At 47.0% G+C, this 117,119-nt stretch overlaps 1 protein-coding gene and 1 pseudogene across 16 annotated transcripts; one reads left to right on the top strand and one right to left on the bottom strand.

The window, feature by feature from the left end:
- Positions 1 to 44,697: 44,697 nt before the first annotated feature.
- LOC308417629 (ATP synthase F(0) complex subunit C2, mitochondrial-like) lies at positions 44,698 to 57,698 on the bottom strand (annotated as a pseudogene). The gene is made up of 2 exons: positions 57,626 to 57,698; positions 44,698 to 45,191 (listed from the first exon to the last, which is right to left on the bottom strand). The product of its transcript is annotated as an ATP synthase F(0) complex subunit C2, mitochondrial-like (transcript).
- Positions 57,699 to 61,424: 3,726 nt separating this feature from the next.
- On the top strand, positions 61,425 to 115,015 carry JAKMIP3 (Janus kinase and microtubule interacting protein 3; the record flags this gene model as incomplete). 15 transcript variants are annotated; one of them, XM_080912490.1, is made up of 21 exons in its annotated part: positions 61,425 to 61,559; positions 78,563 to 79,060; positions 88,556 to 88,771; positions 90,004 to 90,114; positions 91,205 to 91,351; positions 91,859 to 91,990; positions 93,660 to 93,695; positions 94,352 to 94,411; positions 96,352 to 96,480; positions 97,846 to 97,974; positions 98,786 to 98,869; positions 101,254 to 101,316; positions 102,132 to 102,230; positions 103,398 to 103,496; positions 103,579 to 103,632; positions 107,168 to 107,233; positions 108,019 to 108,087; positions 108,176 to 108,253; positions 111,887 to 112,090; positions 113,020 to 113,085; positions 114,965 to 115,015. In XM_080912490.1, 21 exons carry the CDS (start codon positions 61,425 to 61,427, stop codon positions 115,013 to 115,015), a joined length of 2,526 nt encoding a protein of 841 aa, XP_080768616.1. The 15 variants fall into 15 exon arrangements, with proteins under 15 accessions (XP_080768616.1, XP_080768615.1, XP_080768617.1 ...); XM_080912489.1 differs by having other exon boundaries at positions 90,001 to 90,114; positions 97,846 to 97,968; positions 103,579 to 103,638; XM_080912491.1 differs by having other exon boundaries at positions 90,001 to 90,114; positions 103,579 to 103,638; positions 111,929 to 112,090.
- Between the last annotated feature and the right edge of the window lie 2,104 nt (positions 115,016 to 117,119).

The raw sequence follows: 117,119 nt of genomic DNA, 5'->3' as shown, positions 1-117,119 counted from the left end.
GACATTTGCATATTTGTCTTTCTGAATTGATCTAACTCACTTAACATGATTGTCTCCATTCACACCAATTTTCCTAAAATAATAATTTACATTTTTGTTTCTTTTGTTTTGTTTTTGGAGACAGGGGTTCTCTGTAAAACCCTGGCTGTCCTGGAACTTTCTTCGTAGACTAGGTTTCCCTTGAACTCACAGAGGTCCACCCACCTCTGCCTCTCAAGTGCTAGAATTTAAAGGTGTGTGCTATGGACACCTGACCATAAATCTCTTCTCATGGCTGAAAAACCCCATTGTGTGTATGCAGCGTGGCTTTCTTATTCATTCCTCTGCGGATGGACACCTCCACCATTTTCATAACTTAGATGCCGTGAAAAGAGCTACAGCAAATCCTCATATACAATTCTAATCTGTGTGGCATCCTTTGGGGTGAACACCCAAGCTTGGCATAGCTGGATCATAAGGTAGAGAGATCTGCTTTCTTTAGACTTTGGAGGGATTTCCACAACATCAGCACTGGCTTATAGTCCCACCCCGTAGCATGTGAAGAGATCTCCTTCGTCCAAAACCTCAGAATTACTTGTTGCTGTTAATTTTCTTTTAACATTAATTTTCTAAAAATTTACAAGCATGGGTGTTTTGCCTGTAAGCATGTCTGTACATCACTTGTATGTTTGGTATCCTTGGAGACCAGAAGAAGGTGTTAGATCCCCTGGGACTAGAGTCACAGATGGTTGTGAGTCATCATGCAGGTGCCTGGAATCGAACCTGGAACCTCTAGAAGAGCAGCCAGGGCTCTTAGCTGCTGACCCATCTCTATAGTGCTGGTGTTTGGTATTTGGTTTCTTTCTTCCATCCTTCCTTCCTTTTTTTATTTTGTTGTTGTTGAGACAGAGTTTCACTCTGTATCCCTGGCTATCCCTGGAACTCATCTGTAGACCAGCCTGGTCCTGGACTCTGAGATCCACCCACCTCTGCTTCCCATGTGCTAAGATGAAAGGTGTACACTACCACTGCCTGGACAATATTTGATTTTTTTAAATCACTGTCATTCTGATAGCATCTCATGTAGGTCAGACTACTTGAAATATGTTGTCAAAGATGGCCCATATTCTTCTTTCTCCACACATGAGGGTGTTGGGGTTACAGGTATGTGTCACTGCTCCTAGCTAGGAGTATGGATTTTTAATGTGTACACATGTAATGACAACCGACACTTTGACCTTATGTTTGCATTCCGGGCTGTGGAATGCCAAGGGTAGCTCTCACAATATCTCACCTTGGTAACTACTGTTTCTGTCCCGGCATGTTTTAAAGCCTTTTCTAATGCAACATGTTTATTCTTTGACTGAAATGTGTTATTCAAAGCGTAGTTTTTCTTTCTAAGCATATGGCCACACTCTGGTTATCTTGTTACTGATTTCTAGCTTAATTGCATTATGGTCAGACAATATGCTCTATGTGATTTTGTGATTTTAATTCTTTGGATTTTTTTTTTTTTTTTTTTTTTTTTTGAGACTTGTCTAGAGTATGGGTGGCATTTAGAATTTCTCCTTGTGTTTAAAAACATTACATCACTGACAGCAGCTTTCTAGATGAGCCTATTGGGTCAAGTTTATTAACTCTATTCAGAATTTATGTGTGGTTAGGGTCCACTTATTCATCCATCTGATTTATCTTCATTTTAATTTATTCTGTGTGCATGGATGTTTTGCCTGTACATTTATTTGTGCACCGTGTGCATGCTTGGTGGCTGAGAAGGCCAGAAGAGGGCTTTGATGTCCTGGGACTGGAATTCTATGTAGTTGTGAGTGCTGGGAATAAAACCTGGATCCTTTGGAAGAGCAGCCAGTGCTGTTAACCACCAGGCCATATCTCCCCCTCCCTGTTAATGTTTTTCTTAAAGATGGAATCTCAATATGCTGTCCAGGGTGCTCTGCAATTCTTGAGCTCAAGTGATCCTCTTGCCTCAGACTTTTAAATGCCATCATGCCCAACTTCTAATAATTATTGAAGCGGGCATTGATCTCTCTCATGATCATTATAAAGTTTTGCATTTTTCCTAATATGTCTGTCAAATTTTGCTTTCTGTGTTTAACTTATGTCATTGTGTACATATACACTGACAACTCATGCCTTCCTAATGAGTAGATTTCCTTCTTCTGAGTGGTCATTGTTATTTCTGGAAATGCATCTTGCCTTCAATCTATTTTGCTGGATGGAAGGAAAAAGACAGCATCTGCCTTGGGGCTGGGCTGTTGGAATTTATCCACAGTCTGCTTTCTCTGTTTCACTTGCTTTTACTTTCAAGTTGCTTTTAGGGTTTTAGAGGCTGGGGAGTGCTGGAGAAATGGGTCAGCAGTTTAAAGCAATGAATGCTTTTCTGGAGACCCCCCAACCCCCACTGTGTGATTCCCAGCATCCATATGGACAGCTAGGAACCATCTATAACTACAGTTCCAGAGGATCTGATGACCTTTTCTGATCTTCCAGGCATTGCACAGATGTGGTACACAGACATACATGCAAAATACTTACACATATAAAATAAAAACAAATCTAAATAATCTTAAAAGAATAGAATGTAGGGCCGGAATGATGGTTCAGTAGTTAAGAGTTCTTGCTGTTCTCACAGAGGACCTGAGTTCAGTCCCCAGTACCTGTGTTAAACAACTCACAACTGCCTGCAACTCCAGCTTCAGGGGATATGATGCCCTTTTCTGACCTCTGTGGGCACTGCACACACACAGCATACGTTTACACAGATATGCACATATACAAATAATAAAATAGATCTTAAAAATAAATTCTAGGCCAGACGGTGGTGGCTCTCATCTTTTATCCCCACACCTTCGAAACAGAGGCAGAAGGATCTCTGAGTTTGAGGCTAGCCTGGTCTACAACCAGGGCTACACAGAAAAACCCTGACTCAAAAAACAAAACAAAATACCCACCCCACAAAAACTAAGCAACCAACAAATAAATAAATACATTTATTTGTATTTATTTTGTTCCTGAGGACACTTTTTCTATATGTTTAATTGTTTGTTTTTCTTTTTTAATGTTTATTTATTTTATGTGAGTACACTGTAGCTGTCTTCAGACACACCAGAAGAAGGCATCGAATCCCATTACAGATGGTTGTGAGTTGTGAGCCACCATGTGGTTGCTGGGATTTGAACTCAGGACCTCTGGAAGAGCAGACAATGCTCTTAACTATGGAGCCATCTCTCCAGCTCCCTGTTTGTTAGTTTTTTTCAAGACAGGGTTTCTCTGTGTAGAAGTTGGCTGTCCTGGAACTTGCTCTGTAGACCTGGCTGACCTCAAACTCACCGAGATCTGTCTGCCTCTGCTTTCAGAGTGTTGAGATTAAAGACACCACCATATTTTGCTAAAAATGTCTTGTTTTACTTCCTTTCCTGAAGAGTATATTTTTCTAGATATACATTTCTGACAACTCTCCCGAATCCCTTCTTTTCCTTCTTCTTCCATGTAGCCCAGGATGCCCTTGAACTCACAGCAACCATCTTCCTCAGTCTCTTAAGTATTTGGTCTAAGAATCCTTTTTTCTTTTTTTTCAGTACCACCCACAAGTCTTCCTCATACAGGGACCAATTTGGGGATTAATACAAGTGCTGCCATGGGAACACTGAGACTTCCTGTATTTTGGAATTCTAAGAAGATTATGTCCCTCCTGTTGTCCATGTGTTTTGTTTAATGAGTGGTTGGTTTCTTAGCGTGCTCATTGTTTTCTGTGTAGATACTTTCGAAAAGAAAAGAGAGAAGGAGAAAGGAAGGAAATTAGTTACGTTTGAGTGGTGGTTTGTACTTCTAATCCCAGCACCGAGGAGATGAAGGTAGCCTGGGCTACATGAGACTGTATCTAAGATAAATAATAAATAAATATGAAACTAATAAATAATAAAATAATAAATAATAAATACTTAATTAATAAAATAATAAATAAAATGCAGGTGTCTTTCTCACGAATGAAATGCCTCACCCTTGGTATGTCCTGTAAGGACTGTACTGTACTTGCTCTGTACCCAGGACTGGGTATTTGTCCCTATGCTTTGAAAGCAAACATTGTTTTTGTAGCTATGGCCAAATGAGATATCAAAAGTTCCTTTTCACCACCTGTCCCAGTGTAACAGACTTAACCTGTGCTCACTGTGGGCAGCACTGTGTGTTTGGACCTGAGGTCCTCAAGCTCCTGTGTTAGAACACCTTATCTCCAGCAGGGGCAGGATGCTTTAGGGGCTTGTGGAGCCTTTTGGAGGTGGAGCCTAACAGGCAGATGCAGTTTCTGGGGGTGGCCCCTGTCACCTGTGGATCTACCAAAATTCTTTGCTTTCTAATCTTCCAAGATTGTAAAAAGCCATTCCTGAAGTTTCTGACTCTACAAAACAGGAGCCTCTTCAGACACCGTGGTTTCTCCACCAGTTGGACTGTCTCCCTCTGAACTGTGAGCCAAAATCAACCTCTCCTCTGCTCTCTGTCAGGTTCTGTGACAGCAACCAGACAAGTAACTAATACAGCATGTCCTCGTGGGCTTAATTTAACAGCTTTCTAACTCTGCTTACTCTGCTCTTTGACACACGTTAGTCCAGAGGGACCCAGGTCAGTGACACTGAGTCCTACTGGCCATATATAGATTAGAAACAGCTCATCTACAGCCTCCACAGGCAAGAAGAAGCAGCCACCAGGACAGCTAGCTGAAGACACAGGCATGCCAGGATGAGAGACCACCAGTTCCTGGGGGCACAGGGGACTGAGGCAATTCTGCAAAGTGAGAGGAGGCAGCATATTGCAACTATGTCTTTCACTACAAAAGGTGACCTTTGGGGACAATATGTACCAAATTTGGGTGTACATTTGTTTGCCAAGTAAATTTGAGGGGGGATCAGAGAGCAGAAGTGCTGAGGAGGCTGCAAGGCAACAATATGCTTTCACTTGGCCTTGTTACCAGTGAAGCTGTCATGTTCTAAGTGTCTGTGGGACATGAGAGCACTGTGTTACAGACCCTGAGAGGATAATAGTCAAGGCAGGCATATGGAAGGATATGTGCATCTATTTATCTCTTTCTCTCTGTCTCTGTCTGTCTGTCTATCTGTCTGTCTCTCTCTCTATCTACATATCTATCTATCTATCTATCTATCTATCTATCTATCTATCTATCTATCTATCTATGTATCTATCTATCTATGTATCTATCTATCTATCTATGTATCTATGAATCTATCTATCTATCTATGTATCTATCTATCTATCTATCTATGTATCTATCTATCTATCTATCTATCTATCTATCTATCTATCTATCTATCTATCTATCTATCTATCTAGGCCTGTGTGCTGGAGGCCTCACACGGAGATCTCTGGTCCAGCTAGATGCACAGGTTCAGGCGAAGTGGGGAGAACTTGGGGGGGGGGCGATCGGTTCTGCCACTGCTGGTGCAGCCCCACCTATGTTTCCACCACAGGAGGATGTCAGGCTGGGTTAAGCCAGCAGGAAATTCTGGCGGGGAGTGCAGGGGAGCTTCTGGCAGCCATGATTTCAGGAGAGTAGATCTCTTCCAAAGCGGCAGTGTTACAGCTCTTATGACAGAAGCTCTCAGAAGATGGGATAATTCCTGCACACCTTTAATCCTTCTGGATAGACTCCTTATATACAGTTTTGGGATGGCTCGAGGTCTGACTATAGATACTTCTGATTGGCTTGGCCTGAGAGCTTGGGAATACCTCATCTACATATTTGGGGGTGTGGTTCTCACCTGGAGGAGGGACTTGGGTTGTTACATACACAACTCAAGCCTCTCTACAGGGAGCTGTGGGGGTCTGTAGCTACATGAGAGGGGCCTGATCTCCCGGGAGACTAGGAACCCTCCTACTGTTCCTTAGGGTCTCTGAGGCTTCAACTTATCTCAACCGAGAACCAGGGTACCTTGCACGGCCCCACACATGTATATGACTTATGGCTTTCACATGGGATCTCAGCAGAACTACCCTACAATATTTCATACATCACTAAGACCAATAGGAACTTCCAATCATTACTAGGTATTATTGTATCCAATACACTTTGAAGATGCGTATGTAACATAAAATTCCACTGTAAAAAGAAAAAGGTGTGTTTGAGATTTGTTATGGACTGGATTATCTAGCAATCCATATATTGAGTCCTCGCCTTCAATTTGACTATTCGGAGACAGGTCTTTAAGACACTAGAATGGGGCTAGAGAGATGGCTCAGCGGTTAAGATCACTGCTCTTCCAGAGGTCCTGAGTTTAATTCACAGAATCCACAGGGTGGCTCACAAACATCTGTAATGGGATCTGATGCCCTCTTCTGGTGCGTCTGAAAACAGCTACAGTGCACTCTCATACATAAAATAAATAAACCTTAAAAAATATTAAAAAAAAAAAAAAAAAAAAAAAAGACACCAGGATGTGCCACGTGGTGGTGACACTTGCCTTCAGTCCCAGCACTTGGGAGTCAGAGTCAGGTATATCTCTGAGTTTGAGGTCAGCCTGGTCTACAGAGTGAGTTCGAGAACAGCCACACCACACAGAGAAACCAAACAACCTATTTGAGGTAATAGCAAGAAGTTGGCCATGTGCAAGCTGAAGAAAGATGTCTCTAGAGAAATGAATCTCATCAGCATTTGACCTTGGACTCAAAGTCTCCAGAACTGCAGATGATGACTTCCTGTTGTCTGAACTAGTCAATCTGTGCTGTGTTATTAAGAGATGTGTGAATCTATAGCATGAAGTATGTACCTAGTTTTGAATTATTCTGCTTTCTAAAGCAACAACCTTGTCCTGAGTTAGCTCACTTTGAGTAAAAATGCTGAGGAAAACTGACTCTGTACATCCTGTTTGCCCAAGAGAAAGCCACCATCTGTCAGCAAAGCAGAAGACACAAACTGGTAAATTACTTCTTTATGCCAATCAATAACGGAACCTGAAAGTATACCACATTGTGTCAGAAATTTGAGACACACGAGCTTATTAGCCTCAGCAGATGCAAACCTGCTATCAGGACTATAAAAGAAGAAGCCCCTCCCCCACCAAGATGCAGAAGGAAAGATTTATCAGGTTCATGAGCTTTGCCCAGGAAAACTCAGAGGAAAAGACTCCTGCCTCGGTCTTCAGGCTCCAGCCCAAGTGGGTCTCCTGACATGCGGCCCATGCTAATCCAACTGCACCTTGAAAAACCTGTCACCAGAGCTTCACCTGACACAGCTGCCCCTGAATAGCTCTGTGCCCACAGGTTAGTAAGGACCCTACCTTCGGTTTCCTGTGCCTGAGCCCGCATTGCTTCTTCTCCTCATCACCCCGTCATTGTGTGAAGTACAATGTAATCTGGTGAGTAATATTAGTAATTAAAATTAGAATGTAAGGGGCTGAAGAGCTGACTCATTAGTTACACAACCTCCTTTGCTCTTTCAAAAGACTGGAGTTTGATTCCCAGCACCCACATCACACAGCTTACAAACACCTGTAACTCCAGCTGCAGAGGATCCCATGCTATGTTTTAGCTTCTGCATAGTAACTCGTGTGTGTGTGTGCGCGCGCACACACACACACACACAAGTAAATAATAAAATAAACCTTTAAGAGAAGATTGTCATGAATCAGTAATTAGCAATGGCCAGCTGGCAGAGTCAAGACTACTTGGTCAATTGCAGCCAATAAAACTGAAATAGCTTGTAATATTTTTCAAATGTATCTACGATTTTGATATAATTCAAACAACCCAATAAACCAAATATGTACAAGATTGTTTCCATTTGGATGTGCTTGTTCAATCCCAGCACTTGGGAGGTAGAGGCAGGAAGATCAGGATTCCAAGGTTAGCCTCAGTTATATAGCAAGTTCAAGGTCAGCCTGGGCTACACGAAAACCTGTCTCAAAATTTTTTTTTAAAAAGTGAAGAAGCTTGGTATGGCGGCTCATGGCCTTTTTTTTTTTTTTTTTTTTTTTTTTAATCTCAGCACTTGAAATGGGTAGGCAAGATGAGAAATTCAGTATCATCCTCAGCTACCTGTAAGTTCTAGGTGAGTTTGACTACACTATACTCTGTCATAACCAGAAGCTTTCTCTCGGGCGCATCTTCAACTCATGGGACAGGCAGTGCCCCTCTGAGTGCACTTGCTTTCCTGCCCCCTCTCCTGGTCCTTCCTGCAGTAATAGTTTTGTGTAAAAGTCCCTAAAAACAAGTAGGCCACAGAATGAGAAGCAGAGCCAGGGTACAAGACCATTTCTTCCTGGGTGGCTGGCACAGACTCAAAGCTGCATGGCAGCACTGGGGCTCTCCACCTGGTCTGCAACGTGGCCCCAACTTATACCTCAGGGAGCCAGCAGTGAGCTGTCTTCCCTGAAACAGACCCTTATTCTGGAGATGATCTCCCGCTGGTATTGTCACTTAGAGACCTGTGACCTGGAGACCCCTTCACCTGACTCCCACCCCACTTGCCTTTGTGTGTGTGTGCATTGTGTGATGTAGTCTGCTGGGTCATGGTCTACCTGAATGAAACTGTTCTCTCTAATACTCACTCCTTCCTGCACTTTGGAGGCAGATGCAGGTAGGGGCTCATTACAAGTTGAGGCCAGCCTGGTTAATATACAGTAAGTTACAGAACACCCAAGGATCCTATGCAATGGTTAGGTTTGTTTACTTATTTATTTGCAGGGTTTTATTATGTAACCCTGGATTCCTTGGAATTCTCTACATAGTATGTTAACAGGATGGCCTTGAACTCAGAGAGTTCTGCCTGTGCTCAGCCTCCCAAGTGCTGGGATTAGAGGAATACACACCATAATGTATGGATGTGATGGTTACCTTTAATTGTCTTTTGGCACAACCTAAAACCACCTGGGGGAGAGTCTCACTGAGAGACTGTCTACATGGGATAAGCCTGTGAGCATTTCTGTGACGAAGTAATGAACTGATGTGATTACAACCCAGCCCCATGTGGGTGGCACCATTCCCTATGCAGGGGAAACCACCCCATCCCACCCCACCCCTGCTCCAAGTAAAAAAATGGAGCTAAACACAAGCGAGTAAGCAAGTGAGAGCATTCATTTCTCTCGGCTCCTGACTGCAGGCATATGTAACCAGCTGTTTGAAGTTTGTGCCTTGACTTTCCCACAGTGATAGCCTGTGCTGGAATTGCATGCTGAAATATACTTCCTCGTTCCCGGAGTTGCTTTTCATCGGGGACTTTATGACAGCAGTGGAAACGAAACTAGAACACACTATCATAGGACCAGACAAACAAACAAACAAACAAAAAGCGGGGAATAAGAGGGCTGAGATACAGCCCATTGGCAGAGCGCTCGGCCCTAGGTTCCATGTCCAGTAGAGGAAGGGGCAGCGGCAAAGAGAAGCAGGGAGGACAGAACTGTAAGTGTTGGGATCAGGAAAACGTTCCTCTCCCTACAGAGCCCTAGAAAGCATCTTTTGGAGCCAGAAAGCAAAGGGTTAAGGGTTGGGACACCCACGTGCAACTCGCGGGCGCTGCTCATGGCTGCTCACATCCAGCACGCAATGAGGGTGAGTGATTCCTACCACGGATAGTCCCTCGTAGGCGTGTGGCCCTGGGCGACAGGCAGGCGCATTTAACCTGGATGGCTTTTAGATCCCCACCCGGCACAGCGGGGTCCTCTAAATCACCAGGGTCATCTTCGGCAATGTCATTTCTCACTTTAACGGACCCAAGACTTATTTCTTAAAGGAATAAGCGCAGCGATCTGGGGAAGCCAGGGGGCGGGCGACGCTGGGCCGGCGCCGGCTGGAGCGCCCGCAGGGGCGGGCCGGGGTTCGGGGCGCTGCCCGTGGTGACGCGCGGCCCCCGCCCGCCGCAGCGCCACTGCGATGGCTGAGCCCGGCCGTCGGACGCCGCCACCCGAAACCTGATCGAGGGGAACCTTGGTAAGCAGCGGTGGGATCCTCAGGATCCCACGCATCCCACAGCTGACCCGGGAGGGGATGAGGGACGCGCTCTGCAGGGCTCTTTACGCTCCACCAGCTCTTGGCACCGAGTATTCAGGGCCGGCGGATGTCCTGCGCTGCGGGCTGGAGGTGGCTTGGGGTGCCGGGGATGACACCGGAATGGAGCGAGGTGGTGACGCCCAGGGTGGCGGAGATGGCACCGGAATAGAAAAGGGTGGCGACGCCCAGGGTGTATGGGATGGCTCAGGGTAGCGACTCTCCTGTGGTACCGGGATGGAGCGGGGTGGTACCGGGACGGAACAGGGTGGTGGGGCTTGCTCGACTCCCCCTGGTAATCCGGGGTCCGGAGGCCTTGACTGAGTTGGGGTCTTTGCCTCTCTGGGAGATTTCTCGCGTTCCACTGGCCATTTATTTCACCGCACCGGTTTCCCGCGGTGTGTGGGAGCAGGGCCAGCCCAGCGCAGGCCTAGGGAGCTGCGGGTGACGCTTCGTTGGGTGTGGACGCGCAGGTGCGCCGCCGCCGCCGCCAGGGACTCGTCCTCTTAACTGTACCTCCTCCAGGATGGTGCTGCCAGGCCGTTTTAGATTTTCATCTTTTGGCAGATGGTTTACATTTTTCCCATGTTCCCGTTGCCGAGATGAACGCACAGCAGTGGGACCCATGCTGAGGATATGCAAGACCACCGAAATTACCATTTGCTTGCGTTTGGGAGTTAGTTTGAGGACGCTGGTCTGGGCAGTTTTCTTAGGATCTGTCTATCCATATTTGACCTTGCCTATTAAAAAATAGGGTTAAAAAAAAAACCCCAAAAAGCCAAACCAAAACAAAAAACCTAAAACCCGTTTCTCAGCTAGATTCAGGCTTTCTCCACAAGGTGGTGAAACGCGCAAAGCCTGCTTTGCCAACTGCCTGCAAATACAGTAAGCTGGTGGTGGTGAAGCCGGTGGTGACTCAGATCTGGATGCTCTCTGGCAGAACAGCAGGACACCAGAAAAGGCTCTGGCTCTGGCCTTGGTTGTGAGAGTGGACTTTCGGGAGGGGGTGCTTCCAGCTTGCCCTGCGGGTGGAGCGAAGGACAGGGTCTTCCTTCCACCAAGATACAAAACTAAAACGCAGGGCACAAGGCCTTCTTGGCCCTTTTTCCTCAGGAAGCCAACATGTGGTTTAAACCCTTACAGCAATCACCTGTCACCAACCAAGTTCTGTGGCTGTAAGGAAAGACCATAACCACGGATATGATCCTAATTTAAAATAGAATAGTCAGCCATATATAAGACACCACAGCTAGTTCAAAAAAATAGGTAAGTAAACGTTGTGTTTTGGAGAGGAGAAGGTGGATGTTGGCTGAGTCCTGATGGAACAGAGAACCTGTCACTAGTGGTTTTTGCTGCCCTGCCTCTCCCGTTTCTCATAGGGATACCCCACCCACAATCTGATCCTAGTGGCCACTGACGACAGTCAGCCAGCCAGTTCAAGGTTTGAGGGTTGGGTACCAAAGTCTGTAATCTTTGTGATTTCAAAATCTAGGAGAATGAAAAATTCTATAATAATTTAAAAATTATTGCTGGATGTGGTGGCTCACACCCTCTGGAGTTTTAAGGCAGGAGGATTGCTTTGAGTTTAGGCTGAGCTATATAGTATGTTCTGGACCTACATGGTGTTCAGAATATGACTGTGTCTCGATATTAAACGTGTCATGGGCTACAGAATTGGACCTTCTCTTGATGCTGAAATCAGTAAAACTTGTTATTGTGTGAAGTGAGAAGATAGAAACTCTGTTATAAGTAGCATTGTAGGTACCACCCTGGTTCCCTATTGGGTGGAGGTTTCACGTGAATCCATCACCTTGCCTAGGTGTCTAGTGAGAACAGCATGGCCTTCTCCAGAACACCCAGATGGGCTCTTTTCTATTTTTGCCTTTATTAAGGCAGGTGAGAGCACTTTTCAGGATGCCTGTCCTCTTAACAGATTCTAAGTATAATGGTTTCGGTGTGAAATGTCTCCCACAGGCATTGTGTGTGAACATCTTATCCTCAGAGCCCCAACTACCATGCCACCCCTCTCTCCCCTCCCCCCTCTGTGAAACTGAGCTACAATAAAATCACTCCTCCTTTAAGTTCTCCTTGGCTTAGTACTGGGTGGCAGCAATGAGAAAAGCCACACACAAAGTTCATAATATATCCAGTGTCAGTCATGGCCAGTTACCAGCTGTAGCCACAGTGTCACCCAGGCTTCTCCTGCCCACCATTGCACTCTTACAAATGTCTGCCTTGACCATGTCAGATCTCCTGTAAGTGGAGCCATGGGGCTCCTGTCTGTCTGGAATTAGCTTGTTTGACTTTCTAGAATGTCTTTAGCCTGGTGCCATTTCCTTCTCTGTCAAGTACTATCTATCTCACCGTGGGCACCTCACATTTTCCAACCCCTTCTTGATGAGCATTCTTGGCCCCTTCTATGTTAATGCATTTGCTGTGGGTCACCTACAACAGCATGTTCTAGGGAGACAGCAGTTGGCTGGGAAGGAGGTGTCCTCAGAGGGCTATGTGTACTCTGCTGGGCTTGCCCTCTCCTAGTTGCCTGTGGGAGCCAGGGATGGTGCTGGGGAACAGGCAGCACCAAGGGCTGTGTTCTTGGAGCTAGTGACCTAGCTTGGATACAGTGCCACAGCCTGGATTTGGAGTGGGCATGCAGTTAGCAGCGGTCATGGACCGGCTAACTGCTTCCTTGGAGCCTTAAGAATATAGGAGGCTTGGTTGGGATGTAGCTCACACTGGCTAGCCTAGGCCAGAGAGACTACTACATCCACTGAGTCTCTGTATAGTAAAGGGCCTGAGCCGCAGAGGGGCTTAAACTGTTCCTGACAGTAAGTGGAACTCAAGGACAGGGTCTACTGTGGTGTCCACAAGGATCTTCCACCTGGTCTGCCCTCTGGAGGCCCCAGCTCCCTTTTCATGTTCTGTATCTCTTTCTTCATTCCCTTTCTTAGTGAGCTAGGTTGGATTACCCAGTGTTCCTTGTCCCTACTGGGATTGAAGGATCAGGCCCAGCATGGGGCGACTGACAACAGTCATCCTTGAACCGGTGGGGCCTTGCTGACATTATGACCATGCTTTCATACTCTGGGTCTCTCTGCAGCTCTGGTCCCACGCAGCCATATGTTCAGGCTGCAGAAACACAACCCAAAGGGTGGGCATCCGATCACCTTTCAGATATCAGGAATAAGTAGTAGACTGGGCTCTCAGAAAGCCACCTCTGAGTCGGCACCCAGTAGTGTCATGAAACCCTTCCTGGTGGCTTATTTGCCTTCTTTTTCCCTTTCATGTATGTACGTTGTGTGTGTGTGTATGTGTGTGTTTGCGCATGCGTGCACAGGCACATGCATGTGTGTGTGTACCTATCATACCACACATATATGGAGGTCAGAGTAAAATCCATCCTTAACTTCTATCTTGAGACAGGGTCTCTTGCTGTTTACTACTACACATGTCAGATGTGTTAGGAACACAGAAACATCACCTGTGCCTGGCTTTTTCTCATGGGTTTTTTATTATTATTTTTTATATACTTTCATAGGGTGGTAAAGATCTACTGATGAATCTCCCCAGTCCTCCCTCTTTTTCTTTTCTTTCTTTTCCTTTTTTCTTTCATTTATTTTCATTTTGTTGTTTTGAGACAGAGTCTCACTGTGCAACCCTGGCTGTCTTGGGTTGAACTCACAATGTTGTCCAGCCTGGCCTTGAACTTACAGCAGATCTCCAGTCCTACCTAGCCTGTGTGTCAGGGCTGCTGGTGTGTGCTACCACACCTAGCTTTTAGACAGCTTACTTTCTAACGAGGCTGGTTCCTCTCTGCTGATGCTTTATGGCCTTGCTATTTCAATCTGTGTTCCTGCAACACCCAGGCTACTCTAGGCTGGTGTCTTTTCCGGTGGAGAAATGCTCACCTTTGATTGGCAGGTGCTTGGTCTTTGCCATGTCCAGCAGGCACTGGTGAACCCTGTGGTCTTAGCATTTCAAGGTGAGATGTTAAAGAATCACTAGGAAGCCTGAATTAGGAGGCCTTCTAGCCACTGCCACCACCACCGCTGAAGCCACCACCAGGGCTTGGGATCCTGTGTATTCCAAGGCTAAAGATCTTTTGGTTTTGTTTTTGTTTTGATTTGTTTTGTTTTCTGTAGCATTTGATTTAAAACCTCATGAGGAGAAGAACGTGTTGGAAGTAAGCCAGGAAGCAAACCCAAGTGGAAGTGAGATTCAAGATTCCACACTTCTGCACTCATGCCTACCTTTATCTCAGCATGAGCCCTGACTCTATCTGAGGGCAGGGACAGGGCAGGTAGGGCTACCCAGAGCAAGGTCAGTAAGGACTTTCTGGAGTCAGAGGAAGCTGCTGTCTCCCATACTTCCCAGGGATTCCATTGCATGACAGGCTTAAAGAGGGGTGGAGGTGAATTTGTAGGCTGTGTGTGTTTTAATGGTGGTAAAATATGCACATTATAAAATTCAACACCTGGGCCTCTGGAGTAGACTACAGTTGTGTAGTATTAAGTAATTTACACTTTTATGAAACCATTCTGGCCGTCACCCACCTCTAGGTCTATTTTTGTCTTGCAAACTTAAAGTTCAGGGGCTGAAGGAACAGCTATGCAGTTAAGAGCCTTCTCTGCTCTTCCAAGTGTTAGAAACAAAGAATAATCCTGATGTTGAATAAAGGGATAAGGTGATTTCTTCTTGATAAAAGGGTGTGCCAACACCCAAAACAGGCTAGCAAGCACAGCAGGGTAGGAATAGCAATTGGTTTCTATCCCAAGGCAGGTGGTGTGGTGACTGTATCCCCAGAGGACTTTGTGTAAACCAAAGGTGGGGGAGGCTTGTAGAATATTGGCCCTTGGCGGGTTGGCAATCTCTGATAGAATAAAACCTCATTTCTTACAAGGGGGCCCAAGTACAGTTCCCAGCACCTGTGTTGGGCATCTTGTAAGTGCCTGTGACTCCAATTCCAGGAGACATGACACTGTCTTCTGAACAAACCTGCACATGCAGACACACAAGCACATGAATTAGGAAGTAGTAGAAATCGTTTTTAAAACTCCGAAACTTCATCCTCCTTAGATGCCAACTCCCCACTGACCTCCCAGGCTTCCATCATCTCTGATCTGCCCAGTCTGGGCACATCAGAAGTGAAGTTGTAGTGTGGACCTTCTTGGGACTGGCTTATCTCACCAAACATCACTTCTTCAAGACTCATTCACGGTGCACTGTGAGGTGCTGGGATCCCCGTCTGTCTACGTTTTAATTAAAAAATAACTTATTTTTACTCATGTATGTATGTCTCTGGTGTCAGTAGGGCCAGAAGAGGGCATCATATTCCCTGGAGCTGGGGTTGCAGACAGTTGTGAGCTGACTGACATGGGTGATGGGATTTGAACTAGTATCCTCTGGAGGAACAAGTACTCTTAACCAATAAGCCATCTCTCTAGCCTTTAAGGCTGAGGAGGATCACAATCTGCTTACATTTATTCTTCAGCATATGTGTGTGTGTCTTCACATTTTAGCTTGTGTATAGGGTCATTGTAGACATGGCTATGGGAATAGCTAAGACTGTTTTAATGCTGTCTATATTCAGAGTCTACTATAAACACAGTAGCATGACTATCTATGTATCTATCTATGTACATATCTATGTATCTATGTATCTATGTATGTATCTATGTATCTATCTATGTACATATCTATGTATCTATGTATGTATCTATGTATGTATCTACGTATCTATGTTTGTATCTATGTATCTATGTATGTATCTATGTATGTATCTACGTATCTATGTATGTATCTATGTATCCATCAATGAATTTTGAAACAGGTGTCACTATGTAGCCCTGGTTGGCCTGGAGCTTACTATGGCCTCAAACTTACAGACTTACCTGCCTCTGCTTCTTAAGTGCTGGGATTAAAGGCATGCACCACCACACCCAGCTCTGAGACCGTATTAACAAACAAAAACTAAAACAAAAGATAACCCCCAAACCACTGCCGTTAACCCAAGTGGAGCTTATGATCATATGGCCTTCTGTTTCATGTGCTGCCGTGCTGTTTCCATGGTGCCTACCTCAGTTTCCATTCCCACCAGTGGTTGCAGCTTCCATGAAGACTTGCTGTCTGTTTATTCTGTGGGTGCCTGATGCATGGTGGAGTCTCACTGGTTTGAATTGGTGTGTCCCTAAAGGCTGTAAGCATCCACTCCTATGCTTGCTGCCATTTGTACTCTGGTGTCTTTCTGACATCTTCTGGGGACACACATCTGTCTCTTCCAGTAGATTTGTTAAGCTCTTTGAGAAAATACATACTTGACTCCCCACTTAACTCCCCCCGCACCCCCAGGTGCAGGTAAGGAAGGCTGCAGATGTAGTTCAGGCCTTCTTCATCTTCATTTGTTAGAGGAGCCTGGAGGGCAGTGAGCAAAGCCAGTGAAAAAATTAATGTACTTACAGTGCTTTATTTTTTTTAAGCTTCCTTGGGGGGGGCAGTAACATTTACACGGTGGCATCTCTTGGTGACAACCACCTTTCTTCTTGGTGTTGTGCAAACATGAGGACACATATTCCAGCCTTGGCACATGCCAGAGAAATCTCATTCCCAAAGATTTCCTCAGCCCGGAAGCCCTGACAGGAAGATGCATCTATCTCCCTCAGCACATTAGCTCAACCTCTGCACTTCACAAGAACAGACCCGCCAGGCTGTGCCTTTGTGTCTGGGCTCTTTCATGAGTGCTGTGTTCTGTGTTCTGGGCTGACCCACTTTGATTTGAGGCGATAATTCTTTCCTCATGGCTGAGTAGCGTTTATTCCATTGTAGCTACGTCCCCCTTTCAGCCATTCACAGGAGGCTGACTGCCAGGCTCTGACTCTTATAAAAAAAAGTTCTTTCTTGATGTTCTTCCTCCTCCTTCCTCTGTTTCCTGAGTGTTGGGATCAAAGGCATACAGAACTCTGCATGGCTTAATATTCTTTTTCTAAAAAGCAAAGTTTTATTTTTGCCCAAGTTTGTTTTAGTTCATTTTTAAACACTTATTTGTGTGCATGCGAGTTTGTGTGTGGTGAGTGTGCATGTGTGTGTGGTTGGTGTGTGTGTGGTGTGTGTGTGTATGTGTGTGTATGCACTGTGTGTGTATGTGTGTGTGGTGTGTGTGTATGTGTGTGTGTGCTCTATGTGTGTATGTGTGTGCTCTCTCTGTGTGTATGTGTGTGTGTGCTCTCTCTGTGTGTGTGTATGTGTGTGTTTGTGCTCTGTGTGTGTATGTGTATGTGTGCTCTGTGTGTGTACGTGTGTGTGTGTATGTGTGTATGTGTGTGTGTGTAAGCTGAAGGACAGTTTTCAGGAGTCTATTCTCTTCTTCCATCATGTAGGCTGTAGTAATTGAACTCAGGTCATCAGGCTTGGCAGAAGGTGCCTCTGAGTCATCTTGCTGATCTTATTTATTTTTCAATCAAATATTTTAGATTAGCATACAAAATAATGAGTTATACCATGGCTTCTTCATACAGATGTTAAGATTATACTTAATTTTGGTTAGTACGCAAAGAAATGAGTTTCACTAATCATTTTCAGACACTGAATCCATATCTCATTCTTATTTGCCCCTCCCCCTCTCCCTCCTCTGTCCTCTCTCCCTTTTGCTAATCCCCTTCCTCTCAGGTTCACCCCCTTCTGCTTTTGTGTCTCACTTACTGTCTTACCAGTGCCTCTCCCTACCTTCCCTCCCATTAGACCTTCCCCTCCCCTCTCAAAGTCCCCTTCTACATCCATGCTTCAATTTTAGATTTACAGAAAATCCACAAAACTTGTCTGAGTTCTGTTCAGCCCTCACCTGGTTCCCTCTGGTCAGCACCTTGTGAGAACAATTCACATTTATCAGAAGCAGGGCATTTAGTCCTATCAGCCTGGCCTTTAGTCCTAGCGCTCAGGAGGCAGAGGCTGGATGCCTGTGAGTTTGAGGCCAGCATGGCCTACCTAATGAGTCCCAGTCTGGGCTACATAGTGGGATCTTGTCTTACAAAATCACTCAATTAAAACGGACTATCATCCTATCCTTATTTTCTGACCCAGAGTCTCATTCTGGTCCCCATGTTGTTACCAGTGGCATGTTCCCTGACTCAGCCTTCCTGTTTTTCCATGGCTTTGAGGTTTGAAAAGCCATCGATGTGATTTGGAGATGTTGTTTTTTAGTTGAGCTTATCTGGTGTGTCACTATCTGAAGGAGGGTGGGATCTGGGGCTAGAAGCCCTCAGCAGGGACACTAGATCCAGGGTGTTGGTCATCCTGCTGTTCCCAGTGCCAGCACTCCTGCCCTGTGTGAAGTGTTCTGTAAGAGGTAGCTTTTCTTTCTAGTTGGTCAATGTCACACTGAGCCAATACAACCAGTCCAGCTTCTGCTGCCTACCAGAAAAATCCATACTTGCTTCTTGGTTCTGTCGGGGAGCTCCCAAGGCTGCTAGTTGATTCTTCCCATTTGCATCCACTAAGGGGAGTTTTGTGATAAGTAAAGGTGATTCCCAGGTAGCTACTTTCTGCCAAGGCTAAATTCCAGAGACAGCAACCTTTACTTAGCTCTATATATGTCTCCAGCTTCAGCTTTCAGAGGCAGGGAGGCTCTTGCAAGCTTCCTGTGAGTCTGGGTGTAGCAGTTTGAATAGGAATGGCCCTCATATTCTCATGTATATGAATGCTTGGCCCATAGGGAGTGGCACTATTAGGGGGCGTGGTCTTGCAGAGTAGATACGGCTTAATTAAAGGAAATGTGTTACTAGAGGGGGTGGGCATTGAGGTCTCACAAGCTCAAGACTAAGCCTAGTGGCTCACAATTCTTTTTCTACTGCCTGCGGGTCCAGATGTAGAACTCTGAGCTACCTCTCCAGCACCATGTCTGCCTGCATGCCACCATGCCAACCGCCACAATAATGAACTAAACCTTTGACCTGTAAGCCAGCCCTAATTAAATCTTTTCCTTTATAAGTGTTGCTGTAGTCATGGTGTCTCTTCACAATGAAATCCTAGCTAAGATACTGGATCATGAGAGAGGATCTCACTCCTTAGCCTAGGCTGACCTTGAACTAAGGTCCCTGTGCCTTAGCCTCCTAGGGTGACAGACTGTGCCAGCTCTGTGTCCCAAGCCTGATGCCCGCTGTTTGCTCTTGCTTCTGGAACTTTATTGATCTTCTTTTGCCTGAAAGCCTTGCGGATTTTTTTTTTTCTTTAGCTTTGATGTCTCATAGTTTTCCTAGATACATGTTAAAGTCAATAAACTGGATTTAGTTTCCAAGAAACCTGGTGAATCCTTTGAAATTCAAGTAGTTTTCAAAGTCTACATGGGAGGTTTTCTTGTTATAGCTTTATGTTTTATTTATTTATTGTTTTTTTTATTTGGGTATTTTGGCTGTAGATGTTAGTGTGGAGTGTGTGTGCAGTGTCCAAGAAGAACAGAAAAGGTGTTGGATCCCCTGGAACTGGAGTTAAAGAAAGTCGTGACTCTCCCTGTGGATGCTGTAATAACCCACGCTCTCTGGGAGGGCAACCAGTGCTCTTAGCTGCTGAAGTGGTCTCCAGTCTAACGGGTTATAGCTTTAAATATGATCTTTGCTTTACTATTCTGTTCTTATCTGCTCTTTTGCCCCATTTGTCTGTTTTGGCCTTGGTCTCTGTTTCCTGTCCTCTCCTCTTCTCTGTTCCCTTCCTTGAGACATGGTCTCATTCTGTAGCCCAGGGTGACTTGGGATTCACTGTGTGTTGCACCCTGGCCTTGAACTCTTCATGGATTCTGCACAGTCCTCTTAGGTGACAAAAGATTAAAGACATGAGCCATGTGATGGTTCCTTTTTACAATTTTCTTTACTGTATTTTGTCTTCTTCTTCTTCTTCTTCTTCTTCTTCTTCTTCTTCTTCTTCTTCTTCTTCTTCTTCTTCTTCTTCTTCTTCTTCTTCTTCTTCTTCTTCTCCTTCTCCCTCTCCCTCTCCCTCTCCCTCTCCCTCTCCCTCTCCCTCTCCCTCTCCCTCCCTCCCTCCCTCCCTCCCTCCCTCCCTCTCTCCCTCCCTCCCTCCCTCCCTCCCTCCCTCCCTCCCTCTCTCTCTCTCTCTTTCTCTCTCTGGTGACAGGGTCTCTATGACTGGCCTGGAATTCATTATATGGATCAGGCTTCCTTTGAACTCAGAAAAATCCTCCTGCCTCTACTTTCCTAGTTCTGAGATTAGAAAGATATGCTGCCATACCTGGGTCTTTTACTGTTTTCTTTATGTCATTTTATTTTTTTAAGATTCCCTGGCTTACTGATTCTTCAATGCTTCTTATTAATTTTTCATTTTAGTCTATTCTCCCCTGATCATTTCAATATTAATTTCTCATTTTAAGATACTTTTTATGTTTTTTCTTCCTCCTCCCCTTCCTCATCTCCTTCCCTTCCCCCACCTCTCCATTTTGTTTACTTTTTGTGGAAGGGTCCCCTGTAGTCCAAGTAGGCCTTGAACTCACTGTATAGCTGAGGCTGGCCTTGAACTTCTGATCCTCCTACCTCCACCTCCAGAGAGCTGGGATTATAGGCGTGTGCTCCCCATTCTCATTTTCTCTTTTGAGCAGTGGGCAGGTTGGTGTTTTTGTTCGCTTTGTTTTGTTTTGCTTTGGTTGGTGTTTTGTTTTTTGTTGTTGGTTTTCTTGGCTTTCCCTACAAGATTGCTGAGTGGCACTCTGTCATGTTAGTAGAATCCAGGCACTTGAATGATAGCCTTCTTCCCCTCTTCTCTTTCCCTTTTCCCTATTATTCCTCTTCCCTTCCCCTCTCTGTGTCATCCAGACTGGCTTTGAGCTTGCCTGTTCTCTGACCTCAGCTTTCTCAGTGTCAGGACGACAACTGTGGTCACTGCTCAGTGACCCTTGCCTCTTTAGACAAATGCTATGGCACTGAGATACTGGCCTAGACCTTAGATTTTTATGGGTGGCTCTGAGGACTGAACCCAGGGCTTCAAACGGGCTACACAAAGCACTCTGCTGCAGTACTGCATCCTCACCCCTTCCCTTACCTGTCTGTAAGTCATAAGTCTGTAGGTCTGCTCTTTTCCCAGGAGGGGGCTTACTGAGCTCTTTGAGATCCCTGCTGTGACCTGGCCAGCAACTGCCCTGCCCAGTTTCCTCTAGCTGGTGGCTCTCAACTGCCTGGGCTGTGCACTAGCTCCTTCCTCTCCTGTCTGTTTCTGGAGTGTGTTCCGGGCCTGCCTTTGCTTGCCTGGAGGGCCCACTGTTTCCCCTTTACTCTCATTTGCTTGACAGTTTTTGGTATTTTCTGTCTCTGTGTGGATCTGCGAAGACCAAGGGTGTGGATCTGTGAAGACCTTTAAGGCAGTGAAGTTACTTGTACAGTTTAGGAGTTGGTTAGGGAAGTTAGATTTTCCATAATGAGCATTCTTTTTGTTTAACTTTTTTTTTTTTTTTTTTTTTTAGGTTGCTTTAGTATTTACTAATGTATCCTCCAGAAAGAAAAATTAATGTCTATAAAATAGACCAGAAGAAAATAACAAATCAAAACAGTTCTGTTGAAAACATACTTGCAAAGTACACCAATTTCCAATTGTTACAGTTGGTCTTCACAGAAAATATACTCAGAATATTGTCGGGGACCCCACAAACCTCATGGCCAGCTGCAATCCACATGAGGTGAAGGATGAAACTCAAGTCAGTACCATCTTTGCAGGCACTGGGTCAAGACTTCCAGGGTCTGACTTTGTGGTCTATTATTCTTACATGTTTAAGCATAGTAAAACCACTTTGGGAAGTGATTTCTACATAGCAATTATCACAGCAAAGTTTAGGCACAGCTTCCTAGCTTTGTATAGAGACTCCCTAACAAGGTAGCAAAACACCTGCAACTTTTACAGTAAGGATTAGTTATACTGGCTGATTTTGTCTTTTTTTTTTTTTTTTTTTGTTATTTTTTTAAACGATTTTATTTTACAAAACAAAGATAAATGTACAGATTTTAAACATTTTTTGCTTAAAGTTATACATTTTTGTCAGTACTGTTTTTTCAGATATTAAAATAATTTTTACATAAAACCATGTGAATATATTTTTTAGTCAGTACTTGATTTTTTTCAAGGGCTTGACAGTATGCATTGAAAACCTAATAGTTACAATAGGCATAAAGTACATGCAAAACAAAACGCAACATGGAAATAGTCAAAGTCTTCTTGTTTTGTAAATATATATATTTTTTTGTTTTCTTTATTTCTTGGACTTCATACAGTCTGTGAGTTGTTTCTGGGGGAGTGCAAGCCTCTGGGGTTAGCATCCCACTATCAGTGACTGCATATTATGTCTGTTCTTTTGTGACTGGGTTATCTCACTCAGGATGATATTCTCTAGATGCAGCCATTTTCTTAAGAATTTGGTTAAGTCATTGTTTCTGGTGGCTGAGTAGTATTCCATTGTGTATATGTACCACAATTTTTGTATCCACTCATCTTCTGAAGGACATCTGGGTTCCTTCCAGCTTCTGTTATAAATAGAGCCGCTATGAACATTGTGGTGCATATATCTTTGTTGTGTATTAAAGTGTCTCTGGGGTATATGCCCAGAAGTGGAATAGCTGGGTCTTCAGGTAGTACTATATCCAATTTTCTGAGGTATCGCCAGACAGATTTCCAGAGTGGTTGTATTAGCTTGCAACCCCACCAACAGTGGAGAAGTGTTCCTCTTTCTCCGCAGCCTCACCAGCATCTGCTGTCATCTGAGTTTTGGATCTTGGCCAATCTGATTGGTGTGAGGTGGAATCTCAGGGTTGTTTTGATTTGCATTTCCCTGATGGCTAAGGATGTCGAGCACTTCCTCAGATGTTTCTCGGCCATTCGGTGTTCCTCGGCCATTCGGTGTTCCTCAACTGAAAACGTTTTGTTTAGCTCTGTACCCCATTTTTTAATAGGGTTATTTGATTCTCTGGTGTCTAGCTTTTTGAGTTCCTTGTACACCTTGGATATTAGGCCTCTATCTGATGTGGTGTTGGTAAAGATCTTTTCCCATTCTGTTGGTTGCCGTTTTGTTTTCTTGACGATGTCCTTAGCCTTACAGAAACTTTGCAATCTCATTAAGTCCCATTTGTTAATCTTTGACCTTAGAGCTTGAGCCATTGGTGTTTTGTTCAGGAAATTTTCTCCTGTGCCTATGTGTTCTAAGGTTTTCCCTACTTTCTCATCTAATAGTTTCAGTGTATCTGGTTTAATGTGGAGATCTTTGATCCACTTACACTTGAGCTTTGTACAAGGAGATAAGAAAGGGTCTATTTTCATTCTTTTGCATGCTGAGTGCCAGTTGGACCAGCACCATTTGTTGAATAGGCTGTCCTTTTTCCATTGAATGTTTACTGCTCCTTTGTCAAAAATCAGGTGACCATATACATGAGGGCTCATTTCTGGATCTTCTATTCTATTCCATTGATCCACATGCCTATTTCTGTACCATGCAGTTTTCAGCACAATTGCCTTGTAATATAGCTTGAGGTCAGGGATAGTGATTCCCGCAGATATTTTTTTGTTGTTGAGGATGGATTTCGCTATTCTAGGTCTTTTGTTTAACTTTTTATTGATTCTTTGTGAATTTCACATCATGTATCCCAATCCCAGTCATCTTCCAGTCCCATGGTACCAGCCCTCCACCCCTTCAACCTCTCTCTCCACAAAAGGAAACAAAATCTTGTGGAAGCTGCCACGTGTCACAATGTGTCCCACGGTATACCATTTTGTGCACACATCTTCACTTGCAAATATTTATCCCAATGAGTTATGGGTCTGGTTTAAGTCCTCTGGCTTGTGCTACACTATCAATACTGGATCCTCTCAGAGATCCTGTTGTTGTCCCCTGTCATGGAGATCCTGGGCTCTGGATCTGCAGGAACAGCTCCTTCATATGCTTTAGCAGGTCATAGATGAGGCAGATATCGGGGTGAGCCAAATCAAAGCCCTGATCTGGTAGCTGAGCTGGTCAGCCTGCCTGTTCTCCTGCGCTCACACCACAAGGGCAGGCTCTCCAGCAATGTCCTGGCTGGCTATCCCATCCAGTCCTGCAACCCTCTCACACCAGCAGGGACAGCTCTATGTGATACCGAGGTGACGTGCATGGTCCATCCATCCAGGCCCCATGGGGGTCATCTCTACAGCTGGGCCTCATGGCAGCAGACTGGGAGGTTGGCTCAGACTTGTTTCCTACCTAGTGTCTGTGGTGCTAGGCTAGGAGGTTGTCTCAGGCATGGTCCGATCATTCTTGTACAAGTCTGTAGACACTTAAGTATTTCTGAGGCAATTCCTCAGAGTAGAACTGCTGGACCATAAGATAGGTGTGTGTGTGTGTGTGTATGTGTGTGTGTGTGTGTGTGTGTGTGTGTTTGTGCGCACACATGCATATGGAGGTTGATATTAGCATCTTTCTAAATTCATCTTTACTTCTTGAGGCAGGGGTATGGTAGTGTTGGTATGCACTTTTAATCGCAGAACTGGGAGAGAGGCAGGCAGATCTCTGAGTTCAAGGCCATCCTGATCTACACTGTGAGTTCTAGGACAGCCAAGGCTACACAAAGGAACCATGTCTTGGGAAAAAAAAAAGTAAACTTTTTGTGGTAGGGTCTCTGGGACTCACCGATTTTACTAAATTGGCTGACCAGCAAGCCTTGGGATCCTTCTATTTCTGCCTCTCAACAGACTGTTCTAGAGCTGTTCTGGAAATCTCTTTGTAGACCAGGCTAGCCTCAAACTCACAGAGACCCACCTGCTTCTGCCTCCCAAACTCTAGAATTAAAGGCATGTGCCACCAAACCCAGCTGAGGCCTTTGGTTCTTGGTTGGCAAGGAAACCAGTTCAAAGGACTCTAGACTCTTCTCAGCATCCTCACAGACAGCATCAAAGGCTGGACCAGGTATGAAATGGGATGACCCAGTATATATGCTGAACATCCTTCCCTAGTGATGCACAGAGCACACACCAAGTTGTGCTTTGGTGTCTTGTTTGAAGAGAGCATCACCAACATTTGAGAAGTGATGTGAACAATTAAAGTGCAACCTTCCTCCCCCAGCAGTAGAGGGTGCTGGATGCCAGTCAGCTTTCCCAGAATGCCTGGCAACTGCAATGGGACCGAAAGGAGGAAAAAGAGACGGTGGCAAAGCACAGCCGTGGACCATGTGCCAGAAGAGCCAGGTGGCAGGGTCTGGGCATGGAAGCTGCCTCCAGCCTCAGCCTTAATTAATGCCTGCCCGCATGTTTCGTGTCCCTGCCTGACCTTCCTGTTTCTCTCTGATTGACATCTTAAGCCTTTTGTTTGAACTTGGAGACTCTGTCAGCAGGAGCCTAGCATTGGTGTCCTGGTTTTGACTCCTCTCCCACCAACGACTGTATGGCTCCATCCCAAAAATCAGTCTTCCCTCCATGGGAACTGTGTGGGTGTCAAACCCCAATTTCCTTATCTGGTTCAAAGGCACTGAGGAGAAATTTTAGTCCCACCTGTACACTGGAATTTGACAGGAAAAAATGTCATTCCAAATGATTTTTCACAGTGTTGTTGACTCCGGTCTACCTGGACACTGGTGCTACCCTTGTCTGCCTATCTGTCTGTCTGTCTGCTCCTACCAGCATTGGCTACAAACAAGTCATTATGTTTGGGTGAGGTTTCTGTTCCTATGATATTCAGCTTACAAAGAAGAAAGGTTTATTTTGGTTCAGGATTGTAGAGTCTATGACTAACTCACAGGGTCAGGACCTTGCAGAGCATAGCATAGGAAGTTGCTCATCTTGTAGTGATCAGCAAGACACTGGAGTCCCATTGTCCCCTTCCATGCACACCCTCTAAACTAGCATCCTCTGTTAGAACCTACCTCTTAAAGGTTCTACCACTTTCCAGACTTTCAAATTTTATCTTTGGTGAATATTCATTCAAGACACTATAGCTCAAAGTCTGGCTCTACAGACTAAAATCTGGGTATGGCCTAGTCTTGTTCCCAGTGGGTAGTGGGATTTGGGCACCTCCTCTTGCCTTGCTGAGTCCTGTTTACCCAACACACCTAGCCTGTTTAATGCTTTGACCCTTTCCCCAGTTCAGCTTCGGAAGGTGCTCAGAGGCAGGTGTCTGGGAGTGGTAGATATGGCGCGTCTCTAATGTTCTTGTAGCTTTCTACTTACAAGTTGTTAATGAGCAGGGGAAAAGCCTTTGAAATGCATGTGTCTAATAACTTTGGCATTGAGGGAAGTCCCAGAAGTGAGTTTCAAAGGTGGAGAAGGGACATCAGGTTCTTTAGAAGGATGTGGGAGGTATGAATCTTCCTGTCCCTGCCATGGGCTTCAGTGCTTGGGAAACATCTTTGCTCCTGAGTATAAAGGCACAGAGCTGCCTTCCCTGCCTTGCCTGCATGCTCCATCCTCACAGTAATGATGAGTGAGCCGTAAAAGCTTTGAAAGAACAAAGCAGTTCTTCCATAGACTCAACACATAAAGCTTCAACTCAGACTCTGCCTGCTGCTGTCTGGGTTGCTAGGTGTGTTGGGTAAACAGGGCTCATCCTAGTGGACTGCTGTCGTAAGTAGGACTCACAGCATAGTTTATCAACACTGACAATGTGAGAGTGGACATTTTCCTTGTTGCCCCGAAGGTAAGGCCTCTTCAGGGCGTTGTGGTGGCTCCTATAAGTCCTGTGGCTATGGACAGAGATGTGGGCAAACATTTTTTATACCTGCATTGTCCACACTGAATTCAGCACCCAAGGAGGATTTATGGAGGTTCAGGAATTTAGTCACAACAGGCCTGTAGAGTCAGTAGAAGATGAGTGTCCACAGCTGGTGTGTGGCAGGTAGACATAGGTAACAGACCCTCTGAGGCTTGCAAATGAAGAGACCTCAAAGCATGTGGAAGTGGGGGCTTCAGAGAGCAGAGGGGCTTCTGTCTAGGGGTTGGGCTTGGACTGGGGTAGATTTAGGTGGCTGGATCAGGGCAGGAGCTTCCCACAGGATTAGTTTAAGGCTGGGGGACTAGTACAGGGCAGAGAGTGTCCCACAGGGTAGGTAGGGTCTCAAGCTCTACTTCCATTGCAGTTTTGGAGTACGTCTCCTACATTTCTAGGTATCTAGAAATGTATAGAAGAATCCAAAGCTCAAGCATGCAGCAAGGTTTTCTTAATGAGAATTCATTGGCTCCATGTTCTTCTACAAGGCTTAGGACATTGTCCCTGGCCTTGTGTACTCAGGTCATTTTCCTACAACACACTATTTGGTTTTCCTCTTAAACATTTAAAATTAGGGGCTTGAGTGATGGCCCAGTGGTTAAAAGCACTGTCTGTTCTTTCAAAGGACCCAGGTTCAATTTCTAGCACCCACATGGCAGCTCACAACCACCTGTAACTCCAGTTCGAGGGGATCTGATACCTTCACACCAATGCACATAAGATAGTGTTCAATAAATCATTCACAACATTTAACATTATATTTATTTTGTGTTGAGTACAGCATGTATGCAGGAGTTAGAGGTCACTGTGGGAGTCGGTTTCTCTCCTAACATCTGAGTCTCAGGATAGAGTTTAGGTTCTAATGTTCGGCAGCAAGTACCTTTGCCCCCTGAGCCATCTCACCAGTCCCCGGAACTTGTTTTTCTTCATCATTTTCTCAACTATGGCATCTCTTGCATGGATTCTCCTGTCACCTATGCCCTTGGTGACCTCTAGTTCTTAGTCCACCTTGGGTGCTGCTCTTTTGTACCAGGTCCTGTTTGCATTTGTGATCTGCTCTGAATGTATCATGACAAGACTGTGGAGTTGGTGCAGAAGGGGAATAGATCCCTGCTGTGAACTATATAGACATCCGAATTATATAGAATTCTGTCCTACCCATGGCCTACAGGTGTGACTAGCAAAGCTCCATTCTACATGCATCCTATAAGACAGCACACATGTGATCTAAAGTCTGCTTAGATAAAGTTGGAGGATCTTCACAACCTTGGATAAGGCCAGGGGGAGGAGGAATGTCTGATACCTCTCCTACATGGAAAGAGGCCATTGTCCTTGCCACTGGAGTTTGAAAAGGAGGCGGTTACTAGGTGAATTGTGGAACAGCTTGCCTGGGCTCTACTGGTCTGAGCAATGAAGACCTATATCAGGCGGCTGCCACTAGAGCATAAAGAGTTTCTTCTGCTCCTCACCCTACCATGACTGGCTGGTTCCGTGTCTTCCAGGTAGACTGAGAGACACTGGTGTGACTGCTCCCTGACCTTCTGAGCCTCTGAAGCTCATTTCTGGATCTTGTCATGGAATAAAGAGACTCTTCCTGTTGGCTCAGCCAGAATGTGGGAACCTGTGTGCTGCCTCTGACTTCTCAGAGAAGGAGCCCTGTGTGGAGGCTCTGCAGATATGGGGCCTCTCTCTCAGCTCTACATCTGGGAGGCTGAGTATTGTGTGGCTTTTCTTGGGGAGGTGTTAAAAAGAAATCTATTTCCCCAAGATAGATAGGCCATCAACTAAACAAGGAAAGGGCTCCATCTAAGTCCAGGTTAGTGAGCCCATAAGTCTGGGTTACTTTTGGAGCATGGGGTACTTAGCACTGGGAAGTCCCTTGGGTGACTTATAGGCAGCTACATTTCTGTGAATTTCTCAGCCAACTGATTGGTTTTTACATATTTGCAATGGGCATCTTTGGGGAGTTTAGAGACTACCTGTGGATCTTGGAAAGGCCCCATGAGTGCTGTGACCCTCTTCCATCCTTCCACAAAAGAACATTAATGGGTACAATCTCACAAAGTCTGGAGGAGGTTGCCATAACTACTGTTTCAGGATGCTGGTGGTTATGACAGTTCAGTCTGGAGGAAATAGCTGCACCACACTGGCTTTATCCACTACCCAGAAGAGCTCAACCTCACGCTCCCCAGAAACACTTGATGGCATCTGATACATCTTGTGGTCACTGACATCTTGGACTCTATATCTAACATCTTCAGAAGATCCACTCTTCTCTCCCCTGATACAGTCTCTGTGAGGGATAGCTGGTCTAGTGGTGGGGAGGGGGAGATCAGGGTGTACTTGTGACTAGCCCATGGGGGGGGATATAATTCCTCAGGGATTGGCTCTCCCATCATCACATGGATCTATGAATAGTGACGGATGAGACTTGGGTGTTCTGCAGTCACACGGTTCCTGTGCTCCCTCAGCCATGGAGCCCCGGATCAAGCAGATACTGCAATATTTTCCTCCACCACCCCCTCCCACTGTAGGTGGATGTTGGACACCAGACACAGGTCCATCGCAGGCCCATCAACAGGCCCAAGCAAGTATGACAAATACTCTTTCAGACTTCCACTCAGAGTGCCAAAATCTGCTCTAAGTCCAGAATTCCATGCTTGGGTTCTAGATTCCCACCCTGGGTTCCAGACTCTCATCCTGAGTTCCAAACTCCCACTGTGAGTTCCAGACTCCCACACTGGGATTCAGACTCTTTGCTCTGGGTTCCAAGCTCCTTCTGTGCATTCCAGATTCCCACCAGGGGTTCCAGATTCTCACTGTGGGTTCCAAACCACCCTCCCATGTTTGAGTGATCCACTTTGAATTCCAGACTCTTTGCCCTGGATTCCAGACTCACACTGGGGCTTCCATATTCTCATCCAGGGTTCTAGACTCTGACTGTGGTTTCCAGAGTCCCACTCTGGGTTCCAGACGTTTTGTCCTAGGTTCTAGTTTCCCATTGTGGATTCCAGCCTCCCCCACCCTGGGTTCTAGACTTCCATCTAGACTCCCAACTCTGTGTTTCAGATTCCTTCTTTAGCTCCCAGAATCACGTTTTGGGAACTTCTACCACCAGCCTCTGACCCCGGGCACAAGCTGTCAGCCTGTATTCCACCAGATCCCTCTCCTCCTCCTCATTGGGATTTGAGACCAGGCTTGTAGGTGTTTTAGAGAGGGATCCCGGGGATCAGTGATAGGGATGACCACTTCAGGGAGGGTGTGTAGTGGGGATACTGCTATTTGGCTCCTACTACTGTCTGCATTTTGGATGTCATCCCCCAGCAACAAAAGCATGTGGAATAAGCTCACAACTGCCTTCCTCAGAAAGGGCAGGAGAGTGCAGAATGCTCCCTCCTGACCTTGCTGGCAGGACATTGCTTCTAAAGGAAACTGCTTCTAGAGTGCTGAGCAGGTCCTGGACCACACACAACCTTTGGTAGTAGCTAAGCTAGAACCTGGAGTGTGCGGGAATACATGGCCAAGCACTCCGCTGTCAGGTCAGGCTTGGACAGAAGATGCTCGGAACATACTCAGACTTTCAGTTGGTATCAGGACAGCTGCCTGAGACCCAGTGCAGAGCACACAGGTAAACCCAGCACAGCGAAAGCCAGGAGACCAGCAGTTATGATACGGCAGCTACCTCTTGTGCCTTTTTTTGCTTTGCCTTTCTACAGCCCCACATAAAGTTACCTTTTCCCTTCCAGTGTGGCAGGAATGTGGGACCCTCAGTGCTGGGCACTCTGGCTGAAAGCAGCAGCTGTGCCCCATATTAACCCACGTGAAAACTGCTCCACCCTCTTCTCTGCTTCGACAGCATGAATGCTGTGCATTCTCTGCTATGGTTCACATGACATATGCCAATTAGCCACAAGGATAATGGTGCTGTGTTCACTTTGCATACTGAGTACAAGTCAGAGAGAGGACCTGCCATCAACCCTTCTCAGGGCCAGATTGGGGTTTTGTGGGATCCCTAACCCTCTTTCCCATGAGTGTGTGCTTGCTCACATCTCTCCTGGGCTAGGGGCTCCTAGAGATAAATGTGCATGATGCTCTATTGGTGCTTCCCCGGAACCTGTGAGTGCCACTGTCTCCAGAGTGGACCCAGGACAGATGGGTAGTCAGTCACAGTGATGGCAAAGCAGTGTCAGCTACACGCCATACTGAAACCTTCTTTGGCTTTTGCAGGTATGAAAAAAAAAAAAAGCCTTTCTCCCTTCTAAACTTAGCTTCTTCTCTGAGAGGTCCGTGCTGGCTCCTCTGTTGCCAGTGCCTGGCAGGCAGAGTGGGGACATCACTATGGTGCAAATGGTGACACTGGCTGGGCTGCCACTGGCCTTTGTTCTCTAGCTGAGGAAGTATTGTTTTTGTAGAAGCCACTCTTTGCTGTGTTTCTGTGGATGTGGGAAGGGACTCTGACATAAAGTTTTTAACAGTGTGGCCACAGCCACAGTGAGGAGGCAACTCTGACCATGAAAAGCAGAGGTCAGGACTGGGCCTACTACCCTTGTCTTCCGAAGTCCACCTCCACAATGGCAGAGGATATTGAGCTGGCCGAGGATGCCCCACCCTCAGGTCCCACACTGAAGCCGTTACCTCCACAGTGCAGTACCCTCAGGAGAATCTGGCAGCCGTTAGTCTGAAAGCTTCGTAGACTGCTGCACTCTACCCACTCACAGTGGAGGTGGGGACAAATCAGAGTGGTGGCCTGAGCTACCAGGCGGCACGGCCACCAACCACTATCATCAGCTGCAGTGACTCTCGGTAGCCAGGCAGCCAGAGGACAGGCTTATTTGAACCTTGAGGGATGCTGGGAGGTTACCCATGTCTTAATCTTTTGGGGCCAGAGTGCATCTGCTACTTTAAAAAGTAAATAGAATTGCAGAACCCGTGTTACATTCTCCTTCACTGACTCTTATGATGCTGGGTTTAAATATCACTGGAATTGGCTCTACCCCAGGGTTCCAGGAGGGAGAGGAAGAAATGGAGAGATAGATAAGGAAGAGAGAAAGGAAGGGGCCAGTTTATGTCTCTTAGAAATAGGAACCCTGGAGTAAAAGCCCAAGAGCCACAGCTGCAGCTGCTGGGGCCAGTGGCATGTCTTTGTTTCCATCCCCAGTTGCATTTTCTTACCATTCATAGGCAGGAGTGGGAGGCAAACTCTATTATAGAAAGCTGCAGCTTAGACCCTGCTCAGTGCTCACTCCCACCCCCTCCAGCTACCTGATATGAGATGGAAGTAAAGCTTCCACTAAGCCCCAGGAAAAACTTACCTGTCACCATCAGCTCTGTGTGAAAGCATTTTAGAGACCGTGAAAAGCTAGGCCTTTCCTGCCCCACCCTTGAGGCTTGGCTTGAAATTTTCCAATGTGGAGGCAATGGTGAGATGCATCTGGGTGTCCTGATCAGGAGGGACAGTGATCCACAGGCATGAGGTACCCTGCAGGGACATGCAGAAAACAATATAAGGGTCCTAATAGATCTAAAGAAAAGAATGCCGCAAGGGGCAGCATCCATTCATGATGACAATTAGCAAATTCAAAATGTAGATGGGCTCTTGGACCCAAAGAAAGAAGCCCAGTGGCTTCTGCAGCCAATATGCTGCTCAATGGGAGACCATTGGGAATTTCTCAAGTCAGAACAGTGAGAGGTTCTTACTTACTCTTACTGGACAAACCCCAGCATTTGGTAAGAAAATAAAAGTAGAATTGGAAGGAAAACTCCCTCCCCATATGTGACATCATCTATGCAGAAGACATGGATATGGAATAAACTTTCAGAACTTCTTATTAGTTTTTCAACTTTCTAGTCCAAGGTTAATACTGTGTGTCTGTGTCTGTGTGTCTGTGTGTGTCTCTCTCTCTGTGTGTGTGTATGTATGTGTGTGTATGTATGTGTGTGTGTATGTATGTATACATATGTGATAATAACAGCTAAATCACACCCAAGTTTCTGAGAAGCCCGCAGTTACTTATTCCTTGGGGCTGAATGCCTCAGCTGCCTCTCACTGGGAAGCTACTGTTAGCTACTCAGTCTACAAGGGAGGTTCCTTAGTTCCAGTCTGATGCCAGCCAGGATCCTGAAAGATTCCTGAAGATTGGCTGTCTTCTAATCCATGATGGAAGCTTGGAAATGCTGGCTTTGTCCCCAAGGAAGGACCTGATGACAGCAGCAACAGGGCAAATCCACTCAGGAGCAAGAGGTGGGGCCAGTGTAGTAACAGGGAGAGTGGCCCTTCTTTTGACACATTTTTCAACTGGGCTGCTACCAGAGGTGCCGCCCACAGTCAGGCTGGGTTTTCCTACCCCAATCAAGACAATTGGGACAGTTCTTCAGGTCAGTATCCCTACTTAGGTGACTCTGACTCTTAGCAAGCTGACATTTAAATCAGCCACAGTAGCTGGCATTTTCTGCGTCACCTTCTTGCTACTTACTTATGGTGAGAAACAGTACATGTCTTCCATATGGTCTCAAATGTTAGGCACCTGGTTAGTTGCATTTGGAATCAGGTACAACCTTTTGGATAAAATTATACAACTCCACTAATGTGCTGGTTAGTGTTAATTGTCAGTTTGACAGAATCCAGAATCTCCCAGGGCTGGGTTTCTGGGCATGCATGTGGATGGATGGCTTCCACTCACTGCGGTGGGAGTCAGGAGCTGAAATAGAGGAAGAATGGACTTGTGGTGAGGACCATCTGGACGCTACAGGTCTGAGACACACAGAGGGGCCAGCGGAGGATATATGGAACTGGGTTTCCAGTGGGGAGGTGGCAGGTGACTGGGAATCACTGAGTAAACCAAGTTCTGAGGGGAACAGGTGACAGTTAACCCTAAACGGAGGGGAGGGTGAGGGCAACCTGGCAGAGGTCAGTCCAGGGCCACTGGGTGGCCAGAAAAGATGACACTGGATTCCCTAGGGGGGACATTTGCCCTGGTGCTGTGACTCGAGAAGCCTTGTTATTTGAGGTTCCAGGCCTGAGATTGCAGCCTCGGGGCCCACTCCTGTTAGTCCTGTTGGAACCACCCTGGGAGCTGGGCCGAGCTGGGAAAGGCTTCAGCAGGAGCCCCAGAAAGGATGGCTGGGGCTCTTCGTTTGTTGGTTCTCTTATTTACTCCTCTATTTCCCAAATTCTCTACAATGAGGGCATTTATTTATTTTTTAGCTGTACGTGTGTCCGTGCACACGAATGCAACTGTAAGCTGCCCAGCGTGGGTACTGGAATCAGGTTCAAAACACTGCAAAACAGCTTCTCTGCAGTCAAAGTACGTGCTCTTCTTGGTTGCTGAGCCAAATCCCCAGCCCCCAAAGAATGTTTTGTTTTGTTTTAAGTTAGGGTCTCACTGTTTAACCCTGGCTGTCCCAGGCCTTACTCTTTGGTCCAGGCTGATTTCAAAACCACAGCGATCCATCTGTCTCTGCCTCCTCTTTGAGCAATGAGTATACTCTATTTTATAGTTAGCAAACATATGTTCTTTAAATCAGCTAGCTGCTACTGAAGGGTTACACCTTAGTGTGGCAGACCCTGTCCCTTCTACTCCCCCCCAGCCTGGGGACTCAAGAAGGATGCTGTCCTTTTCTGAGGCCCAGGTAAGGACAGCCTTTGGGGAACATATTTGTCTCAATGACAAATGGGCACATCTACTTAACACATTTGCATATGTTTGTTTTAAAATAAAAACAGATTTTTTTCTGACTAATAATACATATTCATTGTCTTAAAAGTGCATGTAATTCAGAAATACAAAATGCAAAATGTCAACTCGCCCATCACTTAGAGAAGAAGCCTCTAAGTATATGTGTGTTCAGACTTTTTCTTAAAACTGTGGGTTCCAGGAATCAGACTCGGGTTTAGGGCTTGTTCTGAGCTGTGTCCACAGCCCCTGCTTTTTATTTGTTTGTGAACGTTGTGAATGTTATGTGACTGATGTGAGGAGCCTATGCGAAGGTACTCATATACTCACGCAAGCACATGTGTGCACATGCACACACATACACATATATGACTGTGTGTGCATGTGTGTATACACACAGACACACACAGACACACAGACACACAGACACACACACACACACACACACACACACACACACACACACACTGTGCATACTTCTTATCTTTCTGGGACTCGAGCCTGGCCCACTGTGTGGTGGATATTCATATACATGTAGAAGCTTTTAAAAACTTAGCAGCAATATAAACTGTTCTGTCTCACCGGCTGGCAGCACAGACATAGGCACTTATTAATGGTATCATTTACACACTAGTGTTCGCCTTTTTGCTGTGGGGTGGATTATTTCTCCGCTGTTGGACCTTTGTTTGCTTCCAGTTTCCTGCCCTTGTATTATTGGAAACACTGCTGTAATCCTCTTCAAATGAGTCATATTTAGTTCTTAGAGCACTGCATGGCTCAGGTTGTAACTGAGTGGATTGTAAAATAAAACAAAACCTGTGGATATTTTAATAGTTGCCAGCCCCTGACAGGGAGGGAAGAGGCCATCCCTCTGAGTGGGTGCTGGGACTCAGGATAGCTCCACTCTGTTGATGTACTGGCTTCATGGTCCATCTTGTCTACAGTACAAGGGGTGGTTGAGATCCCGACCTCAGTCTCCCCATCCTGCTAACACACTGGTTGGTTGTGAAGTTGAGGGCAGGTGGCTTGACCTAAGTTCCCTCAGTTGTGGAGGGGCAGTAACAGCGGTCGTCAGCTGTGAGGTTGCCATGACTAATAGGTGGGATGGGACAAGGAGTGTGGAACAGCATCTGCTCAGAGCATTACTGGTGTGGCCACAAACTGGTCATTTATTCCAACAGATTATAACCCCCAGACCCAGACAGATGGCAGATACCATCAGGCCTCCTGCCTTAGTATGTTACAATCTACTATTATCAGTCTTCTCTGTGGGGTGTAATGCCTGCTGTTTTAGGGACATGACTTTGGAACCTGACTAGAAGAGGCTGGTGGGAGGAAAGAGTGGTACAAAGTCGGGCCCCGAGGGTGGGCCAGAGCTGGTGAGAGCAAAGTGGGTTTGCAGGGCCTCCCTGGTTAGCTCCGTAGAGCCAGGCCTGGATGCCCACCCATATGTGAATTGGATCTGGCCTCAGCTATAGCCATGGTTCTTTTCCTGTGGTTAAGTCTGGTAGGGCAATTAAAGGGTCACTTTAATTGTTTCTTCCTCAGTTCAACCAAACCAGATGGAGCCAGAGTGCCCACCTGCTGGTGGGGAACTCAAGAGACCCCTTACTTTCTAGGGAGCTGTTTTTCAGGGCTAGCTGAGTTCCCGAGAGTCACTCAGACCATAGTACTGAGCTTGAGGACACTCTTCGTCATCCAGTATCTACCTACGTGCCCTTTAGAATGAGAATGCCCTTCTTAGGAAACACATTACGTTAGTGACCTTACAGTGACATAAATTCCCTATGGGCATTCGGTGTCTCGGAGGAAACTAGGAGCAGAATGTGCACAGAAGCAGCTTGTGATGGGGGAACCTGGAGCAGGACCTGTTCACTCCTCCCCTTCCCTCCTCACCCTCCCATTTCTGTGAGAGCCTGTCTAGATCCTCTCAAGAGCCAGCATTCATCCCTTGGCTGTCTAGCTCAGAGCAGTCGGGATCCCCAGGGGCAGTACAGTGCTGGAGCCTCCCCAGTTGTAGTCATCCTGAGCTCTGGGCCTCCACATCCAGTGAGTGAACCCAGGGTGCCAAGAGAAGCCTCTGCATTTGGGGAGAGCTCCAGCCATGCTGGCTGCAGGGCTCCACTTAGAAACAGCTGAAGAAATGGTTCCGCCCCCTGGATGTAGTCACAGCGTGGTAAATTCCATCTGAAAAATAAAAGCAGGAGTTCTTTGCTGAGTCATAGAAGCTTCAGAGCTGATTTGCAGAAGCCGGACAAACAGAGAGAGCCACAGCATCTAAATGAGAGCTGGGCAAAGAGCAGAGCCCAAGGCTTAACGTAAGTATGTGTTCCGAGTACAGCAAAGGCTTTGTTATTTTTCCATCCGGGGTAAAGCTTGCCTCTCTAGTTTTATTCTGTTTGAATTCTCTGCTGTATTCAGCGTGCACACATATGTGCTAAAAGTTAGCAGTGTGATATCCTGAGTGTGCAGCAAACATGTAGGATTCTCTAGACCTGCTTTTATACGCACACTCATTCGTGTACTTGGGGGGATGGCTAGACCTGCATCACATATAATGCTCCTTTAAAACATGGCTGTCTGTTTGATTGACTGTGCAAGTAGAGCCTTGTCCCTGGCAGCTGGGATGGGGCAGAGGATCTGGGTGGCAACTTTAGTTCCATGGTGACAAAAATCCCATGAGCAGAGCCTCTGGAAACTCTGGGCATAGCCTGGGAGCCTTCATTTCCTTCCCTTTCTCCAATGAATGGGGTGATGGATTGGGCTTGCCTCTTGGTTTCTTGAGTGGTTTTGGCTTCGGTCCTCATCTTCTGCCTACCCTCTGGTTAGAGGGTGTCTTCTCTTAAAACTTAGAAATCACTTGTAAGCAGGACACTAGAGGAAGCAGTAGCTTGTTTTGAGAGATATCTTTCTGATATCCTAATGAACCATCATCATTACAGCCTGCCTCAGTCTCCCCAGCTGCTCAGAGAAAACCCAGCGGTGACTAGGGTTGACAGGGCCAAAGCAGAAAGATCACAGGTAACTGACAATAACTAAGTTATCCTACCAATACCGTGAGGCATCTGAGAAGCTGTGGACCTACGGGCACTGGCTACTTTTACAGGCCATCACCTGTCGTTCTGATGTTAGTTTGCTAATAGAGAAGATGTTGCAAACAGGTCAGTCTTCCTCATTCGAATCCAAGATCAGAGTTGGAGACTCAAAACATCCTGGATTACAGCCTTTGCGTAGATGAGCACCAGCATGCTACCCTCATCCCCTAGATAACAGAAAAAGGCTGAGCATCAGGTGATGTGAGGAGCACAAACTGAATCCTCCATCCACACCCCAGCATCCAGTGCTGCTTGTCCTACCCCGGAAAGATGCTCTATCAAACACTTGACCAGATCAAAGGTGGCACCTTTCTTGCTCTGCACTGGGGTTCCCCTGGAAGGCCCCAGGAGCTGCATCAGGACGGCTACACTGTTTGACAGCTTGAGAACTGTGCTCAAGACTGTCTGTGATGTCATTCTGCTGGTGTCTTAGGACATGGGTACCACAGAGATCATGTCAGCAACAAAGACAGCTGGAAAGGCTAACCTCGGAGCAGGTTAATTCTGTGCCTGGTGGTTCAGGCCAGCTTGTAAGAAGGGGTTCATTCAAGAAGAAGACTGGCCCTAACCTCTGTTGATATGAGGTAACTTCCACTTCAGTTGGGCAAATGGGAGGTTTAACCCAACAATGAAGAAATCCTGCCCAGCGTTATGTTTTTCCTAGGTTGTGAACTTTTTAATTCTTGTGGGGATGGAGAGGTGGCTCAGCGGTTAAGAGCACTGACTGCTCTTGCAGAGGTCCTGAGTTCAACTCACAGCAACCACATGACAGCTCACAACCATCTATGATGGGATCTGATGCCCTCTTCTGGCATGAAAGTGTCCATGTAGATAGAGCACTCATATACATAAAATAAATAAAAAACAAATCTTAAAAAAAATTCTCTCTGGGGCCCAGGTATGGGGGTGTATACCTTTAATTTCAGCATTCAGGAGATAGAGGCCAGTGGATCTCTGAGTTCGAAGCCAGCCTGGTACATACATTAAAAGTTGCACAGAAAGTTCTGAGCCACCTACGGCAACACAGTGAGACCCTGTTTGGTATTTTTGTTTGTTTGCAAGTTTAAATGTTTTCTGATACAAGAGCAGACATAGGAATATCTCAGTTACTTTTTCTTTTGCTCTAACATTACCCCAACAAAAACATCTATGGGAGGAAAAGTTTACTTTGTCTCACAGTTCAAAAATCCGCCACAGTGGGGGAAGTTTCAGCAAGGGAGCTTGCGGCCCCTGGTCAAAATGCACCTGCAGTAAAGAGGCAGACAATGGGGAATGCTTGGGCTCAGCTTGCTGGCTTTGCTTCTTGTTGCTGTTGTTATTTGTTTTGTGTTGTTTTTACAGTATGGGGTCCCCTACCTAGGGGACCATACTACTCACAGTTAAGACGGATCTTTCCACTTCAGTTGACATAATCAAAACAATCGCCTCCAAGCAGACTTGGAGATTTGTCTCTCAGGTGATTTTTCAAGTCTGTCAAGTTGACAATTAACATTAACCAGCACAGCACACCTGTGATGCCAACACCCAGGAGACTAAGGCAGGAGGATAGCTGACAGTTCCCAGCCAGCCTACAAAATGAGACTGTCTCAAAACGAACGTCATCAACAACAAAACCAGATTTCTTAGGATTCACTGATTTAACAATGTAATTTATTATACTTACATGTGCGTGTGCTCATGCGCACACATGTGTGTGCATGTGTGCGTGCGTGTGTGTCCACAGTATGGTAGGTATGCATGTGGAAGTCAGAGGGCACCTTTGAGGAGTAGGTTGCGTCCACCTTTAGGTAGGATCCAGGGATCAAATCAAACTCAGCTCTCCAGGCTTGTACAGCAAGTATCTTTACCCACTGAATCTTCTAATACAACATCACCTCGCCTCTGATTGTGGCTGGCTTTGACCCTGAGGAAATCTAGGGTTTGAAGTGCTCACTAGAGATCTGTGTGAACACACGGTCAGGGTCAGCCATGGAACAGCCCAGCCAATAGGGTCTGTGCTGTGAAGGAGCCCAGAGTCCGTGTGATGCGAACACACCCAGGCCCACACCATTACTCTGCATTAGGCTGAAATCCAGCGTCACCTTGGTTATAGGAGGAGGGAGAGTCCGAGGTGGAGAGGCCTTTGTGTGCTTCAGTCCTTTCACAGAACCCCCAGTGACCTTCATGGACCCCTGATGATCTCTCTCACTGAAAAGAGACAAGACTCGGTTAGTTCCTGAAGTTCAAGGGCGTGTCTGCAGTGGCTTCCCATGACTGCACAGTGCTAGCCCGAGTGCTAACCTTAGGTTTCTGTGGTTGGCTTCCGGCAGTGCCAGCTGGCAAATCCCACTGCAGTTTATTGAAAAGTACTCTTGGCAGCGACATGGATTTGGTTGCTTGTTCTATGCCTTTGACCTCAGAGCAGGAAGGAAATGATGCCAAGGACCGAGGCTCTACCTGTGGCATTAAAGTAAGAAAGGAGAGCTGGGTTGGAAGGCTAGTCACTGGACTCTTCCCAGATCACCTCTTCTGCTTATGCATCAGCAAGGGTCTTCTCCTGACCTTCAACCCCCCTTTCCCTCATCCCCCTTCTTCTCCTTTCACCCCCCTTTCTCCCTACCCACCCTCCACAGAGCCTTGCTAAACAGTCCAGGATGGTTTGGAACTTGCTATCTCTCTGCCTCAGCTTCCCGAGGGCTGGGATTACAGCATGGCCATCCCCGTTTAGGTTCCCACAGTGTGTGTGTCCTAAGCAATCCTTTCCAGATGCAGCATTCTGGAGATGCCACTTGGTTTCACCTTCACATCACATTGTGTTCATCTAGGTGGTCTCTAACGGCCACGGAATGGTGTGCTTTTTTTGGAGATGTATATGGCCTTATCATGACAAAAAAGGCTATTTTTTCTTTAATTTTTTAGTAGTCACCCCCAGTTTTTTTGTGCGTGTGACGAAGTACCTGACCAAAGCAGTTAAGGAAAGAAAACGGGTTCTATTTAGTTTAAGGTTTAAAGAGAGGGTCCCATCCATCATGGCAGGGAAAGAATAGCAACACAAGGGGGGGGGGTTGGCTGGCACTGGAGAGATGTCTCAGTGATTAAGAGCACTGGCTGCTTTTCCAGAGGTCCTGAGTTCAAATCCCAGCAACCACATGGTGGCTTACAACCATCTGTAATGAGATCTGATGCTCTCTTTTGGTGTGTCTGAAGACGGCTATAGTACACTTATATATAATAAATAAATCTTTAAAAAATCTATTTAAAAACGTGAGAGAGAACCTGGTCATGCTGCGTTCAGTCAGGAAGCAGAGAGATGAGTGGTGAACAGCTGGCTTCTCCTCTTTCTTTCCCTTCCTTTTGGGACTCCATCCAATGGGTCAGTGCTGCCCACATCCAATGGTGGGTCCTCCTGCCTCATTTATACCTCTGGAGATGCTCTCATAGACACCTGGAGGTGTTGCTCCTAGATGACTCCAAATCCCACCAACTTGACAAGACCAACATCAGAGGTCTCTTAAGCCCTTCATCGTAAATCAGTGATGGCATAGTGTGAGGACATTCCTCCTTTCCTCCCCCACACCTGTACACTAGTCCTTATGCAAACCCACACTACCATGATAACTATAGCTTTACTGCAAATTTGAAATCAGGTAGAAATTTCTAGGTCTCAATTGGCCCTTGGTTTTCCAGAATTGCTTGGGTAATTTAGATGCCTCTTTTCCTACATTTTTATTTAGAAAGCAGGTGTTTTCAGGGGATTTTCACTGGGATTCTTCTCAATCTATATTGTATTTTGGAAAACAACAGTTTAGCCTCACCAAGTTCCTTGGTCCATGAACATGGCTTGTTTCTCTGTGTACTTTGGGGTTCTTTCATTTCCTCTCATAAATGTCTTCTTATTTTCAAGTACAAAAATTTGTTTATTAACTACTTAGTTAAATTTATCCTTTCGTTTTATTTTAGTGCTAAAGGGTATGGAATCGTCTTGAGGTAAAATGTTACTATAATATGGAAATATAATGTTAAACAGAATTGATAAACATTTTATTTTTCTCTTTGACCTTCTATCATTTTTAACTTTCCAAACTCACATGTGCTCCCAGTAGACTCTTTAGTCCTTATAACCAGATGATCACACCCTGTATATTACCCAGGAGTCTTTATCTCTATTTGGCATGGCACTCCCTCTTCCCCTCCCCTCCCATGTACAATTCCGGGCAGAAGTATTAAGGAAAGAGGCTCTTGCATTGGTTTCTGTTCTAGAGAAAAAAAAGTAACTCTTCAAATGGACTGTTAGCTATAGTCTTTAGTTTATTTATTTGTTTGTTTATTTGTTTATTTATTTATTTATTTAATTCATTGAGGGGACATGCACACATGCCAAGGTACACATGTGGAAGTTAGAAGGTAACTTGCTGGTTCTCTCTTTCTACCCTGTGAGACCCTGAGCTGAAACTCAGGTGGTGAGGCCTGGTGGCAGGTGCCCTCACCCACTGAGCCACCTCAAAGCACAGCTAGTTATTAAATAACTGCCGTTCACCAAGATGGCCTCTTCCATTCTTCATTTGCTGGAATTTTTTGGGGGGATGTATTTAGAATGTTTTCAGAGACCTCTGCATCTTCTGAGGTGCTTATTTTTTTTCAGTATATTAATATGGTGATAAGTGGGATAGATTTATCTGAAAATATTTAACCAATTTTCTGTATTGTTAATATGTCCCCATGTGATCAAATGATGGATTTAAATAGCTAGTTTTGTTTTTTAATTTATTCTCATGGGAGATATTCTCACTTTTGGAATATTTTTGCTGTGTGTATGTGTGTGTGTGTGTGTGTGTGTGTGTGTGTATGTGTGTGTGCATGAATACCAGCAATCAACCTTAGATGCTGTCCTTTAGGAGGCACCCACTTAATTTGTGAGGCAGGTCTTATGCTGGCCTCGAGCTCACCAGCTGGGCTATGTTGTCTGGACAAGTCTGAGGGACCTGTTTGTCTCTGCCTTCTCAGCACTGTGATCACAGTCACACACCACCATGCCTAGGGATTGAACTCAGGTCCCCATGCTCACTGGCGGAGCCATCCTGTCAGCCTAGTTTTGCTGTCGGGATGGGCTGGCCTCGTGGGATGAGTTGGGAAGTGCTCTCTTTTATTTTCCTGAAGCCACTAATACAGACTTGGTACCACTGCATTTTGAATCATGGGCACGTTTCAGCAGCAGATGCCTCTGTGCTGAGGGGTTCCTTTAACACATGAGAAGCCTCTCCAGTTGCCAGTGAGCATTCTCCTCTGAGGGATTTTAAGGGATTGGTCACAGGGTATGTGATGACACCCCTCTTTCCTCCTGATATTGATGTTGTATTTTCTCTTTTTATTTCATCAATTTAAACAGATGCTTATCAATATTATTGTATTTTTAAAAAATGTTTTGGTTTTATTTTTTTTATTTTTTTTTTTTTTATTTTTCTGTTTTCAGATATATGGATTTCTGCCAGTGTCTTTCTGAATTATTTACTTTTCTTTTTTTCTATATTCTTAACAGAGGAAGATTTGAGCATGATTAGAGATCTTTTTGTGTTTCAATGTAAGCATTTTAAAAGGATTTCTTATTCTTATTTAAAAGTTGTATAGCATTACTGACTGGCTGATTTGTATGTTTGTGTGTGGGTGCACACAGGCCACATGCCACATGTCACAGTATGCATGTGGAAGTCAAAGGACAACTTGTGGAGCCAGTTGTCTCCTTCCAACATCTATGTCCCAGGAACTGAATTCAGGTCATTAGGTCATTAGGTCATTAGGTCATTAGGTCATTAGGCTTGGTGGCAAGTTCTTTTACCAACTGAGCCGTCTGACCAGTCCTCCAACACAAGAATTTGTTTAACTAAAAATGTACAACTAATAAGTAAAATTACTTATTGTCACAATGTTCTTTATCTCTGCCTCGAACATGTCCCATAAGTCTTGGTATATTGTGTTTATAATTTGAAAACATTTGAATTATATGTTCAAAAATATTTTCCAATTTCTTCATGGGTAATCTTTTTGTCTATGAGTTACTTAGAAGTTGTTGTTGTTGATGTTTAAATTTCAAGATAACTAACTGGATGATGTGTCACACATCTGTGATCCCAGGACCTGGGAGGTAGAGGCAGGAGGGTCAGGATTTCAGGGCCATACTTATCTTTCTAGTACATATCCCCAATTCAGTTTCTTTTTAGCCAGATAATGTACCACTGGGCCATTTCATTAATTTAATTAATATTTATATTTTCTTATTGCCCAACACCCTGCAGTTTGGAGGTAATTACACCCCACTAATGTGAGTTAGGTCACATTGGCTGATAACGTTGGGGGTCTTTCACCTCCTGATTCACATCTGTGTTCTTATTTCATCTCACTGAGGTTAAATGTGCCATTGTAACTGCAGACACAGCTGTTCCTACTGTTCTGTTAGCCTTTGTCTTAGGGAGTTTTGAAGAATTGTGGTTTAGAGCACACACAGTTAGGCTGGCTGTATCTCCTTGATGAAGTGGTTGCTTTATTGTCATAGAGTGTCCCTCCTGGTCCTTGGTACCCTCCTTGCTCTCAAACCAACCTTTGTCTAGCAGGAAATGAGCCACTTCAGGGTCTCTCTTGGCCCCATGACTATGCCTGTTCTTTTCACTGATCTATGGCTTACAGTTGAAGTGGGTGTTTTGTTTTGTTTTGGAGTCTTGGGTGGTTTTTTTTTTTTTTTTTTTTTTTTTTTTTTTTTTTTTTTTTTTAAGGATTTATTTTATTTTTACTTGTATTTGTGTGTCCACATTCACATGTGTCTTTGGGTGTCCTCGGAGACCAGAAGAGGGTGTTAGATCCCCTGGAGCTGGAGTTACAGGTGATTGTGAGCTGTTCTATATGAGTGATCGGAAATGAACCTGGGTCCCCTACAAGAGCAGTGTGTACTCCAACCTTCTCTCAGCCTCTGGTTCTATGGCTTTGAGCCTGAGCTACAGCTACGGATACCCTTGAGCTCTTGAGTCTTCTCCTCACCTTTGTTTTGAAGTGAGTTTGTGGTAGATGGTATAAAGCAGATTCTTGCCTTTAAGAATGTATAGCCTAAAAGTGTATTTTGTTTTCTTATTAATACAGTATTTATTTTGTCTTCTCTCTGCCAAATCCTGAGCCAAGCACTTTCCCCAGACTTCGTGGGGAGGTACTGGAAAAGGAACATACAGGGAAGATGGAACACGAAAGAACTGTGGGAGGTAACACGGAGGCAGCGGCTTCACATGGTGGAGAGGATGAGAAAGGCCACCATTAGGCAAAAGAGCCCCATGGCCTCTGATAAGGCATGGCCCAGAATTGCATAGGAGAAGAGTTGTTGCTTCTGAGAAGGGTTCCCAGCATAGCCAATGATGAAACTCCCCAAAACAGTCCCAATCCCTGCTCCAGAGCCACCCATCCCAACTGTAGCAGCCCCAGCTTCAGTGAACTTGGCAGCTGTGTCGATGTCCCTTGAAATGGCACTGATTTGGAAGTTGCGGCTAGGGATAAGTCAGAGGCCGCGGACCGCCAAGGTGCTGAGGCCCTCCTTTGTTGGCATCTGTGGTCGCTTCAACTCCACTGTAGACAATGAACGGCTCAGCAGCTGAGCGGTGCTCCCGATCAGGGAGAGGAACTTGGAGCAGGCTTACATTTTCAGGGGTGAGGGGCCAGGGCAGGAGAGTAGGGAAGAGAGAGGGGCGGGGGCACGGGAAGTGCGAGAGTTTATGTAGTTATCTTATTTTGTGTAAAATTTGGTGATATGCATTGGATTTAACTGTTTCTTTTTCTTTCTTTTTTTTTATGTGTGTCATTTCATCTCTCCCTTCCTTCTTCCTTCCTTCCTTCTTCCTCCCTTCCTTCCTTCCTTCCTTTCTTCTTCCTTCCTTCCTTTGGTTTTTTTTAGGACGTCATTCTGCCTCTCTACCATTGTGTCAACCATATCTTTCTTGTTCAGCTTTTAGTGCTCACTGTAGAGTTTCACAATCACTAGCTCTCCACAGTCCTTCCTGAGCTGTCCCTCTTCCCTCGGCTGTTTTATCAGGTGTTTTATGTATGTCACCATCTCCACAGCACCGTGTTGATGGCTCTACTGAGTGACTTATTCTTTCGAGGGTGAAAAGTTGGAATAAAGCCTCCTGTGACATCCAGCATCACCTTTGCTACCTGGGCAGCGTTACTTTATGTGTAGATTTGGCTTCCTTCCATTCATCCATTTCTACCCCGATGACTTTCTTCAGCATGGTTTGTGCACAGCTTTATCTAGTGCAGAAAACCTTTCAACTTGTGCTTGCCTGGAAAAGTCTCAATTTCTCCTTTTCACTTTTGGGAACCACTTTAATAATGCACAATGCACACACCACACAGTTTATTTATGTAAATATAGCTCCCAAGACTTAACATTTATAAATTAAAACTATTTCCATCAACCGTGAACTTTGAACCCCTTGGCCATCACATACTGTGTCTGCCTGCACAGCCACAGTGACAACCACTCTATTTCCTGCCTCTGTGGCTTCACCCATTCTGGACATTCCATGTTAAAAAAAGAACCTTAAGTGTTGTGCTTTGTGCTTGACTTCTGTCATTGAGAACAGTGCTTTCAAGGCATGTATTGGTTTTCTATTCTTTTAATCTACAAAATCCCATCTGTCATCCAGCCACTGAAGAGCTTAAAGCATCCCAGGGGGCTGAGTCCCAGTGACAAATGGAGAACCTGGTCATAAGACCTCCAGAGAAAGACTTGAGTAAGAAGAATCCAGATGAAATGCCAACAACCAGATATGGCCAGCACTTGGGGAGTCCAGACCATTGTATGTTATCATTTGTGAGACACTAGCCCATTGTGTGGATAGACCCCATTTTGCTTCTTAGCTAATGATTTGGTGACGTTTTGGTGATTCCCACCTTTAGACTAAAATAAACAACACTGCCGTGGATGCTCATGTGCAGACTTTTGTTGGACAAGGTTTTTGCTCCTTTTAGGTAAACTTAGGCGTGGCATTGCTGTTTCTGAAGCAGCTACAATGTTTCTGTCTCTCTGCCTGTTGGACAACATTTAAATGGGACTAGTTTACAGGTTCTGAGGTTCAGTCCATTATCATCATGGTTGGAAGCATGACAGCATCCAAACAGACATGGTGCAGGAGGAGCTGAGAGTTCCTGTTCCAAAGGCAAATAGAAGACTCCTTTTCAGGCAGCTAGGAGAAGGGTCTCAAAGCCCACCCCCACAGTGATACACTTCCTCCAACAAGGCCACACCTACTCCAACAAGTCCACATCTCCTAATAGTGTCACTACCTGGGCCAAGCATATTTAAACCACACAGACTCTGACTGAAGAGAATTCCTTTGTCTAGCCAGTGTTTATTGCTGCTTTCCCCTCCATTGTCTGGTTCCTGAAGCAGTAAGGAATTGATTTCCACACCCTCTGTTGCCCAGGTGCCCTCCTCCCAGGGGCTTAGGGCTTTTTGCAATGTAGGATATACAAGGGACAGGTTCTGGAAGTGAGAAGGGCTTCATGCTGTCCCCAGCAGTGGCTGACCTCACTGCACACTCCAGATCTTCCAGTGTCTGAGCTCTGTCTCTCTGGTGGGTGCATGGACAAGCCTCTCAAGAGGAACATGGTCTGGACTCCTGATGCTCCAGCCCTATCTAGTTGTTGACATTTCATCTGAATTTTTCTTACTCAGGTCTTTCTCCTGTCCTCTGGAGGTCTTGTGGCCAGGTTCTCCCATTTGTCACTGGGATGCAGCTCCCTTTAGATCTTTAAAGCTCTTCAGTGGAGCTGGAGGACAGATGAGATATTGTAGACTACGTGCCTTTCAGAAAGACATTATCTTGTGATTTCCTAACTCTTAAGCAGAAGCAGTTATTCTTATGATTAATTCTATTCTGTCTGTCTGTCTGTGTTAACTGAAATTGAAACCTATCACCTCCTGCATACTAGACAAATGATCCACCACTGAGCCATACGCTCATTTCTATTAGATATTTTTGAAACATAGTTTTGCTATGTTGCTCAGGCTTGCTATGTTCTTGCCTCAGCTCCCCTCTTGAGTTCTGGGAGGATACGTGTGTGCCATCCTACTCAGCTCTCACATATGTATGTATAGATTTGAGGCAGCATTTCATGTTGACCAGGACAGCCTTGAACTTCTGATCCTTCTGACTCCATCTTCCAAGCATTGGAATTAAATGCTCATACCAGACTTATGTGGTGCATGAGATCCAGCCCTAGGGCTTGCGCATGCTAGACAAGCCCTCTGCTAACATCTTTCTTTTATCGTTTTTTGTTTGTTCATCTGTTTATTTATATTTTTACTTATTTTTTTGGAGCAGGATCTTTTTATGTGTTCCTGGCTGTTCTGGAGCTTGCTCTATAAACCAGGAAGATCACAGATCAAAGGTGTGCACCACCACTGCCCGGCTGGTGTATTTTTATTTATGTGCAAGCAAGTGTCTGTGTCACACATACGTGGGTGCCCATGGGGGCCAGAAGAGAGTGTTGAATCCCCTGGATCTTGGGTTACAAGTAGTGGTGAGCTTTCTCACATGGGTGCTTGGAACCAAACTACAGCCCTCCGAAGAGCAATGGGTCATTGCTCTTCCCACTGACCCATCTCTCTTGCTGCCGTATCACAGTTTTAATGACCAATTAAACTTCTCTTTTCTGTAAACTGCCCCATCCGGAAGTGTGTCTAGTAAGGTGGGGTTTTTTCTTCCACATCTTGTTAACATACTGCAGATACTTCCTGGTGCATTCCTGTAAGCCCGGTCCCCACTGTTATCGGCCTCCTAATTGCATTGCACATCTACAATAAAGATATGTAGTGTGGAAGTTATTGATTTTCCTGTGTGAATCCCTTTCATCTTGTTTAAGCCTGGAAAGGCTCTTCTCTCCAGAGCTTTGATGATTGCTCACGCTCACTTGGTCCCAACAGCTTTCATGCCTTGATATTCCCCTGTCCTCAATTCTCTTTAATCCACTTAGAGTTTTGCAGGAGGAAAATAATGTTGGTGAGGTTATTTTCCTCTCTCGTCAGCCAGCCAGCCCCCTCGATGTGATAAACTATGGTCCTTATTTGCCCATTGTCTAGTGTCTTAGTTGGGTTACTTTTGCTGTGATGAAACACCATGACCAAAAGCAAGCTGAGAAGAAAGGGTTTATTTCACCCACAGTTCCATAGAACAGTTCATCATCAGAAGCAGTGAGAGCGGGAACCCAAGCAGGACTGGAACCTGGAGCAGGAGCTGATGCAAAGGTCACGAGGTGCTGCTTACTAGCTTGTTCATCACAGCCTGCTCAGCCTGCTTTCTTAGAGAACCGAGGACCACCAGCGCAGGGATTTTACTACTCACAGTGGGCTGGGCTTTCCCCATCAACCACTACAGCCAGATTTAATAGAGGCATTTTCTCAGTCAAGGTTCCCTCCTTCCAGATCACTCTAGCTTGTGTCAAGTTGACAGAAAATTAGCCAGCACAGCTTGAATACCCTGTGCTTACATAGAAGGTAGGGTCTGTTCCAGAACCCTGTTTTTTTTTCAATCATCTGAGCATTAATGAGGTTCCCCTAATCCCTAAGGTAGCAAACTTGCTTTATTTAGAATAAAAAATTTTCTTTATTTTTTTCTCTGTTAGAAACAGTTGTTTCCTTTATAGGTCTATGTTAAACCTGTCTTTTTCAGAACCTCCAGAGAGATTGTTTTTTGTTGCTAAGGTACATGTTGTGGCTCGTGGGCCCCTCCCCAGTCTGAGTATTAACCACAGCAAACCAAACTGCCCTTGGCAAGCTGATATGTGTTCTGCAGGCTGCAGAGTTGAGCAAGCACGGGGCTGGGATAGACCCGAGAGAACAAGTGCAGGCCTTGCCGGCAGAAATGACCCAAATGCTGGTCCCAGCCATCTCTGTTATCTTCTCTATCCCATCGACCCCCTGCATCTTTACTCAGGAGACCTGCTGCCTGAGGAACTGGAAACTGGGAGTGGTTTGCAGATGGCTCTGTACAATGTGTGGCGCCACCTACAGGGGACAGCTGTACACCACACACCCCTGCTTTGGCCACTTGTTTTCTACTGCTGTTGGGAACAGTTGCATATAGTTTAAAATGATGTGTGTGTGTGTGTGTGTGTGTGTGTGTGTGTGTGTGTGTGTGTGGTGTGTGGATGTGTGTGTGTGGTGTAGATGTGTGTGGTGTGTGGTGTGTGTGTGTGTGTGTGTGTGGTATATGGATGTGTGTGTGTGTGTGTGTGTGTGTCTGTGTATGTGTGTGGTGTGTGGATGTGTGTGTGAGTGGTGTGGATGTGTGTGGTGTGTGGTGTGGATGTGTGTGGGGTGTGGATGTGTGTGTTGTGTGTTTGTGTGGTGTGTGTGTGGTGCGTGTATGTGTGTGTGTGTGGTGGGAGTGTGGTATATGTGTGTGTGTGTGTGTGTGTGTGTGTGTGTGTGTGTGTGTGTTAGAGTCCAAAGCTAGCAGATCAGGGTCATCCACAGTGCTAGAGAGCTGCTGTCCTGGGCTGCATCTTCTTTCTTGCTCATTGAATTAGTTTCTGTGGTCTCTGGACTGATGTCCACATTTGTCTTAGAACAGGCCCTACCTTCCGTGTAAGCACAGAATATGCTAGCTGCTCTGATTAGATTTATATCAACTTGATAACTCTGGTTTTAGGTTTGAAAGATGTTCATTTAAGCACACATGCCGATAGTTAACCGTTTGCTTCCCAAGATAGAATCTGAGCTGTAGGTTTGACTGTTTATGCACAAAGGAGACTAAAGGTGGTGTTGGGGGATACTCATAAATGCCACTGCTTAAGCTTATACTTGTAAGATGCATGTAAAATAGAATTTATCATCACAATTCATAACTGCATGATTCAGCATGTTTAATAGATCTATTTTGCTATGCTGCTGATCTCCAGGGCTTTTTCATCTTGGAAAACATCTCCTGGCCAGTTCTGCCACGCTGCTTTATTCTCTGTCCCTGTGAGGCTGACACGCCAGTACTTCCTGTGAGTGAATTCCCATGCACAGTGTCTTTTTGGGGTGGCTTATTTCACTCAGCACAATGTCTTCAAGACCATCCATGTTGTTATACGTGCTATCATTTTTTCTCCTTTCTAACTTGAGTAACTGCTGTAGCTCATATGAAAAGTGTCCTTTATAGGCTTACATGTTTGAACACTGGGCCCCAGCTGGTAGCTATGAGTTGGAAGTCTGTAGAAACAGCTTAAAATAAAAGCTTGAAGGAGGCAAGTGGGTCAGTGGGTCAGTGGGAGCAGGCTTTGAGATTTTATTGTTCAGCCCTACTTCCTGTCCTCATTGTGACCCTGTGACCAGGAGCCACTCTTTGCCAGGAGACCTTTTCTGCCCTGTATCTTTTCTTAAACATGAATCAGAAGAAACTTATTCCTAAGTTGTTTTTGTCACAACACAAAGAAAAGGAATAAATACAGTGACATGCCTGCTCACCTGTGAACCACAACAGCTCGTCTGTAGATGAGTTCTCTGGCAGCATCCACCTTTGGGCTGTTATGAGTAATGCCACTAAACACTAGGGTGTCCAGATATCTCTTCAAGATATTACTTTCAGTCTTCCTGAGTGTGTGCCCAGAAGAGGAGTTCCTGGGGCCCACAGCAATTCTATTTTTAATTTGTAGGAACCGCCAGACTGCACTCTGTAGCAGTCACACCATTTACATTGTCATCAGTAATGCACAAGGTGCCAGTTCCCCAGTCCTTCCCTGCACTAATTTAATTTTGACAGCAGCCATCCTAATTAGTGGCTTCAGGTGGCATCTCTTGGTGGTTTTATTTCCAGACACAGCATCTCTAAGCAACTTACCATGTGCTTGATGACTATTGACTATCTTCTTTAGAGGAGTGTCTGTCCAAATTCTTTAAGTAAGATAATGTGCTTTCTCATTGTGCTATGGGAACCACCCACCACACTCTGTATATCAACCTCATGAGGTCCATGGTCTGCCAATGTTCTCTCTCTTCCTGTGGGCCTTTTCACTCTTTGACGCATGGAAGGTTTTGGTCCAGTCCAATTTGTCTCATTTTCTCTGCTGTAGTGTCAGTGAACTAATCACTAACTCCAAATGTCATGAAGCTTTTGCCCTGTGTTATCTTCCAAGACAGTGGATTCTCAACCTTCCTAATGCTGTGACACTTTTACACAGTTCTTCATGTTGCGGTAGCCCTTCCCCCAGCCACAACATTATTCTACACTACTTTCTAAGGGTATCTTTGCTCCTGCTATGGATCTTAATGTAAATAGCTGTGTTTTCTGATGGTGACCTCATGAAAGGGTCATTTGACCTCCTAATAGGATCATGATTAACAGGTTGAGAACCATTGGTCAAGTTTTGTGGGTTTACCTTGAAGGTTTGATCTGCTTTAGTTAGTTGTATGAGGTGGAGGCTAGCTGTACTGTTCTGCACCTGGGCCTGCAGGTTCCTCAGTACTGTGAGTTGGAAAGGCTGTCCAGCCTCTGCTGAATGATATAGACACCCTTGTCAAAATGCTTTGCTTTATGTGTTGCCTGCAGAGAAGCTAGTGCACGATCAGTGTGTGTTGAAGAGCCCACATGCTGGAGGGTTTCATTCTGTCATATGTATATTTAATCCTATACTACTTAGTTCTTTTAAAATTAAAAGAGTGTATGTGTGAGTGTGTGTGAATGTGGGTGTATGTGTGTGTGTGTGCGTATGCATGCACGTGCACACGCACGTGTGTGTGCATATACATGTGCATCTGTGGAAGCCAGAGGACAATTTTTTGGGGGGTTGTCCAGTTCTTCATTTGCACTTTGCTTTGAAGCAGTCTCTCTTGTTTCTGTTACCAAGCAGTGCACCACAGATTAGCTGCCTGTGATTCTCCTGTCTCTGTCTCCCATCTTAGAATTAGAAATGCATGCCACTGAATCTAGACTTTGGCATGAATTCTGGGGATCAAACTGAGGTTGTCTGGCTTGGGTAGCTAGCTTTTTTTTTCTTTTACCAGCTGAGCCCTCTCCTGGGACCTGCCACCCAGTATTTAATATAAGGCTTGGTCATAAGTTTGAAGGCCCTCCTCCTTTGCTCTGTGTAACCTAGAGGCATGTGCTAGTACTTGGTTGGTGTTACCTCCTCAGGAACAGCAAGTTTCTGTTTATTGAAACAGGGTTTGTCTGTGTAGCACTGGCTGTCCCAGAACTTGCTTTGTAGACCAGGCTGGCCTCCACCTCACTGAGCTCTGCCTGCCTCTGCCTCATGGATTAAAGGATTATCCCACCATTACCTGGCCAGCAAGTCCTTCTTATGCCAATCTGCTTGAACCCTGTGTGGAAGATGCTCACTCTTTGAGACGTACCTGTCGAGATGGGGCCACCTGGTTCCAGGTCCTTAGTTATCTATGTAGTACTGCTGTGTGATGTAACATAGTCCTCTTCAGATCTGTGGGCAATATTGGGAGATTATTATTCTACCCAATACATATAATGTCCCCATGCTTGCTGAGTGTCCAAACCTAGCTGTTTACTCTCTGCCTTAAACTAGTTGAGTTTCTGTTGTGAGAACTGTGTGCCTGAAAAACGTTATATTGAAGAAATATGCTCTATCCAAAATGAGACTGTTCCTTACCTTCCTCGCTGATAAAACACCTGGCTCAAGCGCAGTTTCATGGCAGGGAATGTATTTCAGGGAGAGTCACTCGTGAGGTTGACATGTAGCCTGCTTCCATCTAGCCTGACTAGGAAAAGCAGAGACCTCAGGTCACACCAAGGTAGCCACAACCCTCTAGTCCTGCCCCGTGATGGCCCTAAGTCCACCAGCTAGACCCATTACACAAAATGTTTCATGCCCCCTTAAACAGTAGCCCCAACTGTGAACTAAGTGTTTAAGCATATGAGTTTATGTGGGATATTTCACACTCAGACCAACTCATTGAACATTCAGGTACCTGCCTGGAATCCTAGCACTCAGGAGACTGAAGCATGTAGATGTCAAGTTCAAAGCTAACCTGGGCTACATGGTAAGCTCCAGGTCAGCCAGGGGCACATGGCAGAACCCCGTCTAAACATATCTAAAATAAATAGTTTTCATAGCTACAAAGGCAGGGAACTATGGGAAATGTTTCTATAGGTAAAAAGGCAGAGGGTTTGATTGAAAATAACAATGATACTTTCATTTAAAAAAAACTCACCGATACAAGTGTTTTGTAACTGTTTTTATTGACAACTAAATGACAGGTACTAGCTAATAAAAATAGGCAAAATCAAGCTTGAGTAGTGGGCAGTGAGCTTTGCAAGCACAGGCTCACACCAATGAAAGAAGTGCAGGAAACCAAGGAAACCACAGCTCATTTTATTCATACCAGAGGCTGGCAGCAGTGCTTCCAAGCCAGGGGACCCAATCCCGAAGAGGTAAGTCCTTTTAGACTGTGCATAGGAGGAATTAGTCTTTGGTTGCTAGTTATTAGGGAATTGTCATCAGAACCAGTGGCAGCCTACCTGGTCTATACCATACTTTCTCAACCAAACAGACACACCGAATAAAGGTTCGAAGACTCCCTGTGTGAGGAAGTGTCCTAGGCTGTCTGTTTAGGGGCCTGCTAAGCAAGCCTTCCCCTCTTTTATTTGCTAGAAGGCAACTTCAAGGGTAAAAGTTTGAGATTCAGGGTCTGAAGAGGCAATTCAGTGCTTAAGAGACTCTGAGTCTGGTTCCTAGCTTTCATGTCAGATAACTCTCAACCACCTGGAACTCCAGTGCCCTCCTCTCGCCTCTGTGGGTACCTGCACACACAGGGCAGGCACACACACTTTGAGGTTAGGGTCATGCTATCCTCATCTCTTGTACCAGCTGGGAGCGACCCTAAAGCTCCTGGCTTTCTCATCCCCAAATTCCCATTTGCTTTATAAACAAGCATTGTTCTTAAAGAGTACATATATCCTTTCTAGCTACTTTTGACCTAAAACCAACCAACCAAACAAACAAACAAAAACAAACAAACAAACAGTGAGCCAGCCACAGTAGCATTTTCTCCTAAATTATATTTGCAAAATACTGATAACAAAAGGTTTTTGTGAAAAGAGGCCTCTCCGGATTTGTCTTGTGGTTGTGATAAAGCAACTGTTCTCAGCCTCGTTCAAGACTTTGAAACTGGTCACCACCGTGACCTCTGCCATTAGCCCAGGATGGTGCAGAGCTCTGAAGCTGGGGCAGGGGACCCAGGCTGTGAGCCCAGCTGGCACTCGGCCCCTGACTGCTGCTGGTTGCTGTAGCTCACACTGAGCCAGACTGCAGGAACTGAAGATCTAGAGATGAGAATATTTGGAGTCGGGGGAGGCTTGCTGTGGTGACCTCTCACCAGCCCTCTCAGAGCTGGATGCTGCACTGAGTCTCTGGCCTCCATCCCTAATTTGGGAGGCACTCTGGCCCTCCCCTGCCCAAGCATGAGAAACTCTTTCTGTTTTCTGGGGGCTCCTGACAGCCTCCAGACCCATCCTGTGCTCACAGCATGCACATGCTCTCTGGGAAATGCCTGTCTGAGTCTTTTGCTCTTTTCTACTGGCTTTCCCTTATTACTTGTAAGCGGTCTTACATGTATTTTGAACGCAGCCTCTTGTAGGGCATTTGCATTCTAGGTGTTTTCTTTGACTCAGGCTTTTTCACGGTTCCAAACATTCATTAACAGCTCTTGGTTTAGTCTCCCTGTTAGGTACGACCCTTCACAGAAGCAGAGGCCACAGGGCATCACATGCATATTAAGAAAGTGGAACATGGCAAGACAATGTGTTCCCGATGCTTATTTTTGGTAAAACATAAAATCTCCCTTGAATGAGCAGATCCTCGTCCAGACCCAGTAGAACCTCAGGAGAGATGGGAAGAATTGTCAGAACTTCAGATGGGATCTTCACGAAGGAGGAGGTGTAGGCCTGCTTTTATCCGTCCGTGCATCCATCCCTGTCTACCTGCCAGCCCAGGTCCTCACCTCATCGTAGTGTTTCCCTGTGCTCAGACTGGCTGCTCTTTGTTCTGCACAGCCTTGGTGTGAAGAAGAAAGGCTCTGAACTCCCCAGCTTGCCCAGCCACTTCCCTAACTCAGGGCCCTGGTGTTCAGGTTCATGATGGCCTTGGATGGTCTGGATTGCAGACTCTGGAACTGGAGTCCCCTTCTTACCCAAGGCTTTCTGAACATTTAATATGTCCATGTTTATTTCATACAGTGATTCTCGCTGCCTCTTTTCTCCTTCAGTTATGTGGTGTGTGTTCGTGTGTCCGTGGGCCATGGCACATATGTGGGTGTCACAGGAAGACTTGTGAGAGTCAGTTCTCTTTCTACCAGCTGGGTCTGTAGGGTCAAATTTGGGTCATCAGGCTTGGTGGTACAAATCATTACTTACTTGCTTATTGTGATATGATGTGATGTGATCTGATGTGTGTGTGTGTGCGCGCGCGTGCGCGCGTGCGCACGCACGCGTGTAGGCCCATAGACGTCATGGTATATATGTAGCAGTCAGAGGGCAACTTATAAAAGTTGGTTTTCTCCTTCTACCATGTAGGTCCAAAGGATTAATTTCAGTTTGTCAGGCTCAGCAGCAAGTTTTTTTATTTCTCTTCTTCTTTTTTAAACATTTATTTTCCAGGCTTTTACAAGGTAGTGGTTATCACGTTGTCTTGCGTTTCATTTCTTTGTGTGCATGTGCAGATCAGAGGTTAGCTTGCAGAATTGGGATTTTCTTCTCCCAGGTGAGTTCTAAGGATGGACATCAGCTCGTTAAGCTTGGCAGCCATCTTTGTATGCCGTCTTGCTAGCTCAGGTACTGCTCGCTCTGAAGTCTCAAATAAACTGCCCAGGCTAGTTGGATTCACACAGCTCAAGGCTTTGCAGCAAATTCTGAAGAGAGCCATTCCTGGGGTCTAGGAAGTATTGTTTCTTCACACTGGGTGGTGTACTCCATGGCCATTAGTATAACATCAGTCCTCCACCTTGAGAAGAACACTGGAGAATTTTAAATCACGCTGACTATGTACATGAAGTAATGATTAAAGTGGAAGCCCAAGATTGGATTAAAAAGCTACAATGCATGTGTTTTCCCTCCTGTTAGTGTGGTTTTTATACTGTGGGGAGGGACAGAGGTTGTTGACTAGGGGTCTGTGACCCAGGAGCTCGTAGCAGAGAACTCCAGAGTCTCCTTTTGCTTCACACATCCCAGATGGCGAGTTGGAAGAACCATCAACTACCAACGGATAGGCAGTAGAGCCGAAGGAACAGCCAGATCCCTCTACTGAGGAGCCAGGGCATACACCCTACGGCACATGTCGCACTGGGTATGCTGTGGCGACTAAGCTGTGCAAACACACCTGGGTTGTTACAGAATTCATGACTATAATGCAGCATAACCTTCTGAAATGCCAAAAGAAAGAAAAGAAGAAAGGAAGGAAAAAAGGAAGGAAGGAAAGAAGGGAGAAAGAAAGAAAGATAGATGGCAATATCAATTCCTCAATTCAGGTAATTCTTCCTTGTGTCAACTTGACAAAAACTGATCACTACAAAAATGGGCTCAAGCTAAAAACCTTTCCCAGCTTCTGTCAATCATAACCTTATAGTGGGCATGGCTCACCTTGCCTCACAGAGACCTCACAGAAGCTAAAGCTTTTTTCTTTTCAGAAGGCTTCCTTTTCTTCTCTCCCCCACAAAATTCCACCGCTTTGTTTTCTGTAAATTTCATTTCTCCCAGGGGGGTTATAAATGATCAATATAAGTGATTTTTTTGAAATGTGGTTGGAAATGAGGCCACAGCACAAGTCTTGGATAATTCTGGCTTTCTGCTAACACATGACAGGTGCTGTGCCTGTTTCCAAGGGCTGTTGGCAGCTTGTCATGCTAAGCACTTCTTCACACGGTCCATCACACCTGCAGCAAGCTGTCTCGTTGATTGTCACAACTGAAGGACAACATGTCAGAAGTCTGTCAACCTGACAGTACCCAAATAGAATATTTTGTTTTTCTTGTCGAGTTGATAATATGCTACCTTCTGAAATTCTCTGGAAAAGCAACACAGCACAGTAGATGCTCTTGAAGTTGAATGCAGGACAAAGGGACAAGGTATGTGTCTCGGAAAAATAGTGACTTGGTGCCCAATCTTGAAGGCCAGGGAGGAAAGTTCCTTAATTGTCCCTAGGCTTACCTGATGGCAGCCACAGCAGGTACGTAGCAGGTAGTTCTCTCTGTTCTGGGATACCCAGGGAAGTTAAAGCCATTTCGCTTCCAGTCAGTGGCTTTGGAGAGAAGCATCACTTTGGTGGCTGGCTTACATGTCACCACTTCTCCTCAGTGCCAAGAAGCCAATGCTGAGTTTCTAAGAGGAGAGGTCTTCTGCTCAGTTATGCAGAGCTGTGGACCTCTCTCATTCCAAACACAGGACAAAAGACGTGTATGAGTATTGGAAGGCTTGAGCTGGAGGCTCTTGTTGGGTTTGGCTAGGGGTGGGCAGGGTGGCCTGTTGAACATGCACTGGCTGGCATGCTCCACCAAAATCCTGTTCCCACAGTAACACTGAGTCCACTGATCCAGAGACCCACCTCTTCCAACCAACCATCGTGCCAGCCTCCACTCTGGAAGCTCCCTGTCCCACCTGTGCAGGGTGCTTCTTCCTCTGGTTTTCAGGTTGTATCCTGCTCTTCGATCACCAGCGTTTGCAGTTCCACACCAATGGCCAACTGATTTGCTCCCACCCCTCCAAACCCTGAGCACAGTTCTGTATACAGGAAATTGGCTGCAGTAGAGGTGTGTCTATTTGACTACCATGGGACCTTACCTGCTTTGTATCCCTGGAAGGAACTCAGCTGTGGACTCTGCTGCCTTCCCCATGGCCCTCTATGGGCAGCAGGGCTGGCTGGATGACTGTGTGGGTCCTGCTGAATGAGCTCCATGGCCTGGAGCTTTCTCTTTCCTCCTAGTTCCTCTCTCAGAACCCAGATTGGGGGGAACCTGTAACCTGCCTCCCATCACTTTAGGCTTCCATGGAAATGAATTGTCAGAGTAGTGATCCCCTCTCCATAAATAAAGTAGCCAGAAAGAACCTGGGCTGTTTAAAGACTACAAGGCTGTGTGCAACAATTCAGACAGATCATGAATCATGGGGCAGACCAGGCAAGGGACAGTGCTCCAAAGGGCATTGGGTGCTGAGGACACACAGTGACATCAAAATACACATCAGAGCTGGATATTAAACAAACCCAAGGACCAGCAGGGACAGAGTGGGGAAGGTAGCCTTCCCCAGATGGGCCTCCAGTGAGCATCCTGAGGTTTACACTGGTTATTAACCTGCACCAAGGGGCACATTTATCAATCATAAAGCTCTGCCTGTCTGCTGAATCTCTCCTCACAGAGATTGGCAGAGGTCACTCCAACCTTTCTACTGTGGTTCTGTAAAGAAAATTTATTACTTCCTTGGAGACCCCAAAACAGATGAAATAGATGGTGGTAGATGGAGCTATTAATTTAATGACTCCACCGAAGCAAGCATGAAAAATTCAGTTTTGCTGCACACCATTGACAACAAAGCAATGCTTGCCTCGGAGCTGAGAAGCCCTGGGGTACAGTGCAGGCTTCCCCCAGACTCAGAGGGGGAATGTCTGCAGCTCTTTATTGACTGATGATCAAACACACTTTAATGACCATTTACGATGCCCAGTATTTTTTTTAAAAAAGACTTGTTTTATTGTATATGAGAGGACATTTTGTCTGCAAGCAAGTCTATGTGCTATATTCATGTTTGGTGCCTGCAGAGGTCAGAAGAGGGTGTTGGGACCCCTGAAACTGGAATTACAGATGATTGGGAGTTGCCATGTCAAGTGCTGGGACTCGAACCTGGCTCCTCTTGAAAAGCTGCCAGTGTTCTTAACCTCCCAAGTCCTCTCTCTAGCTCAAGAACCAACACTTTTCTCCTATTTCCTATACAAGCATAGCAAGTGCTTAGCCAGAGGCACTTAAAGTGACTGTCCCTTGGCTGTCCCTGACCTCTGCCCTCCTGGGCTAAGTGCACATCTCAGGAGAGCAGAGCTTCTCACGTCATTCGGATCTTCATCCTCTTTGCATTTGTGTCTGGGGCTGAGCTGATGTGGAGTCAAGGACATCCTTAGTCTCTGGGGCTCTGCATCTCTGCCTTCCATCTCTGAGAGCTCTGATGGTCCCGAGGCTGCTACTCCACCCTTACCCTGCTGCAGTCCGCTGCTGACTTCTTCCCCAGTGCTACTGCAGGCAGGCTCTGCCCATTGGTGGCTCTCGATGGCCCTTCTGAGAGCCCATGGGCCTGCACCATCTCATCAGCAGAGCAGCTTGGACTGTGAGCGCTGAGCTTCTGGAAACTAACCTGACACACACCTTGACATTGGTCTCCTCTGAGTGGGACTAGTAGCATGGTTTTATCAAAGCAAAACTCACAGATTCTTCTCCTGTTTTTGTTTTTGTTTGAGATGGGAGATCACATTTCATAGCCTTAGCTGTCCCTACAGTTTGAGATGTAAACCAAGCTGACCTTAAACTCATAGAAATCTGAATGTGTCTCCTGAATGCTGGGATTAAAGGTGTGTGATATCATACCTAGAATAGTTTTACTTTGAAATAAATAAAAACAAAAACAACAAAACCTATTGAAAACACTGGCTAAATGTTGGCGTCTTGGAATAGCCATGGCGGTCCTACAGGGCCCTGAACCTTGCTGGCAGCTGATAAGGCAATGGGAGGGGTGTGTGTGTGTGTGTGTGTGTGTGTGAATTAAAGAAATCTTATGTAGATAGTTCTGGGCTGATACTATTGGCTGGAAGCTGGTACAGAATCGCCGTGATGGGATGGCAGCAGGCTTAGCTGGGCAGGGTATGGAGACCCAGAAGCTGGGCAAAGACTACACCTTGGTCACAGAGGTTGGTGAAGTCACACTAGGGCCTGTGGTTCCTTCCCCAGCATCCAGGATAGCTCCTTATCCCAAGACTATCAGGGTACTTGGATACAATCAACCATTTTTTTTCCTCAGTCATTTTTTTGTAAAGATACTGGTATTTTAGCCAATAGTATAAACAGAGTTAAGCGAGCCCATTTGAGAGGCCAGCCTAGATGGTTCCCAGGCCCTAGACACCTAGGAGATGTCACAGCTAGTCGCATAGCAACAGAGAACTCACACCCAAGGCTTCTGTTCCTAGGAGGGAATGGCAGCAGGTCCAGAATTAAGCTGGGATCTAGTGCTCCAGAGAGTCCTGTCAGGGTTTGTGGGTTATTCCTTGGTGAGCTGGTACCGTACTTCTAAAGTACAAACAGCTGCTTAAGACCAGCGTGCTTTCTTCCCTCCCCTATCCTTTCCTCTATTCCCCTTCCTTTCTACTTCCTTCCCCTCCCCTCCTCTCCCCTCCCTTCCCTTCTCTTCCCAGCTCTTCACTCTTCCTCCTCCTCTCTTACCTCCTGAGTTTCCTGGATGAAGTTTGTGAATCCCTGCATTGAACCTGGATTGCAGTCTCTATTCCACCAAATTTTCTTAGCTCATGATCTACACTTACTGTTGCTGTCATGAGTCACACACCCACATATGAAACTCTAGGTTTAGAGTTGCACATCAAATTCTTTTTAAAGGAGCAAAGGATTAGCATGTCTGATGCACACCCTGTCTGAGGGTACTGCAAAGTGGCAGATGCCTCTGTGATCAGACTTGGTTCTTCGCAAACACAGTCAGGACAGCATCTTGGATGAGAGTGGATGAGGATTCAGCTATGCCCCTGCCCCAACACCAAGGCCCTGAGCTCTAGGCTGAAGTCCTGTGACTGAAGGGCCACTGTGGTATCTGTCCCTGTACAATCTGTTCACCATGGATGTGTTTTTCCTTCAGGTGACTGAAACAATGTAGCGGAGTGACATCTGCCAAGAGCTTGGTGTGGATACCCTGGCCCAGACAGAGCAGCTGCCCCGGGGCATTATTCTGACCATCCAGCCTCACCATGTCAAAGAAGGGTGCAGGCAGCCGGGCCAAGGGGGACAAAGCAGAGACACTAGCTGCATTGCAGGCTGCCAACGAGGAGCTACGAGCCAAGCTCACGGACATCCAGATTGAGCTGCAACAGGAGAAGAGCAAGGTGGGCACTTAAGCCTCTACCCTGGTCTCCTGCCCTGAGCTCCTGCCCCAGGCCTCTTGCCCCAGAGCCCCTCCACAAGCCCCAGGTCTCCTGCCTTAAGCTTCTTCCCTAAGTCTCTTACCCCAAGCTCCTGCCCCTGGAGCCAAATGATCCATCTCTGCAGAAGTTCCCCACTCCTTTATCCTAGTGGGTATCTCTGGGGAAGAGACTGGCAGGTGGAGAGACTCGGGAGTTCAAAATCTATTGGGAGTGAACATAGGGACACCTGACCAATGAGGCATTCCTCCCACAGAGGGTGTATGCCATGGGTCCTTGGGGGCCTTGTCAAATAGTACAGTTTGCCTTGATGTGTTCCTAGTGGATTTGAACTGAACAGAATAAGTGGGTGTGAGCACACGTAAACTCAGGGTTCAACAACTACTTTGTGAGGCCAGCACTGGCTGTGCATTGAAAGTAAACTGCCTTCTGTATTTGTACTGAGAATCCCTTACTGTGACAGGACTACATCTGTGGCCACACTCATAGACCTGGGCATTTTACTTATCCTCCAAAGCATTTTGAAGATAGGGTGAGTGACTTGTTGGGGACCCAGCAGTGGCAGTGCCTTCTGTCCTGTAACAACAAGGATCTTTTCCATATAAAGAATGTTATGCCCTGGATATCACCGAGCAGAACATTTCTGTCACATCCTCAGATACTCTGTCACCAAGCCCACTGTAGCAGCAGCACATGTGTTTTGTGTGCAGTTTGTTAAAACACAGCCATCTCACACCATCCTGAGGGTACCTTCACCTGCTTATAAAAAGCATTCTGGCTGCTTTCAAGGTCCAGCAGTGTTGTACTTATCGGTCTGGGGGAAGCCCCACTCTGCTCCTCTGGGGGAAGGTAGCTCCTCACACTGCAGGTACCAGGGAAGGCTGCTTCTGGTGCGCTCTGCCTGGCCCACAGGAGTTCAGGCTGGGAGGCATGGGAACAAATCCCAGCGGGACGCCACCAGGCCTGTGAACTCTGGAGGGCCAAGACTCAGCCCGGTGCTCATATTATAACCCTGCTGGCCAGGGCCATAAACCCCTTCCTGCCTGTTAGAAAAGTGCAGAGCCTGCGATAAGGCTCTGGGATAAAGCATTTATGGAGGATGAAGGAGTCAGGACCACAAAGGAGCCAGGACCGAGGAGAAGGTTTCAACGTATGTCTTTATTTTTGCGCGCCTCTCTCTTTTGTTCTGTTCTTTTTAAACAGCCTGGGATCCAACCACTGGATCCCATACGTTTGCCTCTAAGATTGGTCATAGTTGTTTTTCTAATGATATGTGTGTGTGTGTGTGTGTGTGTGTGTGTGTGTGTGTGTTCGCTCTCACAGGAGAAGGACTTAGGGAGTGGCTGTTTTGGCTAGAGTCTATGTCATTCTCTCCTGTGGAGGTTGGGTTTGGGGCTTGCCTAGAGCCTTGTACATCTGCCCCAATGTGGTGCATCCAGGCAAAGTGGATTTGCAATCGGGAGTTCAGAAAGCACCTGCTGGTTGACAGTTACCTGTGCTCAGGGCTTCAACTGAACTCAACCTTTCACATTTCCAACTTTGGTTCTTCAAACCCACATAGCAGCTCTGGAACCATGTGTACCAGAAATCTCACAGACCAGGTCCTTACAAGATTGACAGCAATCAAAGACATCCCTGGCCGTGTGGACCACTATTGGGACAGGTAGCTCCAGAAGGAGATCCTAGAAGCCAGATGTGCTCAGAGTCCTCATGCTGACTAGTGGGAAGACATGGTGCAGGGGCTCACATCCCTGGCACCTTGTCTGGCTCCTTCTCAAGGTCTCACTTGAGCTTTGCCTCTCCCCTTTACAAGCCCACTCATTAGATGAAGACACACGGCAGTGGTAGCCTTCAAGTCTCCCTGAAATGCAGCTGCTCTCAGCAACTAGAAGCAAGACTGTAGGGCACTCTCAGGAATCCATGTGGTGCTCATGGCCCCTCCTACTTACCAGTCAGCTGAGGATGATTTGCCCAAGTCACTGTGTCAGTTGTTTTCCTTGCTGCTGTCACAAATACCTGACAAAAACAACTTGAGGAAGGAAGCGCTTAGTTTGGCTCTCAGTTTGAAGGTGCAGTCCATCATGGTGGGGAAGGCATGGCAGCAGGAGCTTGAGGCAACTGCTCCCACTGCATCCATGGCCAGGGAGCAGAGTGATGAATGCTGGTTCACAGCTTGCTTTTCCCTTTTATTCACGCCAGGACCCTGACAAAAATCGATGGCACGGATTTTAGGATGAACCTTCTGATCTTAATGAACTCAGTCTAGAAACTCTTAAGCAGACATGCATGAAGGTTTATCTCTTACTTGAGTCTAGATCTTGCCAAGTCAACAATGTCAATACCACAGTCGTGGCCAACTAGGAAGTAAACTACGAAATTGAGCATTAAAGTCTCTAACAATGCCAGTTCTTAGTCTTTCTGGAGTCTGTCTTTGGGAGGTGTCACAATAAGATCATAATTGTGACAACGGAACTGTAAGACAACGGAACTAGTTATAGAACTGGTATATACATCTAGTTTTCAAGAGATTTTAGATGCTTCTAAAGCTTCTGGTGGATAAGGAGCACCAATAGTTGGCCAGGGAACCCTTCCTAGATATATAAACCTGCCATAGTATGTCTGGAAGCAACATAGAGCCCCCCTCCACTTGAGCCAACTGTAGTCCCACTGGGCTTGGTGGTCCCCACACTTCACTGATCAGGGAAGCTAGTCCTGTCCTATGTGTTGGGACACAGGCAGGACACTCTGTGAAGTACTACTCCCTGGCAGAGCCTGGCCTTCAACACCTTAAGGGAAGACTGAGATTCAGGCCCACTGACAAAAGGGCACAGCTATAGGTTATGTGAGATCACTTTCACTGGATTAATGCAATCTCGATTTGGACCTAGCAAATAAACCTTCAGCCTCTTAGTATTTCAGTTGTGGTCCTGGCCTAGTGCCCGGCGCAGGCTCCTTTCTCTGTCTGCAGATGATTAGTGTTTTAATGCTCTGCAACAATTTCTTATTCTGCAGTGCCTAGAGTCAAGTGTGGAAGGAAGCCAGCAGCTGCAGCAGCTAGAAGCTAATCACCTCAGACTTCATGAGCAGCTGACTTCTTGAGGAGTAGTGCATGTATTAAGGTTTGTCAGTGGAGGGCACCAACCAAACAAGATTCTTCTCCAGCTTGAGCAGTGGGGTAGGGCAGTTCAATAATGGTTGTCGGCTGTCTGCACACTGGAGAAGTTGAGAACCTGTAAGGGTATTAAGCCAGGTACCTCCCTCCACAGCCCCAATGCTGCACTGAAAGCCCAATGTTCCCTGGGATGTCACTGGCATTCAGACTATGGAGGAAGGTTCAAGTAGCTCGATGCTGATGTCAGTAGAGAATGGCAGCTTCAGGGATAGACACACTTACTCAGAAGAAAAGGCAGGCAGGCAACACTGCTTAGCCTCAGCCCTCTTTATTTGGACTGTGTGGTGGTTTGAGTAAGAATGGCCCTCATAGTTTCATAGATTGAAAGGCTTGATCACCAGGGAGCGGCAGCACCTGAAAGGATTAAGAAGTGGGTTCTTGTTGGAGGAAGTGTGTTACTAGAGGTGAGGTTTGAGGTTTCAAGCGCCCAAGATAGGCCTAGTGGTTCTACTCATCCTACGTCAGATGCAGATGCAGATCATATAGAGCAGCGACTTCTCCAGCACCATGTCTGTCTGCATGCTACCGTGCTCCCTGCCCTGATGACAGTGGACCCTGAAACTCTAAGCAAGCCTCAATTAAATGCTTTTCTTTTAGGTAAGAGTTGTCATGGTCATGGTGTCTTTTCGCATAAATAGGACACTGGCTAAGACTGCCTGCCTGTTGGGATGTGCCACACTTGTTTGTTTATAAGGCATGGTCAATAGGCTAGGCTGGTAGTCTGGAATTTATGCAGATCCACCTGCCTCTGCTTTTCAGATGCTGGGACTAAATGGGGGAGCCGCCACACCAGGCCACCACTCATTTTTGGTATTTTGAAACAGAGTTTCTCTGTGTCATGAAATTTGCTTTGTAAATCAGGCTAGCTTTAAACTCACAGAGAGCTGCCTGCCTCTGCATCCCAAATACTGGGATTAAAGGCATCTACCACCTCTGCCTGGTTCAAATAGTAGTTTTTAAAATTAAATATTCCAATTCACTACAGTCCAAAGATATAATCATTTGATACTTCATGCTCAGAAATGATGTTAAGGACATATTATGTTAGTTAGGGTTTCTATTGCTGTGAACAGACACCATGACCAAGGCAACTTTTATAAAGGACAGCATTTAATTGAGGCTTACAGGGGCAAAGGTTCAGTACATTATCATCAAGGCAGGAACAGGGCAGCATCCAGGCAGGCATGGCACTGGAGGAGCTGAGAGTTCTACATCTTGTTCTGAAGGCAAATAGGAGAAGACTGGCTTCCAGGCAGCTAGATGGAAGGTCTCTCAAAGCCCACCCCTACAGTGACACACTTCCTCCAACAAGGCCATACCTCCTAATAGTGCCACTCCCTGAACCAAGCATATTTAAACCACCACACATATTGAAATTATTTTTCTGCATAATGAAGTCACTGTGTATCTACATGAGCAGAAACTATGTAAAACTCTGTAACTCACCATGGTTGCCTAGCACCTAAGCCCCAGTGTTTTAGGCATTGTTGTCTCTGGTTTACTGTATTACTCGGGGGAAAAATCTGCTTCTATTCGGGACAAATGCAATTTTCATTTTTTAAATATTTCCCATAACCTAAGATACAGAGGGTTGAATGCACACTGTCAGATAGTTCAAAACAGCAGCAGGATACTGTGGAGGTCGGGGAAGCAGAGGGAGCAGTTGGGAGGGTGGAGAGGATGGCAGCCAGTTCCGTGTGCCCTGCCTGGATGGGCCAACTTAAAGCTGTGCATATGCTCGTGAGTGTGCATGCAGCAGACTCCCCAGGTTTCAGCTTGAGTTGGAGAGAGAGTCTGGGTGAGGAGTTTGTAGGGGCATCCAGAGCTGTGGTTTGGCAAAGTACCCAAGAGACTTGCCAAGATAACCAAGTGGAGGCTGTCAGCTGGGCAGCTGAGCATTCTTCGGGGAGAATTGGGCTTGAGTGGGTGTGGGAGTCACCAGGTACTGAAGAATTTCAATTTGAGAGTATATCGGAATAAAGAGACCCAGAGCCAAGTGTGGAGCCCTCAGATGGTTGGCAGCGAAAGAAGACAAGCAGGAAGGAAGCCCTGTGGCAACTGGCATGGTGCTGGAATTTTCTTCTGATCCTCGTTATTAAGTTACACGATTGATAAACATGTACTTTGAGCCTTTCCTCGGCTGATTGTGCACAGTCACGTCTGATCTATGTTTTTGTCTGCACGGTCCCAAGCGGCTGTATTTTCACAGCACTTGATGCCAATGTCTTGAACTTTAATAGAGGGAAGTTGCTTGTGTTTCCCTGGGGGACCATACCCATACTATTCTGGGTATTAATGGTTCTGTGCTCATGGAATGGGAAAAATATTCCCATAGGGAGGTTTGGAGGTAGCCGGGGCTCAAAGAACAGGATTCTCTTTATTTCCCACAGCTGTGGCTCTTTCTGCATGGAGCAGGCAACCCGGCTTCCTGACCCTGCCAGAGGCCAACCTTGTTCTGCACATGTATCAGACAAGCCCACACCCTCAGCTATCTGGGTGTAATCTTTATTTTTCATTGTATGTCTTTCTCTATAGCTTCGACTGGTTTTCTCATTTCCCCCACTTCTTGTAAGGAAACAGACAAAAACAAACAAACAAACAAACATCTTTGAGTCTCTAAATCAGATACTACATTGTAGCTAGTTTTTTTTTAAGTAAAAAAATATATGTATAATGGGTGTTTTGTCCACATGTATGACTGTGTATCACATGCATAATTAGTGCTCTTAGAAGTCCTGGAGCTAGAGGAAGAAATGGATGTGAGCTGCCATGTGGATGCTGGGAATTGAACTTGAGTCTTCTGGAAGAGCAAACATTGCTCTTAACTGCTGAGCCATCGCTCCAGCCTTATGGCTAGGTTTTGAGACTGTGATCTCACATCTTTGTGTTGTTGTTAGCATGACTTAAAGTAAGAAATGTGCCTCCCATGTGATCACAATGCCACACACACCTAGCCTCAAAGCACTTGTCACATAAATTTTTTACCCCCTAATGGTTTTTGACCTGATTCCAGCAAACCAAGCTTGCAGAAGTCACTAATCCAGCCCAGAAGAGAGTAGATGATGACCAGGAGCTCCAGAGAGCCTTCTCCAAGGAACACAAATGAAAACAAATGTTTATATGTCACACTGTTTAATGTGTCACTAGTGCTCAAGTTCCTGGTTGAGGAGCTAGTTGGGGTTGGCACCCTTTGAAGTTGCTGAAGACATTGGAGCAGGTCCCCTGCTCTGCAACTGACTTCACGGCAGGTACCAGGACATTAAAGATGCTGCTGCGGTTTCCTTACAGTGATTGCTGGGAATGTTCGTAGGAGAGTCAGAGATGAGCATGAATGTGTAGGATACTATTCTCAGTTCTGCTAATGAGAATGAAAGAGCACAGAGCCACCTCATTATCTAGGCCTGGGAAACAGCCAAGGAGACCAGGGTGTGTACACACAGTGTGCTGCTAAGGAGACCAGGGTGTGTACACACAGTGTGCTGCTTTAGGGCCTCACTGGGAAGGAGTGGTCGCTGATGAAGAGGCAGTTGCTGCACGGTTGAGGAGACCTAGGAAGCACAGACAGGGCAGCTGTGCAGATTCCTCTTAAACTTGCTTGTTGAGAAGAACCCTTGTCTGTGCCAAGGCTATGGAGACACTTCCCCATGCCTTCTCCTACAAGTTCAGTTTTGATTGAGTGTGCTGTGCATGCATGTATGCACGTGTAGGGGTGTGGATGTGGGCGTGGGTATGTATGCATGGCCATTCGCATGTCTATGTAGGACTAAGGTTAACACTGAGTATCTTTCTCAACCACTCTCTACTTAGATGTTGAGGCTCTCTCTTGAACCCAGAGTTTACTGATGAGGTTAGTCTAGCTATCAAGTTTGCTTCTTGCTTCGGGGAATTCTCTGTAATCCCGAGCACTAGAGTCATGAGGGGATTGCCAGGGCTGCCCTACACTTGTGTGGCTGCTGGGTATCCAGCCTCTGGTCCTCTGGCTTTTGTAGCAAGTGCTAAACCCACTGAGCTGTCTCTCCAGCCTCTTTTCTAGAAATCCTATATTTTGCCTTTGACATCTCCAAAGCTCTCCTAGAGTTGAGTTTTGTGCCTCACACAGTAGTGACAGTCTTCCATATGAGTGTGGAGCAGACATAGCACCACATTTTTGTTGGGGGTGTTTTGAGACAAGGTTTCCCTGTACAATGACCTGGCTGTGCTGGAACTCACTTTGTACACCAACCAGGCTGCCCTTGAACTCACAGAGATCTGCCTGCCTCTGACTCCTGAGTGCTGGGAGTAAAGGCGCATACAGCTTCATATTTACTAAAATTAATTTTTTTTATTTTAAGCATATTATAATTATATTATATAATTCTCCCTCCTTTTCCTCCATCCACATATTTAATTTCCAAAGGCTGTAACACAGAGCACAGAGGACACCCAAACATGATCTTGGCACTTGGGATGGGGAAGTAAGAAGATAGCAAGTCCCAGGCCAGCCTACAGTACTTAACAAGATCCTGATTATAAAGAAGTGGCCTTATACCTTGTATCACAGCACATGTTTATAGCCTGCAGAAGGCACTTGTGTGAGCATGTATGTACAGGCACAGCACTATGGGCTGCATCTTTTGTCTTCCCAAATAATGCCCTATGTCATGTGACTCTGTAGTTCAGCTTTGCTTTGACAACATAGTAGTGATTTGGGCTTGGGCCTGGTCCTCTGATTTTTCTGCTTAGCCTCTTGCCTCTGGCATCACTCCAAGGACTGTTCACCTAGATTAGCTACTACTCTCAAGAGAAGCTCAATTTAGCCTCTACCTGGACCAGCCCTGTTGTCGTTGTGAGCCGGGTCTGTTTTCTTGTGTCTGTCTGAGGCCAGTTCTGTTCCTAACACTTCCGTGACTGGATTGGATTCTATAGTGCACGTGTTTTTATTTTGTTCTTTCTCTTAAAAGCTACTTTAAGTCATCTTGGGTCTTTCTATTTCCATACAAATTTTAGAATCTACTTGTTAATTTCAGTGGGTGGATTGCATTGAATTTATCAGTCAGTTTGGGGAATGCTGGCTTGTTTATACTATGGAGTGTTTGGGTTTATAAAGAGAATTGAATCTGTTTTGTTCCCCTTTTGAATTTCTAACAGGCTGTAGTTTTCAGATCAGAGGACCCAAGTGTCATTCTTAGCATGTGTTCACAAGCGTTTGCTCTCCCTAAAAATGGTACAGTGTAACATTTTAATCCCCAATGACATAGACATCTAGTTGATTTGTTCACATTTGAACTTCTTGTCCCTCATAGCAATCATTCAACTAATCTTTAAAATTTAAAATACACATTTTTGTCAGGACCTGGGGATGGGGGTGGGGAGCAAAGAAGAGGGAGCATGCTCCTAGTGAGAAGACGTGGCCCTAACAAGCAGGTGTGTGAAACATTAGTAGTGCGGCTCCAACCCAATAGATAGTTCTTACATATGCCACAGGCCATCAACCAATCACAGAACACTGCTCTGAATCATCCCTCAGCCTAGCTGGAGATGCTCTGGGACTGCTCTAATGAGCAAAGAGGTCACCTAAGGACACTCGCACGTACACATGAGTACACACACACACACACACACACACACACCCCAGACCAGAGAGGCTACTGAACTCCTCCCCAACTAATGCCAGACAAAGGCCTTAGCAAAACCTACCTTTCTAGAGGCCTTTCCAGGGCAAAGTTTTGCTTGAGAGTTCTTTTTATTATCTTCCTACCCTCTCTGGTGAGATTAAGCTAGACAGACAGACCATGGGTGCAGATGTGGCATATGGGCTCAGGTGTGTGTGTGTGTGTGTGTGTGCGTGCTTGTGTGTTCTGCTTGGTGTCTGTTCTTAGAAAAGGAATTAGTCCTTGGAGAGTTGATCTGTAAAAATGACCTCAATTCTAGAACACTCATAGTTGAAGGCTAGCAGACTATTTTCATAAAAATAATCAGAGAGCATGTCCTTTCCAGCCAGAAAAGTGGGTAATTAAGCATCACTTTTGAGCTAAGGAGTAGGACTGTACCCAGTCATCTAATTTAAAACCACAAAACCTTCAAGCTGTATACAGGGCGCCCAGTATTGTTGATTATTGTTTGAGAACCATCCATTTGCATAGATGTCGATAAACAACTGAGATGTGGATTTCTCGGGGGGGGGGGGGAAGTGGGGGGCGGCACCTTCCCTCGGATGGGAAGTGGTCATCCCAAGTGAGTCCCAGCACTGTGTCTGACACAGGACCTCTGCAGCCTGCACTTCACTTTCGGCTCAGCTATCCATTATTCTGAATAGCGTCTGGTCAAGCCTTCCAGTACACGGCCTCTCAAGTCTGTAGAGCAGTTTGTTGCTTCAAGTACATACTGCTTAGGAGACATTTTAAAGACTTATTCTTATGTGTATGAGTGCTTTGTCTGCATACATGTATGTACACCATGTGCATGTAGTGCCCATAACGATTGAAATGGAGCATCAGAAACCCTGGAACTAAAGTTATAGACAGTTGTGAGCCACCATATCGGTACTGAGAACCTGGATCCTCCGAAAAAATAACCAGTGCTCTTAACCACTGAGCCATCTCTCCAGCCCTTTAAGAAGACCTTTCTAAGGTGGGTGAGATTCAGCCTCCAATTCCAAGTAAAAGAAAGCATAAGGTATATCAGTCCACTGTATGAGGCAGAGGCTGTGTGCTCACAGCTGATGAAGCCAAAGGTCACTAGCCCGTACTTGTATTCTGAGAAGTGTTTGGCTATTTGCTACCTTTAGGTGATGGGGAGGATTCTCTTAAGGTTGTAAGTCTTAAGGAAACAAATTGAACCACTGATTCACTATCCCCGAATTGTAACCTGGAAGAATAAGTGTGCAAGAATCAGTAGGGTAAACTGGACAGTAGAGAGAATTGTTTCAGAGAGATATGAGCCCACACTATGAAGTTATCTGACAAGATAGCTAATTGGATTAGAAAGACCAGGAACCGACCTGAGTTGCATTTAGTGGCTGATTTTGTAACCAGGAAATGACAGGAGAGGTGTTGCATGACGGCCATGTTTGGTACATAATTTCACAGTCTCTGCAAGGTTTTGGCTTCTGTTATTGGCTGAGGCTCAACCACTTGGCTACAAGGGACAACCCATGGTATATTGTAGTCTGTAGTCTGATGGACTACCAAGCCAGGTCAAAGCTACTGTACTCAGAGGTCCCTTTGGACCAAATTCTCTGTTTAAGTGTTCTGAGGCATTGTGTTACACCTAGGTGTGTACTGTCACATCTGTAAACAGAGGAAACGTTTTGGATGGGGTTGGAGATATGCTCGGTAGTTAAGAGCAAAGGATCAGAGTTCGGTTCCCAGGTGGCTCACAACTTCCTATAACTCCAGCTCCAGGAATCCAGTGCCTTCCTTTGGAATCTGCAAGTACTCACACACAGGCACAAGTGTTCGATAAGATTTAAATAGGACTTTTAAAAAAGTAGATATAGTGGTGACTACCTGTGATACTCACACTCAGGAAGCTGAGGCAGGGACCAGCCTAGACTATATGTACATACATACACACATATGAAAAATATAAAGAACAAAGGGGCACCAGGAATACCCCTCTCCCTAGTTTTCCAGGGAGCCATGAGGACAAACAACCCCAGAAATCGCAGGTGAGAAGCTCAGCCTTGTGACACTGGTCAATTTGGAAACTGTCCAGTTAGCTTTTGCCTCGACTCTTGGAGTGTATTGAGGAGGTGGTTACATGGCTTATAGATGCTGCCTCATTGTGGAGGCGTAAGGAAGAAAATGACATAGTACTCTGTGTGGTGTGGGACACAACTGCTTAGGGGGAAGGCTGGGATGGAGTGGGATGTCAATGTCAAATGACCATTGGAGAATCTCAGATCCTATCCAGATACACTAAAGAGAGAAAGGGGACAGGAAACAGAGAAATGTCCCTACAGAACAGTGAAAGCACATCACAGAAACTCGCTCTCATGCAGAAGAGACCATGGAAGTTATTTACAGTGGACCTTAAAGACATCAAGAAAGCTGGGCAAGGCAGGACATAAATCCAGGTTAGAAAAAATGAGTAACTGATGTGCCAAGACTCACAAATTAGAAACGAAAATTTATAAGTATAAATAAAGAAGGAACGTGAACATATGATCCCAACAGATAATACTTCATGAGAAATGGAAGGAGAGACCGAGAAGAAATAGAAAGAAGATGGGTGAACACAAAAGATGAGCAGTTACCCTAACATAAGGACAGGAGGGGTCCTTGCAGATGACAGAGACACAAAATCAGAGTTCACACACACACCACTTGGGATGCTTTAAAAGGAAGCCAGGGGCTGCTGAGATGGCTCAGAGAGTAAGAGCATAGCCCGTGTCCCCTGACCCAAAATCAATCAATCATTCAATCAATCAATCAATCAATCAATCAATCAATGACGTAATTTTAAATTTAATCTATTTATCTATTTAATTTTTTATGTGCATGTGTTTGCATGAGTTTATATGTACCACATATATACAAGAGCCAGTGGAGCCAGTGGAGAATGAATGGGTATTGGATCCCCTGGAACTGGAGTTGTAGGCAGTTATGAGCCTTAATATGGGTACTAGGACTCTAGCCTGGGTCCTCGCAAGGGTAGTGAGTGCATTTATCTTTTGAGACACAGAAGAAGTGTTAAAAGGGAAACTGTTTACTGAAAGAGTATTCATGAAACCAAAACCTAGAGTAGCAACCCTAGAGAGTATACTCAGAACATCAAAGAAATCACAGGTGCCAAGGTGCACTGTGTATAAGGGAAAGGAAATAAAAGCGTGATCATGGTTCAGCTGAGAGTAACTGTGGCCCGAGAGAAGAATGAGCAGCCAGCGTAAGGTCAAGGGTGTGTGTCTGGTAAAGCCTGCATCCAGTTGCAGAGTGGACATCATGCAGGAATTCAGGTAGCATCATTTCTACAGCTGCCCCTAAGGACTCTTCAAATCACAGAAGTGGACAGAGACACCAACCAGGCCACGAGCATGGAACCTGGAGTCCCTCTGTGAGTTAGACCCCACTGAAGGTGAAGGCATAGAAGCCACACGTGACTTGTGCTTAGGACAACCTGCCAGGCTCGATCTGGATAGATTCATTCGGAAATAAGGTGTAATCCTTTGAGATTCCTCACCAGGGGGTTGGGAGTGCAACAAAAGCACGAAGGGACAGCAGGTTAGAGTCGCTGTGGAACTGTCCATACATTTAGGATGCAACCACACTGTAGTGGTGGGGGCATATGGGAAGTACAAGGCCACCATCCATTCATGGTTATCACACTCAGTGTGTCACTACTAAAACTACTGAGTACTGAGCTGGAGAGATGGCTCAGCAGTTAAGAGCACTGACAGAGGTCCTGAGTTCAATTCCCAGCAACCACATGGTGCCTCACAACCATCTGTAATGGGATCCGATGCTCTCTTCTGGTGTGTCTGAAGGCAGCTACAGTGTACTTATATATACATAAAATAAATAAATCTTTAAAAAAAAACTACTGATTCCTGAAACCACTATCTGTATAGTGTGAGTGTGAGAAATGGGTGAATACATCACCCCTTGATTGCTTGAAAACAGAAATGTGAGTGTGAAAGAACAGAGACTCGGCTGTAGCAGGGTGCTGGTGGAAGTGTTGTGGTCCTGCCTTTGAGTTTAATGTTGATGTGAACTTGCAGGATATACGTGCATGTGATATTGCATTGTATATCTATCTTGATCTATATCTGTCATCTGTATCTATATCACCTATATTCTTATATACATACATGCATGCATGCATACATACACACATATACACATGCATACATACATACATACATGCATGCATACATATATACGTACATGCGTCTGCTATGACTTATCCCTGAAATATCACCTTCTATGAAAAATAAAAGCAGCCAGAGCATCTAGAGATAAGTGGAACAAGCCTGGGCTACATCACACCCCACACCCTGAGAAACTTCGAGGGTCTCAACAAGAGAATTCAAGAGCCTCCTGAAGAGGTGTTCACTGGCCTGAAATGTGAGCAACACTCCAAGTCTCAATGAGGGTGCGATTTACAGAGAACCAGAGCCCATCAAATATGCTTGAAGCCACATGATCCTCAGGAAACAGTTAGTTGGTACCTCAAGGTTGGCAGGGAGCCAGTTTATTATCCCTCAACTTAGTAATTAGAGGAAAGAATCAGCTCATCACAACCGAACATCGGCTAAAGGAAGGACTCCCAACCTCGAGTGAAGAACCTCCCCCCCATTGCACTTTTTTGATCTTGCTGGAAGGCCCAGAAGCACCAGCAGGAAAGAGAAGCCCACACATAAAACACTCTGGCCCTGGCAGGCTTCGGAGGCTGCCCTGTGTCGGGGAAGGCTGTGGCGATTAATCTTGATTATGAACTTGGCTAGACCGAGAAACACCTGCATCACTAAAGCACACTCTGGCCATGTCCTGGAGGGTGTCCAGAGACAGGTGGCATGATCAGCAGCTAAGAAATAAAGAACCGTTCTATATGTGTATAGCTTTGCCCTGTAGTCTTTGGTGACCAGAGGAGCAAAAGTAGGAGGCAGAAGGTGGCCAGCGTCGGCTCCTGGCTACCATGAGGTCAATCACTTTACTCTCCCTCCTATCTCTTCCCAGATATGGTGCTCTTCTTCCCCATACACAGGCCTAGAAGCAGTGGAGCTGAGTGACCATGGGCTAAACCCCCAACACTGTGAGCTAAGACCATCCTTCCTCCCCAGCATGTCTATCTTTAGCCAGCCTCCCAGAATTCTAAGAGAGCTAACTACCATTTGTGTTGAGCAATTCTCAGTGTCCTAGAGGCTTTTCTCCAGGGCACAGAGGAGTCTCCCAGGATCCTGCAGGGCCCAACTCCTGCCCAGCTTCCATGACTGTCCCTGAATGGGTGTCCCACTCTGCCACACGGTTTGATGAAAGCTGGTGGCCCTAGGGGGGCACTGTGGATGCTTTGGGAGGGCCAGAGAGGTGGTTGGCTAGATTTTTAGTCAGTCCTTCCACATTTGGGGAACAGGTAGTCTTTGGTTCATGACCAGTTCTCAGGCCCAGGCAGAAGTAGCTGGAGGCAGGGTTATCTTGTCTCCAACAGCTTAAAGGTGGAATGTAGCCTTCCCCAGCCTTGGGTTGTTGGCTCAGACTGTTCTCCACTCTCCATAATATGCTCTGCAATGCAGGATGTACTCATTTTTCCCCCTCATTCTCATTTGGAAAGTTTTCACAAGGTCTGAATATTTATCTGCGGAGAGAACAGAGCCAGGCTCTAGGTGCATGAACACTGGTCTTGGTTCTGGAATACCATGTCCCACGCAGGACTCAATGTGCCCCTCCCTCAGAGTCTAGCCCACAGGGGAGAGTAGCTGTCCATACAGCCATTCTTCACTCCTTCCTTTAAACACACAGGGTGTTCTCTCTCTGTTTTACATATGATTCACAGAGCAAGAGAAGGACTTTCCTCAATTAATTCAGAAACACTGCGATTGCTCAGGTCTGCAATCTCACCATGTTTGGGAGCTTGAAGCAGAAAGATGTGAACTCAAGGCTATCTTGGAATGCAATGTGAGCTCTGGGCCAACCTCAGCTACAGTGTGAGATCCTGTCTCAAAAAACTGAAATCAAACAAACACTGTTTTTTTTTTTTTTTTTTTTTTTTTTTTTCTTTTTCCATATCTGGGATGCTATTAAAAGCTTCCTGTTTGCTCTACTTTCCAGAAATGTTGTGTTCAGCAAAGCAGAATTCCGAAGTGCTGGGTGGCTGCCTGCTGTCCTATGTGTACAGGGGATAGTCAGGGGCCTGCCAGCCCTGGGGCCAGCTGTGTGGGTCAGTATCACATGCCTGTCCTATGGGGCAGCACCAGCAAACAGGTCTATCTGCCAGTCCCTGGAAGCTGCTGCTGTGGGGGGAGGGAGGAGAGAGTAGGGCAGCCACAGAGGCAAATAAACTAGGAACAGTTTGGATCTTAGATGTCCTCAAAGACCCTGGGTTAAAGGTTTTGTTTGAAGATCATGACACTAATTAAGCATGTGGGAGCCATTGGGCTGGGGAGACAGCTCAGTAGGTAAATGCTTTCTGTGCAAGCAGGGGACCTTAGATGTACTTGGACGCGGAGTTGGCAGCTTCGCTGCTGATTTGGTGGTGGTGGTTGTAAGGAAAGTGCAACCCTCAAAGATGGCTCCAGCAAGAGTCTCCCCAAAGAATATAAGGAGAAGTGGAAGATGGGGCGTGCAAGGATCCAATAGATGCCCACCACAGGAAGAAGTCACTACAGTCGGCTGCTATAGAATAGTGGTGTGTGGAGTATATCATCATATCAAAGCTGATGGTCCCACTGTGGGAAGGAGAGACTTGAAGGCAATCAAGACCTGGAAAGTTCAGCAGAGGGTGACAGTTCCAGGGTCCTGGCAGCAAGCAGGCAGCTCCCCAGAGTGTCTCTGAGACACATAGAGGCACTGTCTTTCAGAAGCAAGTATGAGGAGTATGCACACCTACTGTGAGCCAGAAGTTGATCAGAACAGTTGCAGCCTGGGAGAGGGATGTTCTTCAACAGAAGTAGGCTGCTCCTTCACCAGGAAGTGGGATACACAGGTCTGTGACATCATCTGTACCCTGATAGGGCACTATTTACTGATCCTCAAGAATTAGAAAGCCCAGAGAGCCATCAGGCCCAAAACAGACTGTAGGCCCTTCTGGGATGCAGATGGTGGGGTATAGTTCTCAGCATCACCAAGTAAGGACATCTGAGGGTTCAGGACCAGAAAGAAAAGGTGGTTGGGGGGGGGTCAGTGTATGTGTGTGCTTGGAGCCTTGAAAAGCAACAAGAAAGGAAAGGGTTGGGTGCCCTCTAGAGTGAGTGGTCAGAGAGGTGTAGGCTATGGATCTGGGGCAGTCCTGATGTTAAAGCAGCTAATCAAATCAGGACCTGTGGGGTTCGTGGAGGGATGCACACTCAAATGCTACCAGGAGGACAGAGCACTGGGGAGCTTTGTGAATGCAACTGCTCATCGGGGAGAAATGGGACTCTGCATGGGTAAAAGGCAGAAGGTGAGCTCTGTGGACCACAGGCAAGTTCTCGGGTTCTCCACCACAGGACAAACAGAGCATGTGGAAATTTTAGCCATTATCCACTATCTTCGATAGTGGAGTGACTACTTAGACAGAGCCCCAAACATTTGAATGAAGATAAAGCATGTAGTCACAGTGTTCCCAAAGCCTAGGTACTAGGTGTCATCTAGACAACCTGGCTGATAAGAGGCTTCCCCATTTGCAAAGGATGCCATAGAAGGTAAGTGCAGCAGGTTCATTGTGTGAAAAAATGAGATCTGGAAGGAATGAGCAGAACCTGCCTTCAAAGCTCTTCACAGGCAAGGAGCTGCCAGTGCTCCCATCATCCATTGAGAAGCTTTTCTTGTCCTGCTTAGCTTCCACCTAGAGGGACCAGGAGCAGATTTTCATGGGTGGAGAATGACTGCAGCCTCTTCTTCTGCTGTATATGCTGCAGACCACCATGTACATCTATACCTGCCCCCAAACAGTTAAAAGGACATGTGGAATGTCAGACAACTCCTAAGTTTGCAGATAAGCAATCCTTTAAATGTACAGGTCTGTTTCAGCCAGTACAGGCCTGTTTCAGCCAGTGCAAACTTGTTTCAGCTGGTGCAGACCTGTTTCAGCCAGTGAAGGCTTGTTTCATCCAGTGCAGGCATGTTTCAGTTGGCGCAGGTGGTTCTGGGCTCTAACAACCTCAGTCTTGCCTGTCTTTCAGGTCAGCAAAGTTGAGCGGGAGAAGAGCCAGGAGCTAAAGCAGGTGCGTGAACACGAGCAGCGTAAGCACGCCGTCCTGGTCACAGAGCTCAAGACCAAGCTGCACGAGGAGAAGATGAAGGAGCTGCAGGCCGTGCGGGAGGCACTGTTGAGGCAGCACGAGGCCGAGCTGCTGAGGGTCATCAAGATTAAGGACAATGAGAACCAGAGGCTGCAGGCCTTGCTCAACACCCTGCGGGATGGCGCGCCAGACAAGGTGAAGACTGTGCTCTTGTGTGAGGCGAAGGAGGAGGCCAAGAAGGGGTTTGAGGTGGAGAAGGTCAAGATGCAGCAGGAGATCTCAGAGCTCAAAGGGGCCAAGAAGCAGGTGGAGGAGGCGCTGACCATGGTCATCCAGGCCGACAAGATCAAGGCTGCCGAGATCAGGAGTGTCTACCATCTGCACCAGGAAGAAATCACCCGGATCAAGAAGGAGTGTGAGCGTGAGATCCGCAGGCTGGTACGAGGCTGGTGAGCAGGGGGGAGGGTGGGCAGCAGGGCACACGGCTCTGGTCCCTCCGTATTAGTTCTGAGAACTCCAGAGGTGCAGGAATGCATAGCCAGGTACCTACAGGTAGGTAAGACCCCACAGGCTTCTCCACCATAGTCAACAGTACTCCTTGGTCTCCGCTTAGAACAGAAAAGCTTCAAGTCAAAATTCCTGTCTTTCCTCCAGGGGTTATGGAGGTAGCAGGTAGTAGGCCTGGGGCAGCAGTCAGGAGTTCACATTTCAAGCCACAAGCAGGAAACAAAAAGAACACTGTGGGTAGTAGGGGTGGAGGCTTTGGAACCTCAAGCATGCCCCCAGTGACACACCTCTAACAAGGCTGTACCTCCTAATTCTTCCCAAGGAGCCCCACAGGGATCAAATATCCAAATGCCATGGATTTATGAGGTACATCTCATCCAAACTGCCACAAGGATCCAGGTACCCTGGGCATCAAGGTCCTCCTCAGTAGGATGTAGCCATCTTTCTAGTTGTGGTACCCAGACAGTCATTCTTCCCTCACTTCCCTGGGTTTCTGGTGTCCAGAGACATGGTATAGACCATCACTGCATGAGATTTCAGGAGAAAGAAGAATCTAGGCATTGGGAAAGAACCATGATTTTACTATGTTAAACAGAGAATGCTCCCCCTATTCCTAAGCTGGAAGCCCAACCCCTTTCCAGAATGTTTCTTTCCCCAACACCCCCTAGCCCTCTCTATCTGTTCAGAACCATTTGTCAGCATTACCTTTCATGGCCCCAGGATAAGGCCTGAGATTCCACGTGATGTCCTGTGACATGGTGTGGCTCTGGGAAAGTGAGGAAGCCACCATCAGGCTGCTGGAGAAATGTACTCCGCCTGTTCCATCTGCCCTTTTTTTTGTCTTGCTTAGAGTTAATGTCTGCAGCAGAGGAAGGCAATCTTACTTCTCCACAAAGCTCGGAACATAATCCCTTCCCTCTCTGTATTGGGTCTGCCAGCCGGGGTCCCTGAACTTTATCCCAGACTGTCACAACATGCTTGGTCTGTGTCTTCACCTCAGTTTATGTGGCCTTTTCACTTCTGCATGAAATGCCACCCTTTCAAAGTGCTGTGCCTTCCTTGTTCCTAGCCTGCTTCACTATAGTGGACTGGGTACATCTCAGCAGGAAATCCTCGGAGAAGCCCTTGAGGAAGTCAGAGTACTCTGAGAAGAGTCCTAGGTGTGATGGGTAATCACTAGCTCTGACCACTGGGGCTCCAGACCCAAAGGGAAGGGCAGCATTGCAGCCCAGGAGAGCATCAGGGGCAGGACCTAGCCAGTTACTGCCAACTCCCAACTCAACAGAGAGTGGGAAGCACACATCCAAACCACTCCCACTGACACATAGACCAGAGGTCAACATGGGGGATCATGTGGGACCACTTCAGGGGCCAGATCCCCCCTGCAGGGTAGGAATTGAGTCTGGGGCCTCACACATGCTAGGCAAGTGTACTGCAGAGCTACATCCCCATTCCTCCATTTTTTTGGGTTACAGGGTCTGACAGGAAGGTAGAGAGAAGATCCAGGTCAGAGCGAGCATCCAGTGTTTAGCTCTGTCTTGGGTAAGGGGAGGCTATACAGTTCCATCCTGCTGCTGAGAGTCACACAGCTGTGGTCCACACGTCACCCAGGCTCCATCACATCAGTATCAAAGGCTCTCGCACCTGCGTGTATTCTTTCACATTGTTCTGTTTGCTTAGTTTTCTGTGTCTGTGTCACTAATGCACCGCACATGTCCGGCAGAGCAGGAAATCTCTCGACATGTCAAAAACGGAATTTCAACCGTTTGCCTTTGAGGTATGTACATACTTTAGGCAACACATCTCCTCCCATCTCTTCACCCAGCTAAACAGGACATGGCCCAATAATTCTGGACCTTTCTGCATTGCTTTCCCTCTCCTCTGCCCTGTTCCCCACCAGCCCTACCTTCTCCTAGAGCTCAGGACACCTCTGAAATGTCACTGTACTGCGTGGGTAACACAGACTTCCTCATCTCAGCAGGCAGGCAGGAGCTCTCTCTAATTGTCGTCCAGCTGGGGAAACCTGCTGTGAGTGTCCAACTCCCCTTCTATGCCTCATCTTTCCACATTTGCTCATCAGAAATTGGAGCTTCCTGTTTGCACTGAATTTATTATTTTCCTCCCAACCTTAGCTTTCTGTTCTAGTTTCTAGAAAATACTCTCACCTTCCCTATTTGTTTCTGTCATTCTGTCAAAGAAACTGCTCTCTGAACTAGACCCTTTGACCTCCTCTCTTCCAATCACAGGTTAACAGCAGCTCCTCTCTGAGAACATTCTACATTCAAAGATTCAGCTTCTTCATGTTTGGGGACATTGCAGAGCCTCTTTCCATTCCTGTCTTTACTGTTGAGCAATTCTCTTAGCCTCTCCTTTATAGCCCACACAGCATATGTGCATGTGTGTGTGTGTGTGTGTGTGTGTGTGTGTGTGTGTGTCTGTGTCTGTGTCTGTGTATGCATGTGTGTGGATGCATGTGTGTGAATGCGTGTGTGTGTGTGTGTGTGTGTGTGTTCGTGAGCACATGTGTGTGATGTATAAAGGGGTATGATACCTGCAGATCTAAAGTGAACTTTCAAAAATTACATGAGTTGGGGTAGGGCATTTTTTATTTTCTTTCCAAAGAAGAAATTCCAGTCACTTTAGTTAGAGAAAGAAAAAAAAATCAAAGATATCAGGAAGGAAAGGAAGAACTAAACCTTCCATCGACTGTAGGTGGAATAACTTAGTATAAAGTATCCCAATAAATACACAAAAATAGAGTTGAAGGTGTAGCTTAATGCTGGAGCTTTGCTTCCTGTGCTATCCCCAGAGCACACTAAACTCAGGAAGAAATAAATACGATCCTTCACAGCCACAGAGATGGCTTTCAGCTGTACATCATGCAGGAAATGTCTGCAGTATCCACCAAGACAATCATTCTCCTCACAGAGCCATGAAGTATCTAAGATACAAGGTACACTTCTCTATGAGACCACACAGTTCCACAGGCCCTGGGATTCTACAGAAAAGACAGTTACGAAGTGGTTTTGCCTGTTTCAAAGTTTCTCAGGGTTTTTCCCTATAAAGTCCATAATCAGTCTGGAGAATATCTTTTACCTGTCATTGAAGACTTGCACACACTATTAGCAGGGCAGGTGCTTCCCTCTTGAGACCATGCTTAGCAGTTTAAGAGTTCTGTTTCTTCTCATCCCATCCCATCCAACAATGAAGGGCCTCAGACTCACTTTCCACCTGCTGCATTACTCACCACTGCCACCAGGTGTCACTCTTGGAGACTGTTCATATGCTCATGCTCATGACCTCAACTGCCTGCCCATAACCATTAGGCTTACCACTTCTCTACTCCTGAGTCCACCCTCAGCCACTGCTTCCAGAGATGGATCAATTGTGTTGTGCAGATGACATAATGAAAAACCCAAAGAAAGGGCTGAACCCTACACCCAAGAGGTGTAAGTCAGTGTAACCCTAGGCCACGCCACTGTTACCTATGAGTCTAGCAGCTAGGCTTAAGGCACTAGGTGCAGGACCATCTCTTCCTGTGGTACTGCCCAGTGGGGACCTCCTTATTGATGGAGACCTCAGGACTGCCTGTATCACCCCCACTTGGTCTGTAGCTCATAAGAGAACACTCAGCTGTCTGAAACCCACCTGTGAGTTTGGCCAGACTCTCTGAACTCCATGGTACAGATGTGTCTGAGGCAAGTGTCAGGCTTGAAAACAAGTTGCTGGGAACTGGGAAGGTCTCGATAACAGGGCAGAGGTCCGCTTGGGTGCTACAGCGTGGGGCAAGAGGGCAAGAGCTTGGCATGGACAAAGAGCCTGAGGCATTTATGAGGATGCCAGAAATAGAAGCTTTCTGGAGCAGAAGCTTAAAGAGGGGCAGAACAGAAAACGTGGGGAGGGGAGTTGCTCATAAGCAACCTAACCCAGGGACTGGGGACAGGACCGAGAGCAGTTCTCAGAGAAATGACAGAGTCCCCGAGTCCCAGGGCAGAGTCCCAGGGCAGGGCTAGTCTCTCTGGGTGTACAGAGATTGGCTGGGCCTTTGACCAGACTGGCAATGGCCAGCAGGCTAGAGAAAGCTCATTCCTAAGTCCCAAGTGAGGGAAGATAAGCTGGGACTCTCAGAACCTTTTCCACAGAGAAAGCTTGGCCACAGTTACATTTGGAAACATTTCTCAATCTATGTTCCTGATACCATTTGGCAGAAACTGTCATTTTTTTTTTTATTCAGACACACTGGCTAGCATAGAGCCTTAGACCGGTGTGATATAGATAAAGGCTAAGACCATCCAGGTCAGCAGTGATGGTCCTAAAAGGATGCATGAACCTTGGGAGCTCCTGATAGACCAATGTCATCCCTTCATGTGTCATTTATGCTAGAGTATTTGAACAGGGGCTGTGACCCCAGGAGAGATGGCACACCAGCTAGTGGACAGGATTACAACCAGAGCTGCTGTGGACACAGGCCTGGGGACCCTGCTAAAGTCCAGGCCCTGGGGATAGAACACAGTGGACCAGGATCCTCTGTTCAGATGCTCTGGGAGAGCTGCACTGGGGAAGGGAATTGAGAAGGCTCTGGGTTCATCTCAGATTCCCCAAAGCAGACACTATAATCTGAAATTCTGTCTCTATGCCTGGTCAGTGGCCATTGTTTGGCTGTGACTCAAGTCTGTTCAACATAGTGCATATAGGAGGTGCTCATCTGATAGTTAGATTCTGATCTGGGGCTAGGTTGAGCCACATCAGCCAGCAGATCCCACAGAGCTCACAAAGCCAGGGCACTAAATGGTGGACAAGGGATGTGGCCTGGAAGAACTCAGGAGCCTCAGAGAAAGATTAGTGGAAAGAAGAAGACAGAAAAGAAAGCATGGCCAAAATGCCACCAGTAAACACCTGAGATACTTCTGCCCTGAGCAGGGCTGGGCTTGGGACAACGAGGACTTTGAGGTTCTAAAGTGAGAAGGGATGACTACTACCCCACATTCCTGTCTCCCCACTTTGTCACAGTGTGGGGAGGGAGGAGTCACAGCTGTCTGTCCACCCCTGCCCTGCATGGGGGTTCAAGTCAGACCCTCTCTGGTAATAGGTGGGTCCTGTACAGCTCTCTTGGCTTCTTCTGTGTACATCAGTGTCTCTGGGCAAGTGAATCCCTGGTGGTGGCTTTTTTAGACAAATTTTCAGTAATGTCATAGTGAAACAGAACGAGTGGGGAATCTCATGCTCAGAGACTCTGGAACATTCTTCATAGGCTCACAGTGATCTCAGATAGGGATGGCTATCACCTCCCATTCCTGCCTTTCTCAGGGGATCCAGCCCATGGTACCCCGAGGGCAGGGCTGTGCTAATAAGAACTGGAGTGTTTGCAGGTTTCCATTGAATCTGGAAAGGCTCTGCTGTGGAAGCAGAGAGCAGCCGCACAGAGTGCATTTTCTAAAATACAACCTCAGGCTGTTATTAAAAACTGCAAAATAGAGGAATTACAGACAAAAAGCAATTTCCTCTCCCTCATAAAAGTCTGTGGCTTACAGTTTTAGCTCCGTCTGCCCAGCCATCAGAGCGGTTAGCTAATGTAGTGTGTTAATATCCAGCTCTAATGAAAACCCTATAAAGAAAGCTATAAAATTGAGATCAGTCCCCAAAGCACCCCATGCCGGGTGGAGGGCTGGGCCTATTCTTGAATTTCCATGATTTTGTTTCAGCAAGGACATGTATCTCAGGCCTCGAGACACTCTCCTCAGGTGGAGCAAGACAGAATCATTAATTAGTTCTCTTAGAAAACAATGCCACTGTCTGAAAAGATGGCTTGGTGGTTAAGAGCACTGGTTGGTTGCTCTTGCAGAGACTCTGGGTCTGATTTCCAGCGCCCACATGATGGTTCACAGCCATCTCTGACATACCACTTCCAGGGAGATCTGTGCTCAGACACACATGCAGCGAAATACTCACACATACTGTAAAACAAGACAATGCCACCAGTGACAACAGTAGCTTTCTAAGTCCCTTATCTCTGGCAACGCTTCAGTGCCAAAAGTCCATGAGTTCCGAATTAAGCCATCACAGCCCAGTTGCCAAACTAACAGCTGATTTGTCTAACTTCTGGGAAACACATCCCAACAGCCACTGTTGTGCAAGGCAAGATATGATCCCAGGGGCCACAGATGTCCACTGAAGGTCTGAGCCACAGATGTTCACTGAAGGTCTGAGCCACAGATGTTCACTGAAGGTCTGAGCCACAGATGTCCACTGAAGGTCTGAGCCACAGATGTTCACTGAAGGTCTGAGCCACAGATGTCCACTGAAGGTCTGAGCCACATTGAAGGTGCTCTTTTGGAGCATGCTTAGGCAAACCAAGAGCCCTTAAAAGCTTCAATGCACAGATAGACTAGATCCAGGCATGGCTGGGGTTGAAGGCTTGGCATGTGTCCTTTTTTCCCATCCATTTTGTTTAGACTGAGAGATGACTGTTATGCAGGAAACCCACAAATCCAGAGGACAATGCAGTGACGGCAGCTTGTATCTGAGTGTAACCCTCCATTTACTTAAGAGACCAAGTACCTGCAGACACTTCCCAGAGACATCTTCCCACATACTCTTGCTGGTCTCGACTTCCTGGGAACCACAGCAGCATGTTCCTGTTCCTTGGGGATCTGGCAGTGGGTTATCCATTCTTTGCACAAGTTCAAACTGTTTTGGGCTATTGCTAATATCCCCATCATGTCCTTGGGTGGCCTCATGTATGGCTTCTCCTACCATCTGTGTGGCCAAAGGGGGTGATAGGCCACACAAAACCTAGTACCAAGCTCAGGGCACTCAGTAGACCAACTCGGGTGAACCCACTTTCTACCCTCCCTCTAGAGAGCAGAACTCTGTTTCTGCCACATTGTGGCCACAGTGGGGTCACAGTAGAGAAAACCATCTCCCCACCCTGTAGCCGTGGACACACTATCTTTTGAAAAGCTCCTGTTCACACACATTGGCTCTTTGAAACTGGAGAATGTCTTTTTCCTGATTTCGATCTCAGTGCGGCTGCTTTAGATACACTGGCAGCATTTCTGGATGAGCTTTGCTCCTAATATAAAGGAGATGCAAGCTGTCAGTTCTTTTACTGTACAGTTTGTGTCCTGCTTAGAAATCCTTTACCTACCCTGACGTTGTACAGACACCTTACTGTTTTGTTCTGCAGGCCATGTGGTGTTTCCTTTTGTAAGGCACACCTCAAACACCCCTTCCTGAAAACATATAGTCCCCAGGAACCTCCCTGTGGTTTTCAGACAATGGGGATAACTGGGGATTAGGGGCAGGGGCAAGGGAGTGTCAAAGAGCAGGAGGATTCAGTGTGGTAGCCAGGAAGCAGGTTCCAGCATGATTCGAATCTCAATCTAGGAAGGGTATTCCCAACACAGGATCCAGGACACATGGTTTCATGTGTCCACACTGATTCTGCTGCAGAGTAGATGGGTACCAGGGAGGGCATGTGGTGGCATGTGGTATCTGAAAGCTGCCACCAACATCTGGAAGAGACAGTAGCAGAGATGACCTGTTTAAACCTGTTCCAGGTTTAATGGGGCTCCCCAGGTTCAATGGCGGGGAACGTACACTGAAACTCCTCAGCCTAGACTCACAGGAGTGTTGCTTGCCAGATGTGGGGATGGGTATGAATGTGAATAAAAGCAGCCTGCCCTCTGGACTCTAAAGCTAAATGTCAGGAGAGGAGGGAGGGGCAGCCTTGGCCTAGGAGCCTTAGTCTCCGGCCTGGTGTGACACCAGGCACACTTGGTTAGCCCTCAGTCACAGAAAGAAAGTAATGTTTGTGGACACCAGTATATGTGTTGGCAGGAACCCTGTGCTGTCTGCTATGGTGTCCTGGGTCACCACCTCACTCTCTGTGGTTCAGTACGTATAATAATGCCAGCTATGAGTGAGGGGACATTTAGCTAGTCACAACATCCCAATCTAGGCAGTGTCTGGCACACTTTAGATATATGCTTTTCCCACGAAGGCCCAGTGGGATTAGAAAGCCCAGGTTCAGCTGAGTGAGAAAACCACAGTTTTGGACTTGGAAGACCCCATCACCAATCCCTACATGAGTATCTGGGGCCTAGTGACCTCAGGCAGGGCTGCCTTCGCTCAGGCAGCTGGGCACTCAGGCTACTGTCTCATGCTTGCACGGAGGCTCTCCTGTTCAGATTCCCAGAGGTGGATATCCATGAACGACCAAATGAGAACCTAGCTGCTTTCATGTGGTTTTATTTTTACCAGCCCAGCTGTTCTGCTTCCCTGATCGACCACTGTCCTTTCAGCACCATGGCATGCACCATTGGACAGGAATTGAGCCAGCAAGGGTTTCTTTTATCTTGCTCTTCCCATGGCTTGCCTGGAATCTGTGGCCCGGATTAATTAGATGTCCAACTGAGTTTCCAGCTAACGTCAATGAATGCCTGCCTTATTGGAGGTTTTAAACTTTAAGCAACAAGCAAAGACTGCTTCTTTGGAAATCGGTTTCGAATTGAGCTGTTCCCCTCAATGATGTCCTGTTACAAACCTAGTGGTTACAATACTTTAAGCACCCAGGCTCCTCCCTGTGTAGGGTCAGCCTCAGGAAGAGCACATTCCTGTTTGGGCAGCCCCAGTCAAAGACTCAGGATACAGGTAGCATCCATGTCTAAAAGGGCTTCTTGCTGCCATAATTAGGACATGCACAAATCACACTACCCTTTGGGGAAGGTGGGGGGCGGGCAACACTAGCCCAACAATGTCCAGGGGCTGTGGCAGGCTGGATACGGTGGATGTTGCCTTCTGCTTGTCTAGCTGCCCCTACCCTGCCCTAAAAGCCTTACCCTGCAGCAAGATTCACAGGAAGCACACGCGGCCTGAAATGCATGGCTTTTAGTGCTGTGTTCAGCTTTTGGCTACACTTTAGAGCCAAGTCCACCTCCCCCTTATTCTGACAAAGAATTTTGTCCACCATACCCTTAGCAGCAAGTGTGGATAGGTCAGTATGCGTCTCTGCTTTGCCCATTGTACTGCAGGAAGCAAGATCTGCAAGGCTTTCAACCCAGTGATGCCCAATGCCATGGACAATGCGTACAGCAAGGGATTGGGGGGGGGGTTCTTGCTTTGCCACCTTGGCTGGCGGTGCAGGGACACACATTACCCGAGACCTCTAGAAGGAACCTTTCATTGGAACCAGCCCAGGGTGAGCCAGTTGGATTTGGGTGGTCTAGGGCTGGGTTTTGTGCAGCATGGGTACCCAGCTCTCATCCAGAATATCTGCTTTTGCTTCTGGTCCCAGAGCCCAAGATGCTCGCTGGTGGGGCTACCATCACAGGGACTTTGTCTTCTAATGCCACCCTGCCTGTTTCTATGGTAACTGCAGATCTGTACCCTGCCTGTGCGTGTGATTGTGTTCTGTTCTCCTTGTAGATGGAGGAGATAAAATTTAAAGACAGAGCAGTCTTCGTGCTGGAAAGAGAGTTAGGGGTTCAAGCCGGGCATGCCCAGAGACTGCAGCTCCAAAAAGAGGCTCTAGATGAGCAGCTTTCCCAGGCCAAAGAGGCTGAGCGGCACCCAGGCAGCCCCAGACGGGAACTTCCTTATGCAAGCGGTGCAGGAGACGCCTCAGACCACTCAGGAAGCCCTGTAAGCAACCCCAGGTCTCGTCTCAGCCAATGGCGAGTCCCAGACACATAGAGCCATGTGCAGCAGCTCCACGGGAAATCCAAAACCTATATCCAGCCAGACCCTCCTGCCCCAAACTCTGTACTGCCAGCCCCTGCTTGCTTGGCTCTGGCCAGGAGGGCTGACACGCTGTCCATTATCCACCCAGCAGAAGCAATGATATTGTTGCTTCCTGGTTCCAGGTTGCTAAAGGTCATTTGAGAGTCATACCCTGCCCTTGGTTGGTGGGGAGGAGCCACTCCAAGCATGAGCTGCTTCCCTTCCCTTCCCTTTCATCCTCCTGTGCATGGGTCCTGGTTCTCCTTCACCCATGTCTCTGGCTTGGCTCCTCTTATGGTCGTTGCCAGCACTAGCCTCAGTCACTGCCCATCTGCTTTTCCTATGATCATGACACGCTCTGTTCCTTCTCAGGCTGCTAGTGACCTTGTGGGGGTAGCCAGCGACTGCACATCATCTCATCACCGCTCCTCATTCAGATCTCTGTGGTGGTCTGTAGTACCCCGGGAGGCCCTCAGTGTCACCCCTGTAAGTCTTTGGTCCCCAGCCTCTCCTGCACCCATTGAATGAGGAATTTGACCCATGTCCGGTACCTTCCTGGACATCTTTTTCTTTGATCCAGGGACAGAAGTTTGAGCTGATCCAGCCTTGGGCCATTGACTTTGGAGACTGTCATTTATGACCATATCACAAATGACTTAACTGAATTCAAACCACCCCCTTGCCCACACTGAGAAAGTTTTCATTATCTTTTTTAACATTCCCGTGGTTTCAAAAGTGAGTTTTAGAAACTCAATCTGAGGGAGCAGGTTTAGGAAGTCTTTAAGGGATGTCTTTTTCTGTGTTCATCCTTTGAGAGTGACTTGCTGCTAGGCAGGGCAGGCCCGTCTGGAAGGCACAGCTGGACATCGGCCAAGAGGGAGCATATAGCTGGTCCTCACCCACACCTTGGGCTCCCACACTTGCTCACCCTCACCCGCCACATTTGCATATTGCGGACATCGTTGCTTTCCCATCTTGCTGTGTGCCGTGCATGAACTCCAGGCCAGGCACCTCTGCCAGGAGGGCCAGCAGCCACCGGGAAGCAAAGGCAATCACGAGGCAGGAGTGTGTCGTTCTCCAGCTGGGTTGGGGTTTGTGAAGGTCTGCATCTAGGAACAGTTATTTGCAGTGGATTTTTGTTTTAGGAACAGCAGTTGGATGAAAAGGATGCCAGGCGCTTCCAACTTAAAATCGCGGAGTTAAGTGCCATCATCCGTAAGCTAGAAGACCGCAACGCCTTGCTGTCTGAAGAAAGGAATGAGCTGGTAAGTGGATCGTAAGGGGGCTTTGTATTCCATAGGTTAGGACTGCAGCCTGGGGAGACAAGAGGGGTCCATTCTGAATTTCTTAAGAAAATGAGGAGTGGTCAAGAGACAGCCTTTCCTCAAGGCTTCTTGTCATGCTACAGCAAAGCCCAACGAAAGCAGGTGGTGAGCCATGTCACACCCCCACTTACTTATTGGTAAGCAGAGCATTGGTCCCACTCTGCTGGCCTTCACTTTTCTGTCTGTCTGCGGATGAGCTGAGATACATCACCTGAGACTCCTCTGGCTCACCTAGGTGTTAAGTGGGCAGAGTTACCTGCTGGGAACTCCACCTGCAGCTGGAGCCAAATTTTCCATTTTGCATGCCATACCTACAAGTTCTACACCTACAGGCTCTGACTTGGTGGACCTCACATCTATAGATTCTGTACCTTCAGATTCTTCTTCAGATCCATAAATCTATCACCTACAGTATACATCTGGTTATAGGTCCCACCTATAGGTTCTGTATGAGACCATGAATCCAGCCATGGATCAAAAATACTTTTTGAAAAGTGCATCCATCCTGCATAATATTAAGCCAACCCCTCTCTCCTCCTCTCCCTCTCTCCCTCTCTCCCTCTCTCCCTCTCTCCCTCTCTCCCCTCCTCTCCTTCTCTCCCTCTCTCCCTCTCTCCCTCTCTCCTCCCTCTCTCCCTCTCTCCCTCTCTCCCTCTCTCCCCTCCTCTCCTTCTCTCCCTCTCTCCCTCTCTCCCTCTCTCCCTCTCTCCCTCCCTCTCCCTCTCCCCTCCTCTCCCTTTCTCTCCTTCTCTTTTTCTCTCTGTGTGTGATTTCCTAAACAATATCTTCCACCAACTAACTATATTTACTCCGTGAGTAGATAATTATAGACAAACCTACAATGTACAGCACACCAGGAATGTGGTAGGTTCCATGCAAATACCGTGACCTTTATACAAGGGACTTGAGCACATGCATACTGGGGTCCTCAGCCTACCCACCTCCCAGACACAGAGCTCTGACTGGTCAGTTTGCTGTCTTTGTTCTGTGTCACTTAAAAACTCACATTCTGGAATGCCTGCTGTTTTAGCTCAAGCGGCTGAGAGAAGCTGAAAGTCAGTACAAGCCGCTGCTGGACAAGAACAAGCGCCTGACTCGGAAAAACGAAGACTTGTCTCATACTCTGCGGCGCATAGAGAGCAAGCTGAAATTTGTCACTCAGGAGAACATAGAGATGGTAAGTACCTGCTAGGTCTGCAGAAACAGCCTCCTGTGCAGAGCCAGGCATCATCCCCTCTCCTCTGTATCCCACTAATGCCAGAGGCTGGGCAAGCAAGCTTATAGCCCTGAAATTCCTATGCACAGGTAGCAAGAGGCCCTGAGTGCAGGACAGGACTTGCAGGCCTGGTATGCAGCACCAAGCCTGGGTCAGGGTAAACGCCACTCTCGCCTCTGCCACTAAGCCAGACGGCAGAGTGGTTAGTGTTGTCCGCCTGTTCCTTCTTGCCTTAAAAGTCCCAGAGCCTATGAGGCAAGTGAGACAGGTGGTTTGTCTGGGCTATCTGGGAAGCTGTCTGGGACCTGATGTGACCCAGATATAGGCCTTAGTTTCCCTGTGCTCTGTAGCAGGCTGTTTCAAGTCCAAGATGAACAGTCCTTGCCCACACCAAGGAAACTGAACTGTCATTCAGGCAGTTCTTACCCTCCAGGTCAGTCACTGTACCCACCATGCTTGGTGTTTCAGAGGCAGAGAGCAGGGATCATCCGCAGACCCAGTTCCTTAAATGACCTTGATCAAAGTCAAGACGAGAAAGAGATTGACTTCCTAAAACTCCAGATCGTGGAGCAACAGAACCTCATTGATGAGCTTTCTAAGGTGAGTGTACTACATTTCCCTGGTGCCCTGTGCCCTCTGGAGCCACACCTCTTGCTGCCCTGTGCCCTCTGGAGCCACACCCCTTGCTGCCCTGTGCCCTCTGGAGCCACACCCCCTGCTGCCTTGTGCCCTCTGGAGCCACACCCCCTGCTGCCCTGTGCCCTCTGGAGCCACACCCCCTGCTGCCTTGTGCCCTCTGGAGCCACACCCCCTGCTGCTGTGTGCCCTCTGAAGCCACACCCTCTATTATCCTGTGCACCCACTGGAGCTATCCTCCCCCGACAGCCTGTGTCCCTCTAGAGCAGCACCCCTGCTCACTGCACATCCTCTGCTTCCATGCCCTCTGTCTGCACTCCACCCCTAGCCACCACATGCCCTCTGTTGCCACACACCCCAATCTGCTACACACCTTTTACTCTCTACTGCTGTCTCCCCTGCTTCAGCTCTCTATGGTAGAAATGGGGCAAGGGAGAGCAGGGATGCATTTGTAGGGGGCTCCTCAGCTGCCCCTATCAAGTCACTACTTAAAATAACCTTCTCTAAATGGGTCCCTGACCCTGAGTCTCCTAACACTGTGGACCTCAGAGCCCAAGGCCAGCAAGAACTGGCTGTGTTGGTAAGAAAACACCATAGCCAGATATCCTAAGAACACGCTATCTCTGTTCTCTAAGGTTTGGAAGCCAAGGACACAAGTCCAAAACCAGAGTGGGTGGCTGCACTCCATCCACATACTCTGGCAGGAGCCTTCCCCTAGACAGCCCTTGTGAACACCAGTGTTCCCTGCTGTGGGCCTATCTTTCCTCTCAATACCACCATGGCTTCCTTCTCTTCTGTTTCCTGTAGGGAACACTGTCACTGGGCTTGGTTCATCCTAACCTCCTATGATCTCATTACAGCATTTTTACTTAGATACACCTTCCAAGACCCAATTTCCAAAGCAGGTTCCGTTCACAGGTTTGGTGGATAGAGACCTGGACACCTTTTGGTGGGGCTACCATGTCGGTGTTTCCATTTCTCTGTCCTTGTGCCAGCCCCATGTCCCAAGCATGGGTTGGTTCATAGCTTCATAAAATCCTTTCCTGGAGCATCTTCTTCCTGTTGGAATGCTGGTTGAGTTCATGATGAGGCTGTTTCAAAAGTAGGTGCCTCTAGTCACCCTGTGTCCTTTGGAAAGCAGCAGCAGGACAGCGGCACAGACTTCTGTCCCTGGTCTGCCTTGTAATGACCAAACCTGCTCTTCATCAAACACGGGAAGATCCCTCTCCCAACTCCCCAGACTATGGTGGTCTTACAGAGGTGGCCCTCACTGTCCCTGCTGGGGACCTAAGTTCTTTTCTCATTCAGTCTCAACAATGTTGTTTGATGAGAGAAATGGGAAAAGGTTGAATTCTTGATTGATAGCAATTTCTGAAAAGCCTCTTTCTCCTTCTCAGAGGGAGTAACAGGACACCCACTGTGAACAAAGACCCCTGGTACCCTGGAAGGTTCAGGGAGCCCCCCATAAAAGAAGAAGGAGTATTAGGGTCCAAACGTCCTTCTGGGGAGTGAGTGCATGGTCCTTAGTCCTCTACCAGCCATGTGACTCTAAGGTTAGAGTTCAGAGATTCTGGGGGCCTTCTCTCTGGCCTCTGCACTGTCCATGGTGTGATGTGGTGTTTTCTCCCCCCAGACCCTGGAGACAGCAGGCTTTGTGAAGAGTGTGTTGGTAAGCACGGACTGGCACCACCTTGCTTGCTGCATGTTCTCCTTGCCCCGGGTAGCAACGTGGACCCATTCTATGGCCCCTTATAGTCTAGACAGAAGCAGCTGCAGAAGTCTTGGGTGGGACTTCTCACAGCACTCCCTGGCCAAGCTTGTAGTGGTGCCTGGTCATACTGGATCTGCCCTAGGCAACACAACACCAGTTCCAGTGGTTTTTCTGTTTACTCCTGAAAGGTCAGAACCAAGAGGCCACCTTTGCCACTCCAACCAGTTTCTCCCAACCGGCAGTAACAGGCTGTGTTTCTGTAGCTGCTTCACCCTCACTTGTGACAGAGAAAACACAAAGTCACAGAGCAGCTTCAGAACAGTGAAGCAGGCAGGGTCTCAGGAACTCCCTCTCCATAAGCAAGGAATACTTCTCATGGAGCAGAAGGGGCCTGGGCCACCCAGCCTCCTTGAATGTCCAGTTTTCTACGACCCAGGGCCACCCACCTGGGGTTTGCTGACCTCAGGTTGACAAACACCTGCTAGTGTGCATGATCTCCTTAGCAATCCATCAACCCCAGACCACCGTCTACATGGTGTGGTGCAAGCCTAAACCTGTGTGCTTACCAGGCACCTGCTCGCTGCTTAAACAGACCTCCTGCCTGGCTTTTGCAGGAGCGTGACAAGCTGTCGAGGTACCGGAAGCAAAGAAAGAAAATGGCGAAACTCCCCAAGGTAAAGGAAGAGGAGGGCTCGGGCATAAAATGCAAGCTTCTGAAGACCATGTGAGACTAGTGAATCTCTTCCTTTGCACATGTAAAGGAAAGTTTATTAAAAAGGATCACTCTGAAATAACTCACATAAGATGCAAAGCAAATCCTGTTTATCCTTTTAAATGTTGTCAACTGAGATCAGGACATTACCCAGGAGAGAAGGACTGTTTCTCTTCGGGCTACAGAGTTGTAGTTGGGAGCATCAAATTCAAGTGGCCTTGGAAGTGTGTTTCATGGGTTTTTGTTCTGTTTTGTTTGTGACTATTTATCTTTATAATTTTCATTCATTCTTTGAGAAGTTCATACAATGCATTTATACAACATATTTTGATCATATCAATCTCCTACCCGCCTCCAGTTCCTTCCCAATCCCTCTCCTCATCCACAGACAGTGCTGATGGATTCAGTAGGATATACAGAGGCTTCAGCTGTCTTTACAGCTCAAACCCCAAGGTGGTGTTAGGTTCAGGGTCAGAAATACTGCTGATTCCAGTAAATTGTGAGGTAGAAACTCGGGCTCTAACTTGGAAGTAGAGGGGTGGGCTCACACTTGGAAGGATGGGCAATGGGTCTGTTTCCCACAGTTGATCTTTAGTGAGTTCCTAAGGTCGGTGGTCAGTGTGTACCCCTGTGGTGTGAACAGCCAGCTGGGCTCAACAGTCAGGGCATGGGACATATCTGGGACCTATTCCACCAAGACAACCCCACCCCATTCTCAGTGTTTGAGAGGCATGAAGGTCAGGTCCAGGTCAGGCGGTATGTTAAAATCAAAAGACCTGGTGGATCGGCCTGGGGCCAGGCAGCAGGCAGCAGTGTGTGGTGGGAATGGGTCAGTGAAAAGTGGGAACACAAAGAGCTGGTGGGGCCTCAGCACAAATGTTCTTGCAGTCCTAACCAGTGGGACCGCAGGGGATGAAGGTGGAGTGTGTGAAGGTGACCTTCAGAGAAGGGTGATGTGAAAGACCAGGCCACCAGTGTGGTTTCAGTTCAGTAATCAGAGACCAGAGGAGCTGAGATAAAACTGCCTGTTCTCTGCACATTTCTATGAGGAAGCTTGGGAAAGACTTGGGTACAGGAAAAACCTGCCTCGGAGGGGCTCAGGGAAGTTTCTCTGAATGTTCAGGACTCCACTAAGCAAGTGTTTGGTGGTTATTCAACCAGAACACTGAGGTAGCCAGCCGTCAGCTACAGGAGAAAAGCAGGCAGCACTGCTACTACCTGGGATGTGCATCACTCAGGAAGGAACATGAAAGGCTAGAAAAGTGGTTTTGGGGGCACTTGGTGGTCCTAGGTCCCAGGCACAAGCCTCTCTGAAAAGTTTTGGAAGAAGGACCAATAGAGAGACCCAAGGTGGCAATGGCCAACTAGTGATGCAGAATCAGCTGAGGAAGGAAGAAATCCTGGGCTGAAAGAAGATGGAGCCTTCTGGACTTTGTAACGCTCTTAAAACCTAGGTAAACAAAGCTTAGGATTTTGAAGGAAGAGCTTCTCAAACTAGTCAGCAAGAGGACCCAGTTTCGCTTGGTTTCTAGTCCTATCTGTCAACAAAGAGAGGTTGCGCGGTGAATGCACAGCAGCCTGGAGCTCATTATCCACCCTCTGTGAGTCCGGAAGGCATGAGGGTCAGGGACCATGGGCCACTTCTCCATCCTCCCTCCATGATAACAAAGCTGACTTATAAGGTCCAGACCTCTATCTGGGCCTGTGTGAGACCCACCTCAGTCCTTCTTGAAGAACAACAGCAAACAGGGTGAATATTATTGGAGCTGCCCGGTGGTGTGGGGGACAGCTTCACAGATGTGACTACATACCTGGACAACAGGAAGAGGAGGCAGAGGGAGGTCTAGGGCTTCAGCCATGCCTAGCTTGGATTGCACTAATGCATTGCGTTTGGGTCAGAAGCCAGTTGTCGTGGAGACCTTTTTTGGATATGATGAAGAAGCTTCCCTGGAGTCCGATGGATCTTCCATTTCTTATCAAACTGACAGGACGGATCAGACCCCATGCACCCCCGAAGATGACCTAGAAGAGGTAATCTAAATCTCCCATAGACTTATTTGACTAGCCAGTCCTTAGGGATCGGTGTAGCAGAGTCAGGTGGGGCAAGAGCTCGGGTGGAGGTCTCACGGGAACCCTGCTCCCTTTGGGTCTTCTGGTCCACCTCTGGAGGCCCTCTCCTTGGCACAGTGACAAACAACATTTACATTGCTTGGGTGTGTGGCTCCTGAGGGCTACCCCTTGCCTGTGGTGTCTGGTCTTGCTTGTTCTCTCCGTAGAGCTTGAGCCCAATATGAGGGGTGTGGAGGGCTCCCCAGTCTCTTCAAAGGCTTTCCAGAAATTTCTGAACCTCCAACCAAGAGGCCAGCACTATTTCAGGGCCCATCAGAGCATCCGTGTATGGAGAGGAGCCTTTAGCATATTAAAACAGTCAACTGTCCTGTTTGGCTAGCACTTCCCACCAGAACAATGACCAAGTCAAGTCCAGCAATCACCTCAGCACCCAGGCATTAAAAATGATGGTTTGCCTTTTTGGGGACTGCTCCAGCCCCTATGGGCAGGAAGTGGTAGTTCACAGCCTTGACCAGGCTCAGTGGCAAGACTACAGATGGCCTTCCCTGAGACGCAGGAGTATGGTCCAAAGACTTTGGGCTTGCTCGGAAATCTATCATAAAGCTTCCCCTACCATCAGCCTTGGGGAACTAGTGGGCAGGGAGGAAAGATGGATTGAGTCACCCCTAGATATGGCCTACTGTCCAAAGGGACAGCAGGACTCCATGGTGACATCAGACCCACTTGCATCTGCCATCTAGCTGTGACAGTATGTGCCAGCACATCTAGAAGCACATATTCATGATGCTGCCGGTGTGAGCCTGAGGTAAACAACGTTGGCACAGATCTGGGGTGGTGGTGCTGCAGTACCAGGGATTGTGCTCCCCACAGAGCCCCATAACACATTTCCACCAGCAGAACTGTTAGGGAGCCTCCTCTATCATAAAGAGCCCTCTGAGTCAGGGTAGGTAGGAGTTCCACTGGAACCCCTGGTCACTGGCTACCAACCAACAGCGCTTACCTTCCTCATGGCTAATTCAGCCACACCATACTTCACCTCCCCAGGACCCAAGGGTTACCACCCAGGAAAGCCTCCTTCTTAGTAGCTCAGGATCCTGAGTCTTACTCCTCTCCACAGGCTGCAGAGTCCTCCTGGCACACTTCTTAGTTTCTTCACTATACCTCTCTGGGAAGAGTGGAGCTTGTTTGAGGGTTCTACCATGTGGGGCCCAGGTTAACGCTCGCTCTCTCTCTCCTCCTCCCTCTCTCCCTCCCTCCCTGCACCCCCTCTTCCTCTCTCTCTCTCTGTACATGTGATGCCTGTGTGGTGCCCATGTGCTACTCTAGGGTATGGCCAAGGAAGAGACGGAGCTGAGGTTCCGGCAGCTGACCATGGAGTACCAGGCATTACAGCGAGCCTACGCCTTACTGCAGGAACAAGTCGGAGGGACCCTGGATGCAGAACGAGAAGTTAAGGTCTAAATGACTTCTAATCTGCGACGTCCCAGCTCCCACTCAGCTTCGTTCCATTTGTTCCTAAGATCCTACAGGGACACTCCACTTGCCTAAACTTTTGAGATAAGGTCCCTTATTCCACAGTTACTGGGTCCTGGGTATTAGCCAGAGCTAAGGAACCCAGGGTTGGGTCAGCATGTGAGATAGGGGTGGGGCTGGCATGGATGTGGGTGAGGGTCCCTGTCTCTACCACAGGCTGTAGCTGACATACACAGGGCCCAAGTCTTCTAAGATGACACCACCTTTACAGACTCTGAAAGCAGTTACACTAAGGACAGTCTGGGTTTGTAAGCAGGAGTTTCAGGGCTCCCGTCTGCTTCTCTGGACGTGTCCCATCAGTCAGCAGTATCCAGGCAACACTGACAGCAGGGCTGGGAGTGTGGATGGGGACTCTGCTGGCTATCTGGAGGCAGTGAGGATACCAAGTCTCAGGAAGAGACACAGGAAAGGGGATCCTTTTCCCGGCTTTCCAGGGGCAGCTGCTTTAGGAACTGTGGCTGGTATAGTAAGGAGACAGTCCTCTTCCTGGGGAGAGGTGGAGCTCTCCGGATCCCTGGGGCTCTTGTGAGGTCTTCTCTCTGGTTGTCCACAACCTCCCTATTCACTCTGCAGGGAAAGAGGCAAAACTGAGCAACTTAGGGCTTTGGGAAAACAACACAACTTCTCGGATGAGCTGAACTGAGACATAGTACTCTGCAGCCTGTGTCTTTGAGTATGTCTGTCTGTCTGGGCTGTTGGAGAAAATTTGATGTATTCTTCTCCTTTCCTACAGACCCGTGAGCAGCTGCAAGCAGAAGTACAAAGAGCACAGTCGCAGGTGGAGGACCTAGAAAAGGCTCTGGCTGAGCAGGGGCAGGTGAGGTCCTCTGGCTGCTTGTAGCGTTAGTATCCTATATCTGTGCTAGGGAGTCCTGGGAGAGCCATGACCCTTGGTGGGTCCCAGGTTTCCTGTTCAAGAGGAATGGAGTGTGGAAGCACACACCTATGTGGAAAGTGTTCGATGCATGCTGCAAAGCTGAGCAGGTACAGTATGTCTCAGTTTCTAATACCTGGAATGAATTCCCTGGCAAGCTGCAAGTGAAGCAAGAATCTACCTACCCGTGGAAAAAGGCTTCTCCCTGGCTTGTCCACCATTGCTCAGAGGGCAAATTTCAAGCTACTCCTAGCTTAGCTCCTGACCTGGGTTTCTGGGGACTCATCACTTCCCTGCAATCAAATGGCTCAAGGTGTTTGTTACCACTCCCCATACCAGAACACCACTTCCAGATTCTTCGATCCCATGGAAGTATGTGCCCCCTGTGTGGCCATGCTCCCTTGGTCCTTGTCCAGCCCCAATACCAGGTGGCACCCAATGTATTAGCTGCCAGTTGGGCAAGCAGGAAGCTGGACAAATTGGATCGGTGTCCTAGAATACAGTGCCATAGAACCAGTTGTCTCTTGACACACAGAGCCCACTTATCTTCATTCCCTGACCTTCATGTATTGATGGTGTTCAGACAGGACCATGCATGGCCTTCACAGACCAAGGGGTGGTCCTGGGCCAGTCAGCACAGCTGGGTCATACGCCAGGTGGCTGCTGTTCTGGGAAAAGGAATCAAACACCATGTCCCAAGCCCCGTCCCTAATTCAGAAGCTATCTTCAATAGATAACTGCTTGCAGAGAAAAATTAGTTTGCTCCAACAGAGTCTCACTAGGCATACAAACCACTCTTAAGGGCAGGCCTCAGGCCCAGCGGCAGATGGCTAACACAAAACAAACTCAGTGTCATTGTTATAGGGTTCTTGTGTTGTATGTGCTTTCCTTTTCCTTTTTCTTTTGACTTTACAGGTCTTTTATTTGTATGTTGTGATGTCTGGTTTTGTGTTTTCATAGGATGTCTGTGTATGCAAATGTGTGTGTTTTGTTTTTGTTTTTCTTACAACTTTATTTAAAAAAACAGACACATGTACAGATTTTTAAAGGCATTTTGGCATAAAACTATATGAATATATTTTTGTCAGTACTTGATTTTTTTAAAGGTTTGGTAGTATCCATTGAAATCTTACTAGTTATAATAAGCATAAAGTACATGTAAAACAAAACGTAACATGGAAATGGTCAAAGTTTTCTTGGTGTGTAAAGATTAAACATAATGCTTTTTAAATGCCAAAAATTGCTACAAGGCTATCTTCTTAGCTCTTGGGTTATTAATGATTTAAGGTCTAGGGGTGCTACACTCTGAGAGGGTGGTATATATTTATTGTTTTGTTTTGTTTTGTTTTGTTTTTTCTAAGGGCTGAGGATTCCACTTTTTGGCCTTTCTTTTTTCTTTTTTCTTTTTTTTTTTTCTTTTGAATGTGTGTTTTTATGTCTATATGTCTTGTGGGTTTTTTTTCTTAGTTCTTTTTTTCTGTTTGTTTGCATTGTTCTATTTTGGTTTTCTTCATTATTATTTCTTTTTTGATACCTGCTTGTTTCCTAACAAGAGAGAGAGAGAGAAAGGGCATGTGTGGATTTGCATGTGTGGTGAAGTTGGAGGATCTGGGGAAAGTTTGGAGGAGAAACTAATTGAAATATAATGTATGAAAAATATCTATTTTTAATATTTAAAAAAAGATCACCACACCCTTCATCTTTAGACCTAACCACACCTCTGCAGGGACCTTTGTGGGGAGGAGCTTCTCAATGAAGCCCCGTGTCTAAGTCACCCTGCTCTCTTCCCAACACAGGTTTAAACTTAAGAATGGTGGGGGGGGGGTAAGAAGGATGTCCTGGGCACACTGAATTTCCTCCCAAGTCGCACCTGGAGGCTGTGTCAGGAGGCCTCCACACATGTCCTCTGACAGAACACAAGCCTGCAATATGCCCAGGTGTCATGCTAAGTGTAAAGTGATCAGGACCCCACCTTGCATGTGCCACCTACTCCTACTTGCCGGAGTCCTCACAAGTCAACACTGCCTGGTCATGAGACGTTTACACTTCACAGAGTGCCTGATTCAGGAACCCTGGCCTGGGATGCTGTCCACATAGTGGTTCAGAGCACCATGGAGATGTCCTCTCAATGCAGGGCTAGCTGTACCTATCCAAGCTCTTAGATAGAATGGGCACCGCACAAAGGTTTTCTTACGTACACTGCCCACTGGTGGTCGCTTCCCAAGCAGGTGCTGGTGTGCTCAGTTCCACCCAGTCCTGGTTGGAGGCAGCCCCCGAAGTGTTGTCTTGCAGCGTATTCATGTGTGCATTTCAATCCCATTTTCAAGGATATGAAGTGGATTGAAGAGAAGCAAGCACTGTATCGACGGAATCAAGAGCTTGTAGAGAAGGTAAGCCCTGCTTCCCACCTGTGCATGGCTCTGGCAGGGTGCCTTTGTGCTTACAGGGTATGTGGTAGACTTTGTGGGCTGGCGGTAGGCTTAGGCACAAGTTCCAGGCCTTTCTGTGGTTCTCCCTGTAGCAGCTCAAGACATCCCACTTCCTGTGGAAGTGTCTAGTGATGGCTGAATTGGCTCACTTACAATTATTCAATGTGAATTAATGTTCACATTGCTGGTCTCCATATTAGAACAGGTTTTTAGGTCTCTAAGTTCAGTTCAGGGAGAGGTGGATATAGCTGTAAGCTCTGCAGTGGACATCTACCTTCATGGAATTTCTGAGGGTGTGAACCATGAACAGCAGATACTGTGCTAACCTTTGGTTCTTGTTTTGTGATACCAGTGATCAAACCCAGGACCTTGTGCATGCTAGACATGTGCCTGGGTACTTAACACTGAACTATGTACCAGCCCCATGTGTTCACTCGTAGGAAGGCAGGATACTACATCACTCATTACTAGTGCTATTAAATTGCACATGAATTATCCACTTCAAATCTGGAGTGTAGCCAGATAACCACATAGCCATTCATTCTTCTCCTGGGCCTTAGACCAGTCTGAGCTCCAGCAACTGCACAGTGATAACTTATCCTCAGTAGATTCCTTCCTGCTCAATTTTTGTGGAGCCAGTTTTCCTGGACAGCCCTGTTGTACTAGGCAAGTGCCCCTTTCTCACAGAAGCAAACGGCTGTCCAAAAAGCTAGTCTGAGTTCTCTTGAGAGAATCAGATGCTTTCTCACCCTACTTCTCTACTTCCTGTTCTTCAGATAAAACAAATGGAGACAGAGGAGGCACGGCTGAAGCATGAGGTCCAGGATGCGAAGGACCAGAATGAGCTGCTAGAATTCAGGATCCTGGAGCTTGAGGTAGGCTAGGCCAGGGAGGTGGGTCACCCAAGCAGGTGGGCTGCCGGGTTGTGAGCTGAGCTCCTCCTCTCTAACCTCTCAGCTTGTGAGTCTATGAATAGAAACCCAGAGGCCACATGGGAAAGAAGAGGCCAGATGGAGTCAACTGTAGCTCTCAGGAGGGATGTGACAGATGGATAGAGTGAGGTCACCTGGGGTAGGGGTAGGGGTGACAAGCAAGAAGCCATTGTTGAAAAGGGAAAGAAAAACAAAACAAACAGAAAGCCCAGGACAGCTTTTAGACCTGTGACCTCAGCAAAGCACTGTGTCTCCCAGTGCCCAGGCACTGGGATAGCCTAGCGGACATCCATTCTTATTTGTAGAAGTCTCTTAGTGTGGCAGAGGTCCCGTGTAGTGGTCATGCACCCTTCAACTTTGCCCTGCTCCCCCTAGTCTGTGACCTCTGCTATGACCTACAGAGGAGGAGAGACAGAGATCCTTGGGAGAAGGTCAAGCTGTGCTTAGGGCCCATGTCACTGTGCCACTTTTCACTGTGACAATGGGTGGGCAGTGTGGCTCACTACAGCTAGGGGAAGTTCTTATTTCCTTGATGGACATTCCCGCACAGTCCTCTGTCCTCCCATCTCAGCTCAGTTGGTGGAAGCTTGTTGGATACCAAGTCCAGATGGACCCGCTGCTCAGAGTCCTCCCAAACACCTTCCTTGGCACTGGAGGGTTATGAATCTGACTCTCTGCCCTCTGTGAGTCTTGGGCACCTGTGTGTGTCCTCTGTATAAGATCCATGTGCAGTTGCCTCGTCCAGAGCTATTGTTGACAGTCCCATGGGTGGCTTTACCTGAGGTCTGTCCTCTAAGCCTTCTCAAAGTCCCTGGTGCTTGAGAATGGATGAGCAAGTGAACCCTGGGATGGGTCCCAGTATACCACATAGGGAGGACTCTATAGAACTAGCATCCCTACCACTTAAGGCAGCAAGCACACAGAGATAACCTTCTGGGCAAGTCCGTGGAGGTTTCTGCCCAAGGACTCCACTAAAGTTGAGCTTGGGCAACATCACTTGACTCTTCAGGGGATGATGGTCTTAGTGCTCTCCTGGCCGCAGCACTGGGACGGGGAGGAGATAGAATGAGAACAGCCTATCCCTGCCATGCCTTCTGTTCTTTGTCTCAGGAGAGGGAGAGAAAGTCACCAGCCATCAACTTCCACCACACACCTTTTGTGGATGGGAAGAGCCCCCTGCAGGTGTATTGTGAGGCTGAAGGTGTCACGGTAAGACTCTCTCCTCATTCCCCTTCCACGGTCTACCCAGCTGCCACTCACACATCCTCCTGTCCCTCTGTTTACCTCCTAGGACATCCTGGTCGCAGAGCTGATGAAGAAATTGGATATCCTGGGGGATAACGCCGTAAGTGTATGTTGCTCTCCTGACTTGTGCATGCCTCTTCATGCTGACCACCCCAGCCCAGCCCCCAGCCCAGGAGACCCTTGAGCCCATTCCAATCCCATGACAGACTACCCCAGACAAAGACCTTTCCTGAGGTGAAAAATCCTGCTTAGAATGCTCCCTGAATTTGAGGAAAGTTTGATCTTGGTGCATTGCTTCTAAAGCCCTAGGGCCCAGTCTTCTAGTCCTTGTTACTTCTAGTTATGCATGCTTAGTTTCTGGACCCTCATTGTATTGTAGCACTTCTGTGATGTGACCACAGAGTGCTTGGCTTGGTGGAGTGTTGCTCTTAGACAATCCAGGATCGTTGGGATTCTCAGTTCCCTGATTTGTGGACAGAAGCAGAGTTCATACATAGGTAATCTCTAAATCTCATTTGGAGAAAAGTTCCATTTCCTGCAGCAAACTCCTGAAAAGACTATTAATTACCAAGTGGACAAAGTAAACATAACACTCCACCACAGCTCCTATCCTTTCTTCCTTCCTTTCTTCCTTCCTTCACTCATTTCTTCCTTCCTTCCTTCCTTCCTTCTTCCCTTTCTTCCTCCCTTCCTTCCAAACATCATTTCATTCTCTGTCCAGCATTATACACACACACACACACACACACACACACACACACACACACACATGCATACATCTCCCACTCATTTATACATCTTCTACCCAACAATTTTTTGCTGACATCTAACCATCAATTTCTTCCCCATCATTCTATATTTTCATTCATCTTCTGCCTACCACCCCCTGCTTATTCACCCTTTATCCATTCATCCATCTGTCTCCATACATCCTTCTGTCCTGTTTACCATCCATCCATCCATCTATCTTCCTTCCATCTATCTACCCATCTACCCATCCATCCATTTTGATTCCATCCACCCATCTTCCATTCATCCTTCTTCCTTCCCTTCCTCTCTCCCTCCTTCTTAGCCTCCACTTCTCCCTTCGTCCCTCTATCCTCCATCTACTTCTCTGTTTATCCTCCCCACACTATCACACACATGTTGAGTTCTCCCACTTTCCCTGTGTGAGGTTTAGTGTTGACAGGAACCTTTCTCTTCATCTGCCCATTTCTTGGGAATCAGTGAGTGGCAGAGTAGGGAGAGGCACTTTCAGGGAATTCCCTGATGGCTGTGTCCACTCTTGATTATTATTCATTATAGCAAAGATGGCAAATCCCAGTTCCATAGCAGAGATAGCTATAGGACATTGTGTCCTGGGTTCTAACCTTAGGGTATACGTTCTGTCATGGATTCTAACTTCTGGTTTCCAACTAGAGAAACTGAGGCCTTCGAAAGTTACAGAGCAAATATAATGGCAGCTATGGTCCCACCGAGATCTGGGCCAAGGTTCTTCTTTAACCCAGTAGCTGCTCATATAAAAATACCATTAGCATAATTGCTCTAGGATCATCATACATCCTATGCAGTTACTCTCAGACAAACCAGGCATAAAAGGATGGCAATTGGAAGGAAGATGGCCAGAGCTCATACTTAGGAGACCCTGTCAGTTCCTACCTATGGGTCAAGTTCTAACTGTATTTAACATGATACAACACTGTATTGTGCAAGGACCCTGAGCTTGTGAGTCCTGTCTGGAAGTGTTCAGTGGCCCTACAAGTAAGGAACCAAGTGACTGTCACCTTTATAGTCAGAACACATAACTGCCATGGCTGCCGTTATCAGACACAAATCCCAGAGCATTTCCTATCAGCTTCAGGTCCCTCAGGAGCCAGAATACCAGGGGCAGAGTGGAGAATCCAATGGGGCTGGAATGGAATCCCATCCTTCATTGCAGATGATGCAGCTCAGGCTGCTGCAGTCACCCAGAGAAGAGAGGGCTAGAGACTGGTAAAACAGGGTTCTAACAAAGAAGGGCACCAGAACAAGACCTCCAGGGGTCAGAGGGTCAGACTGCATGCCCAAAAATGTATCAGTTTGCTTTGACACATACAAGTAGATCTCTTCAATCACCTTCAAGCTACTTTGTTCAGCCTTCTCAACACTGGTGTTCCTGCCCAGCAGACATAGCTAAGGCCACCCAGCCCTTAGGGGGAAGGAGCTTCTCCAAGCCTCCAAGGGCTTCTAGAACATGGGAAGTAAGGAAGAAGAGGAGCAGAGGAATGAGGAGACACGTGAGAAAGAGGAGCAGGGGTGGAGAACTACAGAACACTGAGGCCCAGCACTGGGAGATGAGGCTGCCCCCTTGTCCATCTCAGGGAGTGCAGCCACCTGCCTACTTTCTGTCAGAATGGTCACCTGTGAGAAACCTTGTAGCAGTAAATATAAAAATGGTTCTATTGTTACCAGCCTCCACATTCTCACTCTGCTGGAGCCGCACCAAGAGCCACTGGGGCCGTGCCAGTAGCAACTCCAGTGCAGAACTGGAGAGCAATCCCCTAAGCAGTTAGTTCCCAAGCCTGGTACCCACACATCTTGTTCCACAGGCCACGTAAAAACATGACTCCACAATCATTAACTTATCAAGCAGGTATATATGTTAAATTCTCAATCCACAAACCCTCTACACAATAAGCTTACAACCAGCAGACAAAGATATAAACTGCCCATCTAGATAAGATAAATTGACTCATAGATACCCTTAGAAATAATCATAACAACCTTTTCCATCTAGAGAAACATCTATGTCTGCTTCCATGTTTCCTCCTCCTGAATCTCCTCCATTCTCCACCTCCTCTTTCCTTACCAGAACTCTGTCCCCATCCACTCTCTACTGTCCAATCATGTATCACCTTGACATTAACCTACAGAATCTCACTCTGACTTGGGGGTTGGGAGAAGGAAAGAGGCACCCAGAGCCTTTATGGAGCTCACCTTACAAGAAGGAAGGCTAATTCTCCGAGTGACTCAGTCATGAAAATTCTAGGGGTAGAGTCAGGATCCTCTCTTCTAGCCTTAGCTGGCCATGCCTCCTGCTCCTCTTGTTCATCTCACACGGGAACTGGGGAGCCAGACTCCGTACTCTGGCAGTCTTCCTCTGGGTGTGTGGCTGACCACAGAGTGCCCCAAGGCCGGACAAATCCTGCTGGTTAAGACCACCTAGAGGCCCTTTGGGAACAAAACATGAATATAGAAAAAGGCAAAAGCAAACACCCCACAGAAACCGAGATCATTTCACAGTCATGAATACCTAATCTTCAGCATGGCTGCACATTCACAGTGTTGGCTTTAAGTAAAGACTGGGACAGAGCAGGCCAGAGAAACACTTGACTCCAGAATGTAGATCAGGCCTGCCTGCTGGTTAAGCTGCCCCAATAGCTGGTTCACTTAGACTTTGGATGTTCTGATGATGAGGGTGGATATGGACAGTGCCCCAGGGTGGACAAGATGGGGACAAAGGACATCAGAGATGCAGAAGGTAACAGAGTTGAAGTACCTTTCAGTTATCGCCCCAGCCCACATTTATTTACCACCCCAACCCTACCCCCCCACCTCTGATTCTGACTCTAACTCTGTTCTTCTTTTGTGCACAGAATCTGACCAATGAGGAGCAAGTGGTTGTCATTCAAGCCAGGACAGTCCTGACCTTGGCAGAAAAGGTAACAGGGACTTTGTGGATGTTTGGAAGAGGGACGGGCTTCTTTGGGTAGATACTCTTCCTGGGAGGAGAACCTTCATGGAGGGCCATGGTCCCCTAGGTCTTTCTTGTTTGTCTAGGGAAACTGGCCCAGATAGGTCAAACAGCACTGCCATGTATCTCTGCAAAGGGAAGATTCAAACACTGGCCCAAACACCTCTGCCACCACCTCTTCCCACAGAAACCCTGATGTAGACTCCCATCTTCACCTCCTCCAAGAGGTTGAAAGCTAGGTCGAGCCTATAAAACTGATGTTGTTCCTTAGTTCCTGGCCTCCCAGCCTCATCCTGGTTCTGGCCCTAACCTAGACTTTTTATCAGGCCACCATTAACACTTATTCAGACTTACCATGTAGGTAAAGGGAAACACAGCAAACAGAGTTTGGGAAACAGATCACTAAATCTCTCCAGGCATAGCTCTAAAAAGATGCACCTGCTCCCAAAATCAATTGTCCCTTCTCTTCTTGAAAAACTGGGAGTGGCAGGCATTCTGAATGTCAGGTGGGATGGGTGCTGGGTCCTTGATTGGGCTGGGTGCCTAGAGTCTACAATACCAGCTCAATTCTAACTCCTGTTTCTTAGCCAGGCTTCCCTTGATCATCCTCTAGGCCTTCTCCTTAGTGTTGAGTGTGTGTGTGTGTGTGTGTGTGTGTGTGTGTGTGTGTGTGTGTGTGTGTGTGTGTGTTGACATTGATCTTTGTATGAGAGGTGCTAATCACTGTCACCTGTTAACTGTGTTTGTGCCCAGTGGCTCCAGAGGATCGAAGAGACAGAGTCAGCACTGCAGCGGAAAATGGTAGATCTGGAGAGTGAGAAGGTCAGTGGAATTTCCCAAAGTGCCACCCGAAGCTGATGTTCACCAGTTCTGAATGCCTGAGGCCAAAGCCTGGCCCTCTGTGTTTCAGGAGCTGTTCAGTAAGCAGAAAGGCTACCTGGATGAGGAGCTGGATTACAGGAAGCAGGCCCTGGACCAAGCCCATAAGGTGAGAGCAGCAGCAGACATCTGCCTGCTTATCCACCCTAGTGAGCATCTCAGAGATCTGTGTGGCCAGTCTCAAAACCTTTAGGAGGCACCAAGACACTGTGGGGTCACTCTCTGCCAGTCTGAGTTTGGAGGACATGTTACTACTCATTCAGCAATGTATGGGGTGCAAGCACATGAAGACTCATGGCACACTGAGAACTGGTAGATACATTAAATTAGTTGATATAACAATTATCAAGAACACAGTGCATTCAAGAGTTAACTGAAGACAGCTGACTGTTCGTAGGATACACAATTCTACTGTTCCCTTTGTTCATCTGAAACTTGGAGAAATGCAAGTTTGACCTATGGTGTTTATCTGGTCATCCTTTGAAGAGTCATAACATAAAGGGAACATCCTTATGTAAAGAAAACGTTGAAAGCCCCAACATGCTTCGTGATGTTAGTCTTCATTCTGTTGCTATTTAAAAAAAAATACTTGAGATCAGGCAATGTGTAAAGAAACCAGGTTCTGGAGCCTGAAAGTCTGAAATTGGGTAACTATATCTTCTGGGCTCGGGTGAGGAATTGGCTTGTATCCCAACATTGTAAAAGTATCTAGGGAAATGAGATCACAGCAAGGCAGCCAGCCAGAGGGATTTGGAGGTCAGGATTGCTCTCCACTCCTGAGTCCCAAAGAACCACTCTGATTCCTTCTAAGAACAGTACTCTGATGACAGTACCCATAGGCTTCAAGGGTCCACTACCTTAGCACCATTATGCTCAGAACCAAGGTCTCACTCAGCACAAGCACTCCAGAGGCACACTCAAACCACTTCCAAACTAGGCATCTGGTCTCCATTCTGATAAGCAGTCCTTGCTGGCATCTACTTATAAAAAACCTGAGTTCCACTGGACCATTTGTTAACCTTTATGTTCCAAGAAGGGCATTGAACTCACTCAAGTGATGAGCCATAGTTGATTTAACAGGGACACTTATTGCTCAGTTGTTAAGACTTCCTAGGGAAACCAAAGCCCGCACATCCTTTCTAGGAGTTAGTTACACATGTGTAGGATAGTTATCTTGAGGGCGTTGTCTTGTCCATTTGAGAGTCCTTAAAGGCACAGAAAGGCACAGATGACAGCAGCTCAGGAAGAGCATCTAGCAGTCTAAGGTGTGGCTGAGGGCAGGTGTAGGAATCGGAGCATGGCTGCTCTGAGCTTCTCCTTCTTGGCCACTAACTAGCAGGAGATCTGAGGCTGGTGGATTTGGCTTCCATGGCAAGTAAGGTTGTTCATTTCTTCCTCCCTCGATTGTTGGGAGAATTAAACACCGACTCTGGCCTAAATCCAACAGATTGCTAGGATGTCTATGCAGGTTCTCATCTACTTCCTGTTACTCCCGAGCCACTGAGGTTCTGTTAGGGTTTGTATCTGTAACTGTCTGCTCAGCGGGAAAGCATATGGGTTTCCTATGCCTGTGGTGAGCATAGAGCCCTTTCCAGGCTGAAAACTAGGCTTGTGAATTAGGTTCCCCTGAGGGAAGCTGCCTCCCCAGGATAGTTACCATTACACCCCTGTCACTATACATACATCCGACTCTCTGCTATAAGGGGTTTGGGGGAGGACACTGCCAGGGAGCACTAAGGCCCTGGTCAGAAATACTGAGAAGTATTGCCTCCAAATACTACCCAGGGGGCGGTCCTCATGCCTCCAAGGAAAACTATTTGACTGCTTGAAGCATGGGACAGCTGACTGGTGTGAAAATGCTCATTTTGGGGACTCAAGTTGGAAGGTCTCAAGGCCATGGGGGTAGTGATGTTGACAGCAAGCAGAATGGCGACAGTGATGGTGATTATGGTGATGGTAACAGTAAAGGTGATGGTGATGGTAGTGGTAATGATAGGGATGACTGTAGTAATGATGGTGGGGATGATGGTGGGGAGGGTGATAGGGATGATCGGACTGATGATGGGTAATAGTGGTGATGGTGCTCATGGTGATAGTGGTAATGATGTTCATGGTGATGGTGATGGTGCTCATGGTGATAGTGATGGTGCTCATGGTGATGGTGCTCATGGTGATCGTGGTGATGGTGCTCATGGTGATAGTGGTAATGATGTTCATGGTGATGGTGATGGTGCTCATGGTGATAGTGGTGATAATGCTCATGGTGATGGTGCTCATGGTGATAGTAGTAATGATGTTCATGGTGAGAGTGATGGTGCGCATGGTGATAGTGATGGTGCTCATGGTGATGGTGCTCATGGTGATAGTGGTAATGATGTTCATGGTGATGGTGATGGTGCTCATGGTGATAGTGGTGATGATGCTCATAGTGATAGTGCTCGTGGTGATAGTGGTAATGATGTTCATGGTGATGGTGATGGTGCTCATGGTGATAGTGATGGTGCTCATGGTGATGGTGCTCATGGTGATCGTGGTAATGGTGCTCATGGTGATAGTGGTAATGATGTTCATGGTGATGGTGATGGTGCTCATGGTGATAGTGGTGATGATGCTCATAGTGATGGTGCTCATGGTGATCGTGGTAATGGTGCTCATGGTGATAGTGGTAATGATGTTCATGGTGATGGTGATGGTGCTTATGGTGATAGTGCTCATGGTGATAGTGGTAATGGTGCTTATGGTGATAGTGATGGTGCTCATGGTGATAGTGATGGTGCTCATGGTGATAGTAGTAATGATGTTCATGGTGATGGTGATGGTGCTCATGGTGATAGTAGTAATAATGTTCATGGTGATGGTGATGGTGCTCATGGTGATAGTGGTGATGATGCTCATGGTGATGGTGCTCATGGTGATAGTGGTGATGGTGGTAATGTTGACTAATGGTAATGATGGTGATAGTGTGGTGATAATGGTAATGACAGTGATGATAATGGCTGCCAGTTTAGGTGCCATCCTAGCTTTAAAAAAACTTCCTTTCCAAACAAGACTCTTCACTGTACCATAGATCTGTGTCATATTCCATCTGTCCCTCATGGGGTGGCACAGAATGATCCTATGGGGGTCTTAAGTGAGCAGCCATCTGTATGTCTTGGAGGTTATTCCCACATTTTCTTCTCCCTGGGGTTGCAGAAGGCTGTATGTCAGATGGTGGTGACATTTACTCTAGGGTCATTGCTAGTTAGGGACAGTACGTAGGCTATAAGCTAACTAAAGGCAAGGACGGTCCCTCTGTTGGCCTACGGCATATCCCATGGCATATTCTTGACTGTAAACAATGTCCAGAATAAAATTCTCACTAGCAGGAGTATGTGAAGCCTCTGCAATGTTTATTCTAAGCCACTTGTAATTACACTGATTTTAAAGGCTGCTCGGGGCTTGGGTCTGACCCTCATTGATAGAGTTAATGCCTAAAATCCCTGAGGCTCTGGGTTACATTCATGACACCAAACAAACAGTAATGTAGTGGGGTTCTGATTTCCTTCAAGTCCTCTTTTCTCTGAGCAGCAGCTGATGCAGGAACATACATGCACTAGAGGATTAGGACATCAGGAGGGAGTCCTGGCTCGTGTTTGTCCTCAGCCCCAGTAGCAACCCTGCTGAGAGGCCGGGCTGTCCACTCTGGAGACAGTGGACCCACTCCCGAGGAAGGGGAGGGCTGATGCCTGTCTCCTGTCCCCAGCACATCCTGGAGCTGGAAGCCATGTTGTATGATGCCCTGCAGCAGGAGGCCGGGGCCAAAGTGGCCAAGCTGCTGTCAGAAGAAGAGCGTGAGAAGCTCAAGGTGGCCGTGGAGCATTGGAAGCGTCAGGTCATGAGCGAGCTGCGAGAGCGTGATGCACAGATCCTGAGGGAGCGCATGGAGCTGCTGCAGACTGCCCAGCAGGTGCTGGGGGTGGGCTGGGAGTAGAGGATGGGGAGGGCTTCCCACAGATCCCACCGCTATGTCCTCCAGTGACCACATACTCAGTCCACAACCCTCCCTAACTAGCTCCAGTCTAGCAGTTGTGTTGCCTAAGCCTTTGATTGACAGCTCTCCATGGACCCCTGGTCTTCCACATGATACTGTCCCATGATGGTCAGAGTGCTGTCTGTGGACAGTAGCTAACCCACCATTACCCAACCCTGTTGTTTATGACAGTCAGAGTCTCTCTGCCTTAGGTATGGAGGTAGCCTGAAAGCAGATTCTATGGACACGGCCCAGGTCAGACTATCCTAAACCCCAAAGAGCTTGACTGCAGATGTAGATAAACCACCAGACTGGATGCTATTTTCCCATGATGGTCAGTAGACCTCTGACAGGGCTTATTAACCATTTGGATGTGCCTGTAGCCCCTTTACTCATGAACCCACCATGGGTCCCTTTGGGCACTTGGGTAATCAGGGACCCCATCCTCTTGCTCCATCAATGGGCTGTCATTGGCACTCAGCTGCTTCCAAGGCCCCAGGCCTCAGCCTAAGATGGAAGTGTCTTCTAGTCGGTAGTTCTGACATCTGGTTGCCTGATGCTCTGTCTAACAGTCCTGGGAAGGACAGTAGGCTAATTCCTTGCTCTTCTACATAAACACTACAGTTTCTGACCTGACCAATTCAGGGGACACAGGTCCCATCACAGGAGAAGTGGGGAAGGACTCTCACTCTCTTTGGATAGATGTGGTGAGCTGGTGACTACAAAGTAGCTCAAGGCTGGACCAACACAGACACAGCTTTGTGGGCTATTGCCCACCAAATAAGTGAGAGGAAATCTTAAGCCTTTTATAATTGGTATGCCCAGTCCTCTGATTACTGAGTACCTTCCTTCTTTTAATGTTGCAGAGAATTAAGGAGTTAGAAGAAAGAATAGAAACCCAGAAGAGACAAATAAAGGAGCTGGAAGAAAAGGTAAAATAAATGAATGAGGGAGGGTGCAGCTGGAGGGAGGGGACTTGGGCTTGCTTGACATTACGTTATAAGAACTCAAGCTCAGGCCTCTGAGCTGACGTTTGTCCTGCAAAGTGGCTCAGGCATAGCAGAGTAGAGACAAACAAAAAAGAGCCTATTGGGCCAAAGCTATGGGTACACTGGGCCAGAGCCATGAGCCCCTCACACAGCCTCACCCTGTATTTTGCACTGCCTCAGTTTCCCCTTTGGACCCTTATGTTGAACCAGCGACCTGGGGGCCTGTTCCATGCTGGGGTCCTGTGTGGTGCAAAAGGTTCATCACGCTTGGCCATCTGAAGATAAAGTTCCTGAAACATAGGCCATAATCCCCAAGAGCTGCTCTTAGGGCACAGGGACATTTTGTCCCTGATCCCCAGGCAATGCCTCTAGCACCAGAGATGCTAGTGAGCCTGCTCAAGAACTTTCTCCAGACCCCGTCTCTGCAGCCTAGGGGCAGGGCCTCTGTTCACTGGCATGGACAGACTCAGTACTCCCCAGACCAAGTTGAAAAGTGTGTGCCTAGAAAACCTTGACCCCTGTGGGTTGCTGTGTATTTTTTTAAGGAAGTCCAGATCCTCTGTGATTTGGGGCAAGTTCTCAGGTTTCTTGAGTCAGGTGCTTTCTTGAGCCTTATAATTGTCCCTTCCTGTGGAATAGATATCATTCAAGTGACCAGCCACAGGAGGTGGCTTGTGGAACCAATCGGCCAGACTTATTCTTTTTGGAAAAATAGGAAGCAGTGTTTGGGCAGGACAGTTCTAGACACCTCCTCCCCACTCTTAGCCAGAGCCTGGAGGTGTTCTCTGTTCTCTGCAGAGCAGTCCCCAGCAGGAGGCCATTTCAGACCACACATCTTGCCTTAACAGTGACAAAGATTGCCATCTGTGGGGCATTTGTTGCCACTGCTCAGCAGACCTCACATAAATTCATAAGCCTACCATGAAGAGGGGACCCCAGAGTTGAGCAGGGCATAGGCTGTGAAAGAAGGAATTAACAGGGACTGTCTACAAACTCCATGCCACATGGGCAAACACCTGATGCGCACACTAGGCACCCAGTGAGGTTGGGAAGGGATATGGTTTTATGTCTACCTAAGTTTCTAACACTGTAATTTCTGACCTGACAGTCTTGGGTCATTGGTCCTACCAAAAGTAAAGTTCTGGAGAAAGACTTCCACTCTGTTTAGAGAGAAGTCGCAAGTTAGGGACTGCTAGATAGCTCATTGTTGGGCCAGCAGGCCAGCTAATCTATGGGCTACTTGCCCATCAAATAAATGCAAACCCTAAGGTGGCAAAGTGGTCCCCATACTATATACTGCAACCCCCTAAGGTGGCAAAGTGGTCCCCATACTATATACTGCTTCTTTCTGTATCTTAGCCCAGGGACTCATGTTTGAATTAACAGTAGAGCAATATTAGGTTTGATGTCTGGGCCCCACCCCAACCCAACCAATTCAAGCGTCAAATCTATTTAGTGTCAGTATACTCTGTTGTTTATAAGGGGACAGCCACCAAACTATGGTACTTCGAATTTTCTGGGTACTAAGACTGTCTTCCTGTTCCAATGTCATCTCAGTGACTCTCCATAGACTCCTGGTCCCAAGAAACTCAGCTTGCAGAACCTCTGGATGGTGCCTAGTTCCCCACTGTCATTTGGGGTAGCACTGTCACCCTAAGCTTGGTGTTTTCATGAAGCTTCTTGCACTACCCTGTCCTTGCCTGATCCTCAGCTAGTCACGGCCCCTTTTCTCTACGATCATGGCTCATTTCCTTCCAGACAAGCTAAAAACTCTTTCTCTTTTCTTTCTCTCCTGTGTTTTTCCACCCCCTTTCTGTTTCAGTTTTTATTTTTGTTCTTGTTTTTCTCCCTAGCTTTCATTCTCTGGTCATAGCTGTTCTTGGCACCCCGAACTGGTGAGTACATCAGAGGCTGGCACTTCCTGGTGAAGGTCCTGCTCCCTTTTTGTGAGAGACAGTGGTGTACCCTGCCACCCAGGCAGCTGCCTGCTTGCTGTCAAGGAAGCAGAAAGGCCACCCTGGGTCTTCCAGAAGCTCCTTGAAAAGCTACCCACCCTTCAGAACCCAGAAACCCTTCTCCGGGCACTGGGTCCATGAGAGGGTATAAGGCAGGCTCATGACATGCACCCAGTGCAGAAGTCAGTGTTCACTGGGCAGCAGAAGGTGGTTTGTAAGTTTTCTGTGTCCTCTGTAGCTCAAGTTTCATGACCCCAAGTTACTGGGTCACCTACAATCATGGGAATGGTACGAATGTAGAGCCACCGCTCTGGCTGCACACAAGGGCCACACTTGGTCACCACTCTCTGCACAGAGGTGAGGGCACTTGGGACATAATGACACCATTCATCTCAGGGCACTGGCCCTGCTGTCCAGAGGGTGCAGAGAGAGATCTTTCTCAGGGGAACAGTAGTCATACCTGCCGTCTTCCTTCACCCACTAAGCCCTGTGCCTGTCTCTCTATTTTCCTAGCCTTCTGCAAAGGTGGACCTTTGTCTTCTAATGGGACCAGAGAGCACCAGGTGCCAGAGAAAGCATGGGAAATTGCATTTCAACGCTGAAGACATGGCAGTGTTTAGGCTCTGTGTCCCACCTCGTGGAGGATGAGGGTCAAAGCACTGTGGCCTGCAGCCACTGTCCACTTGGGGTGAGCCAGGACTAGAACGGGTCTTGCTGACTAGTGCCTCTCTAAGAGAGGTCTAGCTTTGGCTGCTGGTGACTTTCAGCCCAGAGAGTAGGCCCCACCCCAATCACAGCAATGTGTAATGTTCCCTGCCATGCAGGAGTAAGAATTGCTCCCGTGCTGGAGCGCACACTGGACACCCCTCCTCGTTCCCATAGTGACCATCAGTACTCTTGGAAGATCTCAGAATTGCCCAGACTTGCCCCTAGTGGCAAGATGAAGGCTGTGGTCTCAGTGGTGACCCTGGATGTCACACTGTAGTCACTCACTGTGGTCCTGAGCACTTGCTGCTGGGCAGAACCTATGTTCAACCTTGTTCTATTACATTGGCATCTCTGTGAGGATGGATAGAGTTATGACTTCCCACTGGCCTCCTACCCTACTTCCAGACACAGAGGCTAGAATCCTATTCCTGGCTGCTGGCCAGGAACACAGTAGAATGATCAGAGAAGAGGCCAGGGAGCATGCGGGATTAGTATGTAGAGGCCTGGCCCTGAAGAATGTGGATGGAAGCACAGCCAAAATATGGTGGAGTTGTGGCCCCTCCTAGCCTGGAAGACCCTCTGCAGGTGGGTCTAGCCTGAGAACCTCAGGAGGCAAGGACAGGTGATGAAGGTAGCTGAAGATGGCCTCGTCCACAGCCTGTGTACACAAGAAATGGTCCAGAAGAGAAGGTGAAGACAGATGTACCTAAGGGTCCATGAACTTCAGAAGGTAGCCACAGTACAGTGGCCTACAGGTAGGTGGCAACATCTGCTCACTGGGGACAGATTTCCTTCCTGCACTATTTGAAGCCTGCTATTTTAGCTTGATTGAATGTGCTCTTTGAGATGTCTCCCCTGCCAGAGGAGCCTGGACTGCCTATGTGGGCCAGTGGGTAATAGGCTGGGGGCCTCCTGTATCCATTTCTAGATTCAGCCCACAGATATAGGTTCCCCACTGTCCCTGTTCATGTTAATTCTGAGGCCAGCGCTCTCTGAGGAAGCTACCATGGCTAGTGCACTCCAGCCCCACCCTGCTGCTAGCAAAACTGAGACAGAAGCCTTCTACTTCATCTGTGGTGGCCAGACCCCTCACATAATGAGAGCTTCCCTATACCCAGTACAGTGGTGAGCTCAAATGAACACAGGGCACCCTCGTCCCCGTTTCTACAGACTGGAAGCTCATCCCTGTGATAGTAAGTGCTCCACCCTGCCCAGTCCCCACTGAAGACGGCAGAAGCAGCAACAGTGTGGGCAAGACCAGCCCACTACACACATAACATGGATTGAACCCAGCTCCTAGCTCATTCAAGAGAA

This window comes from Micromys minutus (assembly GCF_963924665.1).
Source record: "Micromys minutus genome assembly, chromosome: 2".
Classification (NCBI taxonomy): Eukaryota; Metazoa; Chordata; class Mammalia; order Rodentia; family Muridae; genus Micromys; species Micromys minutus.
Note: the sequence above shows the minus strand (reverse complement) of the source record. Positions and strands in the feature narration are given on the sequence as shown.